At 39.3% G+C, this 121952-nt stretch overlaps 3 protein-coding genes across 4 annotated transcripts; 2 read left to right on the top strand and 1 right to left on the bottom strand.

Annotated features, from left to right (window-relative positions):
- Positions 1-7825: 7825 nt before the first annotated feature.
- On the bottom strand, positions 7826-25554 carry LOC135477938 (sodium-dependent glucose transporter 1A-like). 2 transcript variants are annotated; one of them, XM_064758166.1, is made up of 5 exons: positions 25508-25554; positions 25237-25374; positions 13163-13451; positions 12299-12584; positions 7826-9688 (listed from the first exon to the last, which is right to left on the bottom strand). In XM_064758166.1, the coding sequence occupies exons 3-5, from the start codon at positions 13376-13378 to the stop codon at positions 8562-8564; spliced, it is 1629 nt and encodes a 542-aa protein (XP_064614236.1). In that variant the 5' UTR covers positions 13379-13451; positions 25237-25374; positions 25508-25554; the 3' UTR covers positions 7826-8561. The 2 variants fall into 2 exon arrangements, with proteins under 2 accessions (XP_064614236.1, XP_064614237.1); XM_064758167.1 differs by lacking the exons at positions 25237-25374; positions 25508-25554 and adding an exon at positions 23981-24015.
- A 675-nt stretch (positions 25555-26229) lies between these two features.
- LOC135477555 (ceramide synthase 5-like) lies at positions 26230-54760 on the top strand. The gene is made up of 10 exons (XM_064757700.1): positions 26230-26512; positions 43806-43929; positions 45120-45226; positions 47007-47064; positions 47684-47734; positions 49288-49380; positions 51616-51744; positions 52447-52553; positions 53574-53730; positions 54579-54760. Exons 1-10 carry the CDS (start codon positions 26331-26333, stop codon positions 54672-54674), a joined length of 1104 nt encoding a protein of 367 aa, XP_064613770.1. The 5' UTR covers positions 26230-26330; the 3' UTR covers positions 54675-54760.
- Positions 54761-72998: 18238 nt separating this feature from the next.
- On the top strand, positions 72999-79636 carry LOC135478134 (uncharacterized). Its single transcript, XM_064758406.1, has 5 exons — positions 72999-73024; positions 73387-73514; positions 75292-75419; positions 77702-77885; positions 79476-79636. The coding sequence occupies exons 1-5, from the start codon at positions 72999-73001 to the stop codon at positions 79634-79636; spliced, it is 627 nt and encodes a 208-aa protein (XP_064614476.1).
- Positions 79637-121952: the final 42316 nt, after the last annotated feature.

Raw genomic sequence — 121952 nt, 5'->3', positions numbered from 1 at the left:
CACAAGAGCACGAATCAAATATACAAGCTCGGACTGAACAGGTGCTCGGTGAAGATGTGATATAACAAAGCCAGAGGCTACAAAGACCCCAAAATTCAGCACAAAAGGCCTACTAAAGTAACACACAGCTAAAGCATCCAAAACTTTCAATAACTCTCCTTTCTCCTCCTTTGACCTGCTTTCATAGGTCTTATATAGACTGGTAAAATTTTCTAGAATAAGAAAATTCTTGAACACTTGTCGTAAACAAACAGGCCCCGAACTGAGCGTATTCTGGAACATTCTAAGACAGAGGCAGACAGCAGGCCCTGAACCCAGCATATGTAAACAGTGGCAAGCTAAATTTAGAAGCTGACAGCAGTTGTTCACATAACACGGCACAACAGTCGCCACGATTAGTTATATCTACACTGCTTACCTCGGAAAGAGACCCCAAGTCTACCATCCAACAGGGATCTTTGACCAGGTCTGTGTGTGTACAAGACCCATGGCGAAAATCAGGGCCAGAATTCCCGTTCACGGCTCTCCCGGCATCATTTTGTTCCTTCAGTGCTTTCGCTTCGGCGTATAGAGCGATATTTTCAACACCGCCCTCCTCTGCCATAAGTCATTTATTTATTTATTTCATTGGTGTTTTACGCCGTACTCAAGAATATTTCACTTATACGACGGCGGCAGCGTTATGGTGGGTGGAAACCGGGCAGAGCCCGGGGAAAACCCACGACCATCCGCAGGTTGCTGGAAGATCTTCCCACGTACGGCCATCGACGACTTCCAAGAGAGATACAAGAGAAAAGCGAAACAACAAGGGAATTAAAAGCCAAGCAAAATGAGATCGAAACTAAGCCGAAAGAGTCATCGACATAGTTTAAGGAAAATACTCTTAGTTCTCCTGATAACGACGCTCGTCTGTCCGTTTGCGCAGTCTAACATTAGTGAAAATTCTTCAGCTAAACCAACACAGTGCACATTTCTGTGCGTCACTGTTGAGAAAATCCCTTAGTAACTTGCCATACGTCCTTGATTTACGAAGAACATACCATTAGAACTTGATTATGGCGTAAAACAACAATCAAACAAAAATGTATAAAAAATCTTACATCATGAGAAAACATATGGAAAAAATGATGGAAAACGCGATAAAAACGCAACGGAAAAAAAGTTTTTGAGAAGAAAACAGTGCACATCTTTGGAAATAATGCTAGCACACAGCACACCTGACTGAAGATAATCTCTCTGAAAAAGAGACTTGAGATTTGGCTTGAAATATTTGGCCTTACCCTCCGCAATATGCGTGTTTAAAATTAAAGATTCTTCAAACTGTGTAAAAAGGCGCATACCTCCTGAATAGTTAAAAGAAGGATTTAAAATTTTTGTCTTTGGATGCTGTATCATTATTTACAAATGTACCACTTAATACGAGTACTTCTGTTATTCTGGACAGTGTCCAAAGCTAAATCCTTTAGCACCTCTCTGAATAGGAACACCCTGCGCAATTATTGAGAGAATGTTGTATTAGAACACAGTTTTCTCATTAAAATATCATGCACAAACAAACTGATAATGTATCGACAAATTCACAACTAGTATCTGTTATGGCAAACATAATTATGTCTAAAGCAGAAGGAAAAACTTTTTCAACATTAATAGAACAACGTTTTAATAAATTTTACTGTCGTTTTATACACGAGACATTGATACAATGCCGAGCCTGAAAACGTTGCTTCATATCACGTTAGGTAAGTACATGTACGAGGAACACGAAAGCACATGTTCTGGTTTTTTAACACGTTTCTGTCAAGACTCCAATCGTTTTAAAACAGGCGAAAGCTATGTTGTAACAATGGTACACACAATAAAAACATATGTGATACTGAACATTAGCTAAAATAAATGTAAAACGGGTCCCCTCCACATGCTCTGATATCGCAAGTCGTAAAGACTAAAATCCAGCTTAACGTAATAATGACAAAAATCCAGTTTCGCTTGCAGAGATCTTAAGCACCATATACTGGGAATATATTACACAAAGGAAAAAAGTTCACACAAAAGAACACAGCATAAATACACACTTTACATAAACATAAGGAACACATTTTACATGTGAATGAATACACTTCACAAATAAATGAACACAGTTCACATGAAAGAAAACAGTTTAATCATGTCAACACATTTCAAACAAAAATGCTTGCAGTTCACATATAAATACGCACTTTTGACATAAAAACACAATAAATAAAAGTACAGTTCACACAGACGAGCACAGTTGGCACATAAATGTTCACACGTAAATGAACACAACACACACGTAAATCAACACAGTTCACACATAAATCAACACAGTTTACATAAATGCAATTTACAAATAAACATAGTTTACACATTAATACAAACAGCTCATATGAAAGACACCGTTCGCACATAAATCAACACAGTGTACACATAAATGAGCACAGTTCATATCAAAACATTTTACACATAAATGCACAATTTACACATAAATATCATAGTTTACAAATAAAAGTGCATATTTAGACACAAATTAGTACAGTTCACAGATAAATGTACACATTTTACATAAAAACACTTTTCGCCTATCAATGAAAACCAGTTTATACATGAATGAACACATTTTTACACACAAACAGAAACGGTTTCTAAATAATGGACACAATTTAGACATAAATGCGCACAGTTTCACAAATGACAAATTTTACATGAACGAACACAGGTTACACATAAAAAACACATTTTACACATAAATAAGCAAGGTTTACACATTAAAACGTACACATGAAAGACGTTTACTCATGAATGAACACTCTTCACAAAACTAACACCACTTTATAAATTATTACGTCCTCAGATAAATGCACGTATTTCGCAAAATATACAATTCGCAAATAAATGAACACGGCTGATATCAAAACAGTTTACACATAAATGAACACAGTTCATACATAAAAGAACAGTTCACACATGACAGAACACAGTTCATGTAAAACACAGTTTACACAAAGATGAACACAGTTTACAGTAAATTAACACATTTTATATAAAAATGAACACCGCGGAGACAAAAATCAGCACTATTCTCATATTGGACAGTTTACAAATGAGAAAATACAGTTCACACATAACTGAACAAAGCCCTCACGTCGAAGAACACAATTACACACAAACGCACACAGTTTACACATAAATAAAGTTCACATCGAAGGACACATTTTACACATAAATGTGCATAGTTCACACACAAATAAACACATTTCAAACATTAGTGAACATAGTTCACATAAATGAACACAGTTTACGCATAAATCAACAGATTTCACGTCAATGAAGATTGTTCACACAAAATTGGGCACACCGTTTACATATGAAGAAACAAAGTATACATATATGAGAACATCAAATTACGCATAAATTGACGCAGTTAGAAACATCAGAAAACACACACATACACAAATATACGGAGTTCACACAGTTGACATTAAATAACAAATTTTACACAGTTTACAAATAAGTTTCCATAAATAAACACAATTAATGCATAAACCAACACAGATTACAAATAAATAGAGTTTACACATGGAAGAAGTTCACAGAAATGGACACAGTTTACGCCGAGATGGGCAATGCTTATCACAGATAAACACAGCTTAAACATAAATGAAGACAGTTTACACATAAATTAACACTGTTTACACAAAAAGAAACACATATTACACAAAAACACAGATCACACAAATATGAACACAGTTTATACATCCTAGAACAGTTTACATCAAACACAGCTTACACATAAATAAACACAGGTTACACATAAACACATTTAAAACATAAACGAACACAGGTCACAAATAAATAACACAGTCCACATATAAACAAAGTTCAGACATCAGTGAATACAGTTTACACATAAATGAACACACTTCACATATCAACAAATACAGTTCAAATATAAATAAACACAGCATACACAGAGATGTGCTCGCAGTCCATAAAAAAACACAGATTACACAAAAATAAAGACAGATTAAACCTAAATAAATACAGTTTACACATAAATGAACACAGTGTACATAAAAACACACCTTACACATCCAGGAACACAGTTTATACACAAATGCACACAGCTAAAAAAACACAGCACACACATACGTTAACACAGTTTACACATACATTTACACCAATAGAATGTAACATATAATTAACACAGGCCTAAAATCCAGCAGTTATTACCTTGCTAGCATTTTTAAAACTAATTTGTTGAAAACGTCTAGCAGAAATATCATTTGAAATTACAGTTTGTTGAGGCAATTTCATTTCCAGGCCCAGTTGTTCAAAAGTGTTCTAGAAGTTATTAAATTTACTCCAGAATGAATGCCATTTACTTGCCAGGAGGAGACTGGCATTAACTTCCATGCCTTGATTAACTTATACACTTTGGAACAACTGGCCAGTTTACATGTGGATACATACCAGAGCAACTCTTATCTAGTTCTTGGACGAGGGCAGTTCCAACCACTATAAGCGCCTATGCTTGACGTTTTTTTTTTCTTTCGTTCGTTTTGCTTTTTTTTGGGGGGGGGGGGGAGGTGTCCTAGATTTTGGTGGGTGTCAATTTGTTGGAAAGACTTTGAAGTTTACTGGCAGGTTTGTTTTCGCGGATGTATCAGTTAAAGCTTGGGCAAATGCACGCACTTATAAATACAGAATAAAAAGTCTCCGCGGTACTTTTTTCAAGCTGGCATCTCCCGTTCTTTCTAATGTTTGAGTGAGTGAGTGCTTGGGGTTTAACGTCGTGCTCAACAATTTTTCAGTCATATGACGACGAAGGAATCCTTAGGGTGCATGTACGTGTAATGTGCCTCCTTGTTGCACGGCGGATTTCCACCGCTCTTTTATTTAGTGCTGCATCACTGAGACGGCTTACCGAAGGCAAGTAAGCCGCCCCGCCCGAGCCATTATACTGATACGGGTCAACCAGTTGTTGCACTATCCCTTTCATGCTGAACGCCAAGCGAGGAAGTTACAACTTCCTCTTTTAAAGTCTTAGGTGTGACTCGATCAAGGATTGATCCTGGATCTACCGGTCTCTAATGTTTGAGAGGCTCCAGATGAAAACAAATAATGCATTGTGTTCCTTTGAAATTTCATCTCAGGTCAGTCAACAGCTTTGCAAGTTTCTGATTTAGAGACTGTTCAGTGACTCAAGTACCGGTGTAAACCTTTTCATAGAAATGATTGGAACGTAATTACAGTCATGGGCTGAGTCCTAGCAGTGATACTAATTAGTTTAATATGCAACATGATTCCACAATGGCTGCTCCCTCCTTTGCTATTAACACGCACGGCACCCACCTCAAAAGGTACAGTAGTTATCATCAGGAACTTTTGGAGCCTTTGGTCTACCTGTTATTGTTATAAAAGCCTTAAGAACACATAAAAAAGGTATTACAACACAGAGAGCATGGTTTTGAAGAAAATTAAGAAAGATATAGCCCCCAAAAAATTTTTTTTTTCTCCTTTTTCCAGCATATTTTATATTTCTTAACAAGCCCTATAATTTATGCATATTTCCGAGCAAGGTTCGGAACTATTCGGAAATCTCGTCATCAATGAACATACTGGAAACAGGGAACCAGCTTAGCGCCATTTATTTGATCCATCCTCCTCTAACCCTTCATATTTGACGTCACCACAGTAATCTACTTAATCCCGTTCTTATTCATTTGTACGCCCCAAAATGAAAACCGAAAAATTTTCTGAACTTTCAAATGTTAAGCCACCTCATTTTCTTAAATAAATAAAAACCCAAACGTTTCATGTGTCCTTTAAAGGGACATATTTTCGACAGCAACACAATTTTGCTACAATTTTAAACGTTATCGACATACAGTTAAGACTTCCAGCTGATTATTAGCATAAATCTGACCTTGAGTCGACAAACGAATGCTTATATTTATGGGAGTTTCTCTTCGACCCATCCACTCGCACAAGTCGCTATATTTAGAAATGTAGCTGAGGTTTGATTTTTTTGTCTGAAGTACCTACCCTTGTTGAGGCACGTGTTGTGTAGACGACGCGGGGCGGTCAGTTGATCCCAAATATAACACACAGGGTTTTGTTCTAATTTTGCAGCGTACGTACGACGCAACTTGTTCTATCTTCGACATGTAACAGTTCTGCCACACAGATCTTTAGGAACTACGGATATTTTACAAGCATACTGCTTCGCTGGTACATGTACAATCCACGAGCGAACGCTGAATATTGTTCGACGGTGTCGAATTTCCTCTTGTAATTTCCTTAACTGATATATTTCGAAAATTTTTTGATTTAACTGAACAAATGAAAAAAATCTGAATTTCTTTCTGCAATACGTTCTTTTCACAGCATTCCACAACAGCTGCTCGATTCCTGCTTTCTGTATTAACTTGCACTGCACGAACAATAAATGATACTGTAGTTAGAACACTTGAGAGCCTTTGGTCCATCAATTATTGTAATTATTATAAATCTTTAATACACTATAGCACTTTGGTTTCGTGTTAACTACATGGATAATGCTCTAGTGTCGCCACACAGTAGTGTTGCATCAACAGTGCTCACGGGTTCCCAAGGATCCGTGCGTCAAAACAGATTTTCCTATACCAGTCGTCAACCAACATGGACGTTCTACAGGTCAATAATCACATGGTCAGTTCTCAAAAATGAAGTTTAACCCAGACGACCAAAGAAGTAAGCGAGTACAGAAAGTACGAAATTAGATCGGAACAATAGAAAGGGATGTAGTCAACCGCTTTCAATGATCTTGGAAAGATGCACGGTATAGTGTATATCGTGTACCATGTTAGGATGTAAGTTATCGATCACAAATTCAAATAGACATGATCATGATTGCTGTAAACAAGAACATTTACATATTTCACTTGCTTAACGTCATATTTAAGAGATTTTCACTTTTACTCTGTTTAAGACAGGTTTAATGGATTAGGAAACATAAGTGTCCAACGCAAAGTACCAATCTTTGCTCTTGTAGTGTTGTTATAACGACGAAGGAATGTTCGCTCGATATGATGTCGACAGCTCCTGACGACCCTTCTCACACGTTGCCTGCAGACAAGTGGGAGAGCAGTGGTCTGTGGCGAACTTAAGACTGCGCACCCGTCTCCACATTGACATTAATTGTCCATGAAAATGGACAAATGGCAAATGGGGAACCTATAAATTCCTTGTTTAAATGGGGTTGGATGTGTGGAACCCATAATTCGTATACCTCGAGATCAAAACAAGACCGTAAGGACCGACCACACTTCCCCGTGTCACGTGATCTTGTCACGGCGGTTTCTCGGCGTTGCGAGAGGATTGCGATGAGGTCATGCCGTACGAGTACTGCCTCCCGTTTACCTAGGCCCTGTCATAAAATCCTATATTTTCAAGTATCTCCGGAAAGGCGATTCAGACTGACAAACAATAACCACCATGAAGAATCTGGAATATAACACTCGCCGGTTACAAGACTCCCGACTCTCTTGTTCCATCAACCATCAGCTCAGTTGCAAGACAGACTGTGATTTATATTTCACGTATTATACGATGGCGACCAGCATTAAGGTGGGAGGAAACCGGGCGATTATACGCTAACGCCAGACACAAAACACAATAACCTGGAGAATGGCATGTGAAAATATTAGGGTTCTTATAGATAACCGTGTGCACACGTGAATGCTAATTTGAAGAGAGTTGCTCAAATACTTCAAGAAATACCAACTTTGTACATCTTTGTCAAAAAAAATATAACTTTAATGGCCCAGAAACCATAGGCAAATATGCCTAAAACTGAACAGGGTTCTTCACAAGGCCTAAGTCGACATGTGATATATTTTTGGTAACTTTTCTTTTACAAAGACTTTTTTCTTTTACACATTCAAAAGGACCATGGAAAAAAGAGGTCAAGACCAATAACAAACAACAGTAGTCTTTTACATGACTAGCTACACGTGTGGTAAAGGTTTGATGAACTGTGGAATGTGGAAATTACTAAGAGAGATTAAGAGGTATTGTGTTCACAAGCCTGTCACAAAACATATCTCACATAACCTTGAAAACCTTGAAAAATATACCAAAAAACACCGGAAACGAATAGGGTTTGCTCATTGCCTACGTATACACGATGTACACGTTTGTTAAACGTAGTTTCAAGCGATAAAAAAATAGAGTGTTTGCAAAGGATGTTGAGAGACGAACGCACCGTCGGACTGCAGGAGAGAGGCCGATAATTATGACCTTGCCCTGCTTTGTCCAAGCGGTTGGAAACGGTATGGCGGAAGTGTTAATTTCTGAAGTTGCGGGTTGAGGCTATCAGCACCCCTCGGCGATAGCAATCAAACCCTGTGACATTATAAAAAGTCTCAGTCAATCCTTAAAAAGTTGGATTAGAACATGTAGCTTAACTTGACGAAAGACGGTAACATGAAAGATGAAAACATCTGCATTTCACCAACGGGTCTAATTCTTTGGCATGCATCAATAATAATCTTTCAGCGAAATCAAAGGGATTTATCTGCGTCATCATCCTGAACGAGTTCAGCCGGCTGTCTTTGGTCATTTTCCGCTCTAGATTTCCGACTTCTCCAACGTTTACCGATCCACCAGATAAGCAAAGTAGTTACAGCAAAGATTGCTGAGCAGGCGAGAGTATGTGCGAACAGCAAATAAATGAACCACATGGGTGTGTCGTTCTCAAATAAATAGCCGACGAGAAGCGGGTTTGCCATAGATCCGATTGAGGCGCAAACCAACAAGAAGGACGCCACTTTGCCCGAAATTTTCATAATGCTTTTGTCCATCCACGTCATTCCCGATGGGAAGATGCTGGCCATCGCTATGGCAACAGCCACTGTGCACACCCAACTGAAGGCCTCGGAACTCTCAACGCCGAGAAGTAAAGCCAGGAACGACACGATCAACAGAACAAAGTCTACCGCCAACATTTTCCACGGCGTTAGGTACTTGGAGATAACAATAGCGAACAAGCGTCCAACCGAGAAAGAGATCCAAAAAACGGACGTGATCCGAGTGCCTTTCGTCTTGCTCCACCTCAAATGAACAACGACGAAGGTCATGATAAACCCCGCGAATGTATCTTCCACGCATGCGTAGGTGATATAGAAAAATCCCATAAGTACAAGAAACGTTGCCTTTAAACACGTGGTCAAAGGAATATGTCGAATTTCTTTTTCTTTCTCTTCGTTTCCTTGGTTTAGTGACTGTCTTCTCTTCTCGGCTCGTTTACTCCGAAACATTTCGATGAAAGGTATGGAAGACAAGACAGCTAGCAGACCAATAATAATGTATGGTATGTGTACTTGCGTCTGCTGGACGGCATCAGAAAACCCGGTGGAGTTTGTCAGGTTAAACGAAGAGTTAAAGCCATTGTCTCCACTGTTGTCAACATATGGTGTTGGAATGCTGGAGAGCGTGAAACCGTCTGTTAAGTTTTCATGAGGCGTGGAGCTAGTATCAGTTACGTTAGAGGGATCTTCTGGTCTACTCAACAAGAAAGGTGCAGCGACGAAAGGGGAGATAATCCCACCAAGTCCAAAAGCAAAATGAACCGCCTGCATGTACGGTCCCACATCTTTGCCCCAAATTCGAACCATAATGGCGTTTCCTCCTGAAAAAATGCAAATACTGCTGTAAAAATCTACAAAGTGATACTTACTCCAAAACATTTAAAGTTTAATGCAGTCAGTATGTAGATAGTAATCGTAAAATTTGTCCACAAATACAAAAATATGAAGGTGGGAAAATTTAGTATATGTGACTGGAGTGAGCTCATTTACTGACTGAGTGAGTCAGATGGCAAGGTAACATGCGACACACAAATAAACTCGCATGGCTATCTACGCATATGATATACAACATTGCAGAATCTGAAGACAGATCAAGCTTCATCGGGCCCATATGCAATAAGTATAATCTAAATATATGGAAATGAAATCACCGTACCGGAAAATAGTTAATTACATTGGGCTAAAGTGCCTCAGAACTCAATCAGACTATGCTGCTCTTGAGCCGGCTGGGCGGCTTTTAAAAGGGGATGGCAGACATTGCACCCCTGCTAGACGAGATGTCCCTTGTCAGGACGTCCATGGTAGCTTTAGGCAGCCACCAGGAACATAGTTTGTTTCATAGCTGTAGCCAGCGCAGCGTAATGACTCGGGAGCCTCTCACCAATGCGGTCGCTGTGAGTTCAAGTTCAGCTCATGCTGGCTTCCTCTCTGGCAGTACGTGGGAAGGTCTGCAGCAACCTGCGGATGGTCGTGGGTTTCCGCCGGGCTCTGCCCAGTTTCCTCCCAACATAATGCTGGCCGCCGTTGTATAAGTGGTTGAATACGGCGTAAAACACCAATCAAATAAATAAACTGTATTGTCCTTAGTAACGTGTTATCATCTTTAATCTGCTCGTGTAGTTGCAACTACCTCTGCTTTGAATATTACCAATAAATGTTCATTTTTGTTTTACAGTCTCTCGTTTCCATTCCTTTCGCAAGTTCGATCAGCTGACCCGTTAATTTTAATATAATACCATGTGACCACGAATGCTAGTGACGTCAGGTCGCCGTTAACACGTGACATTTGGAGACTCGTCCCGGAATATCTGATTGGAATTGGAACCGGAGGCCAGCTCCACTCTGTAATCGCTATGTATCGTTCATCGTAGAGCGTGTATATGTGTGCTTTTGTCAAGTGTTTTGATTTACCCTGTACCCGTCAGCTTTCGTTTACCAGAGAAAAACGCGGGAGCTACACACATCCGAGCCAGAAATCTTAGAAAAGCGAGTTATTTAAGCTGCTAAAGAAAAGGATAATAGTTGAGAAAATCCCAGCGGTAGGGTAGTTTCCAGGCCTGATTTGCCGGTATTTGACGAGAGCAGAGATCAACTTGACTCAACAACATATACTTACTTACACGTCACAAGAATTCAATACTGATTTCACTCATTCGCCTAGAACACCCATCGCGTCTTTCCAAAATAACTGAAAACCATTGCCTGCTTCTGTGTCCACGATTACGTTCCAAATTCGTACTTTATATACTTTCTTAGCACTTTGATGGTATGGTATGACGGTTGGCATACGAATATGTGTGTTCCGACGCACTGATGCTGGAAAGGACCTGGTACGGTAAGGAGGAGAATCGGCCACGGAGATGTACAATATTAAAATGCAAATTTCAAAATCCCTGCATTATTCTGTAAACTTCCAAATCAGAAGTATAAATGGCCGAATCAGGTTATATGGCCATGAAAGATAAAGCTAGTTTGTAATAACCCGCCAAAAATGCACTCTGGATAAAAAACGCCAAGTTTTCGTTCAGGTGAGGCACTGTGTCTTTAATTTACAATATGAAGATCAAAGTTACCCAGAAAAATAACTTCACTGAATCTTTCATGAGTGTATTTTTACGTGCTGTCACGGTTTGGATCTGGTTAACATTTGTCTTCATATGTCAAAAAAAAACTTTATAATGTAATCAGTTTTGTCATATTTTAGCAAGTCTAAAATTCGTATTTCGGCCATAATCTGTCACGCACCCTTCACAGCACAGTGAACTAACAAAGTCACTATGGTAAACAGGTTGTATTTCGAGAAAGAGTTCGAATCTTGTGTTGTTCGTTTTATTTCTTCGGCAACACATTTTTTGTGTGCGAAAAGATATAGGCTGCCTTACATTAAATAAGTGTTATCAAGAATTAGAATGGATAATTGTTAAGATATGGTATTACGTAACCTGACAACTACAGAGGAAATATACGTGAATCCTGGTTGAGGGCACGTGTGGTCCTCTAGCTGTCAATAACATTAACATGTTATCGCAGTGGAAGTATAAGGCTGAACATTTGCTATTTATGTTTTCAATTGATTGGTGCGTGACTGCGTGGTCAATAATTTTCCAGAAAGTTACGTTTGCAGTGCAGGGATTTCCCCAAATTACAGAGTCTTATTTATGACAGATACTTTGCTTCGGTGTATGTTTGGAGCTTTACAAGTCGCATGCTTGCGACTTATAATGTTCCAAAGTCGATTCCCCGCCTTGCTAGTTCCTTTACCTGGGCTGTCTCCGAGACCACTGAGTATGCTATATTGATGAAGGTCAAGAGATCTCCTTCCAGTTTCATGTAAGACATCCTCAAAAATACTCTACAAGTGCTATCGGGTGGGAATGGCCAACATTATAACAGCAACGGCAAGATAATTACGAAAACATCTTTTCACCAACCTGCATCCAATCCGCCCATGAAGCAGGACCGAAGACAGTTGACAACGGCCATGACGGGCAGATACCGGGTGAAGGGCAGGACAACTGTTAAAACACCCATCATCAGTGTAGAGATCATCAGCGTAAGTTCCTTGTTAAATCTGTCATAGACAATTCCACCAATCAGAGATCCACCCAGATAGCCAACGGAGCCGCTGGTGAACAGGAGCGTTCCTTGCTCCAAGTGGACATTAAGAATGAGCAGGAGATCCAGAAATGTAGGTCCGTGCAAAGCAACAACCATTCCCTAAAAAAGCATTGAAGAAAAAATCGCTTAGAATGGTTTTTATTTTATTCCTCCTGAAGTCATGTAAACTCCAGTGCTATAAATACCCTTCAAAGTAACAGAAGAAAATAAAAGCCACAAAGATGGCGTTAGATGAAACCGATCACGACACAACATTTTGGAATTATTAATGTCGTCACTGAGGAGAGGGAGTTGTAAGATTATTTATTTAGTTATTTTATTGGTGTTTTACGCAGCACTCTTTGTGGCTTTTATTTTTTTTCTCTTGCTTATTTCATTTCTAGGACGGTGATCAGCATTAAGGTGGGAGAAAACCGGGCAGAGCTCAACGAAAACCTACGACCATCCACAGGCTGCTGATATACATGATAAGATGAAGTGGCTAGTCTTCTAGTTTCTCATCGATAGGGGAGAGATGTTCAGTTTGTGTCGCGCATTAGGGTTAATGGAACAAAGTCCGCCTTTGCAAATAGTGACAAGTGTTGTTTAACTATATGTATTGGAGATCGACAAAGTTAACTGAGGAAAGCCATGAAAGTAGATAATTCATCCCTAAGAAACAAAAGAATCAAACTCACCAGAGAGATGAAGGCGAAGAATATATAGGCTGAGTGAATCTGTTTCCTCCGCAGTTCAGACTGGCACGGAGATGGGTGTCTTCCCTGTTGGTCGACTGGGTCTGAACTGTTACTCACACGGTTAACGCCCCTTGTGGAATTCTCCATTCTTCCGTCTTCATCAGGGTTTGAAGCTCCCTGCCCGTTTTCTTCCCTGGTCGTCATTTCTATGGTCATCCTTAAGAGAGAGCCTCTATACGGCTTTAATATATGAGGAATGATTTATATTCGGTGCCCAAGCTGTCTTCACCTGAAAGTAAAAGTATACCACATGTAAATACTTTTTGGATAAGGACGTTTTTGAAAGGACGTTTTACTCAGGACTTGGTATGACTAACTTGCCAATTTTGGGATTTGTTCTTTTAATGATGTGTATTTTTTTGTTTATTATTGAATATCGTGACAAAATCTCATGTCAATTCAGATTGCGTGGTTAGGGCGTTACCATGTTTATACTAATACAGAATTTCTATGTATACAGTCATATAAAATTATTTTGGTCATGTTTATGCGTCAAGGAAACCGAAGTGCCCTCGTACAGTAAACCAGCGGCCTTCTACAGGAAACTGAAAGGCGAAACCGATCCCCTATGACCTGGCTTCCGCCTTACGACCTCACTGGTCAAGGACAAGTCGGTTTTTTGACAGCGACACTTTAGCCAAGTGGGCCAGCAGGGGTATCAAAAAGCAAGATAAGATATCCTCGTCGAAGGTCGTCATCGAAAACATACATTAATTCTTCATTGCAGGTAGGTTTGTACAAGCAATATCTACCTGAAATGGAACATTTTTCATGTGGGGTATAACCATGGTACCTTAAACGAAAAAGTGAGTTCAAGTCCACCCCATGCTGGCTTCCTCTCCTGTAGAAGGTCTTTCAGCAACCTCCGGATGGCCATGGGTTTTCATCGGGCTCTGCCCGATTTCCTCCCACCATAATGATGCCCGCAGTCGTATAAGTGAAATAGTCTTGAGTACGGCGTAAAACACCAATTAAATAAATAAACAAATCAAATAAATTAAACGAAAGAAGGGCGGGGTGGGGGAAGTAATCTGGCCATGAAACAGCCATTGTGTCCGTGGATTATCGCTGATGTACCTGGGCTTCTTTCATGTTTCAGGTAAATCAAATTGACTGCCCCCCCAAATACTCATAGCTAATAAACATCAGGTATAAGAAATGGCGATATACACTTGACTCTCTTGCAGAGCTTATTATTATTACAAAAACTGATTTAGACTCCATTACTGGTGATCTGGTGAAGACATTTTTGTCAACAAATGATATGTTCTTTTAAATAAAAGACTTGTTTGAAATGTTTGCGTCGTTTTCTGATTTAGTTAAAACTGTTATTGTGGCTTTGGTTTCATCTCCACGCCATGTTGGAACCTAATTCACCTGATTTTGTGATAAAAAATATTTTACCACGGAAATTGTGTGAAAAAGAAAATAGCACATAGTTACAATAGCAAAGGACCCGCTAATTAAAACCTTGACCTATTCTGCTGTACCCGTACATACATACATACCAGATAGCTAAGCTATACAAGGACAGACGGTTTGAATCCCAGCAGCGATTCTCAGTTGGTGTCATTTCATTAAGCCACGCGTAACCTAATTAGCACTTTAAGGGCACTATTCACCAGTACGTATATATCTCACTGAAAAACTGACCTACATGTAATACTCTCTGTGGCAACAAGCAGAAACGTCCGTGCGTTCCGTCAACAATGCGCTTTAACATGTGGACTTACAAAAAATCTAGTCTCACAACACTGGTCAGGTGAGATGGTATAAAACGATCAGCCGTCGCGTATCTCTCTATTCCACGCAGATGTCCACGAATACATTGTATATTTATAACATGCAGAGACAGGCATTCTGTGCAAACAAATCACACATCTCTACGTGGCCGACTGTAGATTATACACATTGTATGCTTAGGAATTAGGTCATCCAAATATAAACTATTATCAACCTGGTGATTTTTTAACAGGGACGTTGGAAGGAAATCAGATGTGAGGTTGGGATAGGTGAGGTGTTGGGACAGCACTATCGTTGGGAACTTTCGCGTTTGAGTGTGTTTTAAGAGGTAACAAGAATACAGATATCCACGCAGCACAGTTTGGCACAAATTTATATATTTATTTATTTTGCGGTCTTTACACCGTACTCATGAGTATTTCATTTATACGATGGCGGGCAGCATTATTATGGGAAAAAACCGGGCGAAGCCCGTGGAAATCCACTATCCCCAGGGATTTAATAATCCCGTTAGTTAAGTTATCACCCAAATTGTTTCCTATACAATATTCTCTTACAACAAAAATATAGCCAAAAGAGAAACAATACGATTGATTGTGTATGTAAACTATAGTCATTATACATTAACTGCTCCTAAAATAAACTTCTAAAATTAACAAATCATAGAGGTTAATTGGAAACCTCAAACTAGATGTAAAGATACAAGCCTTAACTTGAAAAAGGCTCCTTGTAAACGCCATTTAACCGTTACCTCAATATCCTGGAATCCGTTCTACAACCCAGGTCAAACCGAGGCCGTGTCATACTAAAGACTTTAAAATGGTAATTGTCAGTATAATGTGACTGTTTGGGGTGTCATGTCTAGTGTCTTCAGCATGACACGTCTCTGGTGGCAGCCCTTTGGTGGCATGCACTCGCCCTGCCATAAGAAGACACAGCATATGTAAACACAACTAATAACTCCTCGTCCTCAATAGACTGAAAATTTATAAGTCGTTTACGTGAAATATTCTTGAGTACCGTTTTACCACACAGACCAAAGAAAGAAATAAAAAAAAAATAGCTGTCGAAATAAATAACACATATAAAAGGCATCAACATTGGAACATCTCCTTTGTGCGTCGTCGTACTTTACAAACATGCAAAACCAGAGCTGATACATGCTGTATTTTTTGACATAGCAACCATAACTTTTACCTTAACAGTGATTTTAATGCACAGGAGAAAAAGTCGTGAATTTTGATTTATTTATTTCATTCGTGTTTTACACCGTACTCAAGAATATTTCACTTATACGACGGCGGCCAGCATTATGGTGGTTGGAAACCGGGCACAGCCCGGGGGAAACCCACGACCATCCGTAAGTTGATGACAGACCTTCCCACGTACGGCCGGAGAGGAAGCCAGCATGAGCTGGACTTAAACTCACAGCGACCGCATTGGTGAGAGACTCCTGGGTCATTACGCTGCGCTAGCCCGCTAACCAATTGAGCCACGGAGGCCCCTCGTGAATTTTGTAATTCACAGTAATCAACATGCGCAGAGCATCAACGATGGAACATCCCCTAGCTGCCACTGTGCTTTGCAGGTATGCAAAACCTTAGTTCAATATACACAGTACTTTTTAACATATACCGTCCATAACATTTACCTTAATATTGCTTAACATTGCACGCTCACGCTCGGGCTATGACCTGCGCCACGTCTGGACTGTACGTGAGCTAAAAAGCAACCATCCTCTCAACACTAACAAGGCACTACCCAAGACTGAAGACGATTCCTTGGTTTCATTTCCATATATCGGGTTCACACCCAGTATAAGTTGGCTCACCGAGTCGTGCTATATAGTAATTTAGTTACGTATGTCGCTCTGCAAGAAATTTTCACTAACGTTATCGGCTCCAGTTCACCCTAACGTTTAGTATACACCGAATCCACAAGTCATCCAAAGATGCCAAAACCCTCACCAGCAAAGCCTCTTCTAACAATAATCCAGTTGTGCAAAATTTTGAATCTGCCATACTTCATGTTCGAACCTCAGGCAAGATATGTGATGATTGTTTGAGAGACAAACCGCTGACGACGAAATGCAGCGAGTACAGTACTGTTATCTTTGAAAGCAAGGAAACAAAATAAATTCCTCTTGGAAGAATTTTTCATATGGCACTTATCATATCGGAACTTGAGGGAAGCTGATTCGACTTGTTGGGTTCTAAAGCCTAAACAGCTAGACTACTTTAAAAGGTCCAAAGGCTTTTGAGTACCTACACTTCCGATGATCAAAAAATAGGGAATCAAAATACCAAATACAAGAACCGCGGGTACATGTATGGGTGGCGGATACATGCACCAACACGCAGAAAGGTCAGTGAAATTTTCCGCGCGGGATAGGTTGCCATGCACCATATCCATACAGGTATCCACGCAAACTGGAAGAGCCATGTCCGATTGGACAAGTATGAGTCAGACAAAAGAATGGGTCGGCAGCCATCTTGGATCACTCAACTGTCGTTTCAACTTGATGACCCAAGTTTTAAAAAAAAAAAGACGACATGAAATTGTTTGTAGATATTGCGCTCTCAGTGCAGATGACACGGGCGGAAGGTCGGGGTGACAAAAGAACAGTAGCATTCTTTTTCCACGCAAAAAGAAGAGGCCTGTTCCAACATCCTAATTATAAGTTATAAACAAAGGCATGAGTCGGTAGCCATCTTGGATTACTGAACTGTCGTCCCAACGATGGCAAGGCTCTACCCAAGTTTTAAAAAGATGACTGGAAATGGTTTGTAGACATTACGCTCTCAGCGCAGATGGGACTGGCGGAAGGGCCGATGGGAAAAGGGCCTGTAGCAAATACCAGTGAACCTTAAGACCACGAACGACACGATCAAATGAACAAACTCGAGCGCCAGGATTTTCCTTAAACATGACAGTAGCGAACAAGCGTCCAAACAGAGAAAAAGATCCAAAAAACGGACGTGACCCGAACATCTTTCGTCTTGCTCCACTTTAAAATTCACCAAGACGAAAGTCATAATAAATCCCGCCAATGTATTCTCCTCGCATACGTTTACCTTTGCACGGTAAACAGTATATACCTCAACATAATAATACAAACATACTCTGATACGCGAATGGTCCGCGTATGATGCTCGCAGGATCACGTTGGCACCTGCGAATGATGGCCAGAGGATCGCGACAACATTCACGTATGTTCGGAGGATCGTGTCACCCTCTAGGTAGGGTCGCACGATCTTTTCACTCTTCCATGTTGACTATCAGTCTTGCCCGAAAGAATGACTATACAGTAAAACGTCACACTGGCAAGATTCAAATAATACAGTTTGTATACAACATCCTGACAACATCTTGAAAATTGCAAGCAACGGTGTCAAACATTTCAAACTTAGTCAAAAAAAAGCAAAATTAAAAAGAAAATGAGAAATTGAAATTGAGTAACCTGTCACACGATACTATTGGGCCTAATTATATGTTTTAAACGATATGGGCCTCTTCTGTTCACTGCCTGGGTCATCAGTTTCTTAATCGCCTTTTACGCACCCTGCTTAAGTAGAGGGCTGAGGTTATATTCTTTTCATCCCCGGAGACCCCATATATTTATTTATTTGATTGATGTTTTACGCCCGACTCAATAATACTTATAATAATACACTTATTCGACGATGGCCAGCATTATGGTGGGAAGGATATGGGCAGAGCCCTCGGGACACACATGACCATCTGTAGGTTGAGATCCCATTTAACCATTACAATAACGTCATATATAATCTCTATACCAAAACCATTTAAGACTGACTGACAGGTTGGTGTTTAACGCCGTGTTCGAGAGTTTTTCCCTTTATTATGTGACGGAGTTCAGGAAATCTTTTTAGATGTTAGAACCCTTTCCTACAAATTATAAATTTAACCATTTCCTTAGCCAAACCGAGTAAAGCTATAGTAAATGACAAATCGTCCATATATACCTTCCTGCCCAGTGTGCTAAAATAACCCAGTCCAGTACCTTGACCCTCGTTCTTCAACAACCTAAAATCGACTTTTAATCTACATTTTTTGTGTATTAAACGTACACAACCCGTGTACTGGAGAAAACACCATGTGTATTGGTAGTACACACCGTTCAGTTGTGTATGGGCTACCTCTACAGTACGCAAAAGTATAGATGTTCAATTTTGTTACAGTTGTGTGAACCTCTGACACTGGAACAGAAAATCTGTTGTGTGAGTGATGCTGGAATGTATTCTGTTATTGCAGCAGATTTTTCTGTTAAGTATAACACACATATTATAATAATTTAATTAATATAAATATTTAACATAAAGATATTAATTCAGTAACATAAAGATACTATTAGACGAACATGATATTGTGCTGAATATGACAGAATAGTCTGTTATAATAACAGAATAAATATTAGCATCACTCAGACTACAGACTTTGTTGAGTGTAGTACATTTATTCATTTATTTATTTGATTGGGGTTTACCCCGTACTTAGGAATATTTCACTTATACGACAGCGGCCAGCATTATGGTGGAAGGAAACCGGGCAGGGCGGGGGGAACCCACGACCATCCGCAGGTTGCTGGAAGACCTTCCCACGTACGTGTAGTACATGTACGTACTACAGCACCTGATGCATACAAAATTGTAGACGTTTAATTTTGTCACAAGTCATTGTGAGTACCTGTGGAGAGTATACGACAATAGGGCCGAGCGTCTGGGCTATAACACACTCATGCAAGAGGCCATTACAGCCAATATGCAAATATGCTGCGATAGATTAACATGGACGCCAGTTTTGCAGTCATAATATGTTAGAACGATATGTTAATGCCGGGCTGAGCCATTTCCTTCCTATAGGAATTATACCTGGGTCCTTTCGTAAGGTCAACATAAACGCTGAAAAAAACAGCCTATGCGCCGTTCTCAGTTAACGCTCCTTTTACAACACTGCCAAGCCGCGTTCATGCAATTCAAGGGACATAATTCTGATAGAACTGCACAAGCAGAAGATCGCGAAAAAGTACCAACAGTACAGAGGAACAGACAACCTAGGACAGGACGGAAAATAAAACTCATTGATGTAGTGGGGCTATGTAATAAAGTGTATGCATGTGTACAAACCTAAATAAGTATCGTTCCATGTCGACAAGTAAATCATTGGGCAATTTAAATATTTTTATGTCAGATGGAATAAAACATGCTAATGTAATTTTCCGTGTCAGCCTTATCGTATCGCTTAGATAATTCGCAAACCACTTAAACATGGATAACGTACTATTCCAATAACATAAAAAATAAACCTCCATAAAGATGGATTATAGTTATAGTAAGTTCATAAATGTATACAATACATCAACATCCCCTAGGAGAAAATTATGTACAAAAGAAAGCATACATCAGAAGGACGGTGGCTCTCCTTCCTATAGGAATTAAGTACAACATCCATGAGGAGGACGGTTGCTAATTTAACTTCCTATAAGTCACAACATCTATTAGGAGGACAGTGGCTAATTTACCTCCCTACAGGTATAAATCACAACATCCACTCAGACGACAGTGGCTATTTTACCTTCCTACGGGTATAAATCACAACATCCATGAGGTGGACTGTGGCTATTTTACCTCCCTATGGGTATAAATCACAACATCCATGAGGAGGACAGTGGCTATTTTACCTCCCTACGGGTATAAATAACAACATCCATGTAGAGGACAGTGGCTATTTTACCTTCCTACAGGTATAAATCACAACATCCATGAGGAGGACAGGGGCTATTGTACCTCCCTACGGGTATCAAGAGTAACATCCATGAGGAGGATGGTGGCTATTTCACCTTCCTACGGGTATAAATCACAACATCCATGTGGAGGACAGTGGCTATTTTACCTTCCAACAGGTATAAATCACAACATCCATGTGGAGGACAGTGGCTATTTTACCTTCCAACAGGTATAAATCACAACATCCATGGGGAGGACAGTGGCTATTTTACCTCCCTACGGCTATAAATCACAACATCCATTCAGACGACAGTGGCTATTTTACCTTCCTACGGGTATAAATCACAACATCCATGAGGTGGACTGTGGCTATTTTACCTCCCTATGGGTATAAATCACAACATCCATGAGGAGGACAGTGGCTATTTTACCTCCCTACAGGTATAAATCACAACATTCATTTGGTGGACAGTGGCTATTTTACCTTCCTACGGTATAAATCACAACATCCATGAGGTGGACTGTGGCTATTTTACCTCCCTATGGGTATAAATCACAACATCCATGAGGAGGACAGTGGCTATTTTACCTCCCTACGGGTTAAATCACAACATCCATGTAGAGGACAGTGGCTATTTTACCTTCCTACAGGTATAAATCACAACATCCATCAGGTGGACAGTGACTATTTTACCTTCCTACGGGTATAAATCACAACATCCATGAGGTGGACTGTGGCTATTTTACCTCCCTATGGGTATAAATCACAACATCCATGAGGAGGACAGTGGCTATTTTACCTCCCTACGGGTATAAATAACAACATCCATGTAGAGGACAGTGGCTATTTTACCTTCCTACAGGTATAAATCACAACATCCATGAGGAGGACAGGGGCTATTGTACTCCCTACGGGTATCAAGAGTAACATCCATGAGGAGGATGGTGGCTATTTCACCTTCCTACGGGTATAAATCACAACATCCATGTGGAGGACAGTGGCTATTTTACCTTCCAACAGGTATAAATCACAACATCCATGTGGAGGACAGTGGCTATTTTACCTTCCAACAGGTATAAATCACAACATCCATGGGGAGGACAGTGGCTATTTTACCTCCCTACGGCTATAAATCACAACATCCATGTAGCGGACAGTGGCTATTTTACCTCCTTACGGGTATAAATCACAACATCCATGAGGAGGGTGGTGGCTATTTTACCTTCCTACAGATATACAGAGTGACATCCATGAGGAGGACAGTGGCTAATTTACTCTCCATAGGTATAAAGATTAACATCCATGAGGAGGATGGTGGCTAATTTATCTCCCTATAGGTATAAAGTGCAACATCTACATGGAGGACGGTGGCTAATTTACCTTTCTATAGGTATAAATAGCGACATCAATGAGGAGGATGGTGGCTAATTTACCTTCATACAGGTATAAAGGGCAACATCCAAGAGGAAAATGGTGGCTAATTTACCTGCCCATGGCTATATAGAGTGATATCCATGAGGAGGACGGTGGCTAATTTACCTTCCTATCGATATAAAGTGCAACATCCACAAGGAGGACGGTGGCTATTTTGACTTCCTATAGGTATTAAGAGCAACATCCACAAGGAAAACGGTACGTGGGTAATTAACTTTACCGTTCATATGAATCAAAAACAGGTTATTAATAAGCATCGAGTTGGTATGAATGGAAGATATGTCCATAGTAGCTTTCTGACCACATTTGTACATTAAAGGAGAAGAAAACTGAAAAACATGACACTTTAGGCTGAAAAGACCACATTTTTTTCTATCTGGTGGTGCCTGCTGCATGATTTTGCCATTTTTCTTCGCCATACACGTAAAGCCTGAATACGGCAAAGCTGGCATAAATCGCTGAGTCCATTGCGTCCTCCATCTTTAACACCCTGTAATTTATGCCCTGGGTGTGTTGACTCTCTGCCATTGCGAGTCGTTAAAACTGCCGGATTGTTGGTGTAAACTCGGAACCTACGTCCAACATTCCCGTTTCCCGATCGTCAAGCGGAAAACGAACTGTGCTGTTCACTACCTTCTGGGAAGAAGAGTTCTACCGAAAATGTACGAACTAGACTTCGGCGGTTTTCGATGGCAGTTCTCCTAACACAGAAGACTTCAGGACTAGTTCTTAGGCAAAATGAAGTCGCCCACAGCGGATGTTGGCGCGGACTTTCTTTAGAATTTATCAACTTGAGGTATATATTAGAATGTTTTTTATGGCATGCACCTGCGAGGAAATGCATACTCTTTTCAATGTTATTTGATTTATATTTAAATTTTCTTCTCCTTTAATTAATCGTATAATGTCAAGATTTATTAAGAATTCTATGTTTATTGCACGTGCATCATGAACTTATACTGTTTGATTGTACACTAATCTTCTATTAAGCTTAGCATAAGTAGCCTTTCTGATATTTGTTTTGTATATATAGAGCTGTGTTGCACTCTCAACAGGCTTGAAAATGTGTTTTCTAAATGACCATTTACTGTCTGGAAAGATGGCCATATTATACAGAGCTTGGCCACCTCTTATACTCCATGCCATGATGACAACAACCTCTTCAAAGCTGTAGTCAGAATAAAGAGATGTATATGTATAAGTTTAGAAAGTTTCATGTGTTTTCTATTCCATTATTTGCTTATTTCAGAAAATAATCTCACTTTTATACCTTGGACTATTACATGTATATATTAGTCCCAGGTTATACTTACATACACACATGCACTGGCTGTTGGATTTACTGTATGCCACTGTAAGCTGTGTGCTCTTCTCACATAAATTCAAATAACACAATGTTTGAGATCAGAATTTTCCAAAAACTGGATACATAGTTTGAGGACAAGCTTATTTGTTCAACAATATCAAACAATCAAAGTAAAAATATGCTTCAGAAGAAAAGTGATAGGCGCATAAATATGCAAATGTGCAATTGACATTTAATGTCAAAAAACGCATACATTTTTGAACTTACAGTGGGCAAAAATGAATTTTCTATTGTATGTCTCTTCATCTGTTTCCAATATGTATAAATGTGTATACACGATACATTTGTATTATATGTAGTCTGGCAGACGTATAATAAACCATCCTTCTGGTCCTGGACATTAGGATGTTACCCTTTTTACCTATGAGAAGGTAAATTAGCCACCGTCCTCCTCACGGATGTTGTTCTCTATACCTTTGGGATGGTAAATTAGCGACCGTCCTCCTCATGGATGTTGTACTTCATACCTACAGGAAGTTAAATTAGCCACCGTCCTCCTCATGGATGTTGTACTTTACACCTACAGGAAGTTAAATTAGCCACCGTCCTCCTCATGGATGTTGTACTTTACACCTACAGGAAGTTAAATTAGCCACCGTCCTCCTCATGGATGTTGTACTTTACACCTACAGGAAGTTAAATTAGCCACCGTCCTCCTCATGGATGTTGTACTTTACACCTACAGGAAGTTAAATTAGCCACCGTCCTCCTCATGGATGTTGTACTTTATACCTATAGGAAGGTACATTAGCCACCGTCCTCCTCATGGATGTTGTACTTTATACCTATAGGAAGGTAAATTAGCCACCGTTCTCCTCCTGGATGTTGTACTTTATACCTATAGGAAGGTAAATTAGCCAACGTTCTCCTCATGGATGTTGTGCTTTATACCTATAGGAAGTTAAATTAGCCACCATCCTCCTCATGGATTTTGTACTTTATGCCCATAGGAAGGTAAATTAGCCATCAGAGCGATGTGCCTGAAGCAGTAGGGCACAGATAAAATGCAGAATTCAGTGTTTTTCATGTCTGTCAGTGTATTTATTGAATTTTGTTTGTTTCATATGGAGTTTTGAATTATTGTGATGAAAAATAATGAGTCGCGTAAGAATTGTGTATAACACAAGGTACGTACATCTAGATGTACTAGTTATACATTTGCTTGACTTCATTTGGGGATTATATTAATCATGTATTGAGGAATATTCCACTTGGGCCTATATACAAAAAGTGTCTGGGGATAAAAACTCTACGGAAAACTACCACCCTGCATTAAATTTATTTATTTATTTGATTGGTGTTTTACGCCGTACTCAAGAATATTTCACTTATGCGACGGCGGCCAGCATTATGGTGGGTGGAAACCGGGCACAGCCCGGGGGAAACCCACGACCATCCGCAGGTTGCTGTCAGACCTTCCCACTTACGGCCGGAGAGGAAGCCAGCATGAGCTGGACTTGAACTCACAGCAACCGCATTGGTGAACCACCCTGCATTAAATACATTGATAATGTGTATATATATATATATTGCGTATGATGGGCCTATGTTGAAAAGTGTGACTTGAAAGGGCAGCTTGATATATTTATCAACCTTTCATCACTAGTGCCATAATTCGAAGTCATTTTGTAGTAAATGGTAAACGGTAAATGGTAAAGCGTCTGTTGATTGCTTGTGTAGTGGTTTGCAATTCCCGCCATATATTAGGTCATGCGCTCTTTACCGTCCTCCTCATGGATGTCCGACTGGTGGATGTACTTCCGGTCCCCTGGTGGATGTAGGCAGCTCAACACTGTTGTAAGGATGTCCGTCCTACTGGTAGATGTATTTCCGGTCCCCTGGTGGACGTAAGTAGACAAAACTGTTGGAAATAGTAGGCATGCATCCATCACAGTGACTAACACAGGGACGAAACATTTTAGCTAATTAGTGCGAAGCAAAAGAGTAGTTCGACGGATAAAGAAGCCTAAAAAAGATATAGCTGTCCTACATACATGCGCATTCAGTTGCTTTTGCTGCACTGACGGTTGCGTGCTTTCTCGCTCCTGGGTGCTAAACTCCACGCAGTGTTGACTTGGCAAAGCAGGAATTTTCTCTGCCGAGAGAAAAGATGGTACCTGGTACCAGGTTACTTTGCTGAAACACTCTCCGCCAAGTCCCGATTGTGGCAAGGGCTGGACCAGTTCTTCAAACTGGTGTAAGATTTAATACCAGATTTAACTTTAAGCCAAATCTTCTATTTTGCACTTATCCCAAAAAAGTTGTGCAACAGTAGGTTATATTAAATATAAATAAAATCTGCTGCTCTTGTACTTTGATTCTTGACAAAAGCATTGGCTACATAGGTTAGCTAAATTTTAAATATAAAATATGACAATGCCAGTGTTAGTTAATAGGCCTACACTTTCGAACAACTTGACCCATATTCAAAACCAAGTGTACATAGTCTTAAAATCGTTAGTCAGCTGCTGGTGCTTGCATTAACAAAATATATCACTGTTGTTTGAGTTGGCAAAACAATGTCGCGACGGGACGTTTAATATGGCAGAGATTATTTTGTAAGACTATTGCCACGCTTAGCGGCCGAATCAGCACCTTGCTGTGACTTTGTCACCTCCAACCTAGAAGATGGATCCTACACACAAAGCGATGACGTCAGGAACGAAAATAGGGTCACCCCTGTACTAGCTGTTGTCCATTCACAGTGTGACTATGTTGGGACGACGCATCTGTTGCCGTGCGGGACTCTCATAAGTAAGACCAACCAGGAGACTTACTACCCCCAAAATTTCGCGGTGGACTTGAGCTTCAGAAACGATGCATTTGTGGGATGTATTTTGCTACTACTTCTGGAACGAGAAGTTTTGGTTTCCTGACGGGGTGTCTTGGAGCGATTTGGAAAACAAAGATGACGGTTTCTACCATCCACAGCGAACCGATCTCTTGTGGGTATTTCCCATAGCAGCTCTCCTCTTCGTTTTAAGAAAAGTTTTTGAAAGGTAAGATGGTTATTTTTGTTGTGAATCTGAACTTCAATTTCTTCTGCACACAGCTTACACAGACACGCACAAGCTCCATCCAGTCTTCGAATTAGCATTACTGAAGGCCTGAACTTCGATATCCAAAGCAACATGTATCGTGATGTACACAGATGGCAATGCCCCCTCCTTCCCTACTCCTCCCCTCCCCTCCACTCGTGGGTCTATCCCCTGGGGCGTGTGGACAGGGTAGAAGCGTGTGATGGTAGGCAACAGCTTGAAATTTCTCTGAAGAAGGCATGTGACACAGCCCTCCATTCACAGGAAAAGCCTACCCTGTCTGGATTGATTTATATTTAAGGGTATCCCCATGAGACGTGTCCGAAACTATGTGTGTATTTTACTCTATCTTTGCTATCTTTTATCTCTATCCACCCATCAAAATAATCCTCAGAACACCTGGAATATACTGAGTACTTGTGTATCAGATCTTTTCTAATTGTGTGTTATGGGGCTTAGGAGAGATACGAGTTCTCGGGAGTTGTGGCACTCGCATATACCCGAAGTTAGAATCCTGGCGGTATGGAATGGAGCGTTTTCCAACCCCAACTTCTAGTATATACACGAGCACCCCCACTTAGAACTCCCGTGAACACATGTCCCTCATAGGCCCTATTATCTTGTGGACTGGAACAAGCTGAACTTTTCAAATTTTTATCTTAATGGCTTGGACTATAACACACAAACAAGCCTTGTGTCAAGCATTCATGTTAGGCCATCCCACTCATTTGTTTCTGAAAATTTCTTATGATAACAGTATCAAGTTAATCATTCAAAATTTACTGCTAATGCCGGTACCGTATCATTACCTCAGCCTGCTGGTCACTACTTACAATAGCATATTGCCCAGTAATGGTCATATAGGCTTTCACGCTGACAATTTCACTAAAAGTGACAGCTGAAGCCCTAATTTACATTTGATATGCACTGCAGGGCTTCTGCTGGCACTCGCCATTGTCACAAATTTAGAACAATTTTTTGAAATGGCGATAAAATTTGAAAAAATGCATAAGTTTTTGGAGATAATTTATTTACTTAACCAAAAATACAAACGTTATACAAAATCTACCAAGAGAGTTTTCTGGGGTTTTTAGCAGATTTTCGCAATTTTTCTAATGAAAATAATCCCCTTACTTGCATTTTAAATGGCATCATCTCAGCGAAACAATAACAATACAGTTGCATGGCCATTACTTGGCAGAAATCTGCAAAGGGGGTTCAGCATTGTTGCAAGTTGACTTGCATAAAATGACGCTCAAAATAATTTTTGTTAAATAACGAATGAGAATCATGGCATTTTCGGGGATGCCTTTCATCGCCAATTGTAAAAAAAACAAAAACAAAAATGATCAAGGGAGATAAATCAAGGTAGAGTTACACCTGTAAAGGAAGTTACCCTCCATGAAAAATTTAAACTTTTCCACTTAATAGACTATTGTTTTTTTTGGATCCTAAGGAAATTGAATGTTTCAGAATATGTGCCGTTACATAAATATGTACACCGTCTGGTTTTCTCCTGTCATACTGTGTTACTCCAAGGTATTGATCATAATGCTGCATTTAATAAACTGAATTTACAAATTTATTTCATAACAGATTTTTCTTATAGAGGAAGTTACATATTACTAGGATCCTACAGATAGGTTGAAAAAAGGATTGATTTTTTTTTTTTTGAAAAAACAAAAGCATGCTGTTAAGTATTGATCCATTATTTTGAAGGCAATTGTTCTAAATGTAACGTTTGATAAACTCCAGATATAGCTGGACGAGACCAAACTGATTCTAGCAGCTACAGATGAAAACGAATTAGAGATAGAAACCAACATGAGTCCTGAATACTGCTTCCATTCAATCAGTTGATCACAAAAGATTAATTGAATGCCACTATGGAAGTATGGCTAAAGAAAAATAGCATTTGATACAAAATCTGATGAGTGGCTAAAGTGACTGGCTAAAAAAAATACTGACCCAGAGGAAGCCCTCCACCAATTCCCTGAGTCAACTGAAGTGTAGTTATGGCACATTCAGCATCAGTAAACCATCTTTTAAAAGTAATCCAGCCATTTAAACTTTTGAATCGAACAAGTCGAACCAATGTCTACCATGTTTTGAATTCGAGCTTCTGCCAAATCCGAGTATAGCACGTCCTGGTGCCTTGATGGCAGTAATCAGTTGAGAGATGTTGTAAGGCTGTTTGTGTGTTTTAACAGGAAGTTTATTTACCATGAGCTTGCTATTTGGGCTAAAATCTGCGTATCAAACATAGCAAACTTTGTCAGTTACTTGTACTTGTAGTTGCCAGTGGCCCTTGGTTTACATTTGTATGATTGATGTTGTACAGCATGCTCAAAAATATGTCAACAACGGCGGCAAGCTTTGTAACTGTCTGCAGGTTGCTGGCACCTTTGTTTAATTGTATAATTGAAGATTTTTTGAGTACAGCGTTGAAACCTACCAAACATACATGTACAGGATATATATGAAGGAAATCAATATTTGTGTCAAAGTCATTCAGACATATTACTTACATGTATATGAATAAGGAAAATAATAATTCTGTTTCTAGCTTGTTTTCTGCCTAGAGTAAGAATGCTTGCCTTGCATGAATACAGAATAAGAATAACGGTCATATTAATTATAAATATTAAATGACATCAGCGTTCTTTTACATGCATGGACAGTCCTTCAAAAAACACCTTCAAGTGACATGAGCAATAATCAGAAGCAATCAAAAGAAATTTAACCTTTCCCCCTTAAAGATTTCATTTTTTTCATGTTCTGAAATAGATTTTCCTTTGTGCGTAACCATATATAATATTATACACATTTCCAATTTGAAATCATCGTAATGATGCGAATGGATCCTACATTTTCGTTCAAAATGTCAAATGTAAAGGCTCTACAAGAAATGTTGAATAAACCCTGGAAATACGAGCCATATGGATTTCATTGATTAATTGGTGTTTAATTGTTCTAATTGGTGGAACTTGACATTGACATCACAGCAATGAGGTTTGTGCTAGTCCGAAAGCAAATGGCTTTTCTGAAGTATGTGTCAACCGTTCAATATGTAAGTATTGAGCATTTGCCCAGCATAATTCATGCAAGAAGAATTGTAATCTTCCACATTCCATATATTCAGTGGAATATTTTCTGTAAACTTTACTTTTTGTAATGATTAAAAGTATGGTGGTTGTAAAGAAACATTAAAAAATATAGGTATGAAGACCGGGATAAGTAGATATATTTTACTATAACAGCGTGTTTTAATTGGCAAACAGCTGCAAATGTGTCAATTGTGATACTAAAACAAAGCCCAGTTAGCCCACTTAAATCTGACGGAACTGGAACGAAATTAGGTAATGGTGTGTGTTTATATGATTTTTTTGTGCTTGTAACTGCTGGGTGGGATGTTTGTATTTGAGACCATGCATAGCTGTATGCTTCTCTGCCAGATACCTGTAACCATGGTTTCGAGCATCCACTCTCTTTTAAAAGGAAGAGGGGGTCGTTAATAACCTGTATCAAAATGGCAGAATTGCTGATTTTCTGTTCCGAAAAGTCTCTTTCCTTTTTTTTTTTGGTAATTTTTGTTAATATGGTAAAATCTTACTCATGGCCTATCTCACCTTGGTTATATTTGCTTGGTTTACACCTCCAGTGACCATAGAGAGATCTGATCATTGGTCCACAGCAGCTAGGAAATCGTCGCTACTTTAACTCAGAATACTTGTACGTGTAAGCTCTTTGTGAGTATGCCTTAGCCAATCACTGATCAGATATGTACATGTATGCTCTTGCTTGAGTATGCCTAAGCCAATCACTGATCAGATATGTACATGTACGCTCTTGGTTGAGTATGCCTCAGTCAATCACTGATTAGATGTGTACATGTATGCTCTTGCTTGAGTATGCGTAAGCCAATCACTGATCAGATATGTACATGTATGCTCTTAGTTGAGTATGCCTCAGTCAATCACTGATCAGATGTGTACATGTATGCTCTTGCTTGAGTATGCCTCAGCCAATCACTGATTAGATGTGTACATGTATGCTCTTAGTTGAGTATGCCTCAGCCAATCACTGATTAGATGTGTATGCATACATGTACATGCACATGCCCACTTTGCTAACATAATAATCATAGCGGTGTTTGTTGTGTAAACCCATAACTTTGAACCTTGTTCAGTACCAAGCCAAATCCCAAGAATACCCAGGTATGAAACAAGGTTTCAGTGGTGTCTGCTTATACAACAAACATCAAGAAGGTAAAATCTGTTCTACCCAAAATAATGAAGAAAATGTGGCAAATACTGCATTTTTCATGCAGCCATTCTCCTTCACTCCCACTTCAGAGGTCATGCAAAAATGTAAAAGTGCACTGTAGATGAATTATGATCTAATACCACTGAGCTTAGATTGGAACATTATGAAACAAATGTGTTTTTTTTTTATTCTGCGTCATGGCATCTGGGTGTAAAATATCTTGTGAAATTTTTAGTGAAATGTAGAAAGAGAAGCAATATCTATAAACTGTGGGAAATAACACTTTTGTCATTGAAGGAAATTCCGATAGTTGACCGTCATATATAAATCACATAAGCAAGTCTAACAAGTAAACAAACTCAAATTCTTAAAAAATATATGTAGACATAAATAGCATGAAATGATATTACTTGAGGGTGTTATGTTCTGACTGTATTGTGTGATGTCACTTGTTTTGTTGAAACTCATCTCTGTTTAATATGTATGTTTGCGCACCGCCCACAACTAACAATGGGGCAGAATTCCAGTCTCATCATGTGAGATTAGTTTATAGACTGCTTGTTTTAGCTTTCTACTTATTGACCTGGAGTAAGGATTTTATTTGCTGTTCATATGTTGTTTGTGCGCTATAGAACTGCAAAATATTTGCAAGCGGCTAAATGTCTGCATAATGGTTAAAAACTCTAGGGTCACTAGTCCTAGAAAACTGGTGGAATTCTATGTGAAAAGGTCGCGAAAAGGTCATGGAATTCATCGAGTAACAAGCTGTATGATCCTTATGCCTGTCTTAAATTATGCACGTGCTATAACACGTAATTTGTCGTAAATTGTTTCTGTAGTGTCTTTTGAAATAACATTCCTGTAGTCCTTGAACCGTTTTGCATGTTTGCAAGGTGTTTATTCAAGCGTATTCTGAACGCATTATTCTGTGTAGACTGATAAAATCATACTCTGTGTGAAGCTCTGAAATCGGCCAATCCAACCAATATACATGTAGTTTTGTCTGCAAAATCAAAATAAGAGTGTGCATAAATTGCTCTTAATATTGCTCTTTCACGTGCGAAAAGGTTGCGGAATCAGGGTACATGATCACATAGGTTGGTGTATTTCATTCTCTGTTTTAAACACTCTCGATATATCCTTCCAAACTGATATTATAAACCTGCCTGACTACAACACAGGCTGTCTGCATGACTGATTCTGTAGCATGTGTAGACTCCTACAGATTCCTGTATAGGGAGTATACACACTTGTGTATCAAAGGTTTCCCAGGGAGTACTTGACAAGATTGAGAACAATCCAAACATTTACGCTGTATTTCTTAACTTTTGACTTGAACATTGTGTGGAATTGTGTTTGGTCGCTAATGATTTTTTTAGGCACAAGTTTTAAATATACTGTACATGTACTGACTTGACTTAATGCCTGTAATGCTGAGAATAATTTATTTATTATCCCATGGCCTTCATGGCCTTGTGGTTAGCATGCTAGTGCAACACAGGAACTCGGGAACCTTGAACCAATGTGATCCAGGCTGTATTGGCTTCCTCTCCTCTGTCGTACAAGTAAAATATTCTGGAGTGCGGCAAAGAACCCCATTGAAATGATGTAAATTTATTATCATCTACAAGACTAGTAGCCTTTACACATGAATCTGACACCATCTACATGTAGGTGCATAAAGGAGTTAGCATCAAACTTAGCAATTTTTCTGCCAAAGTGCAACCACCACTGAAATGCCCGGATTTGATACTGGGGTTTCCTGACTTTGAGGCTCTACCCATTACGCCACCAAAGCAGTCCTTACATGTACATGTGTTACATATTGTACGTACTGTTCGGGGTACAATGTAACATTTCATCTGTATATTTTGCTCTGATCCGGTAACTAAGTTTGTGTCAAAATGTGCATGACAAAATCACATTTTCAGAGGTCAAAATAACTCCTGTCTACCTGTTGGCAACTTGCAATTTTTATCCTTGAGAGGTCCCCAAAAATACACTTGTCACAGCGAGAGGTAGACCCAGTAAGTTTACAATCATTTTTAAGTCAGTATCCATGTATGTGTAAGTTTCGGCTTAAACAAGTCAACACTGTTAGGATGTCATGTAGTGGACAAGGCTGTCGTCAACGAACCTATCGTATTTACGCTTTCAGTTCCGAGACCATACCTACCTTCAACGGTGAAGAACGCGCTTCAGCTATCATAACAACAGCAAAATCAGATCGGCAAAAATGCTTTTCCTAATGCTTTCTCGAAAGGATCCACATCTGTGACAGAACGAACAGCGCCAGTCTGCCTGAACTAGAGAACAGTCAATGCAGAGCAGTGGATCAGTCAAATATTGAAGTGTCATGCACGACGCAGGAGTCTGTCACCATTGCATTTGTAGTCAGTGCAAGTTGCCGGCCACCATGATGTAAATTAAATCTTCTTGAGTACAGCGTGAAACACCGATCAGATCATAAAATGTGATGTAAATATTTATTGTCCCAGTCTCTTCCTATCGCCGTTGCAGGTGTAAAGGGGAGCAATTCAAGACACATGCATATCAATATGAACGCACACAGATGCTTTTCCTTGGTTGTTTCCCTTGAATGGGAAGCGCCTGCATACACAAATATAGGCTGAACTCCCGCAAGTAAAACCCCATCCAGACTATCCAACATCGTTCTTTTGTTGACTCAGCTACAAATCCGATAGGTCAACATTGTCCAACACTGTTGTCGTGTGTTGAGCTGTATTTTTGTACCAAACTTTCACTAAATTGGAGGGAACTTTCCATCTTTCTCTCCAATGCATGGCACACAGTGGTTTTCTTTTATTCCTGTCTTTGTTAACTTTGGAAAGAGTGTTGCTCAGGCAAGGGTATTTTTCATACTCCTGTATCTACAAAACTGTCTCATCATGAGACAAGTTTCTCTCTCTCGCCTTTGTTGCCAGCATTTTGCAAAGGTCACTTGCCTTGAAACGGTTGCATTATTTCTACACACCAGATAATTGGCTACTTTCACTCAACTTGACTCAACTTGTTGACAAAAAATACACATGCACATTACTGATTCAACAATGTTGGATGGTGTTGAGTGTTGTTGAACAAAGTTGAAGAATCCATCCAGACTACTCATCATTGCTACTACTCATCTACTCAACTTGTTGACTCAACTTCAAGTTGACTCTTGTTGAGTCAACAAAAGTTGAGTGATGTGGGGTAGTCTGGATGGGGCTTAAGTTTGGTTTTGATGATTGACTATGCGGAAGTGCCGGTCTTCACAGAATATTGAATACAAAGGGAAATGCTACTGAAGCAAAATATTCCTGTAACACGGGTTGACTGATATTGCTTCGCCAAGATGGGGATATTGACAGACAATAATTTCACCAAACTGAGATTATATGTTTGTAATATATGCGACAGTGCATGGCAATTTGTTAGTGCTAGTACAGATTAGAGACTTTCTAAAAGTCACACTGATGAGCGAGTGCTTGGGGTCAAAAGTTGCACTGACGGGGACAGGTAAATACCTGTAGGTAGTCTCTAAAACAGGCATTTTTAAGAAAACGTTTCTACCCCTGCAACTTTGAGGATGAATACCTTTATTTATAGCTTGCATGTATAAAGTACAGGCATAGATTGTGTCATACCCTGAACGTCGACTTCGGCGTCCAGAGAAAGCGATGTTCAACAAAAAGTCACGACTGGTATCTTAGAGAAATGACTGCATGTATAGAGCTCAGGGTTTGCACACATGTAGAGCACAATAGCACATGGGGGATACTCCATCGTGATTGGATGTGCGTTTATTAAGCACCGTAAATTACTGAGTTCCTGACTTAGTGTATTGTGTTCTAGAATCATTGTTAAACAAAATGCTAGGGTTGTTATCTTAAAATGTATTTGATCCTTTGACCTGAAGTTTTACGTGCATATAAAGTACAATAACACAATGGGAATGTGTTACAGATACATGCATGTGTAGTTTTATACTTCGTGTACAAATTGTTGAAAAATGATCTTTTATGAAATTACATTTTTGTTTATGCTCATGAAAAGCTTAAAAAATTAGTAGTGTGGCTGGTTGGGCGAGATATTTAAGCTATGGTCTGATTCTTCACATCATTGTGTTGAGACGAAGGAGAAAAAATTCTATGCTGTGGATAAAACACCCGTGTATAAAAGAAATTTAATAATGTTTGTTGGCAGGGAATTTGTTTTTTTCTAGCTAATGAAAGACATGAGTGATGAAAGAAACTAACATTAAGACATAATACGAAAAGAAATGTTGTCGAAAGCCCAATAAACACTTTAGAATAGGACCTTTTTTTAGAGGGTTGGTTGGGCTATCCTTAACAAACATTTTTTTAAGGATGGCCTACTCATGTAATACAACGGGGTCATCAGTGGATGCCTTTGACCTGCGCTCTGAGGCGAGATAATTCTGTGTACATACTGAACTCTTCAGATAAGTTGTTGTGCCTGTCATACACATACTCATGGACGCTGTCACGGTCTGTTTGTTCTATTATACGGTTGATTCATTTTTCATAACTTGATGTACACTAATTCCTAATAAAGATTGGCCAATTTCAGGGCTTCACAGAAAAGTGTGGGTTTATCAGTGTTGTGTACACAGAGTAATGTCTTCAGTATATACTTGAATTAATTACTGTAAATTACCAAATTCACGATTGGACTTCTTTATGCATTGTATATTTTATTGGACTGGTGTTTGGATTGGATATTTTGAAATATTGGATATTTGACTATTGCATATTTTTCTCTCTTAAACCATCCTTAGATGTGCCTACGTCCACAGTGGAGATTAAAGCATCTGGGGCCTTCCAGACATGTGAAAAGGTTGAAGAGTTAGAGTATTGTAGTAAGAAAGATCTGTTTAAGTGGCCTTGACACAAGGGAACGTGACCTTTGCATGAACTACACAGGTAGATTATGCATATTTAATGTACACCTAGCAAATATGTAGGGTATGACAGCATTTATAAAAAGAACTTGGGTACAAATGGATGTACATGTATATGTAAGTGTTTCTAAAGTCTCGAATGTCTTTTTCAAGAAAAACCTTATGCCTAGGATAAAAGTAAATTCCTGGATATGCAATGTATACATGTCGTAGATATTTATTTATTTATTTGATTCATGTTTTACGCCATACTCAAGAATATTTCACTTATACAACGGCGGCCAGCAATATGGTGGGAGGAAATCAGGCAGAACCCGGGGGAAACCCATGATCATCTGCAGGTTGCTGGAAGACCTTCCCACTTACGGCTGGAGAAGAAGCCAGCCTGAGCTGGACTTGAACTCACAGCGACGGCATTGGTGAGAGGCTCCTGGGTCATTACACTGCGCTAGTGCGCTAACAAACTGAGCCACGGAGGCCTCCCAAAAGTCGTATATAGTGTATAGGTATAAAAAGTTGGGCGTAACTCAACCATGCCTTATTTTGAGGTTTTTTATTGACATTTTGATAGAAAATTTTTTTTTTTTTATTTCAATTTTTCATGTATGCTTGTAAAAAAATCCCTTGTACATGTATGTATTTTTATTCCATAAGACAAAAATACTCTCATTTTCATTCGTCAACAATTGTCATGTGGAGGGGTTTATACTCCTGCATCCCGTAACTGATGTCATATGCATTTGTTGACTAGGTGATCTCCCTTTCTTTAACTTAATACAGCAACGTGACTGAACTGATTTGATGATACATCAGCATTGTAGGCTGAATTGTTGTGTCCATTACAGGATAAATATGCTGTTGGATGTCAACACAAGTCAACACACTGTAGCAAAGATTACCGAGTAGATACAGATGTGCTCCAGTGAGCATACACTAGTGCATTATCGGTTGGATTTTTGAAAATTTATAAACAGATTCGAGATGGCAATGGATTTCTTTTTATGGACAACTACATCAGAGTGATAAATGTCTTCTTTGAACATGAAGGCATTGAGGACAAAATGCAATGGCCCACCAATTCTCCTGATCTCAATCCCATTGAACATCTGTGGGACCAGTTCAAACAAGCAGTGTATCGTCCTGATACCACGATATCCAATCTTGATGATGTGAGACATCTGCTTCAGGAGGTGTGGTTAGTCATAAAATCAAATCACACCCTATTAACACAATGCGAACTCTCTGTCTCAGTGTGATTCCAAAGCTTGGTGGTGATACCAGATTTTAACGTTATCTGATCGTACAGGTGGTCAAACTTATCTTGAGTCTGTTTGTAAAATTTTCAAAATCCAACAGATAATACATTTGTGCTTGGTCATTGGAGCACGCCTGTATCTACAGGGTAATCCTTGATACAGTGTGTTGACTTGATTACTGAGATGCTGTGTGCAAAATTTCACAACGATTGGACAAATACCTTGGTAACTGTCAAACATTATTTTGCTGGGAACTAACTTTTAAAGGAGAAGAAAACTTAAAAACATGACACTGTAGACTGAAAAGAGCACATTTTTTCTATCTGGTGGTGCCTGCTGCATAATTTTGCCATCTTTCCTCGCCATACACGTAAAGCCTGAATAAAGCAAAGATTGCATAAATCGCTGAGTCCATTGCGTCCTCCATCTTTAACACCCTGTAATTTATGCCCTGGGTGTGTTGACTCTCTGCCACTGCGAGTCGTTAAAACTGCCGGCTCGTTTGTGTAAACTCGGAACCTACGCCCAACATTCCCGTTTCGCGATCGTCAAGCGGGAAACGAACTGCACTGTTGGCTACCTTGTGGGAAGAAGAGTTCTACCGGAAATGTACGAACTGCACTTCGGCGGATTCCGATGGCAATTCTCCTCCTAACACAGAAGACCAGTTCTTAGGTAAAATGGAGTCGCCCACAGCAGATATTGGCTCACACTTTATTTATAATTTATCGACTTGAGGTACATATTAGAAATTTTTTATGGCATTCACCTGCGAAGAAATGCATACTCTTTTCAATGGTATTTGATTGATATTTAAATTTTCTTCTCCTTTAATGCACTAATTGTACACCGAAACTGAGTGATCGCGCAACTATAAATAGTCTGGTGTGTGGTCATGTGACCAAATTTATGCTTGCTGACTGGCAAATGACCCAGGGGTGTGATCGCATGGCTCTCTGAACACACAACCAGGCAGAGCCAAGTTCAGCATGCACCGACATGTACATGTGTAAAGTTTTGCCTGTTCCAAGCCGTTCTTGAAATCTTTTATCTCGAGTCCCCACCAAGGTATGCATGATTTCATCCATAGCAATATTTGCTTATTGTTAAGAAGCCAACCATTTGATTTGATATTAAAACACATAATAAGATATCCAAGGTTTGCTCAGGGTCAAGGAAGCCTGTGGGCGATGAAAATATCAAGGTTACCACGGGTCCTTGAATTGGGACTGGCTTCCTCTCTTTGGAAGAGATGGCAAGTCTTTCATAAGACCTGCATGATAAGTAGATGAGAGACTTTTGAACATTGCTGAAACTTTCAAGACAAGTACACAACACAGGAAGAAACTAAAAGCAGAATAAAAATCAGTCATTTGAAATACATTGGAATACATGTACCTCAAGTTTATACCAAAATTCAAAAGCTTTAAAAGTTGTAAACGAATTTCGATATATGTGTCAAACTGTATGTGCATGTACCTAGTTTCAGTGTACAAGAATATCAAATTTTAGAACATTCAGATTGTTAGTTCTTGAGAAAAAGACGTTTTCAAAAAATTCGTCTAAAATGGCAGCCAACCCATATGACCTTTGCCCTGTATATTTACATGACATTACTCCTAAGCACGCGCTAAATCATACCTAAGTTGCATTAAAATTGGATGGAATTTACTACATCTTCTGGTGGTGACAAAATTTGAGGAAGCTTATTTTTATGTCGTCTTGCACAAAGCCTAGATTCTAAATTTTGGATAGTTTGTGGGCAATTATGTGAAAATGACAAACTGAACGGGAATAATTCGTTGATATTCGATAATCTCAGAAAGGTTTTTGCTTGATAGAGTTGACCTATTATCCCAAGCCTAATTTACATATAGAAAGGTTCATACAGTACTAAGATGTTTTAATTTTTGTCACCCAACTATGGTCACATTGGCGAGATTTGAAGAAAATGGTTGGGTGGTGGTTCAAGAGAAGTCAATTCTTATGTCAATATCCATTAATTGATTATATCCATGGCTCTCCTGTATGAAGGTTTGTATACTTAGACTGAGTGGTATAGGAAAATGGTGAACATATGTTCAGGTTAGTGGGTTCCTAAAAGTCTTTGATCAGCATTTTCTTTCAAGGTGTGACCTGTGCTATCAGATACACAGTGTGTCCTGTAGAGTCCCATGGAGATGTGCATTTAGCCTGAGTAATGCGATACCCACAGTGTGTAGAGTGGTTAAATAGCCTGTGACTCTCTGAGGGTTCCATTGTACATTTACATACATCTGTTCATGTGTAAAGAGACAGGCATGGGGGGGGAGTAGGGGGGGGGGGGGGGTGAATGATGTGGACTTGTGATTCATGCTAGGGCAATTTGGCTTGGATTGGGTGATGGGAGGGGTGATTGACTAATACCAAACTGTGGTTGGAGGGAAGGGGAGGGGAGGATAGGGGTGGGGTCCTTTCTAGTTAGTGATTTGCTCATTGATTCACCTTGCTTCAAGCTGAGCTCCATAAGATAAGCAAGTACCTGTATATAGACAGATACAGTGTACATGACCTTGTTGTATTATGCTAGAAATGCGGGGTGTGATATCTAGCTGTTTGTACACAGGGCTTGTAGTTTGACCCCTGCTTATTTTGTTATTATACATGGGTTCATCACAACAAGGCCAGCTGAAGTCATTGACCTATAGTATTTAGATGATAAACAGTGCGGCCTCTGGTATATCTGAAGTCAAGTTTTGTTTCATGCATGTAGCAGGGATGTTCGTGAGGAATTTAAATGTGCAAGATGAGCTCTGTGATGTGATATACAGACACTGAAACATATTGCCACTGGGAGACTCTTACATGTTGCTTGGATAAGTCAGGGGACGGGGGAATTTCTTTTTATTGATTTGATTTTTGTTTTGATACTCCATATTCAAGGATGTTTCACATTTATGACGTCAGCCAGCATTATGGTGTAGGAAAACTGGCCAAAGCTTGGGTGAAACCCTCCCGATCATCCGCAAGTTGCTGGCAGATCTTCCCATGTACGACCAGAGACAAAAGCAGCATGAGCTGGACTTGATTTGGCAGAGACAGCGTTATTGAGAGGCTCTTGGATCATTGTGCTGCGCTGTTATGCTGATCACTCGGCCACTTCCTGAGTTCCTCCTGGTCACACATGTACAGTACATGTAGGTGAGAAAGACCCCAGAAACCTGTGGACGGCTGTGTTTCCCCGTGGGTATAGGCCCGTTTCCTTCAACCATGATGCTGGCCACTGTTGCATTTAAGTAAAATTTCAAACAGCAATAACAATGCAAAGTACATTAATACATATTTACTGTACAACCTCGACTTCAAGGCCTCCTAATTTGGTAACCCTACACTGTCCAGTCCGACTATTTTTATTCCAGCTTATGGAAGAGAAAACAATATACAGGGAAAATAATAAAGAAAATTTGATCATGAATAGATCAACAAAAAAACTTAAGAGTGGAACCGTTCTTTTTTAGAGGGGTGGGGGAGGGTCAGTTGAGATGCAGACCCCAAATGATCATGTCGATAATGATTATGGCTGAAAGGAGGATTTTGGTCATGGTCTTCAGCTGCCGTTAACTGTTCTGAGATTGACATAATACACCAATCAAATACTAGTAGTAAGTGAAATCTTGATGATCTGGCGCACAGTGTATTTATATGAGTCCTGTAAATGACAGGGTTTTCATTTAGAGTTGGAGAAGGTCAGAGTTCAAAAGTAGGCGGCTGAATTGAAAGCAATTATGTCACAATTACTATCGATTTAAACAGTAAGTAGGCGGCTACGGGGACAACAGTAGACAGCTGGCTGCAGCCTGATATTTGCCCTTTTGGAACACCCTGAAATGACCTAAAATTTCACCTCCAAATAAGTGCATTTATACATGCAGGTGCTAGTATCTGTCATGATTAACATATTATCTATTGAACACTGGATCGATACCTCTGCTGTTGTATGTGGTAAGGTGTAGCTCTCAACAGCCTGTGGATGGTCACAGCTTTCCCTCAGGCTTTGCCTGGTTTCGTCCTTTAATGTTGGTGGCTGGTATATATGTGTAAAATGAAATGTACTTAAGTACAGCATAAAACACCAGTCCAAAAAATAAGTAAATAATATTTGTGTGCTTAAATTTTCCCGGCAGGAAATGATTCTGCTGTCCAAACAAACTTCAAAACACTAGCTGTCTAAAGCTTGGCATACACAATTACTCAGTTCAACTGGACCATTGCGTTTGATCCTAAGCACTTGGGAATATGAAATAATGATGCAATTCAACTGGAGTTGTTCTCCGTAAAGTCATTTTTGCACTGTATGACCAGATGAGTTCGGTTGTGTTTGAAGCTCTCAGGTATGCAATTGTTAGGTCAATAGAATTCTTAGCATCAGGTAAATTAAGTACATTATTCATCTACATGTAGTTGTGGGCTCAACTTGAGGTCATTTATGCTTGCTTGTGTGGCCCTAGAGGGATGCAAGGGTTTGATCCTCAGCCATTACCCTGGGGCAGCTGAATACGGGGGAGAGGGATATTACCGTGACAAGATTGGCGATTCATGTTGATGTACATTTATCAATAAAAGATCACAGTCAGAGCTACACATATTGTCTTCGTGCATGGATCAAACTTTCAGCTGCTGTATATATACCGGATAAGGTGCACGTATATGTACATGTATGTCTGATGATGGAGAAAAAATGATGTAGTCTTGCATGTGTACATGTAAATGCGTTGATGTTTTTTTATAATGGTTGAGGATGATGCTGCTGTGTTGTATAAGTAACATGTACACGACTGCATGCTACGGGAACACTGTGCGATTTCAAGCCTTAGACAGAGAACTTCTGGGTTCTGTCGCTCCTATTGTTTGTCATGTTTGCTGGCCATGCTGACACTTCTACACATGGTCCATGCACTTTGCTCAATGTACATGTACATTCGTTTATCATAACTGCCACCTTCGTGCCTGTATGTGGCGTACAAGAACGAGAAAGTTCTGCGATAACTTTACAAAGGCCTGTGGTTTATCCTGACCATTCCAGATTTCTCCACCATCATTTAAATAAGTATGTCATTAAACAATAATCAATAAAACACATACGTGTACATGCAGTTGACATACACGTATGTGCACATGCAGTTGACGTACACGTACGTGCACAGGCGGTTGACATACACGTACGTGCACAGGTGGTTAACATACGCATACCTGCACATGCAGTTGACATACACGTACGTGTACATGCAGTTGACATACACATACGTGCACAGGCGGTTGACATACACATACGTGCACAGGCGGTTGACATACACATACGTGCACATGTAGTTGACATACACGTACGTGCACATGCAGTTGACATACACGTACGTGCACAGGCAGTTGTCATACACATATGTGCACAGGCAGTTGACATACATGTACGTGCACATGCAGTTGACATACACGTACGTGCACAGGAAGTTGTCATACACATACGTGCAGAGGCAGTTGACATAAATGTACGTGCACATGCAGTTGACATACACATACGTGCACATGCTGTTGACATCCACGTATGTGCACATGCAGTTGACATACGTGTACGTGCACATGCAGTTGACATAAACGTATGTGTACATGCAGTTGACATACACATACGTACACATGCTGTTGACATAAACGTATGTGTACATGCAGTTGACATACATGTACGTGCACATGCAGTTGACATGCACGTATGTGCACATGCAGTTGACGTACACGTACATGTACGTGGACATGCAGTTGACATACACATATGTGCACATGCAGTTGACGTACACGTACGTGCACAGGCGGTTGACATACACATACGTGCACAGGCGGTCAACATACACATACGTGTACATGCAGTTGACATACACATGTGTACATGCCGTTGTCATACACATACGTGTACATGCAGTTGACATACACATATGTGTACATGCCGTTGTCATACACGTACGTGCACGTGCAGTTGACATACACGTACGTGCACATGCAGTTGACATAAACGTATGCATACATGCAGTTGACATACACGTACGTGCACATGCAGTTGTCATACACGTACGTACACATGCAGGTGACATACATGTACGTGCACATGCAGTTGTCACACACGTACGTGCACATGCAGGTGACATACATGTACGTGCACATGCAGTTGTCTCACACGTACGTGCACATGCAGTTGTCACACACGTACGTGCACATGCAGGTGACATACATGCACGTGCACATGCAGTTGTCACACACGTACGTGCACATGCAGGTGACATACATGTACGTGCACATGCAGTTGTCACACACGTACGTGCACATGCAGGTGACATACATGTATGTGCACATGCAGTTGTCACACACGTACGTGCACATGCAGGTGACATACATGTATGTGCACATGCAGTTGTCACACACGTACGTGCACATGCAGGTGACATACATGTACGTGCACATGCAGTTGTCACACACGTACGTGCACATGCAGGTGACATACATGTACGTGCACATGCAGTTGTCACACACGTACGTGCACATGCAGGTGACATACATGTATGTGCACATGCAGTTGTCACACACGTACGTGCACATGCAGGTGACATACATGTACATATATGCATACAGTCATTTATTTATTTGATTGGTGTTTTAAGATATACCCAAGACTACCTCATTTTTCCTTTAAGTCTGGCATATGTCATATACACAGAACTGTCGCTGTACATTATTAGTTTTTGTACAGAATGTTTGTTAAACTTAACATGTACTTGTGTCTTTACAGGTTTATTGCCAAACCAGTCGCACTGGCATTAGGATTAAAACAAAACACATGCAGAGTCAAACCCAACCTTATCCTGGAAGATGCTTACAAAGTTGCCAGATCTCCTACAGATGACATGCTACAGGTTTGTTACATGTATATTTATGTGTTCATCCAGGACAGGTGGCAATGTGTATAGGCCTACACGTACAGGTCTACTGGGAGTTGTGACAAACCTCAATAACACATGTGCATGTACTGTAGCAACACACAAGGCGTTAGTACAGTTCTGGTAACATGCAGGAGCATTTGAAAAAACATCTGACTATGCTACAGGTAGCAGACAGGAGCATTTGAAAAAACACCTGACTACCCTACATTTATAAGACAGAAGCATTTGAAAAAACATCTGACTGTGCTACAGGTATCTGGCAGGAGCTTTTGAAAAAACATCTGACCACCCTACATTTATAAGACAAAAGCATTTGAAAAAACATCTGACTGTGCTACAGGTACCAGGCAGGAGAATTTGAAAAACATCTGTATACGCCACAGGTATCAGACAGGAGCATTTGAAAAAACATATGAATACGCTACAGGTAGCAGACAGGAGCATTTGAAAAAACATCTGACTACCCTACATTTATAAGACAGGAGCATTTGAAAAAACGTCTGACTGTGCTACAGGTATCAGGCAGGAGCATTTGAAAAAACATCTGAATACGCTACAGGTATCAGACAGGAGCATTTGAAAAAAACATCTGACTACCCTACATTTATAAGACAAAAGCATTTGAAAAAACGTCTGATTAGTTTCCAGATACCAAACAGGAGCATTTAAAAAACATCTGACTACACTACAGGTATCAGACAGGAACATTTGAAAAGACATGTGACTACGTTACAGGTATCAGACGGGAGCATTTGAAAAAACATCTGAATACACTACATGTGTCACACAGCCATTTGAAAAAACATCTGAATACGCTACAGGTATCAGACAGAAGCATTTGAAAAAACAATGGACTACACTACAGGTATCAGTCGGGAGCACAGGAAAACAACACCTTTGCTACACTTGTGGTATGAGACAGGGAGCACACGTAAAAACACCTGATTATATTTCTGATATCACACAGGAGTGTTTAAATACTTGACTACACTTATGGTGACGCAGAATAAGTGAACAAAGATGGCCACATAGGCCCTTTTCCCTGGCATGTGTATATGTACTGAATTTGTGACAGCTTTGGGCTGATGTTCGGGTGACGCAGTGTCTGTTGTACAAATGTTGTTCAAACAGTTTTTAACTTGCTTGAAATTCTTTGTTTTCAGGGTTTGTCAAAAAAGACGTCCATGTCAAGGCGACAAGTGGAGAGGTGGTTCAGAGTGCGGCGGAATCAGGATATTCCCAGCCTGTTGAAGAAGTTCGCAGAGGGGAGGTAAGCCAACAGGAAAATCAGTGTAGCAAATCAAAGGAAGATAAGAGGCCACAGGGATAGTTTTGTCATCTAAGGGGAGATCAGTAGGCAGGGAGATCAGCTTTGATAATTGAAATAGATTTACATGTAAGTATGATCAAGATCACAAGTTTTTCCAGATGCTCCTACATGGTCATACGGTACTAAAAATATTTATATTTGGCAGCCCTCAGATCTATGATTTTCCACCAAAATTTAGTAATAATTATTGGTATTGTATCAGTTAATTAATGAGCATTTTCAGATCTCATGAATCTTAATTCTTTACCATTGACCAAATATCTTAAAAGTACTCTTTTTAGTAATCTTAACATGTCCTGAAATAATGAGGACATTTAAAAGTAATTTGGGAATATGTTCCTCACATCATAGCTGTCCATATAAATAAATAAATAGAGGACTTTGTGCAGTGATGGTTGAAAACTATAAACACGAGGAAAGGATTCACCTCACAAAGGTTATCATTTCTACCTTTCACTAGACCAATATTTATGATTCATGTGGTAAAAGAAGGAACCAGTCTTATCAAAAAAAAAAAGAATAAATGAATGAAAAAAAAATACATATTTATAAACAAATAAAATACAGAATTCTATCAGATTAACTGTAACAATGAATAGCAGCCATTTTTATGCAGTTCATTTGCACAACCGTTTTTTATTAATGCGTGAATGCCTCTATTGAACATGCTGGCAATCAGCGCATATGGAAGTGTGGAGACTAACTGCGGAGTTGTTTCCCCTTATCTGCATTTTCTGTTTTTTTTTCTAGCAGATTTCTGCATGCATGACAACTAAGCTGGTGATATGGTGATCTTGATGTGTTAACCAATGTTCAGAAGTGTTTTCAACTAACAGTGTTTTGAATTTCTTGTTGGCACATTTTCACACTGCTTTCGTTTCATTACAACAATTGGCTTGATACATAGATACAGGCATATGGGAAAATTTTCTGTTAAATTTGGTGAAAATTTGGTTAGTTGCATGACATGTTAGCTGACGATTCTGATAATGGAGAGGACTTGTTTGCCAATGTTCAGAAATTTTTTCAACTAACATTGTTTTGAATTTCAAGTACGTGTATCACCTGTCCTTTTGAATGATTTTTTGTTTGACAAATACTTGGAGACCTGTACCCGGTTTTATTCACTTTCTTGTTCAAGTATCGTACGGGCCAGAGTAAACATGAAATTTGCTTTCTTTATGTAACAGTCTTGTACAAAAATCAGTTTGTCAAAAACTACATGTGTAAGTCATTAATGGAACTGTCTGTTATGTCAGTTAGGTAATACTGGATTATACCATGTCCTAGCATTTTGTTGGTTGAAACTTGATCTTGTTCAGTGGAGTTCCTGCATTCCTTTCTTGGCCGTTTGTAGGATTTTGGTGTTTGTAAAGTCAACTTCCCTTGGCTTCTGTAGTGTATTGTTCGTTGAAGATCCCGTGTCTTCGGGCATTGTGGCCTCCATGTGCATTGAAGCGTGTTCATGACATAGCTTGCTGTTTACTTGCCATGGGTCAGAGGTTTATCTGGGGAATTCAGTTTCTTCCAGCCTTAAAACTGACCACCACCCCACTAGTGAAAAATTTTTTTGGGGCACGGCCCTAAACAATGATAAAAATATTAAAAATAATTAATTCTTCCTGTAATTCTAATGTCACTACAAAATATTGATTAATGCATTTCACACATGTCAATTTGTTTGACTTGTTCTCTAAAAGAGTTTCCTTTTCTCTTTCAGTTGGAGATTTGTCTATTACCTCATCATATTTTTCGTGGGCTTATATGTACTGAGTGATGTAAGTTAATGGTTTGACAACCAAAGATGCGTCTCATACTTAGTATTGCATTAACCTCGTATGACTTGCCATATCTATCAGTGGAATGAATATTTGATTCTTGCCTTTTGCTTAAAATTCAATATGGTTCATGTATTTTGATTTTGTAGATTTAGTTTAAGGTTATATAAGGTAGATGGTATATATAAGACAATTTAACCCACAGCATTTTAAGTGTACTATAAATGAAAAATAAATGTGATATGAAAGTAACTATAAATGCTTCCAATTGAACATTTTTTAAGTGTTCAGATACATACATATTTCTGTACATGTCTGGTGACGGCAAGTACATGTGAATGACTTAAAATTTTGTCCCGAAAAGTGCATTTTTAGAGTAAATGTCATATAATAATAGCTTGGTGCAGAAACCTACATTTCGCAGTAGATTATCAACCTACCTTCTAGTAAAAACCTCCAAACAAATGTTTGTGTTGAATACAACTCTCAAAATGGGGAAAAAGGTGTAACTTTATAAGCCAGGGGTAAAATTTTGGGTTAAATACTGAATTACCAGTTTTTAGAATATGTAATTTAATATGATTATGACATTGCTGACTCTACTGGAATTTATTTTCAGAAACCATGGTTTCTTGATGTGGATAAGTGCTGGGAAAGCTTTCCTCACCAGGTAGGCATTGTACTTCACCAGCAGCAGTGAGAGTGAGACATCATGTGAGCTGAGGGTATTTGATAGCAGTAAGGCTGATTCTGAACTGAATTCCGTATTTGTGGAATGTATGCATTACTTCCCTTTGCCTGGATTTACCTTCCTTAACACCAGGTGTCAGTTCAACCATCCAATGGCGTCAACATTATGGAATTTAAGCTACCACAAGAATCAACCTGTGAAATTTCCTGTAAGGTTAATTGCATTTGAATCCTTGCAATTCAGATGAAGAGAAGTAAATCCTCGCAACAGAAAGATTCTGTGCATTCCACGACTATGGAATAGGGCTTCAACAAAACTGCAGTGTGGTTTGGTGGACAATTGGAGGTTAAAACACACAAGTTCAGGATCCTCTGTCAAGATGAGATGCTCTTGTGCATATATACTCAGTAAAGCAGCTCAAATTTTGTGGACAGTTTGTCTCAACCCTTGTGTAGAAAGGGATAATTAAAATCATACACTTCTTTTCTTTCACTTTCTTTTTAATTATTCAAAGAGACTGCTTAGTGAAAATCAGACTCAATGTCTTAATGTAGAAAACATTTGATGCGGAAAGAAGAGATTTTAGATGCTATTAAATTTTTTTTTTTTTTTGTTTTTTGGGTCCACTTTTTGACAAATTGACCTTTTACGGAAATATAATTTGGCTCTGAAAAATGGGTGAACTCTGTTTCTTTGGGGAAATGGAGTGAGTTGAAAACCTCAACTTCATGGAAGATATCTCAACATTTATGTATTTTCATTCAACTGGTTGTCAGGTTGTTTTTGTGTTTTTTTTAACATTCTTTTGGCCTTTGCTAGAAAATAGTTGTTTCTGTTTCCAATCATGTAACTTATGAGTTGAAGAGTTGTATTACTTCACTAGACAGGGGCCTACTTCACTAGACAGAGGCCCACATCTCCAACATGTAGTTTTGTCCATTGAAGCGTAGTCTTACATGACGACACATCTGCCCTTGTGTGACAAGGGAGATAATTCAGTGGAGGGTTTTTGTGTGTTAAGGAGTTAGTCACCAATTTCTTGCAGATACTGTGAAAAAAAAAATTTGCAAGACTTATTTAATAACTTTGTGTGCTAACTATGAGTACCCAGTTAAGTTGTTCACGTTACCCAACAAAATACTTCATATTATCCAGTAAAGTTGTTCACGTTACCCAATAAAATACTGCATATTATCTAGTAAAGTTGTTCACGTTACCCAACAAAATACTTCATATTATCCAGTAAAGTTGTTCACGTTACCCAACAAAATACTTCATATTATCCAGTAAAGTTGTTCACGTTACCCAATAAAATACTGCATATTATCCAGTAAAGTTGTTCACCTTCTGTATAATATCTTGTTAAATTGCTCACATTACCCAGTAACATGCTATATATACGTTTTTGTACAGTTTTTTTATATTTCATGATAACACGTTTCATAATATTTCATGATGTTGTATAGCGTTACCCGATAACACACCTCATAATGTTTAAATGTATCACATAATTTCATCATTTCCTTTTGCAGCACGTACCAGAAAGTATCAAGTGGTACTACTTGGTGGAACTGAGTTTTTATGTTTCCCTGATGTTCTCACAGTTTTTTGATGTCAAGAGAAAGGTATGTTGCGTCAACCCAGTCTTGTTTGCAATTGGTAAATGAGCTGTAAGTGACGTGTCTTGCCCAGGGAACATTAAGATTCCCTGCCCCGGGATCACAAAGCAATCTTAGACGTAAGTCAGAATTTTAAATCACTTTAAAATTGTTATTTCTCATGTAACCCGGTGAAAATATTGCTTGGTAATGTAAATTCTTGGTGGGGCCTCCGTGGCTCAGGTGGTTAGCGTGCTAGCGCAGCATAATGACCCAGTAGCCTCTCACCAATGAGGTCACTGTGAGTTCAAGTCCAGCTCATGCTGGCTTCCTCTCCGGCCAGAAGTGGGAAGGTCATTGCACCAACCTGCGGATGGTCGTGGGTTTTCCCTGGGCTCTGCCCGGTTTCCACCCACCATAATGCTGACCGCCGTCGTATAAGTGAAACATTCCTGAGTACGGCGTAAAACGCCGATCAAATAAATAAATAAATAAATAAATTCCTGGTAAGTTATTGTACCACAAATTCCTGCTAAAACAACAAAAAAGAACATACCAAATTTAATGATTAAAACCTTGACTTATAAGTCTAAGATTGCTTCATGATTCTGGGCCCAGATGCTCTCATTGTTTGCCTTTGGAGTCATTTGTGCTGACTTGTAACTATTGAAGACCATTCTGCTGTTTGTAAGCCTGTGTTTCAAACATGAGAAAGTTTGTCAACAGGGTGCTAAAGGTCAGTGGTTTTCCCCCAAGCCAGTCTGGTTTCCTCCACTCTTAAAGCTAACCTCAGTCATGCGAGTGAAAACTTCTTGAGTATTGCATTCGCCAACAATCAACTAAACTGTTTTAAAAATTGTCCACACTTTATTAAAGGATCAAAGTCCAGATTTAGGACAAATTCGCAAAGATTAGTTTAATAATGATATTAGCGGAAAGGATCCAGTAAAATGATAAATTGACTTGGCCGGCCGATCTCCAACCAGCCTCTCACTAAGAGTCACAATGTCACATTGTCACATGTCGTCTCGGCAGGTCTACATGCACTAGGGCTTATAACCTGGGTATCCCTGTCTAAACCATGTCAATATTCTGATTCTTCCTACACGTGCACAAAGCAAATATACTGCCATATCATTTTGAATTAGTAATGGTTTACTTTCCCGTTCATGACACAGATAGCCATGAACAGACTTCATGTTCAAATTTCTGGAACGACAGATTTGATGCTTATTCTAACTTTTCCAGTTGCACGGATCATGCTAATGGAAATATTACAGATTAGACATGCATCACCTTCATGTGTATTTCTGAGGTGCCATTTGTGAGTTTAAAGCACACTTTATGCACGCTCGCACAACTCAAAGACATGTTACTGCTTGCAGTTGAATCCAGTACAAAGCTAGATTAAAAGCTAGAAATACTTTTGTTTCAAAACATGAAAAACAGTCTCTGCCGTTGGAACTGGATATATCTGAGTGAGAACAACACAAAAACCAATGAACTCTCCATATAATTGTCTGGAAGCCGAGCAATATCCAGGGTGGCTACAAACCATTTCCCTTACAAGAAAGGAACTTCAGTAACAGGCAAATGGTTTACTGATAATATACAAGTACACTGTATTGGTTTAGTCATGTGCACACTTTATTGGTTTAGTCATGTGCACACTGTATTGGTTTAGTCATACACACACTGTATTGGTTTAGTCATACACACACTGTGTTGGTTTAGTCATATGCACACTGTATTGGTTTAATCATGTGCACACTGTATTGGTGTAGTCTTATGCACACTGTATTGGGTTAGTGATGTGCACACTGTATTGGTTTAGTCATATGCACACTGTATTGGTTTAGTCATGTGCACACTGTATTGGTTTAGTCATGCACACACTGTGTTTGAAGAACAGCTTTATTTCAGTTTGGTCAGAGGTGGTTAGTGGCTCAGTGACTCAGGAGCCAGGAACCACTGCGCATTCACCAGTGAGTTCAAGTCCAGCTCATGCTGGCTTCCTGTCCAGTCATACTTAGGAAGGCCTGCCAGCTGCCTGTGAATCTCCCTAGGCGCTGCCCAGTTTCCTACCACCATATTACAGGCAGCTGTCATATAAGTGACATATTCTTGGGTTCGGTGTAAAAACACCGATCAGATCAAATAAGCCTGTGTATTTTGTAGTACCAAGTAGCATTGTTAGTGTTATTCACGCCTTCCTGATATCCGCATCTGAAGTTTCCCTAACTCCTGTTTTTGTCATTTCAGGATTTCTTTGAGATGTTTGTACACCACGTTGCTACTATTTCCCTGATGTTTTTTTCCTGGTGTAACAACATGGTTCGCATAGGAACACTCATACTAGTGGTTCACGACGCATGCGACTATTTGTTAGAGGTCAGTATCAAGGTTAATGGGGTCAATTTTCATGCTGACATGAAATCAGTCTGATACTATTTGGTGCAGTACATATATACTCTAACTCCTCAACCGTCTTGCATAAGTCTTTCAGTGCAATTTAGGCATCTTCTTAATTTAAGTTTTAGACAAAAGTACATTTAGACAAAAAAACAATTTAAGGGCTTCATCAAATGTATAATATTATTCACAGAATAATTTCAGAATATGCTTGAATAAACGCCTTGCAAACATGTGAAAAGGTTGAAGAATTGCAATAGTATACATGCATCTTAGAAAAACCAAGGTGTCTCTTTTTTGCCTTTCTTAGAAATTATGATATGTATGTGTATTTATAATGATACATCAAACTTATCAGTGGAATGAAAGTTGTGTTGGGAGCAGCCAGTGGTCTAGTGATAAAAAAAAAGGCCAAAAAAAAAAAATAAACTAAAATGAAGTATATATAAGATGAAAGACAATTATGCCATGTCGAGGAAAATAGGTTCTGCCAGGTTTTCCTCCCACCATAATGCTGACCGCATTATTTTTGAGTATTCTTGAAATATTCTTGAGTGCGGCGTAAAACACCAATCAGATAAATAAATATGTCCGCTAATTTTATGTCATTGAATACAGTACATGTATAAACTTTCACTGTAACTTCTGCTTGAGCTTTACATTTTATGTCTGTATTTTCAGCTGTCGAAACTCTTGAATTATTTGAAATGGGACAAGATTTGCAATTCCGTTTTTGCAACATTTGCATTGATGTGGTTGATCACTCGCCTTACAATTTTCCCATTTTGGTAAGTATTTTTTTTCTGGGCAGCTGTAACTTGATGAGGCTCTAGGCAACAACTTCGGAGCTACTTTCTAAATAAGTGAATCCAGAAACATCCTGATACATGTACATGTGATTTGTTAGGCCAGAAGGTTTGTCAGATACGTCTCATTAGGTTACCTTCTCATAAATTCTGGCACTTGTGCTGAAGGTGGTTTTTGTCTGGCTTAGGTTTGTAGCTCCCTAAGATTCCTTAGTAGTTTCCTAGGATTTCTTAGCTCCTCCAGACTCTGCTCTGTGTCCTCCAGGCTCTGTTCAGTTTCCTCCAGGCTGTGCCCAGTTTCCTCAGATTACCCGATCTCCAGGCACTGCTCAGTTTCCTCAGACTGTCTGGTTTCCGCTAGTCTGTGTCCTGGTTTTTGCAGAGTCAGTTCAGTTTTCTACAGAATCTTCATGTTTGTTTTTATGCTCTGTTTGGTTCCTCTCAGGCTGTCCAGTTTCTCTGAGGTTGTGCACTGTTTCCTCTAGGAAAGACTCTCATCAGACTTGGTTTAGTTTCCTTCAGACTCTCTGTGGATTTCATTATGCTCTTTTGGGTTTCTCCAAAACCTGCAGAGCCTCCAGTTTCCTCCATTCTGTGCCCAGTCCTCCATTCTGAAGGCTCTGCTTGGCTTTCTGCATCTCTGTTTGGTTTCTTTGGATAACCACAAATCAAACTGTCCTCATATAAGTGAAAATTCTATAACATCTATAATACAGTACCTGTCAAATAAAACATACAGCAGACATCAACACCACAGGGCAGCAAAATTGCCAGAACGGTAACCCAGAACTAGCAGTACAAAAATCTCCAAGTACATGAGTATTTAAGAAGAAACAAGAAATCAGGAATGACATGTTCATTTATTTATTTGTTTATTCATTTACTGTAAGTTTAATGTTTTTTAAAGCTTCAGAAAGTGCATTTTTACATACAAATTTCAGGTGAAACACAGTATTATGTGTTTATTTGCTTATTTATTTATTTATTCATTTACTTTTCCAGGATCATTCACTCCACCTTGTTCACAGCAATAAAAGTTGTTGGCTTCTGTAACATCTACTATTTGTACAATACCTTTCTGATATTACTGCAAATCCTCCATGTCGTCTGGTTTATCTTCATCGCAAAGGTCGCCTACCAGGCCCTGTTTAAGGGACAGGTAAGTGCTTGGTCATATTACCCCACCATAGTGCTGACCCAGTGGCCCCCATGGTTAGTGCAACACAGCTAACCAGGAGCCTCTCACCTGGACAGTTTCTAATGGTCCTTCATCTGACACATACTTCATTTAAAATGGTCTTTGCCTTAGGGAAAGTGATAATTTATTGGTAAGAGAAAAATATCAGTTGCCTTTCAGTACATGAACATTGTTTTAAAGCTCACAAACCCTCAAAATGCAGTCTGGACATAGAGGAATTCTTTTCTGTCTACTCCATCCCATAATATCATGTGTGTTGCGTTATGGGATAGACTAGACAGAAGACAATTGCACTGTCCAGATAAGTCACTAAACTAATATTAGTAGTAAATAGAGTCAAAATCCAATTTGAACACATTTGTTACCTGAAAAGGCCGAATTCTAGTGCAAATATGTTTATTAAACATGTTACATCCTCATTTATAACATTATTACACAAAGACTATATATACCAAGAGATGGTCCCAAATACCCACCGTACAAAAAATATCATATTTCCAATTAAAAAAGAAAAATCTAAATACAAAAATGAAGACCAGATTTACAGTTAACTTTTTGCACTCTTTCATCTGAACTTTATGTAGTTTTTATGTTTCTCCACCTTTAAATTTATCCAACTTTGGATAGCGTACAATGTGAAGGTTTTTAGGTGAAAAATTGCTTTGTGGAATGGGCCCTAGTGCATTATACATGTAGGCTTATGCTATTTTTTGATCTGGGCACAGCGGGTGTCTCAAGGGAGGTAACTATGTAATGAGCTGCAACAAAACACAAAGAGTTAATTTCCCTTTCTATGAATTTCTCTGCAGATTACAAAAGATGCTCGAAGCGAGACAGAGGAAGAAATTAGTGAGGAAGAGAAAAGTGTTCCGGTCGCCAATGGTCTTAAACAAACGGGGAGATGAGAGCGATACCGCCCACATTACACGCAAATATCAGAACTGTCGTGTAGAAATATCACCATATTGTCTTATTTACCATGTTTCATAATTTGGGTGTTATGCATATATATATACATATGTGTGTGTGTGTATATATATATATATCTATATATATATATATATTCAGTTACATTTAGTTATATAATTTATTATGCTTTCTCATCACCATTTTAGTTGAATCATGTCTTTGGCTAGACAGTTAAGGAATTGGTTGTGTTTGTGTGTGTGTGCATGTTACTGCACAGAACCACCGGCATAGGTTGGATAGGAATGTGGGCCAGAAATTTACTTAGGAAACCTCAATTGATGACTCGTGAAATATACATATTTATCTTAAATCAGATATACATGTGGTCATTCAGTACAAACACAGGAAAGACGAAGATATATGCGCTTACAGTCAGTGTTTGGGCGAAATCAAATTCAAGGACCATTTGAGATTCATCCTGTCGGCAATGGGCTATAGCTGCCTGCCTAACCAAGATCCTAAAATCCTACCAAGCTAAAGGCCTGTCAGTGATAGGCTACAGTGACCTGCTTAATGCGAGCTACATGTGTTGTAAAGTCTTACAAACCTAAATCCTGTCAGTGATAGGCTACAGCGACCTACCTAATGTGAGCTACATGTGTTGAAAATCCTACCAAGCTAAAGGCCTGTCAGTAATAGGCTACAGTGACCTGCCTAATGTGAGCTACATGTGTTGTAAAATCCTACCAAGCTAAAGGCCTGTCAGTGATAGGCTACAGCAACCTGCCTAATGTGAGCTACATGTGTTGTAAAACCCTACCAAGCTAAAGGCCTGTAGATAGCTAGTGATGCATGTATGCCAGGGGATAACTAGTGGCCTGTTAGTAAATAGCTACTCGTCTTCCAAGGGGTAGCTGATGACCTGTCAGGCCCTAGGGACCTTGTGTCCTTCCTGTGGATAGCTAGTGGCCTGCCTTTGTATAGCTCGTGGCCTGCCTTTGAATAGCTAGTGGCCTGCCTTTGAATAACTAGTGGCCTGACATTGGATAGCTAGAAACCTGACGGCAGATTCATGTAGCTAGTAATCTGCTAGGGTATAGCTTGTGGCCTGACAGTGGATAGCTTTTGGCCCTGTAGATATCTAGTGGTCTGCTAGTGGAAAGCTAGTGGCCTGACTGGAGATACATGTAGCTAGTTTCCTGACAATGGATAGCTAGTGGTCTGCCAGTGGATAACTGGTGGCCAACCGGGATAACTACATGTGGTGTCCTGCCAGTGGATAGCTGGTGGCCAACCGGAGATAACTACATGTGGTGTCCTGCCAGTGGATAGCTGGTGGCCAACCGGAGATAACTACATGTGGTGTCCTGCCAGTGGATAGCTGGTGGCCAACCGGGGATAACCACATGTGGTGCCCTGCCAGTGGATAGCTGGTGGCCAACCGGGGATAACCACATGTGGTGCCCTGCCAGTGGATAGCTGGTGGCCAACCGGGGATAACTACATTTAGTGGTCTGCCATTGATCAGTTAGCAGTCTTCCAGGGAATACATGTACTGTAGATACATGTAGTGGTTTTCCCACTGAAAACATTTAGTCTGGTTGGTAACTGCAAGTACATGTAATGGTTATTGCCAAACCAATTACAGATTGCTTTGTGGAATGAACGTGCTGGTACACTATATACTGAAACGTACTCATGACCTTCAGTTTACTTAGATTATGCATATATTAGGAATTGTGATGGATATGTACATGCTCACAAATTTGAGACTGAACTAAAACATACTAATACATGGATTTGTGTACCAGTGTGCTATAAATTTGACACAGTGATTCAAATGTGTACACAGTTTATTGCTGTGTATATTTGGGAATGTTGGTTTGTACTGTGAGAATTTTGGTTTTGTACTGCATTAATTTGATGCAGTGAGTGGAGAGGTTTTTGCCAAGTTAAGATTTTGCATTTTTGAATTTGTGCCATGACAAATTGCTACGCAAATTTGCTAGGTATGACACACAAGATGTGCAGGCAATGTGCCACCTAGGGTAATTGTTTATTTAACTGTCATATGCATTGCCAAGTTTATATTTCTTATTGAATCGACTGTAGATGTGGATAGATCTTTTGTCAGTTTCATTTCTTTGGAATGTCACGCCTATCTAAGTATGATAGGCATTGCTCTAATTCTCTCTAATTCTTCAACAGCTGTCACTGTTCAACGCACCAAGGGCATAGGATTTTGCTATTGCAAAGTTAGTGAATCGAGGAAGAATTTGGCTGAACCAGGGTAGCACTTACTGTTTTGCATTTTTTATAATATAAATACATGGCTTTTACCGTACACACAACATATGAATGTCTAGCAGATAAAGATAAGCACAAATGTGAAAATATAGTTTGATTAGTCAAGTTTTTACTCCGGTTTTTTGTGATCATTTTTTTTTTTTTTTTATTTGGTGGGAAAAATTGTGATGTGTTTAGTTACAGACTGGTTGTGTGTTTTGATTATTGATGTATGTGATGTTTTATGATTGGCCCTGTTGATTTTGCCTGGTGTATCAAACACAGTGTATTCATTGTCACACGTCTTAACTCTAATAGCCCCCTTTTATTGTATTCACTCTCCTTTTTATATTAGTCACTGTTATCTTCGAAACCTACACCCCTTTCATGTACATGTACGTTCCCCTTATCTTACCCACACTCCCCTTATCTTCCCCACACTCCCCTTATCTTTCCCACACTCCCCTTATCTTACTCACAACCCTTATCTTCCCAACATTCCCCTTATCTTCCCCACATCCCCTTATCTTTCTCACACACACCCCCTATCTTCCACACACCCCTTATCTTTATCACATGCCCCTTATCTTACCCACACGCCCTTATCTTACCCACTCATCCCTTATTTTTCCCACACTCCCTTTATCTTTCCCACACTCCTCTTATCTTACCCACACTCCCCTTGTCTTTGCCTGACACCCACCTCTTCTCCTGGTGAAACACACCCAGATTTTAGTGACTCCTTATCTTGTGGCCACACTCTGTATGTTTAAACTGAAACAGTTATCTTCATAGTGATAAGTGTTAACTCATCTCTCAAACCCCTTGTGTTGTGAACTTATGTCTCAGCGACATGCCCCTATTTTAAATGGAACACCCCTACTCTAAATGGAACACCCCCTCCATATATCTGAGTGACATTCCTCTGTACAAAACAACAGACCCCCTTTCAGATGATTTATCCTAATTCCTCAACCTTTTTGCATATGAAAGAGCAACTTTCAGAGCAATTTATGTACCATTTTATTTTAATTTTGAAGACAAAATGACATAGGTTGGATTGGCCAATTTCAGGGCCCTCAGAATCTGCTTGAATAAACACCTTACAAACATGAGATAAAGGTTGAATTCCAGTGATAGGTGTATCTACTTGCAGCCCATGATGTAAGCGACACTTTTCACTGTGAGATTAAAAGAAACCAGTAGAGACCTTTCATTCAATTATAAAGCAGAGCCATCTATTTGATATTGTGAGTGGTTTGCTCTATTTTAATTGCATTTATAAGAAGTTGGGAGAGCACAAATGCAGCGCCTAATCTAAGCTCGCATAAATGACGATTTTTGCATGATGGAATTTTTGTAATAATCTGAGCCTCTGTCTAACCATTGTACAATAGCTCCATTAACTTTACTATGATGCATACGTGCACAAATAACATTTTAGTAATTAAGATTTGATTACCTTCATAATTAAGATTTGATTACCTTCATTTCAACAGTCCATGCTATTTTGATATATGTCTTTACATGTACATATGTACATGGCAGTACACCCTTATTGTTAAACTCACCAATGTATTCAGGATGTACATGTATGTAAAAATGAAAGTTGCCAGAGCATACATGTAAAAATACTTTTTTTATGTACATGTAAATTGATGTAGAGATTAGAGGAATAATGAGAAATTTATATTATATTTGATGTATGTTTACATTTGTGTTAATAGAAGCTTGTGCATTGTGTACACATTTATGATACATGTACTTTTTGTTTGTGCTTTGATTGTAAGCATTGAGACACATAACTGTTGCTTGGGTACAGTGTTGTGTGCTTTATGCGTGATTTTAGTATAATAGTCACGACACATATTCATGAATGAGTCACGACACATATTCATGAATGAGTCATGACACATATTCATGTATGAGTCGTGACACATATTCATGTATGTGTCATGTTAGCTTAATACACTAACCATACCCATAGTGCAGCTGTACCTGTATATAAATGGCTTGCATGTACAAGTACACGTTATACTGTTGGCTATATTTTGCGTGTGTGTATTGTTTTCTTGTATATACACGTATACATACATACAGATATCATTTTTAAAAATTCCACGAAACCTTTGTGTTTAAAGATGAAGTATCATGGGTCTTTTCTGTCTTGTTTACACCAACCCTTTATTAATTCACCCAGAGTTTTTAAATAAAATTTCCGTATGTAAGCCTTGAGAGTTTCTGTCGCCTTTACAACACTGACAACAACTTCTGTTGAGTGCCAACAGACCCTAAATAAACACGCCTCTTTGCGAGAAACCCTTACACATTCTTTTACATAATAACCAAGGACTATGCTCTAAAAATTATTCTGTTAATTTTAGCAAAGTCTGTTGTCTGGGTGATGCTAGAGTGTGTTCTAATATTTAAGCACATTGTTCTGTTAAACACAACACACATTTTCTAATAATTCAGCATAAAGATTTTATTAGACTAACAGAATGTAATAACCGAATACATCCTAGCATCACTCAAACAAAAGACTTTCTGTTAAAAATAACATATCAATGTCTTGAGTGTAGTAGAGTTCTGAGAATGCTTTTCGCAACACAAAATAGCTGGAGCTAATATCGCGTGTGTTTCTTCATTTAATGGAAGATGGTAAAGATAGATTTAAGATCCAAAACAGGGCCATCTGCATCAGATAGTGTGAACTAAACCCCCTAAAGGGTTGAAACTGGGCAAACACTGCGTGAAACTGATTCCTGTTTACCAGAAATACACAAAGACTATTGTAGTTGTCTTGGGTGTTGATGATACCATGGGCGTAAATATGGGTTGGAACTCCAGAGTTTAAGTGATGGGAAGATAAATGTTTTAATTTAGTGGTCTACATTTACTTGCTAAACAGGCATGCTTGTCACAAATTACCCATATATATGTATCTAGTTAAGTTATTATCGAAAGCTAATCTAAATGTTATCAGTCCTACGGTTGAGAATAGCCTTGCTGTTTGATTTGTTTTTGAACGAGTTTGATTTAAAAGTGATGGAACGCAAGCTGTAAACTTGCCTTGCTGTAATTTTATCATTCTGTGTCTTCATGTTTCTTGTGCCGTATTGTTGACAACTGTGATTGATATCTCTTTTAGTCAACCCAGCCAGTTAAAAAGGCAATGTATTTGGTGTGTAGTTTTGAAACCAGTCTACCGTAAAACACCTAAAGTTTCATGGAATGGAGTTTTTGTGCAGTTGTCATACTCTTAATGACATCAGATTTCGCGTATTCCTCTCCAGCTATACATGGAAATGTATGCCAGCAACCTGCGGATGGTCGGGGGTTCCCCGGGGCTCTGCCCGATTTCCTCCCACCATAATGGTGTCTGCCGTCGTATAAGTGAAATATTTTTGAGTACGGCGTAAAACACCAATCAAATAAATAATTTCTCGTTGGTTTACATTGATATAATAGCCCCAAATAATATGATTAGCTGGTGGAATACTGGGTGATAATTCAGCTCAAATTTGTTTTAACTTTAATCCTAAGTATGGGCTTGTTTTGCATCAAACAGTAAAGGTGTGGATCAATGCATGTATTTATCACGAAATTCCGATTTTTATTGAGAAGCAGGGGTGAGTGTTCGATTTTTTTTTTTACAGGGCCTACACGTTTTCTAAGTGACAATAGATTAAAGTTCCCTGCCCAATTGTAGCAGGGAGTTCGCACATTATTTGCATATTCATAGCGTAGATTCATTTTGTGTTGGTGCACTCAATAATGCAATCGACAATCAGCACTATTTTAGACAACAATAAAGAAAATCGGTGGAAATCTTGCATACACCAGTAAAGGGATGTACCTACATTGCGTAATAAAAAAAAGACCAAGACGGCAAAGTAACACTTTACTCTGACAAAGACAAGCTGAGTTTAGACCTTTCCAGAACTCGCTGTATACACGCTGTAGTCGGTCAGTAGTCTTGTCTGTACCATTTTCTAACATCTACAAATAACTCCAAGTTTTTTTTTGTTTTTTTTTCCACCAGTCTTCAGCCATATTATCTGTCATGTGACTGTGCGATATCTGCTCCAAAATATTGCCAGGTATTTGTAAATTTTGTGACCTGGCGTCCAAATTATATTCGAAACCCAGCAGTACCCCAGCACTAGTTTTCCATATTTAACGACTTTCAGTATACTTGTTATCAAGCTTAATAACTCCTTGCTTAAACTTCTTTTTTTTGAAGAAATGATAACAGAGATCACAGGTTGTATTCTGTCAGTTGACATTCACTCTTCTCTAGCACAGGACAGAAACACCTAACACCAATCAACTAACGTAAGTTGTAAGTAGATCCCTCCCCTCCTTAATTCTTACTACAAAACAGAGGAGCTGGTAAAGCTTGTGAATTGTGTTGCGGAGAGATCTGTCTCGAATCTTTTGATTTCGTTAATTTTGCCCACAAAGTTGTTTTCTCGCTCTTGAGGTAAATCCGAGTGTCTGGAAACGTAATACTTGGCGTGCCAGTGGTTTGCTCTTAGAAACGATTGTGGCACACTGATATAGTGTTCCTGTTTACTTGGCACTATATCTATAGAGATGGCTGCAGTATGCTTGTACTCTCAGTGAATAGAGGTTTTAGTACGTTGGCCTTCTGCTACAAATTGGCCCAGCGGAATGCGAAGATAACACTTGAACGTGGTTGGAGGGGCCTCCGTGGCTCCGTTGGTTAGCACGCTAGCGTAGCGTAATGACCCATGAGTCTCTCACCAATGCGGTCGCTATGAGTTCAAGTCCAGCACATGCTGGCTTCCTCTCCGGCCGTACGTGGGAAGGTCTCCCATCAACCTGCGGATGGTCGTGGGTTTCCCCCGGGCTGTGCTTGGTTTGCACCCACCATAATGCTGGCCGTATAAGTGAAAAATTCTTGAGTACGGCGTAAAGCATCAATCAAATAAATAAATAAGTAAACGTGGTTGGCAGGTAGGCCTGCAATGTACTCGCAGTATGTACATGGATTTCGCATACATGAATTCTGCACTCCCCATGAGCTGTTTACATTATCAGAAAAGTCATTAGAAGAATCATAATTCGACGAGCGTAGAGTGTATCTTTTTATATACCTTTTATACCACTTGTAATAGTGATTTTTGTGTAGTTTTCCTGACAATATACAAGTAAGTGCATACAGATGCTTATACCTGTTAGAATGTCGGACCGATCGGAATAGTCATTAGAAGAATCATAATTTGATGAGCGTAGAGTTTATCTTTATACGTACATTTTTTACCACCTGTAATAGTGAGTTTTGTGTAGTTTTCCTGACTATATACAAATAAGTACATACAGATGCTTATACCTGTTAGAATGTCGGACCGATTCCTCGAAGCAAGTTTTGTCTTGTGCAGTCAAACTTTGAAAGGTGATTTATATACTTAAAGCTTTTGGGCCGTTGGAGTTTAAATTTTATGCGAACACTTCATTATGTATTATCATCATATGCGCTGTATTTACTCTAAAAAATCGCCTGAAAAAATCCATTTTTAGAGTCTAATGAAGGTTGTGCAACAGCATGTCATCCTACCTTCCCCTAGAAATCACTATCAGGCAAACTGGGTAAACTGTTAAAAAAAATTAGACCAAATACAAAATATGAATTTATGAAAATTGTAATTGTTGGGGACATACAGTGAGTATTGTGTTGTTGTGCTACTGAACTAAGCATCCCCAAGGTTTGGTCTCATTGCATTGTTTTTATATTATTGTCTTAATTATTAAAGACGTGTGACCATTTGCCGGCTATTGCAGTATAGTCGCTGCTCTGGTTTTATTCACCATGCGGTACGTCATTAAGTGTTGTGTGTGTATATATATATATATATATATATATATATATATATATATATATATATATATATATATATATATATATATATATATATATATATACACACACTCTGGGATTTAAAATTTGAGTGCAGTGGAAAACTTGCTTTGTTGAATTGGTTTCTGCTCTCTAGAATGAATGGTTTGAAAATGTCATTGTCGTGTACGCATGTGTGAAATGTGAACATTTTGACTATTTGTTGTTGCCACAATGACAGCCTGATAAGATTGTTAATCTTTTAATGATATTTGCTTTTATTTGCACTTTGTGAAGAAAAACAAAAAACATGTGTTTTGCTGGCAAGAGAACAAACATACTTCCCTTGACCTGTTGCAATGACAACCTGTTTGGTTTGAGCAAATGATTATCAGGAGATGAACTCATAATGGGGAAAATAATAATGATATAAATATGTACAAAAATGCTTGGATTGGTTTGTTTTGATAAAGTTTGGGTTGACAATCACAAGTAGTTTTGTTCATTTCACCTTGAGATGGGTTTATTCGCTTTAAATTGGTGAAGGCCGAAGTGGTTAGCACTCCAATGCGGCGCAGTGACCCAGGAACCTCTCACCGATGCGGTCACTAGGAGTTCATGTCCAGCTCAGGCTGGATTCTTCTGCGTTTTTCAGAATCCTGCGGATGGTCGTAGGTTTCCCCCGAGTTTTCATAATGCTGACCGCCGTTGTTTAAGTGAAATATTCTTGAGTACGGCGTAAAACACCAATCAAATAAATAAACGAATAAAGCAAGCATGTGCTAACATTTGGACGAAGAGACCAGTATATTGAGCCTATTTCTGCGTGGGATTACGTCTGACAGAGGTGATACCGAAAATTTTTGGGAAAAAATCCATTTTCGTCATTGTAATCGAATTTTCTTAATGTATTTACCAAGGATATCACAAATTCAATTATTCATTCACCATCATATTGGTGAGGGAATCGCAAGACGGGCTTCTAAAAATTTTTAGACTGAACCCGCAAGAAAACTGTAAAAATAAAAATGACAAGAACAACGTACCGCGTACCAGAGCCGTGAAGTCCTGTATGTGCTCCGAATGAATACGTGCCAATAATCTGTGCCACATTGCTAGGATAGCCCGTGGTGGAAGGAATCCGAATGTGGTATTAAAGACCGTTGGTATCTGGGCATTTTCGCTTGCGCGGTTAAACATGACATGGGAAGGTATAGAAAAATGAACAACATTGGATGATATTCAGAGAAGTAGGGCTGATAATAACCAGAAATTACAGGATGTAAGACAACGGAACAATGTGTACAGCATATAGAAAGAGTGAACCTCAACAAAACCTGGTTTTGGGCTTATGTATAGAATATCGGGTTTTCCTGAGAAAACTATCGCCAGGTACAGCGAAAGGTCATGATACACGAATGTCGGACTTGATGTTTCGATTTCCCAAATTGAGTTAAGTGTGCTAGTGTTGGACCATGCGTATGTCACGTCAACGGAGATTCTGAATTCTTTCTCAGCATTTTGGCCAAGTATTCAGTCGTATGATTATGGCGTAACACTGCAAATGCACTCGTACAGTATGAGCAAGAGGAATTCTCTGTCCCTATATAACCCTAACTCGGAATCTTTTAAAGAGAAGCAGTCAACAGTTTTCAGTGATGTTGGAAAGACGCAAGGTATGTTCTTAGGCAACTGAGTAAACCAGTATTCAAATCGTGCAACCGGCCCGGATAGCACAGTTGGTAGAGCGTCCGCTTCGGGACCGGTAGATCCAGGATCAATCCTTGATCGAGTCACACCTAAGACTTTAAAGGAGGAAGTTGTAACTTCCTCGCTTGGCGTTCAGCATGAAGGGGATAGTGCAACGACTGGTTGACCAGTATTAGTATAATGGCTCGGGCGGGGCGGCTTACTTGCCTTCGGTCGTCTCAGTGAAGCAGCACTAGATAAAAGAGCGGTGGAAATCCGTCCTGCTAAAGGAGGCACATTACACGTATATGCAGCCTAAGGATTCCTTCGTCGTCATATGACTGAAAAATTGTTGAGTACGACGTTAAACCCAAAGCACTCACTCAAATCGTGCACCATTCTAGATTATAAGTTTTCGATAATAAAATGTGTATGTCAGATGCGCTTTGATTGCAACTGTTCATGTATCCAACGTGGCGATCTAATTCAACAAATTATACAGCCCCTAGGCCCGCGTTAAGCGGAATAAGAAGTACTCATAAAGAAGAGTATCAGAGATTCTGGACGCTCTATCCATATTTTCTTAGAAGAGAATTGTACTCATCGTAAAACTTGAGATATTTAGAGTGAAGGCGTTTGATGGAATAACCTTGACACAAGTTTTTGCAGTAATAACTTGGGACGTTGTTTTAAATCGTTACATAACACACAGGATCCAACAAATGCTACAAGGCGAGATATGTACACGGCATATACAGGACCCAGCCGTATATTTCTGTCCAAGTTTATTTATTCTGACTGTTGATGAAAATGCGTACATAATAGCAAATTATACGCCCTCTAGCACCATGACTTCAGCAGAGTTAGTTATGAAAATATGCAGTGATAACTTCGCTGGCCCTCTAGCACCATGACTTTAGCAGAATTGGGTATAAATATATGCAGTGATAACTTCGCTCGTACAAAGCACGTCATGCCGTCTATATTTAATTTGCTCTCCTTATGTGTTACCATGGTTTAATGAATAGATTGGCATGCGTCAGGCGTGCACATGCATATATTGGTTAGGACGGCAAACTATATCAAGGTCATAAAAGGTCGGTACTATCATTCCGTCTTTAGCTTAGCAGGACATTGAGCTCTTTCGTCAAACATTTCACCCCTTTCAAGAAGGAAGGATCCGAAGAGTATTCGACCCAAGTTAAGGTCCATTACAAATTGGTTGAATCTGTATCGCCGCTTGTATTGAATCTACTGGGTAAGTAAATTGTGTTAAAGCCCTTGAAAACTTACATGTAAATCCGTATTGAAATGCAAGAAACTACGTACTCTCAAGCAGGTACTTCCAGCTTATCTGCACTTACATTTTTTCAAGGATCAGAACGGTTTCCTGTCACGAGATCCGTGACGATTTCAGTCAATGTCACAAGTTATTGCTGCAAAACTTGGTGTGTCAAGATTATTCAGTCCAACAGCCTATCCTTGTTTTTACGTTATAATTTGCAATGTAAATTCCACAATAAGTAGATATGGACAGAGCATCCAGCATCTCTAGCACTCTGCTCCATAAATGCGTCTACTTTTCCTGAACGCAGGTATGCAGGCTGTATATTTGTCGTGTTGACTTAGGTCACCATGGTGGAGAAATTAATAGCTGCAATCAAGGGGCAACTTATACACATATTTTATGATTGACAACTTATATACCAGTACGGTACACGATTTAAATATTGATTTCACTAATTCGCCTAAAATATATCTTGCGCCTTTCCAACATCATTAAAAACGTTGACATATTCCCTTTGCATGTTTCCATCCTAATTTCGTACTTTAATAATACTTTCTTAGTTTTTAGTGGTTTGTGTTGAAAGTTGTTTTGGGGATTGGCCTTACGATCATTGACCAAAACGTTCATTTTGGTTGACGTCTGGTATACGAATGCCTGGTTCAAGGCTGATGTTGACCTGAACGTTCATTTTGTTTGACGACTGGCATACGAATGTCTGTTTCAAGGCCGAAGATTTTACTAAAACATCACAAATGTAGTACATGCGCATTCGTTTGCAGAATTTGAGATACATGTACTTTTTTCAGCTACGACCATTTAAGGTTGGTTTGTGAATACATGCCTTAACATTTTGCTGGCTTGTCTGGTTTGTGGACTCCTATATATTATGACGGATTTCTCTGTCACGTTTGATATGAGGTGAGAGAGATAGGAAAATATGTTGGGAATAATATGTAGAGGTGTATTAATACGGTGGCGCCATTCCTTGAACTCGTTTTTTCATGTTACTGGGGGTTTGAGGATGAAATGTGGATTTCTTAAGATTAAGAGCTTATCAATGCAACCATTTCTATGGCATTTTACCACGTTGTTGATGTTTCGAGCATGATATTATCCTTGAAATGTCCCAAAAATGAAAGCTTTTACAACTTTTAGCACTTTACAAAAAAAATCGATATGTATGTGGCTATTTTGTGGAATGCAGGTCGTCAAATGTTCTTAAAGTGTCATAACTCAGTTTGAGTGTTGTGGAAGGGATGGGGTGAGGGCATGGGGTTGGGTGGCGGTGAATGATGACTTAACTAATAGACGAATGGCTTTAAGCAGCAATTAGATGAATAATGTGATTTCCGCATTTTAAGAAGGTACATGAGGATTTAAACCCTGGGTGCGATGTTTTTTTTCATTGACAGACTGTGGCCAATAGAGGACTTAAAACAAAATGTGAACATGCAGCCCTTCAATTGACAGTTTCTGTCTGTAAATTCGTGATCAGAAGAATTATGGTTTGACTTTATTCGGACTTTCTTTTTGCGGCAGAGTGAAAACAACCATAAGTGACCAGGTTGATGCGGCCAGTCCGAAGAGAAAAAATACAATTCCCAGAATGATTTGTATAATAAACGATTAACAGCGTTCAGCTGCAATGAGATAAATTGAGATAAAATGAGATAAATAATATGTTATCCGCGTCTTAAGAAGGTATACTGGGATTTAAAATTCTAACCTTGAGCTGCTTTTTCAGACCATACACGTTATTGACAAGATTTCAAAGGAAAAAAATATTCACTGACTGTAGCCCATAGAGGGCCTAAAATTTCAACAGCCACTTTTAGCCTGCAAACTGACAGTTTCTGTAATTTAGTGATCAGAGGAAATATGGTATGACTTTTTTCGGACTTTTTTTGCTGCTCAGTAAAGACAACCCCGAATGGTCATGTAGTTGTGGCTGGTCCAAGAAGAAACGATACGTTATACAATTCCGAGATTTTTTTTGTATAATAAAAGATTTACAGCACAGAGAGTAAAACCAGAACAGTGATGCTTGCATAATGGCCACATAGTACCGACAAAAACAAGCCACTTGTCAATTTTCCTCAATTAAGGCTTTATTCTAACTGTTCAATGTATGTGCCTATAAAATACCAACACCCTCCTTCCCCTCCCCTTCCCCCGGCTCTCTAGCACAATGGCTTCAGATGAATGCGGCATAACCCATGTTCTATAAATCTATAAATTATTGTTGCTTGTTATTGCATTCAAGGGGATACACACAGCTCACAGCTACAGAGAGAGTTCTTGCAGGACAGGGCAATTGTTCACAGTTCACGTGGCATATGTTATTGCATTCAAGGGGGATGTCTCACAGCTACAGAGAGTTCTTGCAGGACAAGGCAATTATTCACAGTTCAAGTGGCATATGTCATTACATTCAAGGGGAATGTCTCACAGCTATAAAGAGTTCTTGCAGGACAAGGCAATTATTCACAGTTCAGGCGGCATAATGATGTTCTTTTTTTTTTAATATTCTTCGACAAGAGAAAACGGAGCCTTTTCAGGAACGGACGTTTGCTATTGGAGATTATGGATCAGCCGATGGCGGAACATCATATGGACTGTTTCAGAAAGCTATCGGTGAGTATAAGGCAGTTAGTTGTCTTTTCCATATTTTGAATGTGACGTGACTGTCGCATATTTGTTGACATTAACGTCCTATCAGTACGCACAAGCTTAAGCTGGCATGAATTGTATTCAGAGATTACTGTTACCGCACTGGACGAGGTGCCAGCAGGGAAATGTCCCGTTATTTCGTTAGGCTTGTTTTGTTAAAAAAATAAAGTATTTGAGAAATAGCTTTGTTATATGCTGTAAAGAATGAATGAATAGTGTGTATGTATGCTTGGGGTTTAACATCGAACTTAACAATTTTTCAGTCATATGACGGCGAGGGGTCATTAAGTGTATGTACATTTAATGTGTCTTCTTGTGACAGTGCGATTCCATATCGCCGAAGTGCTTCCGCCACTGAAGTATCATGCCAGAGACACCATATAGTACAGCCCACCCAGTCACATTATTCTGTCACATTATGGATGGGTCCGATGTCCCACAACCCCTTATCGTGACAACCTTAGTTTTCTTTCCATTCCCGGTAAAAGCAATTGTCACGTCATGACGTCGCAGAAAGATTGAACATTGTGTTGGACATCCGGTTTACGTATTTGCAGCGGTACTGCTTATGATTAGTCAATTACATATTCTTGATTGACAGTTCGGAAAGGCCTGTAGGATTACAAACAGACAAATGGGAATTTACGTATGTGGAGACGAAAAATATTAACGTATCATATTGGTCTTCTACGAAACCGCGGAAGGGACATGTTTATAAATCATATTTTTTTGGTCGTCGAAAAAAAAGAGAATAAATGTAGAGCCCAGGGACTGTGATGTGGGTCTATTGCTCTTCTTCTCTGTCTTTATTTTTCTTGTAACTAATGGTCAGTTGTCTTCTAGTACAATGCATTTGTATTCTCCACCCACAAAAGGCCTATCAGTTATTTTGTCAGTAACGGAGGACCCGGCCCCACAAGATTATGACATGATTTTAAAGAGAATGCATTGCACCAGGAATATCTTATTATGATATACTGTAAGATTATAGACATTTTCCCGATTTTTTTTTATTGCAACTAAGTCGTTACCATTTCTATTTGTTCGGTTAGTGAGAGCATGAAAATCTTCATTATTTACACCACTGCCGTATGGGGGAGCATATCAAGGTGGCATATCTTAAAACAATACATGTTTTGGCCCTTACATTGTATAGTTGTATCTCAACAGTACAAATATGGAAAGGGCATATAAAATACGTGCACAATCTGTCAACATTTTTTTCGATATTTTCATGATTATATCCAAATGTTCATCGCATATAGCAAACGTAAATACAATCTCATTCCACAATTTAGCAGATAACTTCTTCAACGGACCATGAAAAACTTTGTGTAATAAGTTTGTTGACATTCACTAAATTAGGAAGATCAACTAATGGGCAGTAACCCAAGGGACCCAGCAGTGCTACAGATTATTTTCAGAGGTGGTGCGGTACTCCCTACTTTTCCAAGAGAGGGAATACTGCGTAAGGCTACCGCGCTACACATTTTTGAAAAGACTCAACACTTCATTATATTGGGTCCCCACTAATACACCAGGAGAGTGTGAAACTGATCGAATGAAGAGGGTTGAGAAAATGGAAAAACATACACGTGCATATATGTGGATAATGTAGATGTATAGGCCTACATAGATCTAACGGTATAGACATTCTTGTAGTTACTTATAGGACTACAAGTTTATATATATACATGTCGATTGCCCACAATTGCCCAGAACATTCTAGAATAAATTAATTATTTCAGCTTTTCATCACGAGGAATGAATCTGAATGACGCTCATAGGCCTACATTTATTTATTACACCTCAAGCTGTAGGCGTACTGGGTTTATTTCAACAACTCACTAACTCACATAGCAGGGGTTGCAGTATTATTTCATTCTATGGTAACTTGTCTAATGCGACTGGTATTTATTTTTGCCTGTCGATAGGCCTACATTTCTGTATACACGAACAACTGCAGTTTTGGGATCAAAACATGATACGTTTGTTATGCTAAATCCAAACGTAGGCCTACATTAGAAGACAAAAATTTATTATTTGTACGTTATTTATTGGCAGTAGTATAGTGTAAATCTAAAGTGTTTCTGAACATTAGCTGTTCACGTGATCGTTGTATTTCCCTGCATTAGACTCTCGCCTCAGAAATCACCAATACATGTACACGTTGGAAACTGGACCGTCGATAACACTTTAGCACAGCACAAATAACTGACAATCGATGTAGAGTTAAAACCATACATTGGGAGCGATATTAGGATGATTTAATGTAATGCAGTAGCAGAACTTGCTGCTTAGAACTGCACTGTTTTAATGTTTAAAGCGTATCATCTACTTTTTAAGCACATTTACGCCTGCACGCCCCTTAGCTGTAGCAGTGGGGTCAAGGTCAAATGGCTTACCCGCTGTCTGATAATTTCCGCATTCGTTTTTTTTTTTTTTTTCACAATTTTGGTGACTAACAAAGAGCTCTGTTGCCGTAAGGTAGGAGCTTGTACCTCTTAATATTATTAGAAGCTGTCAAACACATGAACGTAGGCTACCTTACATGGTGTAAATCTTTTCGTTACATACTCTATCACAGGCAATCAAGGTACCGACTGATATGTGACATTTACCGTCACGATCCTCAAAATACGCAAGCGCATTCAATAACCTTTCGTGACACGAAACAAAACGATTAATAAATGAAAGTACGACTCCAAACATAATTAAAAATTTTATTCAATGCATAATCATGACATATAAATCCCAACATAACAATGAAGAAAACATCACAAAAGGAAGCTAATATTTAACCATAGCACACAGTCTATTTCGTTAAGTGCGCTTACATGTCGTATTTGGGTGAAACTACTTCCGGAAATTTGTTCATATTTTTTCATGCCTCTATAATGGGCCTCTATCGATTCTCATCAATAGGCCCATGAAACCATTCTGCTAAGGCGGGGGAAAGTACCTTCTCCCGACTTAATCAACCAATCAAAATGCTGATATTTGAAATAACAGTTTTTCATTGGCCACTAAGTCGGGAGAAAATACTTTACCCCGAGTTAGCGATTTAGTTTCTTTATCCTCTTCTTCCGACGGCCAAAACAAGAGAATTTATTTACTAAAAGTTACCCCCATGTTAGAGATTCAATCAGAAGTGACATTATTTAGAATGCAGTGTGCTCATTTGTTCACTAAGCCAGGGTAAAGTACTTTACCCCGAGTTAGCAGACTTATCCACGAGTTAGCCACCCAACCACAAGTGTTCTTTTAAACACCGTTTGGGACCATTAGGCTGTAATACCTGTGTAACGATTATCTCCCCTTACCTGAGAGGCTCGCCAACAGTTGCCCGTCCAGTTGGTGTATCAGTGAAAACAATTTCACGCTGGAAGGTATTAATCATCAAATTTGACAACTTTATGTCTGACAACTTGCCTTGCACTTGTAAGGAGTATAATGTATATCGCCTTCATCTGAGTTATATTATTGTTTTTCTTTGTTCAGCTCTCCTTCGCAAGAAACATGGTGAAGACTTGCCCATCCAGTTGGTGTATCTAGATCAGCCGATCAACAACTTCAAACCAATTTTTCTTTGAGCACAAGGTAAGGTACATAAATTGGCATAATCTCCATGGCTAGAGCATCCGTCTTGTAGTAGATAACCCCGAGTTCGATCCCGTTAAACCCCAAGCACTCACTCACTCCCAGATGCGGTTATGCACAAGTAGACAGTTAAACATTGGCTGGCCCTGTTTCAGTATATCTTGGTGGTGGGGATAGATGTTTTGGCGTCTTTGACATAGCTTTTAAGTTATACAGTACATATTACAAATGCATGGAATGATAGGCCTAATGAACTTACGCCATACCAAGAGTATTTAAACTATATCGTGCCTATTTCCAGAATGAAAGAATGACTTATTATGGCTGACCGCCATCTCAGCAATACTGTTACCATACCGTAGCGATAACATAATGAGAACAGTCAATATAAACCAAAATAGAGGGACATTTTAAAACAAGGTAAATATAAAACAACACCAATGCCAGGTAAAATTCGGCCACTAATTTATATTTTAAAAACACAATCTGGAGAATATAATCTAGAAAAGTTTATTCGGAAAGTTTATAATGGACCCAGCTGCGACCCTGTCTCTCTCCTTCGACCCTTCAGGAAATGTGACTTTAATATAGCCTCAATTTTAGGCAAAACTTTGAGATTATAAGGGGAATGTATCTGACTTTTTAACGATCATGATGATCAAATATTATTTTAACATGTGGTAGAAGCCAGAGAGAAGGCTCGGATAAATCAGCTGTCTATACTGTGAATATTATCTTCCTCAATATGGCCTCGAACCAAACAGAGTGCATAAAGTTGAAAGCCCACTGATTCTTGTTGCAGGCCTGATTGAAGGCACTTCTGGTCTCACTGCCAAGTTCCCCAATGTCTACGTTCTGTCTTCCGGTTGCAGTTTTTATTCTCAATGTCTGCCAAAAGAAAGCCTTGATTTTATGGTTTGTTTCATGTCAGCTCACTGGCTGAGTAAGAGGTAAGTTAACGCCATGTTGTTATCTTGTTCGTATTTTGCACACTATGCACAACGCTGATGTCTGTTCTGTACTTTCGGGGGTGTACGCTGTGAGTTCAAGCCCAGCTCATGCTGGCCTCCTCTTCGGCCGTACGTGGGAACCTCCAGAGAGTCGTGAGTTTCCCCCGGACTCTGCTCAGTTTTCTCCTACCAAAATGCTGGCCGCCGTCGTATGGGTAAAGTATTCTTGAGCCCGACGTAAAACACCAATCGAAGAAATCAAACAATCTAAAACTCAATTTATAATGTAAGTATGACTTAATTCCTCGACCAAATAAATAGATAGATTTCAGCTAGTGGCTTCGGTTCCATTGATGTTTCAGTCCACGAATTCCGTGTTCGTCGTTATTTCCTTCCAACACGGAAGGAGACGCCTATAACGCGTTCAAGGTGCAGGCCGCTCTGGACTGGGAGACGTTTCTTCTTCAGAGGGCGAAAGAACTAAAATCAGGTAAGACGAAAACTCCACAAAGCATGGTAATGTCAGAATAAGTTGAGCCCTTAACTACGATGAAAACGTAGAGATATAAAGTACGCTTAACTATGGGCTTCTTATCACTAAGTACGCTTAATAAAATCGGCCAATTGTGTAATGATACTTTTTGTCAAGCGTTTTGTCAAACCCTGAAACTGGCCAACCCAACCCGTAGTTAAATTTAAAAGGTGTGTAAAAGGTGCTAAATGTTGCTCTTTCAAATACAAAAATGTTGAGGAAGTAGGATAAGTAAAACCTTGACCTACATGACAAGAAATATGAAGTGCACTTTAATAGCTAAGGGCTACTTAACACCAAATACGCTTCATGAAATCGCCCCAGGATTCCATTATTTCGTGTCTCTTGCGATTTCTGGAATCAGTGCATTCTAATGACAAAAATGTCGTTTTATGCTTAACTCTTTTCACATGAGTTCATAATTGTGAATGAATGGGTAAAATCTGGTGAACCAATATTTAACTTCTTAAGTGGCTTCATATAGCATCAGTAGTCTTTAAGTGCCATGTATATGTATGATGTCTCAGTTAAAATGCCATCACACATGTGTGGTATCTATGTTAAATGTCATCGTACATGCATGATGTCTCGGTTTGAATGCCATCACACATGTGTGGTATCTCTGTTTAAATGCCAATGCACATGTATGATGCCTCGGTTTAAAGTTCATCACACATGTATGACGTCTCTGTTAGCATTTCATCGCAGTTGAAATGCCTTCGTACATGTATGATGTATCAGTCTGAATGCCATCGCACATGTATGATGTCTCAGTGTGGATGCCATTACACATGTATGATGTCTCTGTTTAAATGCTTGTATATGTTTACGATGTCACAGTTTGAATACCATTACACATGTATAATGTCCCTGTCTAAATATTTTCGTATGTTCACGATGTCTCAGCATGTGTGCCATTACACATGCATTTTGGCTGTGTTTAAATGCCATAGCACATGTATGATGTCTCAGTTAAAATGTCATCGCAGTTGAAATGCCTTCATACATGTATGATGTATCAGTTTGAATGCCATCGCATGTATAATGTCTCTGTTTAGATGCTTTTTGTATGTTTACGATGTGTCAGTTTGAATGCCATTACACATGTATAATGTCTCTGTTTAAATGCTTTCGTATGTTTACGATGTCACAGTTTGAATGCCATTGCACATGCATGATGTCTCTGTTTAAATGCTTTCGTATGTTTACGATGTCACAGTTTGTGTAATTACCCATGTATAATATCTCTGTTTAAATGCTTTCGTATGTTTACGATGTCTTAGTTTGTGTGCCATTACACATGTATGACATCTCTGTTTAAATGCCATAGCACATGTATGATGTCTCAGTTAAAATGTCATCGCAGTTGAAATGCCTTCGTACATGTATGATGTATCAGTTTGAATGCCATCGCACATGTATGATGCCTGTGTTTAAATGCGGTCGTACATGCGTGATGTCTCAGTTTGAATGCCGTCGCACATGCACGAAATCTCAGTTTGAATGCCATCGCACATGTATGGTGTTTCAGTTTAAATGCCATCGCACATGTATGGTGTTTCAGTTTAAATGCCATCGCACATGTATGATGCCTGTGTTTAAATGCCGCCGCACATGCACGACGTCTCAGTTTAAATGCCATGACATATGTATGATGTATCTGTTTGGCTACCATCACACATCTGTCAACCTTTGACTACATAATTGCCTGATCCGATGAATGTATCTTTCTCAGGTGGATATTTAGTGGTCACTAGTTTGTTGTGCACACCAGATGACCAGGTAACATTCCCACTGGAGGATTTTCATGCCCATGTCTCGAGTGTCTGGAGAAGCTTGTTTGATGATGGCGCCATTAGTAAGGTAACCACTTTTTCTAGATCTTGTTTTCTTTGAACATTCTCCGGCGATATTGTCATTGACTCAAGACGTCCTAGTTCCGGACTCAAAGTTATAGCTGAACCGGTGGGAGCTGAATCCGGGTCAAGGTTAGTGGCAATGACAGCGACGCCATTTAGGAATAAACCAACCAGCGTCATGGACTTCATGTAAGGCGAAATCACATTTTAGAACAAAAAATTGCGGGGTATCACACTTGAACTCACGTGTCAGTCCTACACGAATACGAAAAGAAAGAATTTCTGGTGGAATGGAGTAGAATCTACAGTTTCTTACTTTTACAATTATTACCGGGCGGGCCTGCGCGGTCGAGGGGTTAGCGAGGGCCCGCAGCGTAATAACCGAGAAGCCTCTCACTTTTGTGAGCGCTGTGAGTTCCAAGTCCAGCTCATTTTGGCTTCCTCTCTGGTCGTACATGGGAAGATCTACTAGCAACCTGCGAACTGGTTTCCCCCTGACTATGCCCGGTTTCCTCCCACCATAATGCTGGGCGCAATCGTATTAGTGAAATATTCTTGAGTGCGGTGTAAAACTCCAGTCAAATAAATATACAAGACCTGCATGCAGCTGTACGGATTAAATCGGTCTGTACACACGGTTTTTAGCGTCTGAGCAAATTGAGTTCATACTCTCCCCACAACAGACCATTCGAATTTATTGATTTTATGCTCTGTCGAAAGAACACAGGTTTTCTGATACATGTGGAAAGTTAGGAAATTCCTGATATACACAGAACTCTACGTACGAGGAAAATTCCTTGCAAACGAGAATAAAGATCCCCTGGTCAGAGTTGAAGTGTATCTTCAATAATATTCATATATCTTACACAGCCTTACATAATTATACCCTCTATACGTCAAATCCGAGCTCTAGTAATGGGCTACATTTGGTAAAATATGGCCTGTATTCTCCTACCCGTTTCGTTAACTCATAGTAAGTTTACAACAACAACAGGTCCCACCTTACGACTGTACAGTCGTTTCAAACTAATTTAAATTTAAATAGCATTGCTCTGTGCAGTCACCTTTTATAATATATTGGTTAATTAGCATTTAAAGTGTGGTGTAAATAGCAGCCATTCCCAGAAAATTATATGTTTCTTCTTAGAATTTCCAGGTATTATCTTAAATATGTGCTAACTAGATGTGGAGAACAGGTGGATAAATTTTTGACAACAGCGGGTAACCCATGCGATTTGGTTAACAGCTTTGTTACGCAGTTTTCTCGCAAGACGACAATAAGCAGTTTTTAGATGAGAAAAAAAAAGCATGGTAGCAAAAATAATATGCTTCCAGCTTTCAGCTTGCGGACCATAATAAAATAAACATTACCCGCATTTTAGTCACAATTTTTCACACTGTACAACTGAAACAATTTACAGTTTGCTGATGTTTCAAACTTTTGTATATACGAAGCTGAAAGTTCATGAACGGTGTTTTAAAATATCAAATTATCTCACGTTTTACGTTTAAAACATATTGGAAGATTGCACACTCAGATGTTTATGAGCTTTCCTGGCCTACCCGGCATAAGCATTTGTATCTGTATCAGGCTTAAAATCTGCCCTGCTCATGCTGGCTTCTTTGGCCGTAAGTTGGAAGGTCTTTCAGCTACCTGCGGATGGTTGAGGGTTTCCCCCGGGCTCTTCCCCGTTTCCCCCCACCATATTGCTGGCCGCCGTCGTGTAAGTGAAATATTCTTGAGTACGGCGTAAAACACCAATCAAATAAATAATAAAAAAAATAAGACATACGTTCCCTGAAATTTGTCAGTAACTTCCCAGTGGTCGATGGTTTGCCCAAACCACTCGGGATTCTTCAACACATGAAGCTGACCGCAGTGTTATAAGTGAAAATTTCCTGATTTAATGACGTTTATCAACAATCAAATAAATAAACATCGGGGCCTCTGTGGCTCAGTTGGTTAGCGCGCTAGCGAAGCGTGATGACCCAGCAGTCTCTCACCAGTGCGGTCCATTGAGTTCAAGTCCAGCTCATGCTGGCTTCCCCTCTGACCGTACGTGGGAAGGTTTCCAGCAACCTGCGGATGGTCGTGGGTTTCCCCCGGGCTTTGCCCGTTTTCCACCCACCATAATGCTGGCCGCCGTCGTATATTGAAATATTCTTGAGTACGGCGTAAAACACCAATCAAGTAAATAAATAAATAAATCAAATAAATAAATAAACAAAATAAATATTTTTAGGCTGTAACGACTTTTTACTTACATGTTTTAAATATCTTCACAGGTGGAATTTGAACGTACAGAAATTCCAATTCACTACCGATCGCGGGAAGAGTTAGAGAAACCATTCAAGGATCCAGAATCGTCCGTGTTGAAGAGCGGTCTGGTCCTGGTATCCTTAGAGACGAATGTTGTCCAATGTCCATTCAGAGAACAGTGCAAAAAACTTGCTGAAGGTCATAAAAATGGTACGTGCCTAGACTGAAAACATTAAATGTACTTAGTACTTTGTTTTTACGCATATGTCTTTGTATATTTACACACTACAAGTATATTTATTTCGTTTGTACACGACAAGTTTTTTTACTTCGTTTGAGTTAAACACAGTTGCAACCAAAGAGCAACTGAGATACATATTTTATTATTTACAGCTTATATTCTAGTGTGGTACACAATTTGAATACTGATTTCACTCAGTCGCCTATTGCATACCTTGCGTCTTTCCAACATCAATGAAAACTGTTGACTGCTTCTCTTGTCCGTCCTATATTCGTACTTGATATACTTCCTGAGTTTTTTGATGGTTTGTGTTATACGTCGTTTTGGGAATTTGCCTTGCGATTATTGACGTGGAACGTTCATTTTGGTTGACATCTGGTATATGAATGTCAAGCTTCTCGATAACTTGGCCAGTGCCCCGGCAATCAGTGCTAAAATGCAAGTTTTAGTAACTGAGGCAGTGAATCCATTAATTCATTCAGTTTCATATATACTACTTACAGCACTTTAATATGATCCAAAGCCTCAAGTCCAACATTCATACACCAGTCGTAAACCATAAAAGCACTTTCCATCAAACGCGTTCTCAATGATTCTTAATTATTGCAATGAGTATAATTCTTTTGCATGTAAATATGGATAGAATGAATGAATGACTGATAATGGCTTTACGCCACATTGGCAGTATTTCAGCCATGTTGTGGCGAGAACAAGGTGAAAACAGGAGACGGTGATTGGTTTTCGATATAGTAATGTCAACATCAAAATTTAAAGAAAAATGTTCGGATATGTTTAAAACCAGTTAGGAAGAACTAAAACAGTTAAAAATCGAAAACCACCATGTTTTTAAAACAGTTTACGTAGAACACTGTATATGTATATATCTTCTTATTTATGTATTAATAATAATAGTTAAAACTGACACCTTATGGTAAAGGCCAATGGCCCTTCAGTGTTTTGTGACAGCATCGCCAACGATGTTGTCAAATAGGTCATATATAGAGTTGACTGACATCATCGCAAGGGATGTTGTCAAATAAGTCATATAAACAATTGACTGAGTAGAATCTTTGCGCAACATGGACAAAGTCTACACAGTCAACAAGGATATGTTTGATGCCGTACTGAGCATCACACCCAACACACTGAGAGTACTGCTCCCTTCGAGAATCAAATCGAGAAATGCTGAACAGGGCATCTGGTTAAAACTACTTGGTCTCTGTGAGGCACACTATAGGTATACGAATTAATTTATGTCCAATGGTAGGGTGAATAGTATGGAGTTTATTGTGGAGCTGAATGTCCCATTCACCCTGCCAAAGGCGACGAATATACTTGAGGATGTTAGAACCAAAGTCGGTGTATGGGATTTTAACTTTGGATATAGATTTATTAAGCTTTTGTCTCCCTGTCCACGACTGCGTTTCCATGGATACCATTATGACTTGGAATCCAACAGAATATAGTAACTAACTAGTTTAACTAGTTTTCTATGTGAGGCAAGAATATCAAGAATTAACGGATTTTTAACTTTACTAGTCTCTATTGACAAAACACAGGACAGCGAGTCACAGGATATCACTGCCCTCTGGGCACGCCCAGAAGAAACTATAAGGCCAAGAGTATAGATCTGACCAAGAGCATAGCTCTGACCAAGAGTATAGCTCTGACTTCGGCTGAGAAGATTGAAAAGAAGAGGATGCAAGGCGAAGAGAAGTGACTTGTTGTTCTAAGACAGCCGCAGACGCAACCCTGTCCCCATATTTTGATCCATCAGCATATATAAATTTATAATCCGGATAATTACCCTTAATTTCAGCAAAGTGTTGCTGAATTATAAAAGGATTTATTATGTTTGCGTAAATCAAATATTAGTTTGGGTTGTGGAGGAAGCCAGGGAGGAGACTCCGGAAAAGACACCGGAGCCCTATCATCTACCTTGATGATGGCTTCCACAATATGGTCCCGTATACGAAGACCAAACGAACGGATCTTGCTAGGGCATTTATTAAATTTATCTACATAGGATTGATGGAAAACACAGTCGTAGGCAGGGTTTGTTGGATGAGCTTTAAGCTATGTAAGATATTGATGGCTCAGATTTAAACGTCGGTTATATAAAAAAGGCTCATTTGCTTCTATGTATAAACTCTCTATTGGCGAGGTTCTAAAAGCACCAAGGCTGAGCCTCAAACCTTGGTGATGGATAGGATCCAACATTTTAAGGTACGATTTCCTGGCGGAGCCGTAAATGATGGACCCATAATCCAATTTAGATCTCACAGGAGAACGATATAGGTTTAATAAAACAGATCGGTCAGCACCCCAGTCGGTGCTAGACATGACCTTGATTATATTGAGAGCCTTTGTACATTTAGATTTAAGCATTTTAGTTGAGGTATAAAAAATAATTTATTATCGAATATTATACCCCAAAATTTAGATTCACCAACAATCTTAATCTGTTTACCACAAAATTTAGCTCAGGGTCAAGATGAAATTTCCATTTATTACAGAAATGCATACCAACGGTTTTAGATGTTGAAAATATTAAGCCGTTCTCAGTTTCTTTTTTGTCGATTTCATTAAAGCAAAGCTGCAACTGACGTTTGATTCATATTTTCAGCGCGGTAGCATATAAGGGAATCATCCACATATAAAGAACCCTTTGTGCCAGGAATTGTTTTGGCTACGCTATTTATTTTCATACTAAGCAATGTTGGCCATAATATTCTGACCAAAGGAACACCCATTTCCTTCTCATGGGAGTCAGAAAGAATAGACCTCACCCTTAGACCTTACACTGACGATCAGATAAGAATTTAGATATAAATAATGGCACGCAGCTTTTCAGACCCATATCTGAAAGATCTTTCAAAATTCCATAATTCCATATGGTGTTGTATGCTTTTTCAACGTCAAAGATTTTAACACCACATGTTCATTATCAACAAAACCATTAGGAATAAGCTTTGTCAGGTGATCGACCTTGACGAAAACCATACTGTACATTCGAAAGTAACTTATTAGTTTCAAGAAACCAAACAACTCCCTTATTTATCATCCGTTCCATAGTCTTACATATACAGCTCGTAAGAGGTCTGGGATGGTAATAAGATGGATCAGATGATCCTTACCCGGTTTTGGAACAGGAACAATACACACCTGCCTCCATTATTGTGGGAAATTACCAGTTATTCAAATATCATTAAGCAAGTCCAAGAGAGTTTCAAGTGGCTCAGGTGGTAAATGATTCAGAAACTTATAATAAACGTTATCAGGCCCACATGCAGTATCATAAGCCTTTTTAATGCTGTTTTCAGTTCATCAGTACCAAACGGTTTAATATAGTTTTCCATATTTTTGGAAGAACAGGGCAATTTAATCTTCTCTTTCTGATTTTTAATCTGCTGAAACTCCGTACAATAATTATCAGAAGAGGACTTCTGAGATATTGTTTCAGCGAGCTTATTAGCTATACTGCTAGGAGAAATAAGAATATTATTGTCGTCTTTTAAATGTTGAACTTCAGCTTTATTATTTTTGCCCGTAAGTTTCTGAACCATGTTCTAGACCTTCTGCATGGGTATTTTTGACGCAATGCGTGCAATGAAGTTTCACCAACAAGATCGTTTCTTGGACTTAAGTAATCGACAAACCTTGGCTCTCAAACTACGAAGCTGGTTTAAATTGTTATCAGAAGGACAATGATTAAATCTGCGTTCAGCTCTTTTTCGGCCTAAACAAGCTCATTAAATTTTAATATTGGATCATGTGCGGCATTGAGAGTTTTTTTGAGTGATGTCAGCCTTACAGAACATCTCAAATGTGATCCAATCTGCTTTATCGAATTTCCACCGAGCAACACGTTCTAAAGAATTAGAAGTGATATGTTCTAGGATAAGAGGAAAATGGTCACTACCACAAAGATCGTCATGCACCTTCCAAGAAAAATCTGGGAGTAGTGATAGATCAGTGATAGTGAGATCAATAGCGGAATAAACGGCATTACCCGGATGTGAATAGGTATTTGAACCATCATTGAAATGATACAGTTCTTCCTTAGATAAAAAGTCTTCTACTATCTTGCCCTTATTATTTATGTTATTACTGCCCCATAGGGGGTTATGGGAATTAAAATTTCCCATTAGTATTAACTGTTAGGTAATTGTTCTTTAAATTTATGCAACTGGGAAGCTGACAAAGCTGACAATCACATTGTGTTCGGTGTATATTCTTCCGAACACAATGTGATTGTTTCAGACAATGAAACATGAACGGCCACAGCTTGAAGCTCTGTATCCAGAAGAACAGGGCTGTGAATAATATTGTTATTGACGAAAATGGAAGAGCCGCCTGCAGCTCGCTCTTCTTCATTACAAAAGGTACTATAAAGTGAATAATTTGTAAGAGTTATTTTATCTTTGTCACATGTCTTCAAGTGAGTTTGTCTTCAAGTGAAGACAAAGGGCAATAGGATTTAATGATTGAACTAGCTGTGTTGTTTCAATAAAATTTACCTCAAGGCCTCGACAATTCCATTGTATTATTTTGTCATATGTAGACATTATGGAGGGAGACGTATAGGAGAATTTTCTTTCTGTTTGACCCGAGGACGAACCTTTTGTGGAGATCGGCTGGAAGATTTCCCTGGTGCAGGTGATGTATCCATCATTTCCGCTTCGGATGTCGAAGGAACATCATCCTCCAACGATCCAAACTTTTCAACAGTTTGAACCGGATCTTTTGGTGGCCTTAGAGGGACGCTCTGTGGGGCCACTAGGTTTACCAGTTTTAGAGTTCATTTATTAACATTTCCAGTATTAACTGTTTCAGTAGACGTTAAGTGAAGCTGTATTGAAACTCAGCACACAAGTACTCAGTTCAACAATTTTAACATCTCGTTTTGATGTAAAACGCTTGACTTTAGTTACTCAAGGAGGTGTGGGGTGATACGAAGACATGGATGTCCACAATATTTGTCAAGGTCAGCAGGTTGACAGCCAACTGTTGCCTGTAAGACTCAATCAGTACATCACCAGAGCGAAACTTTTAACCTGTTTCACATCGCCAGCGCAGCCTTTGATAGATTTCGCTAAGGGAATGGATGTTCAGAGTTCTTTGTGGATAGTATCAAAAAACAGGCCAGTTTACCGATTCTGTATCTAAATGAAGAATAACATCGTTTTCCCTCTTTCTGCACCACTTCTAGAAGCCGACCGAAAGTAATCTGTAGTAAGTATGGTTGGAACGCTAGAAGAAAGAGAACTGGAAGACATAACGAATAGAAACCAGAATTCACAGCGCCGTGTTTCTCACCCGCCCCGGAGTGTCAATTTTGACCCCCTCCACCACCCCCACCCCCCCCCCCCCCCACCCCCTCCTCCTCCTGCGAGTTACCAGCAGAAAGAGGGACGAGAATTCCAAAATCCTCCATAAGATTTTTTGCTAATACTCGAACAGGTCGAGTCTAAAAGTTCAAAACAATCCACTAAGTTCAATGGTAATTTAGGCCACCATGAAAGACACCAAAAGGGTATGTTCAGATATCTGGACCGGCGTGACCAGGTGATTGAACGGGGACCACCCCGACCGCCCGTCTGTATATTCACCCCGGAAACCCCACGGAAGTAAATATGGACAGAGAGGTCAGAATCTCTGGCACTATGCTCCATGATTGTCTAATTCCGCTTAACTAGGGGCTGTATCTTCATCGTGTTGAATTAGATCGCCACGTTGGATATATGAACGGTTGAAATCAAAGCGCAACTGAGATACACATTTTATTATTATATACTAGCATGGTACTTCACCTGAATACTGATTCTTCTCATTCGCCTAGAACATACCATGTGTCTTTCAAAGGTCGCTGAAAACTGCTGACTGCTTCTCTTTGCATGATTCCGTCCCAACTTCGTACTTTACATACTTTTCGAGTTCTTAATCGGGTTGTGTTAAACGTCGTTTTGGGAATTGGCCTTGAGATTATTGACCGGGAACGTCTACATTGGTGGACGGCTGGTTTACGAATGTCTTTTTCGACGCACAAGGTGCATGTGATTGTATACGCCGTACGCAGAGCCCTTTCGTATATTACTGTACAAATAATGACAATAATCAATTTTGCACTTTGATGTGACGAAAATTCCTAAATATCGTATGAATCATGTATTTTACTGCGTAAAGAGCCATACAGGAGTCCCGTTCAGTCATGAGGTTGTTCACAGATGTCTGCACAGCTGAGACGCTAGCTGTCGCTGCTGTTCTCTTCGGCATCGAGGCAGACGGTCACCCTCCCCGTCCCCTGTTCCTCGTATGAGATGTGGCATTGCTCCTGTTACATGTCCTGTTTTCCCTTGGTGTCAGCCACTTGACGTGTAAGAATGTCTCCATTTCAAGTTGCCAACTTGGTCGCTGATGTGCTGTTCTGGTGAGGAGAGTTGACTGGTCACGTAATCATTGGTTTTAGTTTTTTCCACACTCTATCGCCACCCTTCTCATCCATCATCAGGAACCGCAGATCTTTCAGCTCGTTGATTGCAACTACTATGTACACGAGGCGTGCAAACTTCTCCAACTCCAAAAAAAGTCATCGGGAAGATTCAACGATAAGACTGAATACTTCCTTAAAACTGGCATGCTTCAGAAGAGTCTCAATTAGCTCTTTTTCCCAGATCTTTCGAACTCAGTTGTGGTATCACATCTGCTCAGTGCGTGAAGGACCACTGGGAATCTTAATCCCAGGGACCACCAAGGAATTTCAATACTGTGGAGTGAAATCTTCTGCCAGTGTTAAATGTTCTAACTTTCCACACTATGAACTCTTCCTAAATTTACATGTAGTCGTAATATATCGCCCGTTAACGTACATTTTCTGAAAGATAACTTTTCTGGGCATCAGGAAATAATAGTTTGCATAATGATGGTATTTTAAATAAAATGTGTGAGCGGAAAACCTCGGTTACATATTCATGCAATGTTATCATTTGTTTCAGTGTCCCCGGCACCCAGAGACCTTTCCAAAGCTCTTGTGGATTCAAAAAGAGCGTGGATGGAGGGCAATTTACACCAGTGCCTCAGCGAGTACAGATCTGAAAAGGACAGAACTAAAATTCTGGACAAATTCTTTGAACGTTTTATTGACCAAGTCGGTCGAGATCCACTTCCTCACAGTCCTGATATCATACAAAGCTGCATGGTGATTAGAAAGCAAAGTGTAGGAGAAAGATATTGATGTTAAACGAATGTAATGACAAAAATATTCCTCATACATTCGTACTTAACCAACTAGGAGTCATTCAAGCAATAGGCGAAGGTTCCAAATAGACATTCTGGTCAAGATGATAAATTCCAAAAGCATGGGCCAGTTCCATGAAACTTCCTAACCACAGTACATTGCTTAAGTTTGTTACTTTTATTGAGCATGTCAAACATGGAGACCCACACTTTTGCTTTAGCCAAAAATACTTACACTAAAAATCACCTTTTAACTAGAATGTGTTATGTTATTATAACATAATACTGTGTCATATTCAAAATTATATCCTGTTAATTTATTACAACCTTTCTGTAGAATTAATAGACTGTGTGCTAACCTTAAGTTTAGAATATTTTATTTGAATGGGTTACGCCAATATTTTTTATACTTTCTCGGAAAAAAAACACACCAGAAACTAGGCCTATATACATTTTCGACCAAACCATCGCTGCATTTGTTCTCTTTTGGACACTTTTCGTCACTTTATTCCAAAATGTTTTGTCGTATTGTTTTGTCATATTGAATTGTAGCTCGCCATTTGACCGCGTGACAAGTTACAGGTTACCATCTGGTTTGAGCGGTTTAAATCATTTTAAACTAAGTAATGACCGTTTTGACTGACAGCACATGGATTTACCGAGTTACATTTATAATTTTCAACAAAACTATGGCCGTTATTGCCCTGCGGTGAAATATTCTGGCTGTTCAAACCGGTAGAGGAAGTGTATCGCATCGCCTGCAGTAAACATCCCGTAACTATCATCAGCTATACATCATTTATGTACGACATATACACGTGTTGAAGCGATATACAGACAAATACTGCATATTGGGCGTCATAACTATATACCAAGTAATGCAACCGTTAGGTTAAGTATATTACATTGGTATAAAAATAAAGCAAATTACTTATTAGTTATCCGATAATTTACGTTGCAAAACAACGAAAAACCCTTGTCGATGCGAAACTTCGGCTCGTGAATGTCATCTCTAGTCGATTCGACTTCCTCCGCCGTTTTGTAATTACGCGCGCCACTTAGCTGACACGTCTGCTCCTGAATTTCCATCCGTCCTTCAAATTGATCCGCCAAGTTTACCGCAAAAATTAACCAATCAGGATGCTTGACCGATACCTTTAAACCAACATGGTCTCTCCGTGATCTAGCCACACTAAGCATGTGTCAGCTTGATTGCCCGTCTACCCTTGTTTGCTATGTGTTTCACATTGGTTTAGACAATTAAATGGGTGGATATATCTTCTAATCCAGGACAGTGTTGTTTACTTGGCGTTCAGTATAACATTCACCTTATTTTCATTAATATCAGGATGGTCTCTGCTTGGAATAGAACAGCACCGAGGCTGAGAAGTATCGAGCACGACATACTTCTGTGTCAAATTACACACGTACTTGTGCTTACAGCCAAAAAGACCGTCGTATATCTTTTTCAAAACTTGACCCCTTTCTTGTGGGTCAGACGATTTTAAAACTAGGCCTTTATATTAATAAATTATCTTACAACTGTTTTATGTAAATTCATCATATATCTATTAAGATACGGGCTTTAACGAGCAAATAAAATTCATTATAAAATAAATAATTCGTCTTCTCTGTTGCCTAGGGGCTTGTAACTGTGAACAAGGAGGGAGCACTTCATTTTCGTAAGATCGTTATCAGAAATTTATTTATTTATTTATTTGATTGGTGTTTTACGCCATACTCAAGACTATTTCACTAATCCGACGGCGGGCAGCATGATGGTGATATGAAACCGGCCAGAGCTATCCGCAGGAAGCCAGTCAGAGCTGGACTTGTTTCTCACAGCGACCGCATTGGTGAAAGGCTCCTGGTTGCCAACGGAGGCACGGAGAGTGAGATGCTGTGCCTGGCGTCTCTGGCATGATACTTTAGTGACGGCAGCACTTTGGCGGCATAGACTCGCTCTGTCGCAAGAAGACACAATGTGTGTACAGACCTATGTGTGCATACATGCGTACGTATACGACAGTATAAGCCACGACTCGACTCTTGTGCCAAGTCCTCAGCGCTCGTGTGTGCGAAATATAAACGCGGCTCAAATGGATTTGTTCTCCGGTCGTTAGGTGTGTACCGGCCAATCTTAAAATCGTATGGCCACCAGCCACTCCCTACGACCAGTTGAACTGTCGCAGCTTCAGCTTTCGTGCATCTCGAGCTTTAGAAATCAATACTAAATACAAAACCGTGACTCCAGCAGAATCAGCGATGGGCGTCCTATTACACTCTCGTCTGCTAACAGCCAGTGGTAAAAAGAATAACCAAGGTAAATATGCACTGAACAAATTTCTGAGTCAGTCACAGCAGCGCCAAGTTTAACACCAATGCTTTAGAAAATTTTTTTCCTGTAGAAAAAAACTTAAACAGGACAGTATACATCTGTTCAAACTTATATCTAACTGTCGCAATGATACAGACTTGCCTAATTGCAGTGCAACAGATCTCTCCCCTTGCCCAATGAAATTTTCTGGTCAAACAAATCAGACTCAAACAGGATACATTCAAATATTTTGGACCTGATAAAAAATAAATCTATGTAAGATTGCGCTATATTGGATCAGCTACAATCAAATTTATTGTGATTTAAAACCTGTGAACAAATTTATTTCGTGTGTAAACATAACTGAAAACAAATGTGATTTTGGATGATTTTTCCCAGAAGACAGAGAGGATTGTGAACTAAAAATAACGAAAAAGAGAGTGAATGATGTGCGGGCTATATAAGCAAAACATACAGGCACATCCAAGATAGATTTTTTTAACGTTGTAGCTCCAATTACAAACGTTCTCCTTTCGTTTGGTCTTTGTTTTCGGGAGCATACTGAGGAAGCTGGCATCAAAGCTAGAGAATACAGCTCCTGTCTCTTTTCCGGACTCCACTCCCTGGATTCTTCCACAACCTAAATTAGTTTTTGATCTAGGTAAGCATAAGAAATCAGATACAAATACGTCTTGTAATTCAGCAGAGTTTTGTTGAAAGATTTTTGCGTTCAAACATTCTTAAATAAATTTATCGCCTTTGGCACCGAGAATGGGACCTACAAGTCTATAATAAACTGCATATCTGGCATTGCTGAGGATGCTGTCGTTAAAAATTTGTAGGCCGTTGGCTTATGTCATAAAATATAGCTTATCTTAAACAAACATAAATATATACAAATATTTTTCAGAATATATTTATATTATTTACATTGTTATAAAGTTTCCAGCTTTAACAAAAATTTAGTTGTTTTAACTGGTTTTAAGCATGTCTATTTTATTTAATTTTGAATGCTCTCATTATTACATCGAAAACTAGTCACCGATGTGGCGTTAAGCCATAATCATTAATTTATTCATCGATACGTACACATTTTCTTACAAAATGCAAAAAAACGGTGACCAGTCTCAAAACAAGTCACAGTCCTTTCAGTTTTACATATGCAATTCTGACTCACAGTTCCACTGATTTCATACCAGAGCAATTAGAAAAATGTGCGCGCGTGAGCTGTGTTCAACGACTAAACAAAATTTATCTCAAAAGCAGAAGAGTTCTACCGTCAGTAAAACAGTCGCGATAGTGACGTCACAATGATGTTAAACACCAATGAAATAATAAAAAAGTGTGCTTGGGTGTTTACAGCATGCCTAGTAATTATTTATCCTTACATTACAGTTATCTGCATTTATATAAAACTACAGCCTTAGTTGTAGGTCAATAGCCCTCAAATACTAAATGAGAGCATCGCCAGCTAAATGCATGTTATTTATTTATTTATTTGATGTTTTACGCCGTACTCAAGAATATTTCACTTATACGACGGCGGAAAGCGTTATGGTGGGAGGAAACCCAGCAGGGCTCGGGGGAAACCCACGACCATCCGCAGGCTTCTGACAGACCTTCCCCCGTACGGCCGGGGAGGAAACCAGCATGAGCTGGACTTGAACTCACAACGACCGGCGGAATACATGTACAATGTACTTGTAATATAGTGTCGATTTTAGAGAACCTGTGTAGAATACCGGTTTCTTGCAGTTGTCTGTAATGTCATGCTTGCCAAATTGAGACACAAGGAACACAAGAGCGACTTACCCCTCCCACGCCCCACCCCCTCCCACCCCATCCCACCCACTCCATGCTGCCCTAAAATATAACTTGCGGTGTCATCAGATCACATCAGATAATTAGAGTAGTAAACCCTGCTTGAGGAAGACAGTAGATAATAATTAAGTCAATGAAGATTCCAGACATCAACGTTTACTTTAAAGGGTACTGGATTGCAGCAAAACAAGTGCTCATTGCAAACCAAGCCTGAGAACAGGAGAACAGCTTTCCCAACATGCGCCCTTAATCTTGTCTTTCCAGCCATTGCACAGGAGCGTTAATTCCTTATTCATGTGAAGTCTCACACTGTTATGTCTTTGAACCAAACCAGACGTGTACGGTCATACGGAGCATGGAACTTAGAGTGGTAGTCATCTGAAGTCTTGCAGTTTTTTCTCTTCAAAGCAAACCAAAAGTGTACGCTCACACTGTTCATAAAGCCATAGTCATCTAACCACTCACAGTTTCACGTCCTTAACCCAAACCAGACGTGTACGGTCATACTGTACATGGAGCTTACAGCGATGGCCATCTGAAGTCTCACAGTATTTTGTCTTTAAACTCAACCAGACGTGCACGCCCATACTGTTATGAAGCTTACAGCGGTTGTCATGCGAAGTCTGACAGTATTTTGTATTTAAACTGAGCCAGGCGCGTACGGCCATACTGTACATGGAGCTTACAGCGGTTGTCATCTGAAGTCTCACACTATTTTGTCTTTAAACCAAACCAGACACCTACGGCCATACTGTACATGGCGCTTACAGCGGTAGTCTTCTGAAACCTGTGTTTAAACCAAGCCATACGTGTACAGTCATACTGTGCAATGAGCACACAGTTTTAACGGCCAGCCTTCTGACTCAAGCTTGTGATGTATGTATCACGGATTATCAGAGTCTTTATTGCGGAAGTGTGACTGAAATTGGTGATTCCGTTCACACCAAGCTTCCTGTTTGAATCCACTTGCCTGTTGATCCCCTGTAGAGCTGTTCGAATCCAGCTGCCTTTGAATCTTCTGCAGAGCTGAAAGATCAGAAAGAACTTGTTAATACCATGCTGTGGAGCATTGATTGTATATGGAGAGAAAATGAAAATAACAAGCACAAAAAAGAAGACAAAATTCTGACATCTCACTGAGATTAATCTAAGCTCCATTTTTTAGCTTTCGCGGGTAAAAGCCTTTTTCTGTACATTCAATTCCCGAATGTGAGTTCTGCTTTTTATAAGATTGTCATAATACGGAATATTAAAGGAATATAAAAATTCTCTGAGCAATTTACCCACGTCAGAAAATCCATTCGCTGTCGGCAATTATAATGTAATACGTAAATGTGGACTTACCACAGGTAGATAATATGCATCTTCACCCTGGGGCAAAACGACAAATATAACTCGCGATAAGACGCGATGAATTTATGAAGGTACATTAATCATTATTAATGCGTGGCCCATCCTTGCATTCAAAAACGGTATTACAGGTCGAAATGAGAACATAAAATTCAACTGCATTTGTATGTTATGTGAGTCTAACTGTCGATGTGCAGACGCATTTTCCTGCTGGGTGTAGTCGGTTATATTTGAACATGTACTGGCCTGTGACGAAGTACGGTGATAAAATATTTAGCTAATGGGTAAATATTTGTATTCATTGGTATATTTCTACCTTACAAAAAGAAAAACACATAAAACTGAAGCAAGCATCAAACTGTGCCTAGGAATATAGTTATTTTTGTATTTTTTCGTCAAATGTTTTATTTATTCTGTGGGCTTCTTGGATGATACTCTCAACGACAAAGTACCCTGACGTCACATAACATTTCATTCTTATATTCTGCAACACAGACGGCGGTATTTGAAAACATCATTGGGGTTATGTTTGACCTAAACATTAGTTATATGGTTATATGGTTCGCATGCATTTAAAATAAAACACAACACTATACAAAATGTATATATATGGATCGATAAAGTATCCCACAAAACGCTTAAAAAGAATTCCTTGTTATTTTGTGATATTGCATAACCGAGATATTCCATTAAGATATATGAGCACGCTCAGTAAACTGAAAGCGTCGTCATCTAATCAATTTTATCCAACCAGGAGCCAGGTATTTCTCTATCTCTGCTGTTTCCGATGACGTCAGGGTAACCATGTTTGGCCTTAGGCCATTTGTCCTCGGGGTATTTTTGCCACAACCTAGTGTCCGATCTCTCTAACATGGCAGAGTAACAGTTTAAGAATAAACGTTAACTTTTAAGACTTATAAAAGCACGTCGGCAAAAATCGCCTATTTTCAAATCTCTGGTTACTCTGTGGAAGGTAAATGATACATACATACATTTGTACAGGTAGATTTTTCGTAGACGCACTTTCATGTTTTACTTTGTCTATATATAGACTATATGAATTTGTGCATGTTTTTACATGTATAAAGCGATTTTGTTGTTATAAGCGTTGATGATAATGAAAAAAAATGGTATTTTCGGAAATAATAGATAATAACATCTAGAAATAGAGCAAGATGTAATTTGATGTATCCTGAGCACAATCAAGTTATGAATCTGTTACCAAGTTTCATTGTTATTTTTTCCATATTTTAGTATCAGATTACGCAATTGGAAAGTCAACTATGAAGTATTGCTGTGTAAACTCTTCGTAAACTACTTTCAGCTTCAAAATCATTTTTGGCTTTCTGTTTCCGTTTGGACAGGATTTATCAGGAGAATTTCTGCAATTTCTTATGCCGTTACCATTATGATCAGAATGCTTCCAAACACATTTCAGCTTATTGGGCACATAAATGTAATCTAATATTACAACTGTTTATCCAGCAAATAAAGTCTGTAAACAAAGCGAAATTAAAAAAAAAAAACAAAAGTTGACTTTTGAAATGTCCTGTTCGGACTTGTTTTCCTTTGAATCTTGAAGAGCCTTGACACGTTCCATTGACGTCACTTATATTTCGAATACGTCACATCGTCTGCTGACAAAACCGAGTCAGAGACGTATATTTCATCTCGCAGGTGTTCAGCCGATGTACATGTATGTGCAAAACAAACCAGATAATGTTTCATTCTGATTACACGATATGTTGCCTCGGCTTCGCCTCTTGACCATATAGCTAATCACCACTATATAAGCTATACGTACGTGTATCATTTGGGCACACCAATTAATACAATGACGACAACGTTATTTTAAATATCACGATTTCTGTTTTACCGCGGATATTGAAAATTGCTTTCAGCGTGAACAGTCCATGGAATGGATGGTGTACTGATATATAGGTAACACTGTGGTGAAATGCCACAACAAATTCTAAATGCGGAATTTAAGCGTGTTTTCGATCAAAATTTGAAGATTATTTGATAAATGTGCTAATGGCCCTATGCTGGGTGGCGCAGAATTTAACGGGCTCACCAGGCTGAATATCGTAACATTAAAACAAATATATACATGCATCGATAAAGTATCCCGCAATAACGTTTGAAAGAAAGTTTCGTTTTAAAGTATAAAAAATCGCACAAACTGCAAAAGACGAAAGTGCTCCATGTTATCAGTTTTAACCAGTCAGGAGGGAGTTACTAATGTAACGATTTCAATAACATGATGTATCTCACGGCCTCGCTAGAATACCAGATTAAATGTTGATTAAAAGATTTAACTGGCACTTTAGAGCAAAATGGCCATGGCCGTTTAGGTGCGTTTCCACTTTTCTTCCAAACACAAAAAAATAAGGTTATAATTTGTTTTCTTTTTCAACGGTGCACACAGAATAGCCCTTGTTTGATTTACTATGTGTTGTCGTTGTAATGTGATCTTTGGTAGCAAAGTACACATTTAGCTAAACAATCATTTCTACAAACCGTAGCTATCTATCGCTTCACATGTGATGAAAGAACACGTCTTTACAAGAGATACGTGGTCAATTTAAAGTTCCGTTTTTGTAGACCGTTATGCCACTTCCAACATTGTAAACAAGCCATGTTGTCAAATTTCACGTCACACCTGCGCACATCCCAAAATGATGTAAAAATAACAGAAGGGAAGTTATAATATATATTACTTTATACTTAAACACGTAACCTGAATTCAGAAAAAGTTCTTTTACAGTTTCAAAGCTCACAGTTAAGCGCAGTCGGGTTTTGTTTCTTAGTTTTTACAAGCACCAAAAGTTGGCATCGAATCCAGATTTCAGTTTCATGCAAAAGCCAATCTGCTTTGTTTATAGATACTTCTTTAAAGCAGTATGTAGGTCAAAAGAAATATTTTTTGTAGGTACCTAACAACAGCATAAAGTTTGTAAAGTTCATTTCCCGATACGTAAGCTTAAATTTATACACATTAAGGACCGTCTTGCCTGAGATGCCTAATGGGCGTGTTATTTCTGCAGACCGCCTAATTGGGGAATAAGTCCGGGCAGTAGTATACTCCTGAAAGATGGACTATCGACACGAGCAGGACTGATTCTGCATGAGCTTCCAGCTGAGTTATCTTTGTGAATGCTTCGCTGTGTAGCCCAGGGCCCATTTAATTACCTCTGCTTGCATCGATTAGATAAGACGATTCATAGAATCACTCCTCCAATCACTTAGTGCAATCTCATTAGAGTTGCAATCACGAAAGGTCCGGCAATTCTCGTTAACGAGATGTAAATTTTGGGCGATGAATCAGCAATTAATCACACCGATGTCAGACCTTTGCAGAGCCATACCAAGTATGTAAGCCCCCTAGATAGATATAACCAGCAGCCCTGTGGTAAAAGATTAGAAATGTGAACGAGGCAACATCTTGTACTGACAATTTAAACGAGTAGCCTTCTAGAGTGCGTGCTGCTTAACGACGTGGTGTGATCCCGGCGGCCTTTGCGAGTACTAAGGTACATCAGATCCGTAACACAGTGGAATATTTTGTTCCGACAGGCCTTAGTAGTTACCAGGGGTTTGGAATCTAGTTTCCATGCAAATTCCACCGACCAACACATCCAACAATGTTTATTCAGGAAGGTATAATTTACCTTTATATTTAATATTAAAAAAAAACAGTATTTTTGATTTTCTAAAACATAGAGATGATAGACACCACCGGTTTGAACATAGAAATAAAGAGGCACAAATATGTCTTTGGAACTGTGGCATGGCTATTGCGTTACGATATTGCATTTTTAAACTATGATTTTTATTTCTGATCTACGCATTCCATTAAGGTTAATAATGCACCATGAGTGAAAATATCTTGAGAATAAACAACAACAACAAAATTAAACGCTCCACACACTTACTGTATACGACAGATAACCTTATTAGCAAAACAGACTTTTTGGGACGAGTCCAACCATGTGAACAGAAACACAGAAATCTGCTTTTGAGCAAAATGTAATTTAAAAACGCAGGAAAAACAGGAAGTCTTGACAATCGTGACACAGGATGTCATCAGTGCTTAATACAATAGCCTATCTGTTATTTGGCCACAAAGGCCCCCAACACATATCTTTATTTCATGTACTTTAAATCTAATGCCAGCATCAATAGCGAGTAACATGACAGCACGACGACAGTGTGACAGTTTCCCCCATGGACCACATGTTTGACGGTGCACGAAGAGTATCGCATTTTCCAACGAAAATAAAATCTACTTTCAGCCATACCTGGCATCACCAGTCGCCCCCAAATGAACCACAAAACGTCTCCATCCTATAACTGAACATACAGTGTACGGCTATAGGTAGGGTAAAAACAGAGGCAGGCCACAGGTGTAAAGTAAAGAAATGAGAAATTAACATCGGTGATATGAAACCGACAATCCTTTATGGCCAATCACTAACATTGAAAGCGTCATATGATATTCTCCCTGTGGTGTCAAATCACTTGTCAGCTCTTGAATGTTAATGTGGCTTCCTATCGTGGGAAGACAGACGTCCGTGCAATAAAACAGACATTGAGGTTATTTTAAGTATTAAAGTGAAGCAGTTTGATCTAACTGAACACTTATACATGTATGTGAAAACAGCTATACCCAAGTGACATTGTCTGCATGCTGCGCAGAAAACCGCATCGCTCCTGGATCATTACGCTCATGTGTCATTGCGCCACGCAATGATCTTTTACCGCTTCTGGTAGCCTGATGTCTACAAAGGTCATGATACCGAGAAAAAACACGAAAAAAATTAAAGGAATGTACTGGATTTGAACTCTAGACTGCGAGGCATCATTTTCAATTGGACAAATACTGATAATAGAATACAGAGAATAGGCGGCTTTGATTATCGAGGACAAAAGACAGAAAGAATACATTGTTACAAAGCTGATGCTCGTTCCAGCAGTAAACTACAGTTAATGGTTTCATGCAGTCTATCACTCTAGTGTTATTTACATAGGACGGTTTTGTAAAATTTTTGTTGGTCTTTTGGTCAGAACATGACAACAACACAAAAGTACAAAAATAATTCTTGCAGATTTGTAATCATGGCGGAAAGGAACACCAGACATTGTGTTTGTTTAATGATTTTAAACAGTTTTTGAACTTCACCTAAAAATTTTTTTTACAATGTCGGTAGAGTGGTCTACCTAAAATCTGTAAACGAACAGTTTATCTCGAAAGATTTAGCCGTTTTGGAGAAGATTTATTTAGCTTATAAAAAAAATTCAAAATTGCCGCTTAATCACGTAACTAGCAAAACAGCACAAAACGTCAAAGGTTGCTTCACCTGTTAAGGCTCCACAGTGTGGGTTTTATACCTTTACCAGTTTTTGAGATATGGCAATATTACGCGTTGCCTGAGAATAATAATAATAATCAAAGCGATTTCAAGAGATGCCCCGCTGGGATACTAGTGTGGACCCCCAAAATTGAATAGTTGTGGTACATTGTACACAGTGTTGAAATTATGTGAACCAGGTTATTACATCAGATCATTCGGGAAAGTGGCCAATTTGAAAAAAAAAAAAAACAACATGCGCTTGTATTTTACTAACTTCCTGAAAAATCCCAAAGAATCAAATTTCACATTAAAGCACACTGGTGTATGGAAGGGTCTCGTAATAAGAAATAGTAATGACACCGGTTGTCAAAGAGACGGCAGGAGTCTGTGTCATCAGCGATAGCCTAACTGTAGGTCAATATGACATCAATATTTAACTGACTTCAGGAAGCTTTCCATACGGATATCCTTATGACAGGACTTGTCGGTGGAATCAATCTCACTGATGAAAAATACAGGTTCAATCCAGATATTTAAACAAAATGGAGTGATTCGAGGGCGAGATTTGATTCCTTAGGTATGAGATACTGAGCAATAAACTGCTCCACCTGCGTGGAGAAGCTTGATTGGAGCACTGAAAGCAAAATTACAAAGCTGTATATCGCCCTTTTGTTCCCATTGTGGAAGATTAAGCACCAAATATTAATGCCACTTAAGGGAGAGGAGTTAATACCTACATGTACCTCTACCTACTAACGCTATTGCTGCCCGTGGGTGTTTCATTTTATCGGTTTCTCTGACAAGAGACTTGATAAGAGGTGTATTACGTAGAGATGCACCTCTTATCACTGTTCGTTTTAAAAAAGATCACCTCATACCTTTGAGACTTGAATTCCGTGTTTTCTGCCAAAGGAAATAGCAGTGGTGAGAGAGAGAGAGTTTAAATTATTGGTGTCTGCCAAATAACAACACAGACTATTGCTTCTCCTTATATACAGAACAGACATGGCCCTTTCCCGCCTCATAGGCTCTGTAAATTTGCGTATTACCCAACAGCCTACAGGACACAGAAACAACGCATTTATTAAAGCGTTTCTTAATGTCACATATCTAAATACATGCATTTTTCCATATTTCTATGAAACATTCTCAATAATCCCTTTAAGAAGCAAATATACACAATACACATGACCTAATTATGTGGTAAGAATGAATGATTATGGCTTAAGGCCACATGGCTTGAGGCAATATTTCAGTAATATTGTGGCGATATGTGCTAAGAAATAGCAAGGGCAAGAGTGCAAATGTCTTTCTATTTCCAACGTATGAATTATCACGTAGAACAGTCTCGTCTACATTTGACGTTTTTGGAAAATGTCACTGAGCTTGGAACATTTTATTTACATCAAAAATAATTAATTGGACACTAATTTTTCCAGAAAAGTTCAAAATGTTCCACAAGGCATACAAAATACTTGTATTGTCCTAATCTGTGTCGATAGGTAGAGAATTTAAAAAGTTCTGTATGTTCTACCCAATGGCATTGATTTTCATGAAAACAAAATAGAATTTCTAAGGATTTGATAACATTGTAGTGTTGATTCTGCATGCTTTGTATGCTTGTGGGACATTTTAATGAGTTGGTTGTTGTCCTGTGTGAAACAGACACAAAGATAGAATGAAATCCAGATATGTTAATCATAATTTCGCTTGTCATCGGGTCCCATCTGAACTGATCGCTTCGAAGACCTTGTTTTTCAACTGGACTTCTAGCCGACATGAATAGTGCCAATTTATTCAGATTGTATAAAGGTTTGGAATTTGGTATCGTCTTACATGTATCATTACCGTATATAGGTGACGAAAACAAACTACCCAGAAATCGAGATTTTTTTCTGATGCCAATGCAGGTCGTAAGAACTATCTGTCGAAACTGAACAATATGCAAAAATAAAGCACTCGCTGTCGAACAACAGTGTCAATATGTAAGTAGTTTATCGCCATTTGTTTGCGGTTTCATCACGGTTTATACGCCTAGTCCATTATGTAACCGCTTAAAAGGTGCATAACCGCGATCAAACACCTCAAGCTCAGGCGATAACCCTTACATACAAAATGACTTGTATTAAAACAAAATGGACAGGACATCTTCATACTGCAACATGCAAATATGCCTTTTCTCAACTACTCTCACAACGATTGAATGACGTATGTTTATATACTTGAACGCTAAGTTTACTAACATATACTCCAGTTTTAAATGCATTTTAAGTCCATTATCAAATACGATGCAGGTGACACACGTTTGGTCCAAATTCAATTCAAGTATCTCAAGATTCCATTTCTCATTGATTCCATTTCTTTGACTTTTTGTCGAATATTTTACTTATAGACCTATGACCTATGACCTATGACTGGAGACCTATGTATTTAAATAGTTGAAATATACTGTAAACAAAATGAGTTTCAGGAGAAAAAAACTATTATCCGTATCCCAACATGGGGATTATTATTTAAACACTTGTTTCCATATTAGTTTCCATATTATGAAATTATTTTATATACATTCTTAAAATTGTTTCTGTTAAATTAAACATAACAATATGTTGGGAATATAATAACACTTCTGTGGTATATTACAAATTTTAATCTGCACCTCTGGGAAAAATAGCATTCTGGCCGTTTAACACAGTAGCTTTTAGAGTGTCATACTGAAATATCACAAATCTCATTACACATTTGGATACAGTGATCGTTAAGTCGTGACTGGTTTTATATCCTCCAAATAGCAAACATAAAAATTAGAATACATTTATTTATTTATTCAGATCATTTATCGTCAAGAATTCTGCTCTGAAATGTTGCCAGTAGGGTGATGGTCTCAGAAACCAGAAATAGCGTAAACATCCTGCCGTCGAATGACACGGAGACGGATTCAGTGTGGACCCAATACAATATAGAGCAATAAAATTTGACTATAAATTTTGTTCAACAGTGAAAGCTGACGATATTCCCTTTTCTGTCCTATTTTCATACATACTTTTACATACTTTCTTAGTTCTTTGATGGTTTCTGTTATACGTCGATTTGGAAATTGGCCTTGCGATTATTGACGTGGGACGTCCTGATTGGTTGACGACTGGTATACGAATGTCTGCTTCGACGCATTGATTCAACTCTTTCTTCTTTAGCCAATGAAAGGTAAAAATACTAGTTTAGGTGTTTAGGTCCAGATATTTCTCATCTGTCTTTTTGAAGAACATCGTCCATAAATAACCTGCATTTATGTGCTGTCGACAAATGATGTGGTCAATGAGGCGGGTAACATATGGTGAGCTTACAACGGTTCTCCAGTCTGACACAGAAGATGTTGGTTTGGGAGATCTATGGACGACGTGACTTTACACATTCCAGGCTCCCGTCGATTACCTTCAGTACGGCCGATCAATAGATCTTCACGTACAAAAACCTGCCACAACTAGCATTTCCATGGAAAAGGCTCATTAGAATTCCCCAAGAAAAGTACGTAGAGCAGCCATCTGGTTCCTGGCTCAATCGACTCCAGCAGAGACGAATTCATCTCAGCCAGCTTTTGACAAAGCTTGGGTCAATTTCACATGGTTTATGCATGGATCGGTTTTTCTAGATTGAATTGGTGGGAACCTCGGATATTACCTAACACAATTGTGATGTATAACATGGAATAAGAAACATCGGTCTATGAGTTTATTTGGATGGAGTTCTTATGATTAGGAAACACTTTTTCCCGGTAATTAAAATGAAAAGCCAATAAAAACTACTACTTTTCTTCTTTAATTACCGATGTTTTGTTCGCTCTGCAGGAGATCCCGTAATTAGTCCCTTGATTGTATTAACCGTAAATCTTCGAGTCGAGAGCCATGTCCGAATCAAGGTCAGAAAGCCGCAGATTCGAAACACGCTGTTCAGGATGCCGTTAATCCAACGGTACGTACAAAGTAATATGTCAATTATATGAAATATTTTGTTGGGCCGTAACTGGCTCAGCATCTTTCCATGATCTCAGTGCTGATGGCAGATTCTGCCCCGTTTTCTGCAGCCGTCTTTCATGCAGACGTCTTACATGCAGACGTCTTTCATGCAGACGTCTTTCATGCAGACGTCTTACATGCAGACGTCTTTCATGCAGACGTCTTACATGCAGACGTCTTTCATGCAGACGTCTTTCATGCAGACGTCTTACATGTAAAGACTAACTGAACTATGTGCGTTGTTTCAAAGTAAAATTAAGTTTAAGACTTTTCTACTTACTGAGTGGAGGCCAGTTTTGTTTATGGTGATGGAAAGCGGAGTGCCAGGCGTAAACCAGCAGCTTTAGGCAAGTTACCCATGAACTTTCTCACACCGTATAGTTGGTCTTAAACAAGCGTTAGACCGGCCACACGCCCACGCCATTGTCATCGAAAGCTTATTGTCACCATGGCCCCTCGTAAAAGAGAGAGCAACGGACTGTACAAATTTCATGTCCAATGATTCCACACCGTAAGTGTCCTAGCGAGTGAAAGGCGCAGTTGGGTTTTTACCGGACTACTTTACTCATTCGATATGACACTTCAAATTGTTTGAGGGATAAATATCCGGCGAGATTGGATTGGAATGGATTGAAGTTATGTCGACGTCTAATGTAATTTCAAATGGGCTATGAGGCTATGAATAAAAGGACTAGACGCGGTTTGAGGTTCAGCCTGCTTTATCTACGAAGGACATTAAACTCAGCCTTTAATATGCACATAGTCGTAAACCTGGGCCCATATTCAAAATAAGTTGCTAACCCGAATTTTGATGTACGTTTGATTTATTGATTGTTTATCTTTTCTAGATATGTATTTTACTTGAATTAAAGCTCACCATTAGTTTTTCCAACTTTGTCTTCAACATAACTGTATGTTGGATTTACGAGTGATTCAACTCCATCCCACTTCTCGCATAGTTAATTGCTAAAATGTTTAGCTTGGTTTTATAAATACAACATTAGCTGCTTACTACGGAACAGATAACAAGGGATTTAAAAACCTTCCAAAGGACTAGGTGCTAGTCTATTACGAGTATGGGTCCTGGAGGCTAAGGCTACTCTAAATAAACCTATATTCAAGGCTAAAATCTTGTATCGGATGTCGAACATCCTTAATGATATGCGGTACTGGCAATTCGAGTTTAAAGCACAATTTTATTCCCGATGAAGGTATTACTTGGTCACCACTCTGTTTTTGTAAGATTCCTAATATGGTACAAAACATATCCTGGCTGACTGTAAATAATTGATTATCTTTGACAGGTGTTCTACAAAATTAACTGTATTTGAACTATTTTTCTCTCATTTAATATAGGCTATTGGCCTATATTTTAAAATCTATATGCAAGTTTTACAATTTTTCGCGTTTTAACCGAGGATTTCAATTTAACTGGCTTGTCGGCGTGTTTAATTTCTTTTGGATGTTATCGTGACATCAACAATTTACTGTCTCTTACATGTACGTTAAGCCATCATCATTCATTTAATGTGTTAGTCTGCCATATATTTGTTATATCTCCCATCTGGTCCTAACCACATCTTAGAATTATGTACGATTCATAATTATCCAGGTAATAAATTTTACTGATGGGTTGAAAGGTGCTAAATTGCTTGCGTCCACGACAAAGTCTCTTCTTTTATCCCCACCATCCCATCTTTTTGATCAGGGATTCTCAAATAACAATGGTATGCGACGTCTCGATATTCTGCTTTTTCTTTTTTCAGTACCCAGTTCTGAATCTAAAACTAAATCATTTCAACTTTAGGTGTTCACAGAAACGTAAATTTAAAAAGGGTTAGCGTCTAGGTTACGATGCACTAACATATATAGGCAAGTATATTTTGTCCTCTTTGGGAAAGGCAATAGTGTTGTTTATATCTGATTTCATTCCTTTTATTTCTCTGTCAATATTGACTTCATATCGATTAAGGGTGGTGCAGTGAGCTTTCCTGTTGAATACGTTCACTGAAAGTCGTAGGGGATTTAAGCAATTAGTCGAGGTTGCAACACCAGATAATTATATCTGTTTTGTGGAAAATTTTATTCTGCAGAAAATGAAAGGGACAGAAAAATAGCCCACTTCATTTTGAACTGCAATTGCGAATGAAATCTGAACACTCTATTTCATTGGAGATAGAAGAAGATGTGCCCTTGTGGGTTAGAGATAGTGGTTTCAGATATTTGTACAAACTCTGTCACGCTTAATGCTGGTGGTGTCCGCTATATTTTCATTCCGAGCACAGTCTTATTATGATGACTTACATGAAGTCTATTTCAACGGGAGTTCTGGCCGAAGTCCAGTATCACAGCGTCAGTGTTGTGTGGTTATTGTCGAATTACAGGAACGTATGTCTTGCTCGTACGTAAAGCTCATCAAGACACGAAAAAAAATCACACTGGGTTAAAGTCGTAAAAAATATAGTATGCTAACGATATAAATTTAACATTTTTGATCGTTGTTTTGTTTGAATGGAATCGGTTTTTTGTCGTTCCTTCAAAGACATTTACAGCACGAACTCGGTCAATAACATAAGTTATTTCATGTGGTGGAGGCACGTCTAGCTGTTATAATGTTTTGATTGGACACGTATCCCCACAAAGATTATGGTAAAGTTTGAAGTTATGTGTTTAGAACATTTACGTACTGAGACAGCAGAGGATAAAAAAAAAACCAAGGTGACACAAACGGACCGATGTGATCTGCATCGGTGTGTTGGGCGACTACCAAATGTGAATGTATATCGAATTTGATACCGCGAGAATAAGGACCAAGGCTTCTTGTGCTTGGTGTAGCGTTTCTGTGCCTGATCATAAATAATGAAATATTCGCATTTAGAATTCATTGATTTGGTATTGAAATTAAAGCTTGATTAACTGATTTGATGTTACAAATTTTTCTAATCCCCTCTCTCCTCTTGAGAGAACGCTGTGAGTTCAAGTCCAGTTCATGCTGACGTCTCTCCCATGGTACGTGGTAAAGTCTTTCAGCAACCTACGGATGTTCGTGGACTTCCCCCGGGGAATGGGCTCCCTCCTACCATAATACTGGCCACCGTCGTATAAGTGAAATATCCTAGAGTACGGCGTAAAAATACCATTCAAGTAAATAAATGAATTCTTGCTTTATATTACATATGATAAACCCGGGATAAACCTAAAACAGTGTCAAAAGGGCCGCTTTGGTTAAAATGTGTTCAAACTAGGACCAGTGCGTGTGTAAACGTATATCTCGAGAACAGTTGGTGAACCGACATTGTTGTACTCTTTTTTTACGACTCCCCTACATTTTTACACTAATTTCCCTTGGGAATGTGCTCCACTTATGTCTCAGCTTAATGCCTGTTATTTATCCATTTCCGTCAGAGGAGGAATCCCCACGTGGGGTCCCCGGGTGAAAGGAACAGGACAACAGCCGTGTAGGCAAGGCTGGCGTAAAAAGTGACTAACCTGGAGCTCTCCCATTTGGGCCCAGTGAACAGAATAGGCCCATATCTTCAGTAAAGGCAGGGGGCTTCCGTGGCCGAGGTGGTTAGCGTCCTTTCTGGATTTGTCTCCGGCCATAATTGGGAAGGTCTGCAGCAATTTGCGGATGGTCATGAGTTTCTCCCGGGCTCTTCCGTTTTTCCTCCCATCATAATGCTGGCCGCCGTCGTATAAGTGAAATATTCTTGAGCATGGCGTAAACACTAACTAAATAAAGACCCCCCCCCCCCCCACACACACACACACACAAAGGTGTATTATCGGCATTTATAGTGTAATCCTCATTTTCATATATTGGCTAAGTAGCATTTCAAGTGTAGCTTTTCCAGAAGACTATATATTTCTTCGTAGAATTTCAAGGTATTGTCTACATAGATGCTAACTAACAGTTTTAAAATATTACCCGCTTGAGTGCCGAAAGAGACTACATGCGCCAATTTGTGCTATAATAACGCTATGTAGTAGCTAACTGTTAAATAGGCAAGCACTGCCAGGAGTTTCTAAAAGGACACTTTATGCGCTAATTACCGCTGTTATCTCAACGCTATTTAGAAGCTAACTATCGGGAAGACCCTGTATGCAGATTTCCTGAAGATCGCAATATCTGAGCTAGTTAGCATTGCTATCATCGTGCTATTTAGAACTCAGTGACCAATATGGCAGTGCTATAATGACGCTTTTAAGTAGCTAGCTATCAAAGAGACCATCTCTGCTGATTTTCTGAAAGAACAATACATGTTCTAATAACGCTATTTTGAAAGTATTTCGGCTAATTACCGTTTCTATTATTGCGCTATTTCACTAAGTATCGAAAACCTCTGTGCTAGGTGGAACGCAGAATTAGCAGTGTTAAAGTAATGCTAATCAAAAGCTATCTATCAAAAAACTAATTATCGTTGATATTACAAGGTTATGTTAACTATTAAAGAGCCAGTCTATGAAGATTTGGAAGAAAGGACAATATATACACTATATAGAACTGCCATAATAATGCTGATTAGAAGTCAACTTTCAAAGAGGCCATATTTTCAGAGTTTCCGAAAGAACAATATATGCGCTAAATATCGCTACTATAACAACGCTGTTAATATCTGTAACTATGAAAAGGCCAATCTCTGTATATTTTTTTGCAATGAAAACATATGCACTGCTTAATAACGCAATTTAAAAGCTGACTGTCAAAGACCATCTGACCAGAATTTCTGAATAAACAATATGTGTGTTAATTAGCACTGTTAACTATCAAAGAGGTCCTCTGTGGATTTTTTCCAAAGGACAATGTTGCGATAATTGGCAGTGCTATAATAACACTACTTAATAATTAACCATCGGAAAGAGCATTTATCCAAAATTTCTAAAAACAACAACATTTGCGCTGATTAGCATTGCTATCATTGCGTCATTTTCAACTCAATGATGAATAATGCAGTGCTATAGGGCAACCCTAATAGCAGATAATCTGGAAAAGAGAATATATGCGCAAATTAACTGTGCTAGGGTAACATTATTTAGAGACCATCTGTACTGAATGTCTGAAGGAACAACGTATGCGCTAATTATCACTGCTGTAATAAGGCTATTTAGTAACTAACTATCAAAGGGCCAATCTGTAGAATTTTTTTGTAATGACAGTAACGTCGCTGTCGTTGCGCTATTGAGAACTAAGTGGAACCTAACAATCAAAGAAACTATTCCGAAGATTTTTTTAATGAATATCTTGTTGTCATTGCACTAATTAGCTCTCCTATAATAACGCTATCTAGTTATTAACTATCAAAGAGTGAATGAGTGAGTGAGTGCTTAGGGTTTAACGTCGTACTTTACAATTTTCAGTCATATGTCGACGAATGAGTCCTTAGAGTGTATGTAATGTGCCTCCGTGTTTTAGGACGGATTCCCACCCCTCTTTTATCTAGTGCTGCTTTACTGAAACGTCTTACCGAAGGCAAGTTTCCACCCCGCCTGGGTCATTATGATGATACAGGTCAGCCAGTCGTTGCAATCTCTGCAGAGTTTCTGAAAGGACAATGTATACGCTAATTAGCGATGCTATTATAACTCTATTAATAAGCTAACTATCAGGATGTTGGCATTATAGCTTTAACATAATAGACATAATACACACTAACAGTCTTTAACATTTTTGGCATAAAACTGATAATCATCCGTTTGCATGCGACAAACGTTGATGATTTCCACTTTTATTAAGTAAGTCGCCAAAAGACGCAAATCCAAAAGTAGGCTGCAGTAAAACACTATTTTAAACGACTTCATTACTGCGCAAGGAATGTAAGAAAAAAAGCAAGCTGTAAAGTTCAGGCACTTTGAAATAAACATTATAAACCGACCATTATGAAACGTTTACAAGTTTAAATTGTAAGAAATAAAATGAAGACCGTTGTAGTCGGTGAGGTAACCAGTCATATACATTGTGTGAGCCTGCAGTTTTGGATTAAAAACGACTTTTCATCCGGCCTTGGGAAGTGGAAAGGTCTTTCAGCAACCTGCTGATAGCCATGGGGTTCTGCAAGGTTTCTTTCCACCATAATGCTGGCCACCGTCGTATAAGTGAAATATTCTTGGGTACGGCGTAAAACACCAATCAAATGAATAAATAAATAATATACGACTTTTCACATACCTTGCATACTGTACACCCCAAATCTAAAGCTCTTGACGCCTATATAGCATAGGTCTAAGTCGACTGAGATATTCCGGGAATTACCTAACCGCCTTTCAGGCTCGCTGAATTAAATGCTTGGAAAACAAATTTGCCGTTTCTGCATCACTTGCTACTGCGATATGAGCATAAAAGTTACTCAACTCCACAACTGCTCTGTCCATACAAACAGAGCTATAACAAGAATGAAACATTGACAAGCTATATTTATCGAATAGAATGCTTAACTATCCTGACGATGGGGACCTTCGTGGCCCATGTGGTTAGCATGCCAGCGCGCGGCAATGACTCAGGGTGCTCTTATCAATGCGGTCGCTGTGAGTGTAAGTCCAGCTCATGCTGGCTTCCTCTCCAGCCGTACGTTGGGAGGTCTGCAACAATCCTCCCACCATAATGGTGGCTGCCGTCGAAGAAGTGAACTATTCTTGCTTACGACGTAAAACTCCAATCAAATAAATAAATAAATAGTAAACGAACATGACGATTATGACGTGCTGTGCCTTATGTCTTGTGCAATGACATAATCCAAAGAGGCGAAATGACATCTCTATGAAGCGTTGATACACCTTGTCATCAACTAAGCATCGTGATTTGTTTAAGCCAGTGACAGTAGCCCATACATATTCACTGCTTCTTTCTCATCAATTATTGAGGGATAATTTCCAAATTTGCCGAGCGGTGGCTAACTCCACCATGCATTTAGCCAAAATACGTCTTTCCTGCATTCGATTGTTAATCTCTGAATCGCCCTGTTAATTATTCATGGACCACAGGCAAACGTTATTCTTCTGTATCTCCAAGTAACTTGCTGCAGTCAGTCTTACTGAGCCAAGGAGAGACATAAAAGGCAGATGTTCACTGATTTTGTCGTATACCGTTGTATTCTCCACGACGAACAAGGTGACACCGAGTCTATCCATAATGCTAATTTGCACATGTCGTCTCTTTATTGCAAATAATCAATATATTCCACTTTTCTAGGAACTCGAACTTTACAAGACTGTGCTTATTCTGAATAGGTATTTCTATCTGCTCTTACGATTGCTCTCAAATACTAGGATAATGTAACTGATTTGACCGGAAATGGGCAATCTCTGCCCACTGACGACCCACCGACGGCACATTGCTTAACAGTATATAAGTTTTAGCACAGTCTGTATTCACAGAATGACTTCACTGAGCACATACAGTTAGAAGAGAGCAGCAAAAAATGACAAAATAAAAATGCTTAAAACCCACACGGCTTCTCATAATAGTTGTAACCAGTCTCACAATAACTGGAGACCTTTGTCTCAACCGCGTGGGGCCTCCGTGGCTCAGTTGCTTAGCACGCTAGCGCAGCGTAATGACGTAAGGAGGCTCTCACCAATGCGGTCGTTGTGAGTTCAAGTCCAGCTCATGCTGGCTTCCTCTCCGGCCGTATGTGGGAAGGTTTGTCAGCAACCTGCGGATGGTCGTGGGTTTTCCCCGGGCTCTGCCCGGCTTCCTCCCACCATAATGCTGGTCGCCGTCGTATAAGTGAAATATTCTTGAGCACGGCGTAAAATACCAGTCAAGTAAATAAATAAAAATAAATAAAACTCAACCACGTATACCTCCTTGAGATTCTAGGGAAAATACAATCGGCGGGCACTTATTGTGACATGTGCTTGGAATGGACTACTGTTCGCCTTGGATTCAGATCCGTGTTGGTTAATGGCAGGTTGGTCCTGAAAGAACATCTTTCTTAAAAACCCAGTTCAGCCCTTACTAGACGGTCGGTCGGAAAGATCCGATCTTTACTTGACGGTCAGTCGGAAAGGCTCGATCTTTAACTGACGGTCTCTATTTCAGTCGGTCGGTCGGAAAGAACCATTTTAATAAATCGGCTTCTCACGCATGACCAAGAGCGCTTGAAAATACACAGAGTACGGAAATATATTTGTGGTTCATGGTTCATGGTTCATGGACACGTCCAGATGGACGTCATATTAAAAATATGTTAGACAGAGACCTGTTGTTGAGTCCCTGTTTCCATTATCCACTCCGTCTAATTATTCACCATCAAGAGCAGCGTAATCCTGAATTACAACAGATCGTTGTTACTGAGGGACGAAACGTCATTAGACTAAAATCTTAGATCACGGGAGAATAATATATAATATGATATAATACCAGTTTGGATTCGTCCGGGAAAGAGCCGCGTTCTCTGATTGGTTGGCCGTTGGCCAGAAATCTATAAAAGGAGGTCGCTGGGCGAGCATGGATGCACATGGTAAAAGCCGCGTCACCCAGTCATTGTTGACTAGAGGGCCAGACGGTCGGGTTCGTAATTGCCGCCGGGATATAAACCGTGGGAGGCGCCGGAGCGTACTGGTCACTTGGAAAGGACAGGCTGTCGAAACTCTGCCGCCGTGAAGTAGAAGCTACTTGGAGTGCACGGGTCGCAGAGACAAGACGGGCCGCCATGAAGCGGGAGCCACCGGAAGCTGGGAACAGCTGCTAAGCCGCCCCAAGACCTTGTCATCGTGTATATCGGGGCCAGCAGCCAGACCGCCCCACCTATCTTTCCTTTCACTTCGTTTATTTACATTCATGTAATTCCGAGTTATCAATGTATTGTTTATTAATTGTATATATACTGTGTTTGTCCCAATTGTTGCCCATTGCGGTATTGTTAGCCTTCATCTCAACCTGCTGATCCCACATGGTGACGGAGGTCTTGTAGTACCAAACCAGGTTACGGTGCCTTTGGCCCGCCGCTAGCCAAGTGTACGTGACTACCTGGTCGCTCGACTCGCTACACAATCAAAACTTGTGAATTCCCTGTAGCCACCAGCTCAGAGATATTTATAAATTCCCTTAGAACTAGTCAGTTGATAACTGAGCCTACATCAATTAGCTTGTAAATATGATATAAATCAATGGCCTGTAGCCAAAAGTGACTTTTTTGCATGCATGTTATTTCTCCTGGTTATTAATGATATCGTATGTGGCGTGCTAAATAAGAGTAAAATTATTTGCTGATGACACGTATTTATATATCTCTGAGAAGTTGTTACATCCTGTTTATCGGTGATTCAGATCTGATGAATCAGCTCATCATAATTTTCATCGTGTGATTTGTTATTTATTGTCCGATGGTTTACTCTACAAAGAAGCAGAGAAGGGAGAAAACTGCAGTTGGAAATACGCCAGTGATCGTTGGATATTAACGCGAGATCGTTTTCTGTTTCATCGTGAGAGTTGTTATATAAATCTGCGAGCTTTATCGCGTTTTCGTTGTTGATCATGTTTCGCGGATTATCATGTGACCGTGTAGTGACAATAAGAAACCAGAAATCACTCCTGGTTTAATAAGTATTATGTACATATTACGACACTAATGTAAATAAAAGTATACTTTACAGAATAAAGTACCAGACGAGAAAAGACATTGAATTGATGAATTTGATCGATACGTCACTTAATTATTCTATTCTTCAAGTTGTAATTAATCGGTAAGGTATTGGGCATACGTGTGTATACATATATGTAGCAGTCACCAATGGTATATGTGTTTTAAAATAGCAGATATCAGTACACAGACAAACCGCCTACTGCCATCACTTCTAGGTGAAGGCCTGGTGGGAGACCTGGCAGAACTGCGGACCAGTCGATTTATCACGGGTTCTTGGTTTGATGAAAACGTGCTACCGGAACAACTACAGCAGGATTTGTCCAACAAAAAATGTCTGTAAAGGGTTTGTTCTATTTATTCTATTGATGTTCTATTGATTGGGGTTTTTCGCCGCACCCAAGACTATTTCAGTCATACGACGGCAACCAGCTATATGGTGCGAGGAAACTGCGCATAGCCCGGGTCAAAACCCTCTACCACTCGCACGCTGTTGCCGACCTACGGAAAGGCGAGGAAGCCAGCATGAGCTGGACTTGAACTCGCAACGACTGCATTAACACTAGACTCTCTAGTTATTGTGCTGCACTAGCTAGCCTACAACTATGCAACGGAGAAGACCCGTTTTGTTTGAGGATGTGCGCTTTTCACCATTAACCCGAAAGATATTCAGTGCTCAAAAGTTCTTAACTTAATGCGATCGGTTTCAGGCACCTCTTTGGGCAGCGAAAAGAAATGTTTACGTCTACTTTACAGGCCCCGGATAGAGTCTAGGGTTGATTATTGCTGTGAAGTGTATGCATCTGCCTCAAATTCAGTACTTGCTAAATTAGACTCAATCCAGTTTAGTGCTTTACGTATCTGTACAGGTGCAATCAGACACTTCTCCAGTGTTCTCAAAGGTGCGTGTGACGAGTTTCCACTGCCTGTGAGAAGAAAATGGAGAACATTTAAGTATGCTGTTAAGTTATCTGTGGCAAAGAATAACCCAGTTTATAAGTTATTAGATCCTTATTATTAGGACTTTTTACGGATACCTCCTGTGTACCAGATGTTCACAAGTGCGCGGTGGCTTTTGTTGTTCCTGAACTGAAGTATTCTAAACATCATAGACTTAGAGATAATCTATCTGTGTTTTCATGTGAGTTAGTACCTATTTTGCCTTGACTGTATTTTTTTCCTGACCTTCGACCGATAAGGGCAGTTATTTTTTCCGACACTTTAAGTGCTCTGCAATGTATTAAATATTTTGTGTGGCAAAAGTCTTCTGCGCTGGTATTGGAAATCTTAATCTTTATCACAAATTTATTTTCGGTGGGTACGGACGTATGCCTAGCCTGGGTTCCAGCTTATGTTGGCGTGAAGAGGAATGAGGAAGCTGACTCTTTGGCAAAAAAAAATCACTGAATTCTCCTCATGTCTCCTTTCATGTTAAAATTTAACCTTTCAGAGTTTGTCTCTGAATCTAGCAAATATTTTATATCCTATGGCAGGATATTTGGGACTTTGCAGATGATGGCAAGGTTTTTTACGAACGGCAACTCTCAGTGGTTAAGAGATTTACGCAACTGTCTAAACGTAAGGCTGATGTCTTGTTTTCTCCGCTTATTTCAGGTGTTTATCCTCTCAGTGCGAGACTCGATAGGATCATTATCTACCCCATTGCTTTAATTTTACTAATAATAGATTCGTTTACAGCAACGGGTCACCGCCCTCGATGTAAAACGTCTTACTGTTGAGGGGTTACTAAGTCCCAATAACCACCGAATGACAATTTTCTAGGTTATTGCGGATTATATAATATCTACACGGAGATTCTAATGTTTCGTACTGATTTGAATAATTAAGTATTATGTGTAAATCTCTTAGTTTTGGTGTGAAGTTTTGGTGTAAATCAGTCCCGACTGGCACACGCCAACATTTTTAATAATAATAATAATAATAAAAATAATAATCGTAAGATATTTCTTTAACATAAGCGACCGATGTGGTCACCTTATCAGCCTAGGCTTGTTCCAGGAAGTAATTTAGGCCGGCACGTTTTATGTATGAAAAGTTGTAATCAAAGCGCATCTGTGATACACATTTTCTTATCAACATCTTAAATTCTAGCATACTCTATTTGAATACTGATTTCACTCAGTCACCTAGAACATACCTTGCGTCTATCCATCATCATTTAAAGTTGTTGACTGCTTCTCTTAGCATGACTCCGTCCTACATTCGTACTTTATATACTTTCTCAGTTCTTTGGTGGTTTGTGACATACGTCGTTTTAGAAATTGGCCCATCCATTATCAACCTGAAACGTCCTTATTGGTTGACGGTTGGTATACGAATGTCTGTTTCGACGCATAGATCCATATGAAAGGCACAAACCATCACGCACCGACTTATTTAGTAAGAGATTTTCTTATACTTAAGCGAATATGGGTGGTCATCTTGTTGTCACAGCCAGTGTATGCAATATCCATCGACATGGTGTCCAAAACATCACAATGCGTTGATTACAATTTAGACGCCGTCCGCCAAAAGAGGATATTTGATCAAGAGTTTTATCACGTTTATTAAATGGGTTTGGGCTTAGTGGTGGTGCGTAGAATCTAGGCCATTGTCGTAATGTCTGGGATTTTGGCAGAGGACGGAAAACATGACGATGTTGACCCCAGCGTTTGGGTGTGAACTGTAGACATGGATGATTAATTTGAAGACTAAAAAGACCAAATCTCGCCTTGTGTCTGGAGGCTGATATCATTTGTCACTTACCCTTGACGATTTAATTATGGAAGCGCTCAGTACACATAAACATCAAAGTGTAGCACTGATTAGCCAGGGAGCATGGAACGACGACGCCAGAGAGGCACCCAATGGCACAAGAGTGCAATCGGAAAAACCCAAATGATATTAGAACGAGATGGTGGGTTTTGTCTTGTGAACATGGGATATTACCTTACGACCGTGACATTGCTTTGTCCGAGCACGTTACGGTTGTACATCATGTTTTGTCACAATGGAAACCAAGAACCACTTTTTAATACGTATTATGTACGTATTATGACAATTATGTCATATGGTCGTAATAGTGTACTTTACAGAATAACCTAACAGACGAGAAAAGATCATACTGATAAATTCGATCGATACATGTAACACTTAAATATTCTATTCTTTCAGTTGTAATTGATCAGTAAGCCATTGGGCATGCGTGTGTATGTACAGGCATATAGTCATCAACAATGCTATACACGTTGTAAAACAGCAGATGTCATTGCATTGACAAAACGTCACTTGCAGCAAAATGTTTGGCCCGAGAACTGGAAGGACTTCGACCAGTCATTTTATCACACATTCCTGGCTTGACGCAAACGTGCTGCCAGGACATTTCCGGAACATTGGTTTGTTCACCATTGTCCGTAAAAGTTTTGTTCTGTTTATTTACTTTACTGGTGTTTTTCGCCCTACCCAAGAATATGTCAAGGACACAACGGTGGTCAGCATTGTGGTGTGAGGTAACCGGGCAGAGCCCAGGGGAAAACCACGTATATCGGCAGATTTTGTTTACTTATACGGCGGTGGCGAGCATCATGGTGGGAAGAAACCGGGAGGAGCCCAGGGCAAATCCATGACCATCTGCAGGTTTATTTTCTTTATACGACTGTGGCCAGGAATATGGTGGAGACCGAGCCCCGGGAAGGCTCGGGATGCTGGCAGACCTTCGCACGTACAAACGTGGAGGAAGCCAGCATGAACTGGATTTGAACTCCAAGAAGTCTCATTAGTGAGAGACTCCTAGCCTTATGGACGTACTGCACCAGGACGCTAAATCAGCAGGCCACGTATGTCCCCGGTTTATTCCAGGATGTGCTCTAATCAGTACAAACTCAGAGAGTTCGTCAGAGGTCTTTTTATACTCGAAAGAACAGATGTGCTCAGCTTATCAGCCTGGGCTTTCTTCTAGGAAGCTATCTAAATGAAAGGCACAAATTATGACACACTTAATTTTTTCACTTAACCGAATTATGGTTAATTATCAGCCCTGATTTTGTTGCGCCACAGCCAACGCCTGTAATATCAATAGGCATGGAGTTCAGTCATTACAGCGCGTTGGTCACCACTTACAGACGGTTCGCTCAGTGTGAGACCAAGGGGCCGGTGCGAGTAAAATGTGACATGGGACGTTCTATGTGGCGTCCTCGGAATGACGTCCCGGGTGGTTTCTTCGAAACAGCGGCTTGTCTGATGTCTTCGGAATGGCGGTCGAGTGATGCAGCACTATGAATATGCCGGTATTGGGTCATGACTGCTGAAGGGAGACACGGTCGTGATATGTCAATGTAACGCTGCATATCTCAATGAAACAAACTTCCGCCTTGTGATATTTACTAGAAAGTGTTTTGATTGAACAGTTGCTTGGGAAGGGGCTATACATTTGCCATTTATGCGTGTGGTAGCAGTTCAATGCCGAGTCAACGGAGTTGAAAGAATGTAGATTAGGAAGCAGTTAATTTGGTTTATTGTCTTCTCAGGATTTGTGTATATGTCCCAGAAAGATAATGCTGTAAACGAAATTGGCATTTTGACAAAAAAAAAATAATTCTTTTATTGATTTTATGATCAACGCAGAAATGGGAAAAAAACGCCATTCTCGCCTACCTGCATATAGACTTACCATAAGTTAAAAAAATAAATAAATGATATTTTGTGGGTCACGGCGGATTTTCTGCTTTATAGCAATAGTGAATAAGAAAGTATAAAGTCAGTCAAAAATCTAGAAATTTTAGCCATTCAAGGGTAGTATTCTGTTGAATTCTGTCACATTGCCGTAGACAGGGAGATGAGCTGCACCATTAGGCATTATGCCCCTAATCGCACTATGCCTACACACACAATTTTATTATTGTTCCTAAGTGGGTTCTGTGTGGCATTATGTGGTCTATGCAGATATTTGGCAAAGTTTGAATACACTTGACCCTAGTTGATTAGTTCCCACCTCAAACTTTTCCGTATTATAAGACATATGTGTAGCCCATATGCTACATTTGAAGTTTCAAAACGTTCGCACGTGTTTTCGTCTTAATTTAAACTGATTTTTGGTGTTTTAAAAACGTTCGTATTCATTTCGGTTTAATTTTTAATATTGCCATTCTACTGTGAAAATGCTACATATATAACTGCTACTTTGTTGTAAGACGTTCTCTCCACGATATCAATGAATAATTCCTACTGTCATATTTAGCACTGGTCATTTGTTCATTTATTTCGCACCTGTTAATTAAGCTATTATATGTAAGTACCTACAAATAAAGATAGCAGACTTTCAGTGAGTGAAATTCGTCGAAATATTTATCACCTGCTGTATTCAAATTACAGATTTGATTAATCAGTAAGGTGGCTGCTGTTATTCTATTTATTTATTTCATTGCTGTTTGACGACATGTTCCAGAATGTTTCACTAACAGGATGGAGGTCGGTATTTTGAGCTGTGAAAACCTGGGGTATTTCAACAAACATATCAACAAAAGACTTTAGAAACGGTTCTAGCGGCGTTTTAGATTGTTTATTTTCATCAAGAGCCCAAGAAAATTGGGAGCGGGAAAATAAACTAAAACCTAGGTATTCTACGTGGTTGTAACGGGGTATCTTACCCCTAAGGCACGTCTTGCTCTCCCTCTTTGTGTGTATTTGGTGCTCATAAATATTGCATTCATTCAGGGATGACAGACAATATACATATATAGTCTTTCATTTGGTCCATACTGAGTTTTGCAAACCTGATAGAATAACATCAGCGTAGTCGAAGCAAAAGTAATTATTACCACTGTGCTTGTACAATGGTGCTTTTTCCTGATCAAAGAACTTCCTTGTTCACGTTTCCTTAAATTAAGACCATAGCAGTGTCTATTGTTGGTTCAGCCTAATCACTGAAATATGGCCTTTTGGCAATCTACCCAAGGTTTTTATTCCAATTCATTTAAATCCGTTAAAAAATATAGCAACTTAGATGCCTCCTAGCATCATGGATTAAGAAGAATTATGTAAAAATATAGCTACAAGTAGTGATGCAGTGGTTCCTGCGATTATTTATTTATTTATTTACTTATTTATATATTTACATGTTATTGCAACGTTTGTTTTGTTCATTTATTTATGTATTTATTTGATTTGTGTTTTACGCCGTACTCAAGAATATTTCGCTTATACCACGGCGGCCAGCATTGGGTGGCAAAGCCCGGGGTGGGTGGTAAAGCCCGGGGGAAACCTACAACCATCCGCTGGTTGCTGGAAGACCTTCCCATGTACGGCCTTGTTTTGCTCAGTCTGGACATGTTTTTGGCTATCACACAATGTAACCATCAGTCTTATAGTGCCACATTTACATATGATTTATTAACACGTCCTCTATGATGTCACTTCCGGATGAAAAAACAAATCTCCATCCATGCATTTGAACATTGAAAGGTGATATTAAGTCTCCCTGGTGATTTAAAAAGTAGATCTATACGATTACTTCCGGTCTTAAACTGTCAACCTATCTTTTGGAGCTGTGTACAAACCTGTCACAGGTACATTTTTAGCAAATCCAGCTTTGTGGTTCTGGAGAAGAGATCTTTTTCTCTATGATATAACCGAAGGCTACAAATTTTGATTATCTAAAATATCGTGTTTATTCAGACTCGGGGTTTGCTATCACTATTTACGGTCTAATCACGTGACCACAGTTAGCTAACCATTTCACTGGATGTAAGAGGAGGTCGCCCCGAAAATTGCATCTGGTGGCAGATTGCTTGCGGCAAACAACCATGTACGATAAGTGGCACTGTACTATTCATTTCATAATCTATTCCACGTGCATATTCGAACTGTAAAATTTTAGTGCCTTCGCAGTTGCCAGGCAGAAATGGAAATATCATTCAAATAGGAGTATATCGCTGATAAGTATAACCTGGTTGAGACGAAAGCACAAGATTGAAGGAATGATAAGACCAAGTGAAATATGAACGTCAGCAAAAGCAGAAGGAAAACATTGATTATATATCTCTTGGGCTTTAAAGAAAATAAAAATTCTTCGATTTGCCGAGTGGATATTTCCCATGGGAGTACTCCACCCAATTAGCTAATTATATATTCTGTTGTGTTAACAATGGAATCAGGACATTCGTCTGCATTTCGGTGATGAGAAACGAAATTGAAAGGCAAACAGCGTTATTCATTAAGATTGCCGGTTCTGTCCAAGTCAAGTTCTTGGGAGCTTGTCCTTTAGGTGACGTTAATTGCCTAGGCCATTGGCAAATCGCTTCCACTGAATGAGGCACGCTCGGCGGTGCCTGATCAATGCCTAGTCGGCATTTCCCCGCTGCAAGGCCAAGTAAGAGCTCTACATGGTAAAAGAGATGTTGGTCGGCCGCACAGTCTCGTGTTTTGAGGTCCATGAAACCGCTTTACTAGCTTCTGACGTGGCTTTGATGAATCCGTCACCGAAATCTGCTTTGGGTAAGCGAAATCTCTTGGTTGACTCTGCATTTACGATCAATAGCGTGACTGGAGTTGAGACTGCATAGGAATTTATATTGTGACGTATTTTATAGCTTTGCCTCTGGAACATAAACCGCGGCTGTTAATTGATCTTGGCTGGTATGAACGACAAGCGGCGAGTGTGATTATCTGTAGTCGTGTGGCAATATATATATGTATGTATATATATATGTGCGTGTGTGTATTTTTATATGGCTGTAGTTTATCTGGATTTTCGTCGGATATTTTTTAAAATAGGCCAGTGCAATCACCAGCCTCGAGGACGAAGACGAGCAGTAAGAACTGATATCAACGTCTTTGGAATTGGTTGCCAAGTAAGAACGAGTGCTATGGAGTAAGTGCCCCATCACTGCAGTGGGTAGAAGCACGAATAAAATCACTGAGGGAAGGATAGCAAACATTCAGAACACGATTGAGCGGATGGAAGCGGAAAATGAGGGCATATTGTATTGATTGAAACATTTTGAATATTGGTGTTAAAAAGTCGGGTTTTCGCATCCAGTGGTAATGCAAGCCAGACGTGACTTGGGTCTAGAACCTGCGTGCTGTATAGATGTGATGACACAGCCTCTCGGTTATGTGAAGCGGGGTGGAAAGCTTGCTTACCCTCCTGTGCCAAACCGTTAGCTGGCATAGCCACTTGTGCGGCGGGCGTCTCAAGCCAGAATGGAGGGCTATACGTTTCGTAATGCCGCCCCGTTGTGGTCTCGCCACCCGGTCCATGAAAGTGCTATCGAGGCTTACCATAGGCGGACAGCTCACAGCAAGCACCTGGTTTACGACATTCGACTAGCACTTCTTGTCCTCATTGGTACTGTAGTGCTCGTCGTTTGTGTTGTGTACTTAATCATTCAGTGCAGAATTAAGCCGCCAAACTTGACAAAAGTCTTCAAATACAGAGGACACAGACAACGAGGTTCTTTAGTGGACCAGGAAAAGTTACTGCTGAAGGAAGACGAGGCCTTCGACAATGAAGTGTCACCCTCAAACGTGATTCGCCTGGAACCCTTAAAACTAAGCCGAGAATTCTACGTCTGATAGATAGTGTGTGGGGTGCCGGGAGCTATCTCTCGTGGATTTTACTCATACCCATGCAAATATTACCGTCATCTGCAACATTCGCAGATCTATAAACCGCAACGTTATTGTGCCAAGCAGGGATAGGCAGCGGTCTTCGGCCGGGTTGAAATGGGTTGAATTCTTATACGCTAAATTACCACTCGTGCCTGCTGTGTATGATTTCAGAGAATGGTGGTCAAGAAGGGACAGGGCATTATCTATATGTATCATACTGTTGACAAATGACTGTGAAAAAGAAATGCGTATCTCAATGATACGTGTCTGAGATCATGTGCTAACTCGCCTTTTAATCTATGCATAGGAAACAAGAAGCGTTTATTTATTCAGTGTGGTGTCTGCTCAAGTTACAACACACCACGTACGTCGTCACTTCCATTAGGCCGAGAAAACACAACCAAGTGCGTTCAATTATTCACTGTATTTAAACTGGAAAATGTGTATCCACTGGGTGAGCATAAATGTACGCGTGTGTAAATATGTTGGTTGTGTAGCGTGTATGTACTGCCGCACACAGCTTTGTGGAAATGTTGGTATCAAGCTATGTGAACAGCGTGAAGCTGAAAACAGCTTGATGATATCAGGTTCAAATGTTAACCTTTTTGCTGGCATTCCTTGTCAGTGTGTGCAAAATGTGCAGCTGTGTACAGCCTGGTGAGCATAGTTGCGCCTGAGGATCCCCCGAAGAGAGATGTATACCATATCTTGCCCCTGACCCGAACGTTAATTTCCGTGCTGTAATCTTTGTCATTTGTTCATAAAGAAAACATGTGTCCCCACGACAGCTTGCGTTTTAGCACACATCACAGCAACCAGGCCTGCACGCAAAATCAATACTATATAAACGTTTTGATAAAATATATGATGTCTAGTATTTTATTGCAATCTTTGCTATGAACCCCGGCTGTCAATCATTCCTTATGTCTAAATAGCAACTACACAGCACCTGCTACCTGTTGTGAATTAACTTAGCTGCAGTATATCCTGTTTGTGGGTCTATATGTTTGTGAGGATGTTTTAGCTAAGTCAGTCATTCCGCCATATCTCTGAGATAAATCGAAGAGGTAGTGTGGGCCTATCCTCCTGAAGCAGGCATTCGGCTTAATGTTTACCATTATGTGGCTATTGGCGGCTATGCAATATACATGTGCAGAAATCGTTTGCCCGTCATCGACCGATGTAACCTAGTGTGGTGATAGTTGTCAGGACTTGCCCTGAGGCTAATCCTGTCTGTGCAAAGGCGGGAACACTGGAGGTGTGCGAATCTCCACATTGCTTTCTCCACGAAATGGATTTGCGTTTTAAACTTTATATAGCGATACAGTGTAACGCATTTAGCTGTGTGACATCTACATCTGGATCGTTATTTCATCTGTTTTGTGTATGGCAGTGTATAAAGAAATCATACTGTGCTATTTTATTTTGTTTTCTTCCAAGGAAATCGTATCCTGGTCAGTCCAGCCTGTAGACTAGTTAGTTTTCCCCTGTGACATCAATGGTGGTCTGTGCGTACACCTACCATCGATCGAGTTGAAAAACAGTGTTGTAGCAACAGTAGCAAAATACTCAGTAGATGTAGAGTGGATCTCCAAGTTGAAGACTAAATGCAACAGGGGAGTTAATTGTAGAGTTTTGTGATCATTCACTGTTTTGAAGAAATATTTTGTCCGTCTCAAAAGCATCCCTTTCTCACTACACTTCAGGCAGGCTTAGTTGACAGGTTAACAGGTTGGTTAACAACCAATCGCTTTTCTGCAGTAAAAAAAAAACAGAACGATATACCAACTGCTTACTGGACAGTCCCAGGTCAGATCAAAGCGTGCTCCACTTAGTATTTGATTTGTCATCAACTGGTAACCGTTTGGATGAAGCTTTTTGTAACTAACAGCTGATGCATGGTTGTTGACAAATATACCGAGTTACCAATGTGTTACATCCTGAAAAACTGATCGGTACTGTTGGAATCACTCCGTTCCAAGCCAGTTGGTTGGAAACCTGTTACCAGTTAGTGCGGATTAATCGGAGTTTGTTTGTGTATAATTTTAATTTATTGGGAACCGCATAATACATTGCAACATTTTGAAATGATAGGCTTGTTCAGATGTTATAGTTACTGGTGTTCAATCAACCAAACAATCAGCACCGGTTTAAGTGCGCAACACAGTAACCCGTTGATATAACTTCAGGAAAACACACGAGAAGCACGTCAAAAACTAGCAGCTGGCAAACTTCTTGCATCAATATCTTTTTTCTAAACTAGAGACGCGCCTATGTTGTGTTCAAATTCTGTCTCCATGCAATATCCTATTACTATAATTAAGGCGATGTAGCACAGAGAGTAAGACCAGAGCAGCGACGACAGTGTGATAGCTGACAAATGGCTACATTTAACCTGTGAAATGCGATCTCTTGTCAATTTACTTCGGTGAGGGTTTTATTCTAACTGTTCATGTAAATGCATAAATAGTAGCAATTTACACACCCTCTAGCAACATGCCATAAGAAGAATTATGTAAAGCAATTTGATGTTAATTGCAATTTATTATACGTCACTGGTCTAGAATTACTCAAAATGCTGTGTTGAAATCACGTTTAATATACAATCACATTAAAATAATGCGATTAGGATCTAAATTTAAAGAAACAGGCATCACCAAATCCTGCTCTACGAAAGCCGTCTTTGTTCATATACCTTTTTGACTGTTGTTTAAGGGTATGGTGAAGTTTGTCAGTGACATAATGGCAGACCTATTTTATGGGCGGAAGAATAAACTTACATGCACGCTCGTGGTGTAATAAATTCCCCATAGGTAATAAATCTTACATTGAGAATAGCAGATACTACACATAATGTAATCATTCTGCTGAATTACACTATAGGTAATGTTCTTTCTTTCCACTAAATATCAAAATGTATGTACATCTACGCCAATATACTATTGTACATAGACTCGCGTTTGAGGATGAGTTAGAAGCTGTTCAAAGTAGAATTTGCTGTTAGACAGGCATGAGAATGCATGAGATGTACCGGAGCTGTCACCGGCTCAGTGATCTTAGGTGTTGGTCGTTGATGTAGATCACAAACTTCTGACCAGTGAGATCTCGTACTCGAATCCAGTACAGATTACCTAACCATATATGTTTATACACTAATTACATGAGACATTCATTTGTTAACAACAAGTTATTGAACGTTTTGCAAGCTTAAACAGGAAGTTCAAACTGGTTTATTTTGCTAAACAGGGTAAATAATACAATGTTCTCCAGACTTAGCAGATGACCTGCCTGAAAAGGCCAGAAGAAAGAGGCAAGACCACATTTGAGCAGGAGCGTCATTAATATATATCTTGAACATGCGATGTGAATACAGGAGAGTTACGTTCAGAAGACCACTATGAAATGCTCAGTAGCGTGCATGGGTCAGGCCTGTCAATATTGTAATACATATCACGTACTGGAAAAGACAGCATTCGATGAATATTGTCAGTAATGTAATAATTAATACACAGTGGATGGCATTTGTTACCCATTATGTAATAATGTTACACTATGAGTAGAACTTTACATAATACTAGTATTATAATATATGTAGCAAGTAAGTTTAGTATTCTACGGGCGACTGCAAACCAGCCATCTTTGAATTTGGCATGGAAGTGACAAATTTTCTCAGGTAGTGAAGTAACCAAATTTTCTCACCTGTGAAATATGTCAAAATGTGGAATGTCAAGGGCTCCTCGGCGAATATCCTTTAAGACCA

This window comes from Liolophura sinensis, chromosome 11 (genome assembly GCF_032854445.1).
Source record: "Liolophura sinensis isolate JHLJ2023 chromosome 11, CUHK_Ljap_v2, whole genome shotgun sequence".
Classification (NCBI taxonomy): domain Eukaryota; kingdom Metazoa; phylum Mollusca; class Polyplacophora; order Chitonida; family Chitonidae; genus Liolophura; species Liolophura sinensis.
Note: the sequence above shows the minus strand (reverse complement) of the source record. Positions and strands in the feature narration are given on the sequence as shown.

Excerpts from the sequence above, each read along its gene's own strand:
- LOC135477938 (XM_064758166.1), bottom strand. The coding sequence starts at position 13,378 with ATGACCATAGAAATGACGACCAGGGAAGAAAACGGGCAGGGAGCTTCA. Across the intron at positions 12,585-13,162 it reads TCTTCGCCTTCATCTCTCTG|GGAATGGTTGTTGCTTTGCA; the intron begins GTGAGTTTGATT and ends ATGCTTTTTTAG. Across the intron at positions 9,689-12,298 it reads CATGGGCGGATTGGATGCAG|GAGGAAACGCCATTATGGTT; the intron begins GTTGGTGAAAAG and ends GCATTTTTTCAG.
- LOC135477555 (XM_064757700.1), top strand. The coding sequence starts at position 26,331 with ATGCATTTGTGGGATGTATTTTGCTACTACTTCTGGAACGAGAAGTTT. Across the intron at positions 26,513-43,805 it reads TTAAGAAAAGTTTTTGAAAG|GTTTATTGCCAAACCAGTCG; the intron begins GTAAGATGGTTA and ends GTGTCTTTACAG. Across the intron at positions 49,381-51,615 it reads TTTTTGATGTCAAGAGAAAG|GATTTCTTTGAGATGTTTGT; the intron begins GTATGTTGCGTC and ends TTGTCATTTCAG.
- LOC135478134 (XM_064758406.1), top strand. The coding sequence starts at position 72,999 with ATGTCAGCTCACTGGCTGAGTAAGAG. Across the intron at positions 73,025-73,386 it reads GCTCACTGGCTGAGTAAGAG|TCCACGAATTCCGTGTTCGT; the intron begins GTAAGTTAACGC and ends TTGATGTTTCAG. Across the intron at positions 75,420-77,701 it reads ATGATGGCGCCATTAGTAAG|GTGGAATTTGAACGTACAGA; the intron begins GTAACCACTTTT and ends ATATCTTCACAG.